Source organism: Poecilia reticulata, chromosome 16 (assembly GCF_904066995.2).
Source record: "Poecilia reticulata chromosome 16, P_reticulata-male-v2, whole genome shotgun sequence".
NCBI lineage: Eukaryota > Metazoa > Chordata > Actinopteri > Cyprinodontiformes > Poeciliidae > Poecilia > Poecilia reticulata.
In genome coordinates this window covers 20,199,804-20,343,358 of record NC_088845.1, presented here as the reverse complement: position 1 = coordinate 20,343,358, position 143,555 = coordinate 20,199,804, and the positions used below count along the sequence as shown (strand labels likewise).

Sequence of the window (143,555 nt, the reverse complement as noted above, 5' to 3'; positions counted from 1 at the left end):
TGAACAGGAGCACTCATTTTACATAATATGACTTCAAAATCATATAGGAGCCATAAGGAATGCCGATTGTTAGGGGTAAATTTAAAGCTACCACTTGCGGGCCCAAACGTCGTTATTAAGGTCTGAATGACACTCAGATCGTTAAATAAATATTAGGAAAAGTGATGTTTCTTTTTGATATAATATTAGGCTTGAGGATTTTCTTTTCTCTTAGTCTTGGTAGCCCACCTAAACTTTGTTTTGTTCTCTGTTTTCAGGGAAGAACTCGTCTGAATCCAGGACAATGCTGGGCCTTTGCAGATTTCCCTGGACGTTTATCGATAGCGCTGTCCCACAAAGCCACCATCACTCATGTGTCTCTGGGTCATATTCCTAAAAGTATATCCCCAACCTCCTCAATCTCTAGTGCTCCTAGAGAATTTTCTGTCTATGTAAGTCAAGTAAAACGAGTGTCAAAACTGTAAAACATATATATCCACCTTTAGTCTTGTTTAGCCTTTAAAATGCGATAGCAATGATTCAGTATGACATCATTTGATCACAATCTAAACTATGCAAACCTTCTGTCTGCACTAATGAAGTTTCTGCTCATCTCAGGATCTGATATGTTTTTAGATACACCAACTTTCACATATCTAGAAAGAACAAGATAATGAACTGCATTTTTTTCTAATTTTGTCTCAGGGGAAGAAGAATTTAAAAGAGGAGAAGAGTCTTTTGGGAACTTTCATTTATGATGAAAATGGAGACCAATTACAGACCTTCAAACTTCCTGTAAATATGTCAAATTAACGTTTTATTAACCAAATAGTTACAAATAGTTATTACAGAAGCCCAAAGTGACTGACCCTGTTATAAATATTGAGCATCTTTCCTAACATACAACCATAAGTTTCTTCACTGGGTATTACTATCATTCAATATAAAAAACCCACTTTAAATAAAATGGCCGATACAGTATTATTGTTCATTCAAAATGCTCCAATGTAAATTTCTATTTATACCATAAAATATTATGTTAATTCGGCATTTCCAGAGGTGTTGAGTGAGAATGTAACTGATAGATAGCAATGAAAAATTAATCAGTCAAGTTTATAGCAATTATGTTGTCTAGAAATAGTGCCTAAATGCAACACCATGCCCCACCTGCATGCACAGCCACAGAAAGTTTGGTTATTGAACCCTAATTATTCCAAAACACAGAGAGCGATTAACTTGAACAGATGCAAGAAAAAAATTTTTTGTTTTTTTTTGGCCATCATTTAATGGGGAAAATATATTTTCCCTTGGCATAAATCTCATTAATAAGACTTTTATTGTGTCTTGACAACAAAAAGTGAAGCTCTTATTGTTACGGAGTGGAAGCTTCTTCAATCAGGACAGAGACTCTGATTTCTTTCACTGAACATTTCTGTTCACTTTTTATTGAGGAGAAACAGCAACAGCTGTGTGTTACCTAGCAACCAAAATCAACAGAAGCAAGACAGTGACAAAATACAGACCCACATCCTGTTAAGCATTCTTCAAAATAAAAGACTTCCTCTATCCAAATAAATCATGCCTCACACTTAAATATGTTTCACTTAACATACAATTGTAAATAAGTCACTTATAATGCAAATTGTACTCAACAACATATATGTGTAAAAAAGTCAACACTTATCACAAAATAATCATTTTTGTTGTCTCTTGATAACAAAGAATAAAATCACAGTGTTACTACATAACATTTTGTTTTCTGGTTAGCAAAATAACAGTATAATTGCCTTGCTATCTTGAGAAAAACTATGCAAAATATATTTACAGCAAGACCAGTTGAACTAGGCTTTGATGCACTTTAAGACGGATCTCCTTTGTTTCCATTGTCTATTTGTAACTATGGATTATCAATCTAACCTCCCTAATTTGTATCTCTCTTGGCTTACAGGCTGAGAACGTTGGCTCATTTCACTATGTGAATCTAGAGGTAAATAGTAACTGGGGAAACCCTAAATACACCTGCCTTTATCATTTCAAAGTGCATGGAGAACTAGCTGTATGAAGATCACAAAAAGGATGTAAGGGGTAAGAGCTGTTGCCTTGAAGAAAAGAAGGTCAGAGATAGTAAAAGTGGCATGTGTGGGTTCTCTCCGGGTACTCTGGCTTCCTCCCTCTGTAAAACCATCACTGTTAGGTTGATTGGCCCATCCAAATTTTCCTTAGATTTTCCTAAGGAGCTGTACTATGGCGCAGTTGTTAGAGCTGTTGCCTTGAAGAAAAGTAGTTCAGAGATAGTAAAAGTGGCATGCGTGGGTTCTCTCCGGGTACTCCGGCTTCCTCCCACAGTAAAACCATCCCTGTTAATTTGCCTGTCCAAATTCTCCTTACTTATAAGTGTGTGCTGCATGGTTGTTTGTCCTGCGTGTCACTGTGTTGCCCTGGGATGGATTGGCAACCTCTACAATTCAATGTTGTGAATTTAAGTTGTAAATATATGTTTTTTCCACCATTTAAAATGAAAACATTGACACTTTTACATAATCTGTTTCATTTAACACAAACTGTTTGAGAGCATTAACATATTCAAACATAAGCTCTGAAAACAGTACGGCAGCACTACTTTCCTACATGTCCCTTTTTTAACATGTGTAATGTAAAATAATATTGTAACTAAATCTGTCTTCTTTCAGAGATTTGCTGACATGATTGTGTTTTTTTTATTTTTGCCCTCTTGAAGCCAGCCAGCCTCGGCAGATGGCTGCTCATCCTGAGCCTGGTTCTGCTGGAGGTTTCTCCCTTTTAAAGGGAGTTTTCCTCTCCACTGTTGCCTTGTGCTTGCTCAGGATGGGGGAATCCCTTGGATTAAACATCCATCGCGATCTGCTGGTGACCCCTCCGCAGAATCGCCACCTTAACGTGGTGGAGGGGTTTGAGTATCCCTATGAACCAGATGGAGATTTTGTCTTGGGGTTCAGCCAGTAGTGAGGCTTCCCAAGGCAGGTTGCCATTGGGGAGGGATCAGACTAAGAGCGATTCAAGGTTTTCAATGAAGGAAGACCAAAAGGATCAGGTGTTTCTAGGAGACAGGCTTTTATCCCAAGTCCGGTTTTGCAAGAAATTTCTCCCTATAAAAATTCAGTTATCTTCCTCACTTATAAAAATGTCAATGAATTCACTGTACTCCAATGTCCTCCTGTGACTGCTGACTGTGCTTCCATTAAGGTACCAGAATGGGAGGCTCCTAAGGTCAGATGGGGACTTTGGTCTATTTGGACGAGGGGCTTCCGTTCCACATGGCCAATGTGTGAGACAAGTGGAGATGTGAGCCAGATGCACGGATGTGGGAGGTTCTGGCTCAATACTTGGAGAGGAGCCGCTCACCCACACTTGAAGAAGGTCCACACCTTGGAGCAGTCATCTAAACCTGAAGGGGCCGATGGGTCCAGGCTTGAAGGAGAACTGTGCATGACAGAGGGCCAGAAGGAGGCGTGCACATGTCAGTTCAGCGGTTCCCAGGCATATGCCAACATGCCTGGGCTTTTGTCCACATACTCTTGACTTGTGTTTTAAAAATAAAGGCCTCAAAATACTTCAAATGGTTACTGGTGTTGTATCCACTCATTCTTCTTTTATGGCCTTTGAAGGGGCCCGTAACACTCCAAGTCAGTAAATCTCAGTCCTTTAGACTTTTGGGATGTTGTGACATGGAAGATTTGCATCATCAATGATGAGTTGACAAATATGCAGCAATTCCTGATCTGACCAGGATGCAACTAATTTGTACAGCCCTTTTAACCTACACACAACTGAATGTGAGAAACTGCAACATTGCATGGCATGTGCAGGGTTTCTTCACCAAGGCTGTCCACCGGGGTTTTGTAGATGTTGACAGGAAACGTAAGGTATTACTGTGTAATTATGTTACTGGAAGACATTGCTGACAGCACTTAAACCCCAAATAGAATCTAGAAACAACAAACAAAAAAAAATACACAATTTAAAAAAAATACCAGTTATTTCCGATTCTGTTAAATCCAAACTAAGTCATCAGTTCGTTGATCTCAGAACACAATGTAATGCTGATCACATTTAGAACTGGCCTAAAACATAAATGAAATAAGAGAATATCAATGCAGTTAAATTTGATTTAATGGCTTCAGCATAGACAAAAGATTTTCAATTGTTTAACATTTAAATTTAAGATTTTAAGGAGCTGGCGAGTTTACTTTGTATGAGTTTAAAGAACATTATTTAGAGTTAGATTGTTTTGTTACCACAACCACAAGCTGATGCTGTCAGCTCTGTTTGTTCACAAATACATCTTAGTAAAATGGAGCCAATAGCGAAAGTTCAAGCTGGAAGACTCCGCCCCCTCCGTGTCATGCTCATCTCCGACCTCAGTGCTGGACCTCACCCAGCGCGTTCAATCATCAATCAAGCTCTGCATAAAAGGATCCACACCCAAGCTGTCAACTGGTTTCCAGCTGCGTTCAATCCGTTCATCTGCACGCCACAGTTTCTCCACAGCTTTGCAATTCCCCGTCCTTCTAACTGGGCCTGCTGTCACAAAAGCCGTTTAGCTGTGGCTCGGCCTCTTCTTTTTACCCTCAGATGCAAGAGATTCCTCGATCATTTCAAGCAGCATCTCCCACCTCGATCATGTTAAGCAAGGATATATATATATATATATATATATATATATATATATTTTATTTATTTTTTTTTTCTAAAGACAAAAAACGCTTATAAGAACTAACAGACATTTGGCTTGCACTTCTCCATTTTGTCATCTTAAGCAACAGCATCTTATCAGTACATCACCACTAACGGACAATTTGGCTTATACTTCTCCTTTTGTCATCTTAAGCAAGAACATCATTTCATCGTGTGAATGTCACAGTCAGTTTCCGTAGGCGACCCTCTCTGTACAATAGTACAATTAATTTTAAAATGTAGGAATCAGGAATTACATTTTTAAAATATTTTGTTTTTAAAAGGTTCTTAAATTATTTTATTTAACCAGTTGTTACTGTATTTACATTTAATGTCCCATTAAGCATGGCAGTCTGAGCTAGGTCTAAGTTAAAGGTTTGTTTATTGTTTTCATAGCAACTTCATCACAGCTCTGATCAATATTACAAAGTCTTAAAACAGTCACCGGCCTTTCAAACGGTGTTCTTCACCGCAAAATATGACATCTCAATGGGAAATGAACACAACAGATCTGCTCATGGCTTTTGCAGAGTCTCTTAATGTAAGTCGTCCTCTGGTACTAAAACCAATAATATTCAGCAACAATCCTATCAGATATAATGATTGGAAGATTTCCTTTTAGATTCTTACCAACAAGAAAAATATTCCAGTTGACGAAAATACGCATCTAAGAAAGTATGTAAGTGGATCTGAACTCTCATTCTAAAAGTAGACAATTCAACACTTTATGAAGAAACTTAATTTGATTGATATTTGGAGGGATATGAATATGAAGGGTTTAAAATACTCCTGTTATTCAAATACTATACATAAATCACATTCATGTATCTATTGCTTTTTCATTTCTGCCATTTTGATACATAAAATAAAAGACTGTCAATATGATGACATCTTAATATGTAACTAAGCACCGAGTTCACTAATTTATGAGGATTTGAGACTAAAGAGAGACCCCTTTAGGTGGAGATTAAACAATGTCTCCTATACCCAGAAATTATACCTTTTATAGATAATCAAATTTGAAACCAATACAGATGAAACACCACCCTCGTCAAGGTGGGTTTGTCAGCGCCTGAAACTAGTTTGTTGAAGCATTTAAGGAAATGTATCAAGCAAAACTGGGAAAACTGGACAGTGAGTTTCTCTTTAACACCCAATCATCAAGTCACATGGATGATGTCTGAGAAAGACAAATCTGACTCATGTCAATCCTAGACCAATCAGGCAAACAACTTCACAGCACTTCTCTAGGGACAGTCTTATATAAGGTCATGACAATTATCAATAGCAGACCATTAACTACTGACCAACTGAGTGATCCATCAAACCCAGAACCCATCCATCCATCCATCCATTTTCTTTCACCCTTGTCCCTCAGTGGGGTCGGGAGGGTTGCTGGTGCCCATCTCCAGCTAACGTTCCGGGCGAGAGGTGGGGTCACCCTGGACAGGTTGCCAGTCTGTCGCAGGGCAACACAGAGACACACAGGACAAACAATCATGCACACATACTCACACCTAGGGACAATTTGGAGAGGCCAATTAACCTGACAGTCATGTTTTTGGAGGGAGGAAACCGGAGAAAACCCACGCATGCACAGGGAGAACATGCAAACTCCATGCAGAAAGACCCCAGGCTGGGAATCGAACCCAGAACCTTCTTGCTGCAAGGCAACAGCTCTACCAACTGCGCCACTGTGCAGCCCTCAAACCCAGAATCTTTAACACCAAACAGCATACTAACCATGAAGTCCAAGATCATTTCCCCACCTCCAAAAAGGTTTGTGAATGAAGAGCTTCATCTCCGTAAGAGATGAAACTCTTGTCCTTTCTGGAAAGGTGGGGAAGAGAGTATTTGTTAAATCTTCCAAGTAGACGAAATTGGACCAAAGAGCATATTCTAAGGTTGATGATGTTCTCCTGAAGGATAATAAAACTCCTCGCAACCAGTTGAAGTTTATCCTGGAAAGGATGGATGAGTGATTAGGGTGAAATTGTTGATGAATGAACCAACCCTGGATAGACAAGGAAAATGTACTTGTTGATCTGGAAAATCACATAGTTCAAACACAATTTTTGTCAACTAGTACTGAGGTTTGTAAAAGATTGAAACCAGGTACTAGGATGGTGAGTTAAAACTACCAAATTATATGTATTTATTAAAGGCAAAATTGATAAAATAAAATCTGGTAGAAGTGCATTTTGAAACCAAATATTTACATACTGAATAAAAAGTACCCCTGGGAACTTGGCAAACCTTTTTATGCTAAAACCTTAGGTAACTCTAGTGGCCTCAATTCTTACATTCTTCAGTGTTATACTCATTTCAGCAGTCATCCACTAAGATGTTTTGGCATTTTATTCAAAAAGGAGCAAATGTTTGTAAAATATTTCACATTTAAATAACATCAAAACCTTTAGGTTATTTCAAAATAATATTTAGTATCAAAAGGGCGATGAACACAAAATGATGTTTTTATTCAGAAGAAGCTGTTTTTTTTACTAAGCAATAACAAAAATAGCAAAGAAATTTTAAGGATGTCGTTAATTACAAAATTTTGCTTGGTCTTTGTTACCCATGTTTTTAGGCTTGTTATGAATTATGAACTGTTTCACTAGTGAAGTTTATCTGAGCTCATCACCTTGGAGGTATTGCCCTTCAATGCCTGACTGTCTTCTACATTTACAGCAAAAGTCATGTGTGGATCTGCCTGTAACATTCTGAAGACGGATGTGGAGCATGCAAAAACATGTTGGCCTCTTGCTGTTTTGATCCTTTTCAGCAAAGGGTGTAATAATATTTTGCACTGGGAAAAAGTGAAGCTGAAGCACTTTTTCCTAGTTGTAAGCATTGTAGGCTAAGCCACAAAGATAGTTATTCTATTTAAAATACATACAGAAATATGACAAATCTCTACTCAAAAATGTTATGTTATCCAAAATGCACATTAAAACTGGCAGTACTATATGGCTTTTATTTTATTTTTTTTTCAGACCTACATCGAGTCTGTGCGTACGTCTTTTGTGTCCATGGACTACTAAGAGTTAAAGTATTGCAAATTTTATAGTGCTGCAATGTTTGTTTGTTTTTAAAACATCGATCTTGGTGTAAATTGCCAGGTGTTTGGATGTTGCAGAGCTCTGTAGTGCAAACCTTTACACAGATATTACAATTTCAAATTTGACCAATCTATTAAGACACTGTTTAGGTATAACGTAATCTTTGCACTTGAAGTCAACAGTCTTCCTACTACCTACAGTCTAATAACATATATTTAAGTGAGGTAGTGAAGGACCAACGAAAATTGCAGTGCTTAAACATTTATAGTTGTGTGAGGAACATTCTGTTGTTTTCTCAGCTCAAGTTCCAGCGTGATTTAGTGCATATTTATAGCATTTCAGCATGTCAGAATGACTGCTTCACTACAACGACATGTTTGGATCTGCACATAGCTTTTTCTGAGCATAGACATGGAACATGCAAAAACATGTTCACCTCTTACTTGTTTTCATGCAGCAGTTTCCATTTCCTTCACAAAAAGGTTCTAGTGAAACGTTGTTTGCAAGTGAAGCACTATTTGCCATGTGTAACTCTTGTAGTCTAAGAGTTATAATTTTAATATATTTTCCTTCAGCCAATTTGTAATAATTTTTTTTTACATTTACTTGTTTCTCTAAAATAATTCTTAATTAAGCTAGCAGCACCTGAAATTAATATTTGTATATGTTTTAGGATGATAAAAATGATTTGGCAGGAGGTTTGTATTCCATTTTCTTTGTGTGTGTTCCAGTGTGTTAAGCTGTTAATAAATAACAGTAAAGTGTCGATAATTTTTGCTTTGGGTCTAGCTAGTCTCATGGTAAAATGTAAGCATTTTAGAAATGCGATTACTTGTTGCATGTGGTGTGAACACTTTATGGTGGAGGATTTGCCCATAACATACCAAAGTTGTGCTAATTGTGTTTAGAGCTTTGAAAATGTGAAAACAGAATGGAAAAACAAATGTTGAATATTGAAGAAAAAAAATTGTAAATATGTCCTATAGCTAAAGTTGAAACCAGACATTTACAAACATCACATAGAAAGACATAAAAACTTTTTTTTTGTTGTCTAAGGTTTAATCAGAAAAAAAATATTGTTTTAGTCTGGATAGAATCACCAAAATTATTTATTTGGTAAATGTCAGATAACTTTGTGAGAAAGTTTTTTTCTTTTTTTGTAAATGTTTTTTAATTAAAAAATCTACATCTACAGAATAATTACTGTCTCTTTTTGATCATTTAATCGGATGGCACACCTGTGAATGTATTTTAGGGCCACACCTGGAACGCAATGCTTTTTAATTCAACATGATTTGAAAGGGTTCAATTTTAGCCGGATCCTGTCTTGGCCGGATCTGACTGTATATCTTGTGACTTGAACAGTTATGAGTAGCTTGCTATCTGAAAGCTGTGGACAACCCTGCTGTATAGCTTAGTGGGGTTCTCTATAGTCACAAACCCACAAGACTAATACAAGAAGAACTGCTCAGAACTGAAGGCATCAGTGAAAACAATAATGTTTTCACTGGTAGTCGGCATCTCATTTTCACATTTTAAGCATAATCTATTCATATATGTATAGGTGTCCATAAAAAAGTAGTCCAAAATGGTCCGTCCCATGCATGACTGTCCTAAACCAACAGATAGGCTAAGAGAGTTGTTCAGAAAAACATAAAGCATATGGTAACCCAGCATGAGCTGCAATAACCTATAATTTGAAAATGGGTGAAGATTATTTATGTGTGCTCCACAAATCTGGAAGAATTCCATTTAAAAAAATAAATAAAAATTCTGTTCGTAGATTGTCACAAGTCTAGGCTACACCACAAAAATGAGGTGTGGCATGCTTTAAACCATTGCATCTAATCAGCTGCATTGCTGTTGGCGAAGTAAGACTAGGTTGGCAGTCTTTCTGGCTGAGTGTCACTCCTTTCTAATCCTATGAACTGGTAGATTGGCCATAATGAGCAGATCTGAGTCAGAGAAAAAGTTTGTCATTTTCAGGTTGATGTTTTTATTCAAAGTAACAACTGGAACAGTGAGAATGTTTTTTGTGATATTTGTTCATGTTTTGTACAGTCTTTATTTGTTCTGTTTCATTTTCACAAAACTTTGTTTATTAAGTTTTAACTTTAAAAGTATTGTTGGTATTCTCTCTTCCTCTCCCTCTCACTCACTCACTCTCTTTCTCACCCACACACACACATACATGCACACACACACACACACACACACACACACACACACACACACACACACACACACACACACACACACACACACACACACACACACACACACAGGCACACAGGGGAAATGAAGGAGTGGTCTGAGCGCCTAGCCCTACTCAGGAGAACCACATATAAAATGAACAGAGGAGATTCAAGCTTACTCAGTCAGGAAGATGTCTCTTAACAAATTGCACTTTGTCACACTGTTTGTCGGGATTTGGCTTCTTCCAAAAGGCAAGTTTTTTAACCTTTGTTATTTGCTTTGAGATGTTTAATTTTACTGGACTTAAATCAATTGTGGTGTAATTTGATTTTAATTGATTAATCGTCTTTTTACATTGCTACATTTATGTCTACTGTGATCTTGAGGGGGGATTTAAACGAAAGATTTAAAAAAATTGTTTAAGATGTATTAACACAGCATACTGGATTCTATTATCAGCCAACACCCTGGAATGTTTCAAGTGTGTACCGGACACATCTGGAACCTGCACTAACAAAATCCAATGCCCCTCACAGGATAATCAATGTGCATCAGTGAAAGTATTAAGATATACAGGTATTTTGTGCAATCTCAATTTGATTTGTGTCACCTAGTCTGCAAGAGTTACAATTTCTACTTTTAACTATAGGTGGTTCTGTAAACAATGAGACCAAATCTAAACAGTGCTTTCAACCTGGGGATTGTGTTGGAGGCTCAGTCAACTTTGGATCTGAGAAAACTGTTATTGTGAGCGACTGCTGCAACAACAGTGCTAACTGCAACAACAAAGATGCCTCTGGTAATTTGAACCTTGTTAAATTTGTATTCTTTAACCATGCAATGCTTTTATTACTAATGTGTTTAGCACCTATATTGTTGTTCTGTTCATCTACACAATAGATTCTTGTCAATGAAAAGTAAGTTAATTCAAAAACTGATAAGTTGACCTTTAAAAACTTAGTTTGGGAGTTCAGGCTGTGAAGATCTCTGCGTGCTTTTGTTGTATTTCAGGGCCTAAGTTCAATACAAATAATAAAAAGTGCTACAGCTGTGAAGGACAACAGTGCGTTAGAACTGAAGTCTGTAAGAATGAAGAGAACTATTGCATCAAAACAACAAGTGAGACTTCTGCTTCCCTTTCCTTATCATCTTATGAATATTCTAATGTTCTAATATGAAACATGTGGCCCACATTAATGCCTCTGTTTTTCACTCTCTCACATAAAAGGGGCAGGTCAGACCTTGAAGGGCTGTGCCTCCAAGATGATGTGCCCAGAATACGCATCAGAGTTTTTTAAACCGTACATCTTACCAGGAAGCAGCTGCTGCCAGGGAGACTTCTGCAACAGCGCCAGCGGTGCAAGTGCTGGCCTGCAGCTGTTGTGTGTGTCGCTGATGTTTTTGGTCTTATTTCCTTAGAAGATACACAAACATACATCAACCCAAAGCTTTCTATTGCATAAAGTTATTTGCAATATTTCAGATGTGGAATAAATCTCAATCTGTGCTTGTGTTTTTTTTTTTTTCTTAATTTCTTAGAAAGCTGAAAAGTGGATTGTCAGAATCTAAAATTATACAACTTCAAGAGTTAAGGCAGAAATGAAATGAATGAACATTCCTCATTCAGTTGCCTAATAGAGGATTTCTTGTCATTTGTAATGTTAAAGGATTTTTTGAGTTATTAAAATGAGAAAAAACATACAATATGATTTTTTTTCCACATTATTTAAAGGGGCACGCACACACACACACACACACATATATATATATATATACCACTTAGGATCAATTTCTCTGATTTTACTTTTTAAAGATATATATTTGAGTAAAATGAACATTGTTCTCTTACTCCAGGGGTGCCCAAAGTCAGTCCTCGAGGGCCGGCATCCTGCATGTTTTAGTTCTCTCCCTGGTGGTAGAAACGACCTTCTCAGCTTGTCAGTGTTCCTGGTAGGCCTCTAACGAGCCATCATTTGTTCCAGGTGCAGGGAAAGAACTAAAACATGCTGGATGGTGGCCCTCAAGGACAGACTTTGGGCACCCCTGTTATGGAGTGAAGATGACAAAAGGGGGAAAGTAGTGGTAAAAGATACTATGAAAAGGAAAAAAAAAATGTTTTTTTTCCCTTTCATATATTTCCTTTGTATGTGCTTAGTTAATTAATTTTAAGTCCTCACAAAAAAAACCAGATACACCAGTCAACCATAAGTAGATAAACAAATGAAGAAGGAAAAATAGCACATATACATAGACGCTCTCAGACAGAATTTTGTTCCAATTTATTGAGAATGAATTGGAACAAAATTCATTCATCAGGTCTGACTAAATGCAGAGAGCGGGCTAATACTTCCGTGTGGTGGCCTGGCATCTCTTCTGACATTAAACTGAAACTGGAATCCTGTCAAACCTGCTGAGAGATGAAGCATTCTCAGCGTAGGGAGCCCCTCATCTCTACCCCACTACCCAGCAGACCCTGGGAAAGACTTGCAATCGATCTGTGTGACTTTAACAAACACACTTACCTGGTAGTGTCAGATTACTTCTCCAGGTTCCTTGAGATATGCCGACGTCAACTTCATCACAAGTGGTGCTTAAACTAAAGACACTCTTTGCTCGCTTCGGCTGCCTGGACCAAGTTGTTTTGGATAATGGGCCACAGTTTCCAGTGCAGAATTTCGGGAGTTTGCTCATGAGTTTGATTTCCAGCACATCACTTCGAGCCCACATAACCCTTAAAGAAATGGACACGCTGCGAGAGGAGTGCAAATCGCAAAAAGAATCTTGAAACAGAAAGACCCTGTGCTCGCACTCATGTGCTACCGTTCTACCCCGGGCGCCACCACAGGTGTCAGCCCTGCCAAATTACTCATGGGGAGAAAGATCAAAACGACACTCCCCACGCTTCAGTCAAATCTCCAACCCCACTGGCTTGATCTACGAGCGGTTAGGAGTTAGGATGCAAACGAAAAACGGAGACAAGCATTCCACTACATTTGGCGTCACGGCACGAAGCCACTGAAACCAGGCGACACCATTCTCTCCAAGTTGGATTACCAGAAAACCTGCTGTAGTTGCTGGTGACAGTACTACTCCTTAGTAAAGGTTTACTCTAAAAAAAAAGAGAGAGAGGAGTAGAAGTGCAAATGCACCAATTTTGATGTTAAAATTTGTAATTTTGATGTTATAATTTGTACTGTTCATCTCCCTGATTATATACATACATATATATAAACTTGTTACGAAGTGTTATGGAAGGAAAGAGAAAACAAAAGTTTAAAAAGAGGAGATGTCATATAAGGACTGATATTTCAGTAGTGTCACTGTCATCTGTAAGGAGGGTTGTCATGGTAACGCCAGCGGAGTGATCTATGTTGTCGGGTCCTGCTCCTCATGTGATGTTGTGTTGGTTCTGATGTTGTGTTGTATTTGTTTGTATACAAACAAATGTTTGTATTGTATACAAACATTTGTATGCTTGTATACAATACAAAAATACAATATTTATTTTGTAAATGTTTAGTTAATTAATTTTAAGTCCTCATAAAAAAACAGATACAGAAATGAAGAAGGAGGGGCGCGCTGTGGAGCCACGAACCAAGATGGCAGCTTAAAGCGGATGCTCCGTGTGACCTGCACCAAAACTCGGAAAAAACCCAGGATTAGAAACGTAATCTGGATCCGAAGATGTCAAAATCGACCACTCTTAATGACTGTGATATTTTCACAAAAAAATGCGGTTCCCAAAAACCAGCTAAAACTGATATTTAGGTAACAGATCAAGACAAAGAGGGGGCCGCTAGCATTGATAGCATGTGTGACCTTAGCACGGTGCTAGCTGAACTTCGGTCGTTGCATTCAGAGTTCGGTGGATTTGGAAACAAACTGGATAGCATAGATAAACCTATGGGTGAAATGACGAAGTCCATCGCCTCTCTAGAGAAAAACATAGCAGAGGTGAAGCAAAATGTTGTTGCTAATGCTACTAGACTGGACGAAGCTGAAAACAGTGTCGGCGGAGGAACTTTTAGAATCTAGTACGGCTAATCTTGCCAAAGCCCTGAAGCGAATATCCTACTTGGAAGCTAAGACTGACGACCTGGAGAACCGAGGCCAAAGGAAGAACCTGCGCCTTTTTGGGCTACGGGAGAGCGCTGAGGGTCAGCGGCCTTTGCTGGAGTTTATACAGGAGATGCTGCCGCGCTGGCCTGAGACCGATAGATCCTTCATCATTGAGAGGGTCCACCGCACCCTGGCACCTCCGAAACCGAACCAGCACAAAAAAATGTTTTTTCCCCTGTCATATATTTCTTTTGTGTCCGTTTAGTTAATTAATTTTAAGTCCTCACAAAAAAACAGATACACCAGTTAACCATAAGTAGATAAAGAAATGAAGAAGGAAAAATAACACATACATAGAGGCTCTCAGACAGGTAGAACAGAATTTTGTTCCAATTTATTGAGAATGAGGGCTTCACAATGGTGCAGTTGATAACGTGGGTTCTCTCTGGGTGCTCCGGTTTCCTCCCATAGTAAAAACATCACTGTTAGGTTGATTGGCTTGTCCAAATTCTCCTTACTTGTGTGTGTGTGCTGCATGGTGGTTTTTCCTGTGTGTCACTGTGTTGCCTTGGGATGGATTGGCAACCTCTACAATTCAATGTTGTGAATTTAAGTTGTATATTTTTTTTGCACCATTTAAAATGAAAATACTGACCCTTTTACATAAACTGTTATTGTTGGGATTCGAGGTGTTTTTTCTTTTTTTTTGTTTTGGGTTTTGTTTTATTGTTGCCTGCTGCTTCCTTGAACATCCACCATAGGTCCTCGGCGGGCTGAGCCCCTGGAAGGTGCAGTGGCAGACCCCGTTGATGAACCTGTAGCTAATCTGAAGAGGGCTGAAGTGGAGTATTTATGCTGCGGCTGGCAAACACTCCGGTTCCTGAGTGTTAACCTTCAATGGTAAGCTATCTCTGAGCTAGGACCTTATTCTCCTGAATAATTCTTCCGTTGCGTTTTTCCTCTCGTCAGGTTTATCTGCTGTTCCCAGTGCGAGTCTGTGGATTCAAGTCACCTGGAAATTTCTGTGAGTTCTTCGTCGTCGTCTCAGGCCAAACCTCTGAACGATCACCAATCCGACCAGCCTCCCGAGGAACCTTTTGCCCTCTGACGCCTCAGGTCTTACCTGTTGGAAGCCAGAACCCTTGCCCCTGGATGAATCTGAGTTCTCCGTTAGCCAGCCGTCCGCTACGGCCTTTCTTACCTGTCCGTCATCCAACGTGCATCGCTCACCGGATTAGCGAGCTCTGGACTTCTGACTTCCGTAGCAAGATCAGGCAACAATCAAACCCACCTCACTAGCTTCAACTCCTTTCCCAAGTAAGATTCTCCGACTAATCTCTGTGAGATCTTTCAGCTATCGACTGTTACTTACATCTGTCCTCTCATTTAACAGTTGACGACCCTGCAGTCCCTACCCCGTATCCAGAAATCCCCCACCATGTCTCTTTATTTAATAAATTTTATTATTGTGATTCGCTCACCTGAATTGTGTTTTTATATGTGGGTACGTTCACTAGCACCCATTATGACAGTTATTACATTTTACATAAACTGTCTGAGAGCATTAGCATATTCAAACATAAACTCTGAAAACGATACAGCAGCACTACTTTCCTACATGTCCTTTTTAACATGTGTAATGTAAACTAATATTATAACTAAATCTGTCTTTCTTCTTTCAGAGGTTTGCTGACATGTTTTTTTAATTTTTGCCCTCTTGAAGCCAGCCAGCCTTGGCAGATGGCTGCTCATCCTGAGCCTGGTTCTGCTGGAGGTTTCTCCTTTTAACCCTTCTAGACTGGAATGTGTCAGCGCCAACACCTCTAAATTTGCAGTATCGTAATTCCACCACACATAGCGCTATCTGAAAAATTCCAACGGTTTCTGAAAGGGGAGACGTTGCACTTTCCAGCAAGTATCGGGTTAATACGGAAACTTTGCAGCTACAGAGAGTGTAATTATTCCGGGGGGCACTCGTTTAATAGACGGTATATTGCGAAAATAACTTGCTGGATATTGAAAGTTCCGGTTGTTATGGATACATGGGTAAGTATATCATCTCACAGGACATTTAAAGAAGTACTTACAATAAGAAAGATTTATTTAGGCAGACACTCGAAACTCCGGCGTAAAAGGGTTAAAGGGAGTTTTCCTCTCCACTGTTGCCTTGTGCTTGCTCAGGATGGGGGAATCCCTTAGATTAAACATCCATCGCGATCTCCTGGTGACCCCTCCGCAGAATCGCCACCTTAATGTGGTGGAGGGGTTTGAGTATCCCTATGAACCAGATGGAGATTTTGTCTTGGGGTTCAGCCAGTAGTGAGGCTTTGTCTTTAGCTGGGGTCCACTTGTGCTGCTGCCCATTTAACAACATCATCTTCACTGTATAGATATTTAAATTACACAGCATTAGTAAAAACTATTCATTCCTTATTAAAGTGGCAAAAACAAACATAAACAGATTGACCACCATGAAATGTGATGCAGATTAGTCTCATCTCCCTCATGGACATTTTCATACTGGTACATCCTATGAAAATTAAAAGAAGCAAGTATTACTTAACCCCGCCTCTCGCCCGAAACGTTAGCTGGAGGTAGGCACCAGCAACCCTCCCGACCCCACTAAGGGACAAGGGTGCAAGAAAATGGATGGATGGATGGAAGTATTACTTACATTCAGACCTTCTTATTTGTTTTATATAGTGACTCAAAAATGCTTTTGAACATAATTTTTTTCCCCTAAGAAGCACATGAAAACAGTCGCAAAAAACATGAAGGAATACAAAGCACATTAGTATATAAACTTATGCTGATGCTTAACACTTACCTTTCTCTACAGCAGCTGGCATGTACTTCAATGTCTAACAAGGGAAACAGTTTGTTGCATAATGGACATTTAATTTCATCTGTCTACAAAGAAAAATTGGATAAAAAATATATATTCAATATTAAGGTACCATTTATTAAAAACTTTAAATAAATTACAGTTTTTTCCGCACTATGGCGCACCTTCAATGAATGGCTTTTTAAAAACGTTTTTCATATATAATGCGCAGCGGATTAAAGATGCACTGTCGGCTTTAGAGGAAATTGAAGGTTTTTAGGTGCGCCTTATAGTGTGGAAAATACGTTACATAAAATGAAATTGTGTAAGAATGCACACAGAATATCAAGACAACAATATTTTAGAAATATGACAGACAGTAGTAGGTTTTAGAAGTTGCATTGTAATGTGTAGCTGGCTTACACAGATTAAAGATATAGGTAAAATACATGGTGCATAATTGTTTGGAAAGTAATGAACATTTCCAACTCCAAGCGATGTAAATCATGTACCTTCTGAGAATGATGCTGATCAGTGGGCCCGGGTGTTTCTGAGCATGCTACTGTGGTAGTAGATGCTGAACTTGATTCAGTGTTCTCTATGTACATCACATCTGTGTTCTGTAAACAGAAATACAACTAATTTCCATCTGAAATTGTGTCATTTGCAACATTGGTACTTGATACAAACTATTCACCTCACTATCAGAGCTTGATAATTCAATGCATTGTTCAATGTGCAAAGTCAGCATTTGCAGAGGCATTGAAGCATTGCATTTCTTACAAGCTGCTTTTGGCATAAGAGCAAATTCAGGTGAATCTGCAGGCAACAGTGTTAAATCCAACTCATCTTGGAGGGGCATTATGCAGAGCATATGTTTGCCCCCAAAAGAAGCTCTTTTGATGAGAGATCCCGCGTATCCCTCTGCCTCCAACAGGACAGAAAACAGTTTTCTCCTTCCATTCCCACCTTTTAAAACAGGAAAATAAGTTTAGAATTTTCACAAATATACAAGAATAAGCAAACTCTGAATTATGTAGAGATGTCTAGAGGCCCACCTGCAGCTTTATATAGTAACCATCTGTCCTCTAGGTCCTGCATCTTAGAGTATGTGGTATTAAGTAAAGAGGACAGCTATTTAAAAAAAGGAATAACAGTGTTTTAGTGATTAGTAGGACTGTATAAATAAATCAATTCGGCGATATATATCGATATTTTCCGCCCTCGGAAAGTATAAATTTTTCATCCGCGAGTATCGATCCGTTAAACCAAAGGGGTCCGTAGCCTTATAGCTCTTTTTAACGTCTAGTTTGTTACGGCGTAGCAGCAAGACTCCGCCTCCCTCAGTCTCACTTTCAACTTGAGCTCAAAGTGCACATTATAAACTACACACCAGTTTTTAAATTGTGTTAATAGGCCAAGTATAACCGGAGTTAGTAAATCATATTTTTCGGATTGTCAGAGAAATGTCAAAAGCGCCGCCATTCCCCGGCTTTTCCGATTATGTGAGAGGGAATGAGCAGTGGTGGAGAAAGTACTCAAAAAATTTACTTAAGTAAAAGTACAAATACACAGTCAAAAATGTACTTAAGTAAAAGTCAAAGTACCACATTAACATTTTACTTAAGTAAAAGTAAAAAAGTCCTGGTTTTTAAAAATACTTAAGTATTAAAAGTAAAAGTACTCGCTGAATGCATTGCCTAATCGCTAATATCATTAAGTGTGCCGATCGTATTTAATTTTAATACATCAGAAATGTGCCATTTTAATGAACAATGCCACAGATTAAACATGTTTTTATTGTGTTTATTCTCTGTAACATAGTTTAGACTTAGATATATGATTCTATGGATCATTATTTCAGGGATGGAAACATTTTGTCTCCTGTCCTAACATAGCATGAACTTCATTAGTCACATTTATTTAGAAAGAAATCCAACTGAAAGGGGATGTAAAGAAGGTGTGGGCGGGGTGGAGGACATGCAACCAAGGAGCCATGTAGCAGAGTTGTAGTCAAGACCACCGAACCCAAGACCAAGACCAGCGCCCTGCGCTAAATGACACAATAACATTAAGTTTACCTATCAAAATTGGTTTTCAGATTGATCTGAAAGATCCACATTCCCATAAAAACACCTAGATATTAAATACTTAGAGCTGAAATATATTTAACCAGTATCAATTAAAACTCACTTCATTCTGTTTTGCTTTCATCGCTGTGCTACAATCCGCAGAGGTCTCCTGCTATTCCTAGAAAAATAACGCCCTGGGCGGTTGCCCATATTGCCCATGTCAGAAACCACAACTGAAACATCGCAATTAACGGTAAATAACGTTCAACTATGAACACTGTCCAACGGCGCAACAAGTAACCAAGCAGAAGGAGCATCGTGACTGTTCTCACCCTCCCACTGCCATGTTTGCCACCATGACAGGAGACGAAATCAATCAATGAGCAATGAGCATGCTCTGTGTTCATACGTTCAACTTTTACTTATTCGGCGATTAAATAAATGTCTATATATATATATATATATATATATATATATATATATATATATATATATAGCTACCGCAGTGTACACAAGAACAAAGAACGGCTCTCAGTGAGGCTTCAGTCCTTAGGACTTAGTAAAGATCCGTCCAGAAGAATCGGATCGTTCCTGAATGTCATATCACTATATTGCAGACTTTGGTCACAGCGTTGTCCCATATATGCAACACCTCAGTCAAAACCTCCACACAATAATTCAGCTCATGAGTGACAACTTTTTTTCATCGCAGATGCAACATGTGTCTCTGTACAGTTAGCTTTGCTAGCATCACGTCCACAGATCTTACCTTTCTTTAAGCTTTCCTTCCAAGTGACGCTAAAAGATGGACGAAGTCTCACCGTCTGTGAAAGCGAAGCGCTGCTGATTTTACATGTCGCCATATCTATGATTTATGCAGATATTATATTATAGACAAACATCTCCTCCCGCTCAGAGGAAACCACTGCGCATGTCTGGAGCTCCGCAGCGAGTAAAGGTGGAGCCGATGGGTGACAACAGACACTACGTCACGTTATTGGTCGGATTTTACGGCGCCACCTTAAGAACCTGAACTTCACATTTTAACGTTAGAAAAGAGCAACGAGACTTGGATGTAACGAGTAACGCGAGAGTTTGTAGAAATGTAGTGAAGTAGAAAGTACAGATACTTACTGTAAAATGTAGTGGAGTAAAAGTAGAAAGTACCCATTATTAAATCTACTTAAGTAAAGTACAGATACACGAAAACTGTACTTAAGTACAGTAACAAAGTACTTGTACTTCGTTACTTCCCACCACTGGGAATGAGCTTCCAAACGTACAAAACGAAACGAAACATTAGATTCCTGTGTTTTTGGACATGTAAAATCTTCAATAAATAACGATGGGCTGTATTTTGTTGCTGAGAAACGAAGTAAAGTTGCGCAAGTAACCGTAAAAGAGAAGCGGAAAGGAGTAGCGGCGCGAACAGAGCAGCTGCAAAAGCAGTGAGATTGCGAAATGCAAATTTCGACTGGTAGCATTCAATTCGTAATTAGTTTTTAGCTTAGCGGTTTTTGTTCTGTATATAAAGGATTACCTGAATAATGAACATGGGTGGATAACATCCGAAGAGGGCGCGCAGCGGCGCTGTGTTTTGAGCAGGAAAAAACCCCAGCCGGAATCCGCGGCGCAGTGAGGATTTCCATGATAACAATGGCTGATCGATCATTCTTATTAGCAACAGACAAAGAGTATCAGAGACTGAGAGAACGATGAGATCCTGGCAGTCTGAGAGGCAGCTACTCAGAGATCCAAGCAGGGGAATAGCGGCGCTGCGTAGCTGCAGGGAGTCGATCACTACGGGGTGAGGCGGAGCCACTACATTAGCAGTTAGAATAAAGCATCTTACAGGGCAGCTATGCGTTAGGTCAGACTTGATGGACATAGTCCTTTTCCCAAGTCCAGCCTGCAAATGCTGAATCTCTTCAGAGGAGCTAGGGATGATGTCAATTTTTGAAGCAAGCAAAAAAAAAAAAAAAAAGACACTTCCAGTGGCTTGAAAGCTTTTGCAATTGTATACCTTGCCATTTCTGAAGTAACAGTTGGTGGTGTCTCCATTGTTGTGTTTTCTAAGTTAGCCGGAGGAATTGCTCTATTTAACATAGCGAACAAGTGCCGTCCAACTTCAGCTGCACTCTGTTGGTCTTACAAGAGTAGGGAATTAGGAGAACACCAGTCTAATTTCATAACATAACAATACAAAGGCTTATTACATACAATTAGGATATAAGACCCTTTAACTCTAATTTCGTATTAAAGGAAGACAGAATATGTGAACACCCTACCTCGGCTCCCGATCTGACCATGTAATTGTCTCTTTTCACCTGGAAGACAAAATATGAGTTACATTCTCTCTCCCTCCACCTGCAGAATTGATTATGTGCTTGGTAAATAAATAATCACTGTACAGCTACTTGACGTGTGTGATATAGGTTACTGTGGACCCAATGACACACTATGGTGCAGCGAACCGGTGAATTTTCCCACTTTAGCTTCACAGCCACTTTATACGATCCTATATGCACGCACATTGACAGGGAGAGATTACATAACATTTATTTAGCACAAATTTAGTCCAGAAAATGTATTTTTTGGTATTTTATTTCTCCACGGCTGCGTAATGTCGGTCTCTAGGCAACCGTGACGGCAGCATACTGGGGGTCATTTAGCTCCCGCCACAACAACTTAGTTGACCTTAACGTTTCCTGTTTTTTTTGGTCAATATTGTTATAATTAGTTTACATCTGTTGGTGATAATCATGTCTATATGGGATTTATGGAAATATGGAACAAATCGCGTCCCGTACTCAACATTTAAACAGCCAAATACGGGTTGGGTGGCAACCCTATAGTGCTTCAGCTGATGCTAACATTAGCTAGCCTGATATACTAAACCGGGAGCGCGGCACACAAGATATAGGAACTGCCTCACAAGCTGCATAAGACGTTATTCTCTGAATAAAGCATGTGTGGCAGTATGCCCTGTAGGCTTTGAACGCACCACACAAGTGCCTGAATCTAATTGGTTGTGGCGCTCGCTGGCTGCCTGTATATAAAGGGCCCTGCCTCACCCGGTTGACATGACGTTGTTTTCCTTCCGGTTCAGACCTCTGCGTTTGTTGGTGCTGCACGCTAGGTAAGGCAGGCTTCATCTCTCTTAAGCAAGCTTATTACTTGTGATTCATTTACATTTTCTGTATAACAGCTGCAAATTAATGCGTGCGCTCAAACAATGCGCTTAACGACACATGACGCCGATCAATCGTACCTTTGGTGAGTATCTTCCCACACATGACATTTGTTAGCTTAGCTTTAGCTCAGCTTTTGTTGTATATCCAGGCTGCCTGTACAAGCTCTACGTCTCCTCCTTCCTGTTAGAGGCCCTACATAGAGAGCTCAGTGGTAAGTGAAGCGCTGGAGTTTGCATGCTTTTAGATTCCATTTCTAACATTTATTTTTGATAGCCGCTGCTGTTTGTCCTTGGCTGGTTGTTTGCCTGCTGTTCTGGTTGTCCGCCTGTCATCTGGCTGTCGTCCTGTTTGCTGGCTTCATGCCCGCCGTCCTGGCCGGCGTAAAGCGGGCTCCTATCACTCGTCAAGTGTGGCTGATTTGGGCTGATTAGCAGAGGTGGGGACTCGAGTCACATGACTTGGACTCGAGTCAGCCTCGAGTTGTTAAAATCACGACTTGACTTGAAAAAATGCTCAAAGACTCGGACTTGACTTTGACTTTCATGCCATTGACTTGGGACTTGACTCGACTTGAAGCTGTTTACTTGAAAAGACGATATTTTTTACTCAGTCTTAAAATTTAAAACACATTATTTATAAAGTGGAGTCATTAATTAATTTCACTCATTCCGTATCAATATGCGCAGACCGTCCCTCTGTTTCTCCTTTCTCCTTATGGATGTATGTGTGCGTAGCTGCAGCTCAACCAATCAAATTAACAGGATTTGGACATTTAAAAAAACGCGGCGACGCTGCAGAGCTCAGGGAACGAAAGACGAAATAACCGCTCGAATATGCTTCCGCGAGTAATTTCTTTTGGCTACGTAGGTTATGAACTTTCGAATAAAAAGCGAACTGCAACTTGTAAAACATGCAAGAAGAGAATATCGGATGGAGATGCCACGACGTCCAACTTTGTCCGGCATTTGAAGCTTCACAAAGATGGGTAGGTGGCGCTTTTCTTTTGCTGTAAGACAGTTGACTTTAGCTAACTTCGTGTTAGCATGTGTACTCCGGGTTAAATTGGTGAGGAATTACCATAAATCCGGTCCTTCAAATGCCTCCACAAATAATGTGCACCGTGTTATTAGCTCAGGAAGCCGGTGGATAGTGAGCGGGGTTCCGGAACAGAAAGCAGATTCTGGACCTGAACTCACATACTTAGAAATAAAAGCAGAAAAATAAATGCACCAGACCTTCCCGAGTTTACTTGTGATGACTTCATATATACTTCATTTTTTGAATATCAAGTTTAACAGAACTGCGCAATAAAGGGGTCCAATTTAAATGTTTTTTATACTTTGTGTTCAGCTGCACATGTTTTATCATTTGAGATAAATACAGATTTTAAAAAGAACAAATGGTCTATTATTTGAATTTTATGTGTAATAGCAAATTATAAAAAAATAAACGACTCAATGACTTGAAATTAAAGGTTCCTGACTTGACTCGATTTTTGCCTGTCTTGACTTGAGCCTTAACTTGACTTGAGACTTGCAACACAGTGACTTGGTCACACCTCTGCTGATTAGTGACCAGCTCGGACTATCCTTTTAGTGCCGCTTTGAGTGGCGTCTGCTACAGCGGATCGGTTCTTTCCAGGACGGACCTTTAATTTGGACTATTGCTGCTTGAGTTGTAGACTGAGTTGTATTTTATTGCCTGTAATTTGAATGCATTTTCCTTTATTTTGACAGGAATGGCCAGTTTGTGGTGTTGGTGGTGGCACTACTTCTGGTTTGGTGCACGATTTTCTTTAGTTTTTGCTGTTTTGTTTGCCGTTTTTCTTTTTAGGACACCACCCTGAATTTCACTCCCTTCTCAGTTGAGCTATAACTGACTTTTAAGGTGTGAGTGATTTTTAGATTAGTATTTTTGATTAAACAATTGTGGAATAAATAAAATTGTTGAATTGTGAGATTGTCTCAAGCCTCATCTGTAGCGGGTCTGTGTGCCTTACAGGTAACATTTTAGTGGAGTCATTACAACCAATTTAATCTTTATTAAAATAGTGCTTATAAATTTAAGTTACCAATTCTTATCACACTGCTCCCACCACACATGGACACTTAGTAGCTGTTAATCAATGTAATATTGTGAAGATTACTTAATATGCTTTCTGCTACAGCGGCAAGCAAATGGCGAAGTTCTGGGAAGAGAAAGCTCAGTCTGTCGCTTTAGTCAGCGTTAACCAATAGGGAGACGTCTTACATCGCTCGTCCTTAACCCCCGCCCAGAATGTTCATGTAAGCTTCGCCAAAGCAAATAAAGTTGCATAAGCAAGAAACGAGTTCAACCAAAAATCATAAGTTTCAACCAACAACCAAATAGACTCAACCAAAAAAAATTAAAGATTAAAGAGTTTAAGATGTTATTTGTTTGACATAATTTTTTTTTTGATTGAATACTATTTTTGTTTACTTTTTTTTTTTTTTTTTTTTGGTTGAATACTACTTTTTTTTGTTGAATAATTGTGAAACAAATCTAACTCCATACATTTAGACTGTGGAATTTACATGCTCGTTAAATCAATACAAAGATTTTAAACTAGTTGGGGTCAAGTTTTAGTCTCGAGTGGTAAGTTTTGAAAAATGCCATGTTAAAATGCATTTCTTTTTTTTTTTTTTTATCGGCTTAAAATTAATTCCAACATCCAAAATCACATAAACTCATTAATTATTGCTTTAGTTCAAAATTAAAAATGTATTATCAATGTTAATATTTAGCATGATGGTGATGCTTCATCACTGTCATGAACAAAATATTTAATAGAAAATATAATTTTAACTTGCTGTGGAAGACGTGGCAGGAGCTTCCTCCGCTCAGTAAGTGCAGGTGACTGTCATAGAACACCACTCACCTCTGCATGTCCAAAAGACCGGGGTTGTTTGGCAAGCTGTTTTAACATAAATTCGGTTTTACCGCCCTTACATTCCAGATATCTCAAATTGTTTTGTGACTAGACGTTTTAGCCATTTAAGATATTTTGTCTAGTCGAAATAGAGAACTATTAATTACATTGACTAGTTGAAATGACGTCAGATTTACTATTGACTTGTATGGAGACTTTAATTCAAGATGTCTAAAATACTATCTGAAATACACATTTCAGATATCTACAATTAAATTATGACTGGTCATAAAGTAAATTCAAGATATCTCTATTTTGGTTTTGACTAGTCGTAATTCTAATTAAAGATATCTAAGGACTCCATAATTCAAGATATCTTAAATGTATTTTTGGACAGGAGATACGTAGTTTTGACTTAAATTGACACTCCGACTAGTCAGAATGACATTACTGATATCTTGAATTAGTATTCTTTCTAGTCAAAACGTCCCTGGCTTGTGTAGCAATTGTAAAGTTTAATAAAAAACAATGAAAAATGGAGAAAACGAAAAAAGATGTTTGACAATAGCAATTTTAGCATTTCAAAGCTGTTTTTAAGTGCGTTCGGTTCATCAGAAATGAATAAACGGGACGTCCTTTGCAGATATCAAAAGCAGTCTTAGTTTATGAAGTTTTGCCATCTCCACATTTCAAACATTATCGAGCTCTTTGTGCTGGAAACATAAAATACTGCAAGCAACTGTTTGGACACCACAAAGGGACTTCCACGTCATTCATAATTCAGATATCTAAAATGGCAATTTTAACTAGTTATAATTGTGTTGAATTGTAATTATGGATATGTGTCTCGTCAAATGACAGAACCAGTTACGACATTTGAGATATCTTGAAAGGAATTTTGACTAGTCAAAATGTAATTGAAGATATCTTGAATTATTATTTTTACTTGTCGTAATGTAAATGCAGATATCTTAAATTACTATTCCGGATAGTCAATATGTAGTTTTGTCTAGTCAAAATGCATTTTTAGATATTTGGAATGTATTTACGGATGGCCAGACAAAACCGAATTTATGTTAAAACGGCTTGCCACAGCTATAGTTTCTCAGAGATTACGATGGAAAGAGTCTTCACATAAACAAGAAAAGTGTGGACAACCGGACTGTCCTCTTCATAACACTGCTAGCCAACAGTAGATTCTCTTCAGTTAGATGTTTTCAAGATATATTTCCTACCAAAAGCCATCACCATCTACAATAACTGAACAATTTGAATTTATGAATTATAATTTCCATTTGGGACCAATGAAATAATTTGCATTTCTAAACCAAAAACTGCAGGGAGTCTTACTGTTTTAATGACGCTTTATTAAAAATTTGAGATTTAAGCAATTTTTTTTTAAGGTAGAAAATTATGATTCTTAAATTCAACCATTAAAACATAGTTAATACAACTAATTTAAGATTATGGGTTTTTACTTTCTTAAATATTTTGATCAAGTATTAATACAATTCACAGCCATTTCTATTTTTACCTTATTGGGAAAACATTTCTATATGTACTTATTTTAAAAGTAATTTTATTACAGCTTTGAAAATTTTTAAAAATAAAATATCTGCATAAGGAATATGAATACATTTATAATTTGTAGTTTAACAGTTGTTTTGTACTTGGTACATAAATTCAAGGTGGCACATTCACCTCTAATATTTCATTTTGTCTTTATATCTCTCAATAATTTCACTTCCCTAAATTTAGCTTTTTTTCAATCAATTGTGTGGGAGCAAACAGGGTGAGAAAATCAAATTCTTAATTAAATGACAGATATTGGACGTGTGAAGAAGTGAGACAATAAAATATTATGGAACAGCAAATCAGCATATTTCAATGGCTCAAGAATGTCATGAAAATGTAGTTGAACATTCAATGAAATATGGGCTAATATAGACACTTGCAGCCTGTGTTGCCTTCATTATAAGCCTTATGTAAGTTTTTATATATATATTATTGTTAATTGTTTTATGTTTAGAGCAGCACCTCACTGGGCATTTAATTCTCACGTTTGTAACATCCATTAGGTTTTCCTTGCCAAAGTGATTATTTTGTGGGGTTTTTTTGGTTGGTTAAGGTGTGTGTGAGGAAGCTGAAGCCCAGGAGCGGCTGGAACAAAAATGTTCTTGTTTTGAACAGGTATGTGTGTTTAAAATGTTATTTGTATGTTAAATTAATGTATTTAGTATATTTCTATGTTATTGTGATTATAGGGTAGATTATTTCTGTTTAGGTTTTATTTTAATTGTTTTGTTTGACTGTAGATTTATTTTAATATTGGTGAATCTCAGAATTTTGGTTTTGTTTAATGTATTTCTGTGTGAGTTTGCGCCAAGCTGCGCTGAGGAGAGATGTGTGTGAGGAAGCTGAAGCCCAGGAGCTGCTGGAACAAAAATGTTCTTGGTTTGAACAGGAATAAAATTATCCTGATTGCTGACCCCGGTGTGATTCTTCCAACCTTTTGTCAACTGCTACACAAACACAACAGGGCTGGAACCGTTCCGTACCGTACCGTTCCTTGCAGTGCGAAAACGTCTTTACTTCCCTACCTGGCCTTCTCTGACTCAACTCTTGCTGGTCTCTCAATCCTCATGCTCTGATCCCCTCTAGCAGCTGGAGGAATCAGTAATACCTACAAGCCTGTCCTGCTTCAGCTGCACTCTGCTGGTCATTCTAGAATGGGGAATTAGGAGAACACCAATTTAGTATCATAACACAGCAAAAGGCATATAGCATCTAATTCAGAATAAAACTAAGTACAAGACACATGCACACGCAAAATAATAAACACGGAAATTATGTGAATATCCTCCTTCGGCCTGTGACCTACCAGCTTTGTTTTACGTTTTACATCTGGAAGAACATTTAAGAGATATTATGAGTTAACATTGGCTCCCCTCATTGACAATACTGATTATGTGCTTGGTAAATAAATAATCTGCACAGTCGCTTGACGTGTGGTGCAGATTAACGTGGACCTAATAACATTGGTGCAACGATCCGCTGTTTTCCCACTTTAGCTTCAATGCTAGTTAATACACACACACACAGACTTGTATTTCCTGAAACGTGAGGACTTAGTTTTGCGAGTGACTAGGTGGTTACACGTGGGGATACAACTTTCTAAATGAGCTAAAGACTCTGTTTTAGGTTTGGATTTTTTTAGGGACATTGGAACATGAAATATCTTTAAAATAAAAATTAATAAAATTTAGAAAATCAAAAATCTGTCAGGTTTTTGGGTGCACATGGGGACATGTCAATCACCAACTACCACTAGGTGGCACTGTGTAATTTTTGAGAACACTCAAATATGAGCAATCCTAGTTCTTTTAAGTCGATAAACTGCATTAAATTGGATTTGTTTTTGTTTAATGTCATTTTAAGTACCTGGTAACTTGCTTAAAGCCAACCATCAATACTGGACTGCATTTTCAGGTTGTACGCGAACCATTTTATTGCACAATTTCCAGAATCTTGTTGCAAAAAAAATATACGTAGTACAATCCAACATGGATATACATATATGAAATGTATTCATTGATTTGCATCAAAACTTGACTGCAGCTGTCTCAGAACTTCAAAACTGGCAGAAACTCCAAACAGATCCAGCGTGGTAATGGCACTAACAAATGATCCGGTTCTTTAACAGTACCTTCTTTTGAAAGTCTCTCATTTTAATGCCTCCATGCGATTTTTCACATAGAATTTTACCCCTTGCCATGTCCTGTCCTTGAGGGCTACTGGTGAGGTTTCAATGCACTTCTTCATACATATGCCACACATGTAACTATTCCCTGAAAAGTGGATGTATGCCGAGGCTCGTTTCTTCCGACGGGTTAGAGCAGGGGTCGGCAACCCAAAATGTTGAAAGAGCCATTTTGGACCAAAAAAAACAAACAAATCTGTGTGGAGCCGCAAAAAAATTAAAAGCCTTATATAAGGCTCATAATGGAGGCAACACAGGCTTTAAGTGTCTATATTAGCAAGTGTGTGATCGTAAAAACATCATGTGCGAAAACAACAAAATGGAACATGCATATTTTGCACATGCAATAAAACTCAACATTCAGTGCGATAAAACAAATGGAGTGGAATAAAACACAACATGCAGTTATAAAAATAAAACGGCAGCCTTTTAAAAAGGTAAAGTAGTTGACATTAAATTAAGTTTCACTTGCAACCAAGTCAGTGCAAGGGTAAAACGCAGCAGCATCCTCTTTTGACACGAAACCAACAGACCTGAGCAACAAAACACAATCACTGTCATTCCAGATACTGACAAAAATTACTAATCACTTTATAAAAACAACCTCTTTGTTACTTAATATGTACCGAAGACAGGATTGTGTTCTTACCTGTTTAATATGACTTCTGTTTACGCACATCACTGGACAGCTTCAACATTTGGCATGTAAGATGTAATTTTAATCTTCCTGCAAGCTCTCATCTGTAAGATGGGTGTGATATTTGCATTTGATGAAGTTCATGTTTGAGAATATCTGCTCGCACAGATATATTGATCTAAAGATGGACAATACCGCAAATGTGTATTCTTGTTCCTATCGCTGTCGGGAAGAGCATTCCATGTTTCATATACAAGTTTCTCAGGTATTAGGAGGCTTTCAATTTCGCTCCATTTGTGGCTTTGGGCAACCTGGACTTTCTGGCGAGTTACGTCTTCAAGCGCAGCTGTCAAACGTTTGAATTTGGACACCCATAAATCCTTGTCATCTATATCAGCCATTTCCATTTCAAGGTCAGCTTCATTCACTCCTGGGAATGTGTTCAACAAGGACAGGTCAACCTCCAGGGGTGTGACAGGGAAAGATAATGGACCTTACCACAGGGCCCGCCTTCATTGGCTAATGCCAATTTTATGTCACAGCGCAGCTATCACGTGGGTTACCGGCTCACAAACTCATGCTAATGTACATTGTGGACTACCAGACCGACAGAAAGCTTTTGCGTCAGTGGGGTATCTGTACAGGCGACGTCAGGTATCCTGATCGTGTTTGTGGAACTAAAATGCACAGATTTCCAAAATCTGAAACTGAAAGCCTTGCTTGGATCAAAGCTTGTGCACGACCACATTTGCAACTCAACCGTCGTAGGATCAATAAGAACAAAGTGTCTGCTGGCGTAAGTATTATTGATTTGCTTTCTTTGTGTTTAGTGAATGAAAAAAAAAAAAGTCAATATTAAACACATCCATTATGAAAACCTTTTAGCCAAGTACAGCATAATGGCCGGGATATAATGAGGGAGAAACTTGATGTGGCGTATAAGGGTGAACTCAGTGAGTTGGTGGTGAAGAAGAAAGAATCTGTGTTGAGGAAACAAGAAAAACGGAAGAGAGTGAATGAGAATTCACTCTATTCCGTGAAGAGAGTGAATTCTCATTCACTCTCTAAAGAAGAAAAAAAATTTTCCTTTTAACAAATCTGAACAAATCCAGACATTAGACTGAAAGCTACCGTCATAAATCCACCAGAATTATAAGGATATACCTTAAAAAAAAAGTGTTAAAAATAAATAAACAATCAAAAGGCCAAAGTAATATATTTTGGCAGGTATGCACAGAGTCAGTTTGTAAACAAAACAATCGCACAGACGGCTCCGGAACGTTCCCCGTGGTCGGGGACCACAGCTCTGTTTGCAGAGGCAGTGGTTCACTCTGCCTCTGCAGATACACATTGCACAATATGCAATGTGTACCGTATCTGACATACATTAAGGATTTTATTTCACCTGAAAAGGCTTTTTACTAAACTGTAATCGTGTTAGCCACGCTAACTTTTACTAAACTTTAACTTTAACACTGTAATCGTGTTAGCCACGCTAGCACCGAGTACCGTGTATAAGTCCTAGGCACATTCGAACCCTCAAAACCATGAATGCCCAACTTACCCAGCCTTGCAAGAACAATAGGCATCTGTGATCTTGTCCACAGCTGTATTTATGCTGAGGGTCTGATGATCTGCTGTTTTCCTCATCGACTGGTAGCATTTAGCTGCAACTCGCACAATGTTAGAGGCATTGCGTGGCTAAAACATCTTGATGTCGTCCAAAAAAGATGACATGAACTTGTTGGTTCCCTTGTCCATTGTCGTGGCTGATATTTTGTGAAAATCCGGCAGAAATGCTGATCGATTCAGAAATACTCTGCAGTCAGTTGAAACAAAAAATCCCATAGAAGCTAAGCTCTGCAAGGAGGTTAATGTGAGACATGAAGTCACGTGGCACTTTCGAGGGGTGTTTCTGGGCGGAGCTTGGTAAGGTCCATGTCATTGCGGATAGTTCAGGTCTTTGCTTTTCAGAAATGTTTTCACATGTTCTAAACAAGCAACAAAGGGATGCAAAACCGCTGGAGCAGGAGATCGGAAGATTCGCTGTCAACTTTATCAAGCAACGCATGGTTCAATGCTTTTGCAATTATCTTGTCCACCATCTCGAAGACAAAGTTCATCCCCTCAATACACTCCATGGGAATGTTTGTTCACACAAGGCCTTTTGATGCAAGATGCAGTGGAATGCAAGCACATTTCGACTGGCAACTTTTGGAAAGAATAACATACATACAAAAAGGAAGAGGTTTGGTCTTCATTTTATTCATTTGTTAAAGATGCAAAACATGTAGATGAAAACTAAGACATGTATGACCCTGGTAAATAAAATTAAAGACAATTGTTGATTATGTATGTGAATGTTTTTTCCTTCTTCAGTTGTGTTTGTCTTCTTATGGTTTATCTGTTTGGTCATTTGTTCTTCACCTAAATGTTTAACTCATACTTTTATTCATGTACAAATATGTTTGGCAAATATGTTGTGAGGACTTAAAATTAATGACCTAAACATACAAAAAAATATATATATGAAAGGAAAAAAAGGTTGTTTTTTTTCCCCTTTTCCTTTCCTGTTTCTTGTACTGGTTATTCAGCAAGTTTTCCATGTACTCTGAAGTTATAGAGGAAGGTGTAATTAGGATGTCCCCAGTTGCTGTTCACCTCTTGAGTCACGTACCGGAAGGAACCAACATTCTCAGCCTGTAAGCCAAGAGAGATGCATATTAGGGAGATTAGATCCATAGATCCAAATAGACAATAGAAACAAATGAGGTCTGTCTTAAAGTGCATGGAAGCCTAGTTCAACTGGTCTTGTTGTAAATATACACTGCTCAAAAAAATAAAGGGAACACTTAAACAACACAATATAACTCCAAGTAAATCAAACTTCTGTGAAATCAAACCGTCCACTTAGGAAGCAACACTGATTGACCCGACGAGGGTCCCCGTTGTCAATCAGTGTTGCTACAAAACAAATTATGTAGTAACACTGGGATTTTATTCTGACTTATTTTTTATCATGACACAACAAAAATGATTGTTTTGTGGTAAGAGGTTGATTTTGTTGTTGTTGTCAAGACATAATAAAAGTTGGTGTATTCTATTAAGATTTATGCCAAAAAAAATATTTTCCTCTTTTAGTGATGGCCAAACAAATCAGCATTTTTTTGCATACAATCAAATTACTTGCTCTGCATCTCGGTGTTTTGGAATAGTTAGATTTCATTTGAGCTTAACACAACTTTACACATGCAGGTGGGGCACGGTGGTGCATTTTGGCACTTTATAGGCGTTTCGCACTGCAAGGAACGGTACGGAACGGTTCCGACCGTGTTTGCATTAGAACTTGCGACCGGTTCCACCCGGCCCAATTGGGCCGGCCAAGCGGTTCTGCTTAGAATCCACAGCTGATTGGCCGCTGGTTGTTATGGAGTCAGACGTTGATTTTCCGTTGACAGCTGGCTCTCACTAAATTGTATTTTAATTTGTAAAGAGTGCTCTTTTCAACAATTATTAGTTTTAATTAGCAATGGATTCGTCTCAATATAGTGCAATCACCTGGTGTAATGATGAGGTAAATTTTTTCCTAAGCTTACTCGCTGATGAACGAGTACAAAATTATTCAGATCGGTCTACGAGGAATGAAAAAGTTTTCCGCCGCATCTCTGAGGAAAAGGCTTTGGCCGCTGCATCGAAACCATTTGTTTCAAAAATAATGACGTCCGGCACAGCTTCGATGGCGCCCTCGGTGCATATGCAAACACAAAAGGGCTGGAACCGTTCCGTTCCATTCCTTGCAGTGCAAAAACGGCTTTTGTAGACAACAATTGCTGCAAACTTGACTGATTAATTTTTCAATGCTATCTATTAATTGCAGTCTCATTCAACAACTCTAAGTGAAAAATTATCTTTTTTTTAGTCAAAGTTGGTCCTCATATTTTAAGGTTAAAATAGACATTTTAATTGGAGCATTTTGAATGGAGCACTGATATGGTATCTGCCATTTTATTTAAAGTGTTTTTTTTTTTGTCATTGATGGCTTGTAATACCCAGTGAAGAACCTTATGGTTGCATGTTAGAAAAAGTTATCAATATTTATAACAGGATCAGTCACTCTGGGCTTCTCTTAAGAACTGTATTTGGTTAATAAGACATTGATTTGACATATTTACAAGAGGTTTGAAGGTCTGTAATTGGTCTCCATTTTTATCATACAGGCAAGTTCCCAAATGACTCTCATCTTCTAAATTCTTCTCTTTCCCTGAGACAAAGTTAGATAGAAATGCAGTTCATTGTCTTGTTCTCTCTATGTAGGTGAAAATTAGTTGGTGTATCTAAAACATATCACATCCTGAGATGAGCAGAAAATTCATTATTGCAGACAGAAGGTTTGCATAGTTTAGAATGTGATCAAGACATGTCATACTGAATAATTGCTATCACATTTTAAAGCCCCTTGTTCCATACTACAGGTGGATATATATGTGGTTTTACTTGATATGTGGTGTTGCTTGACTTACATAGACAGAAAATTCTCTAGGAGCACTGGAGGTTGTGCTAGTTGGGGATACAATCTTGGGAATATGACCCAGGGACACATGAGTGATGGTGGTTTTGTGGGTGACTGCGATTGATAAATCCCGGAAGATCTGCAAAGGCCCAGCATTGTCCTGGAAGCAGATGAGATCTTCCTTGAAAACACAGAACAAAGCAAAGTTTAGGTGGGGTACCAAGATTAAGAGAAAAGAAAATTGTAAAGCCTAATATTATAACAACAAGAAACGCCACTTTTACTAATGTATTTAATGATCCTAGTGTCTTTCAGACCAAAGTTTGTCCTTGAGGGCCGGCATCCTACCTATTTTAGTTCTCTCCCTAGTGGTTGTAACAACCTCCTCAGCAAGTCAATGTTCTTCTTAGGCCTTCTAATGAGCCATCATTTGATGCAGGTGTGTAAAACCAGGGAGAGAACTAAAACAAGAGAAAAGAAAATTGTAAATCTTATATCAAAAGAAACACCACTTTTTCTAAAACTTATTTAATGATCTTAAGGTCATTCAAACCTTAATCACAACGTTTGGGCCCATATGTGGTACCCTGAAAGATGTTCCAAACAATCGACATGCCTTGTGGTTCTGCTATGTTTTTGAGGTCATCTTATGTAAAATCAGTGCTCCTGTACAAAAAAACACAAAATCAGAAATATTGTGAGTCAAAAAAATGTAATACTAAAAAATTTGCAAACTATCAATCTCTTGACTACAAAACCTTTCTCTAAATTAGCGCATGGGGCGTTCACAGGACAGCACGGGGCGCTGGCGGACATTTTTACAAAAGGGGGGCGCTGGGATGCCTTCGGGGGCGTTTGGTCGAAGGTAAACTTTACCCCTTAAATACACAACAATACCAGTTTAGACTTTGAGCAACTTGGTAAAACTGTATTGTGTAACATTAAAACATGCTTGGCTGCTACAGTATAGATGGCAGCTCTTCTTCTACTCAGTGTTTGTTAGCTTCTTGGCGCAGCACCGTTCGCCTGCTACTGGTAGCTAAAATCACGATACCCTCACTGTGTATCCCTCTGAAAAATGAACCCATTTAAATAAAGAAATCCCTCGATGGGTGATACCACAATAGAGAGCGTTCATTTTATAGAGTTAACACCGGTGCTGTAAGTGGTCCGGTATGAAACGGGGGTGATAGTACAACACAGCACTTTTAAATTTCAATAATCAGAATGCAGAAAGTGTTTCCATTGTTTTAAAAGGTTTATGTCAGTCTGCCTTTTCCCCATCGATACGTTTCCCAAACGCCCTGCACCTTAGGGGCTTAAAAAAAAAAAACGCGCACATTGCACTAAACTCTGAACAGGAGAAGCGGGACAAAACGGAGCGACGAACTAGATGTGAATTATGGCATAAAAACAGAGAATCCGACGCTGAATAGTGAAAAAAATCAATACATGACGATTATGCTGCGCAGCAGGTGATGAGTGAAAATTACTGATGGTCTAGCTCTGATTTACATATCTTGCTAAATTGCGGGTTTGAATATTGCAATACTTTCCTATAACAAAATAGACCTGCAGAAAGAAATTACTAATAAAATATCTTACATATGCATAGCTGTATGCTCTATATAGAGATTTTCCTTAGCTTTGATTGTATACGTCACATTTTTGTAATTTATCATTGTTTACTAAACTCTGAAAGCTGTGTGGCTTTGTTAATATTCTGTCCTAGAATGTGGTTAGATGTGCCCTTTTCTTGTTGTTGAGCACCTGCCCCTTTAGTGGTCTCTGCACGGCCCTGGCAAGACAGTTCGAGCAATAATTAATACAGAGGACTGTATGGCAAGAATAAACAGACACTATTTCCAGAAGAACGTAAAATTGTTGAAATGTCATGGGTTTGTTGAAACAACATCTAGTACTGAGAATAAATATATCTTACAGACCATAACAGTAAAGAACTGGTCACTTATTTATGTTTTTAATAAGATTTGATATATTTATTTTTTCAATATTCATGTCAGTGTTAATGTCATGAGGCTGATGACTCCATGACACTTTCAATTTGACTCATTAGGATTTGATTAAGAACCAGATTTGTTTTTGTAATTTCTGTCCAGTAAAACTATTAATCTATAAATCAATAGACAGGTCTATATAAAGATATAATCCATGTTTCTGTCTCATATTTGTATGGCATTAAAAGGACCTGGAACTTTTGTTTTTCCACTGAAAGCTCTGGTTTGCACAATAAATGCCATGTGGGTGAAATTTTATGGATGATACTCTGATGTCCCATTCTCCTGAAGGCAGCACAGAGCTGCACCACCAGAAACTCACAGAAACACATGTTGAATGGAGTGAAACTGCCAAAACACAAACAACTCAGGATGAGCTCAGAGCAGCTTACAGAAGTGTTAACATTCAGTTTCATACATTAGAACTCGACCCGGAATGCGGCGCTCACAACAGACTCGTGCTCATCCGCTCCACCACTAGCAAACAACCGCACTGACCAAACAGCACAAAACCAAAAGCAGTTCCCCAAAAGACCAACAGATGGCAGCAATGCGCCACGCAGAACAAAACACCCACAGCCCACAGAACACTACCAATTTTAAGTTGAATGTTTATTGCATTTTTCATAGACGCCTGTGAAAATAATTTCTATTCCCATGACTTTTTTGTTCTCTGGGAAATTATTTTTGATGATAAATACAGAAACAAGCATAAAAATCAAAACATCTACAATAGTGATAGTAATATTAATGATAAAATAATGGTCAGTGCAAAGTAGCCTACAAATTCTTTGGTGGGGGCAGTGAGGGACCTGGATAAAGGCTAGGGGGGCGCTGGCCCAAAAAAGGTTGAGAAACACTGCTCTAAATGTTACCTCCCCATTTACAGGGCGGCGTGTTCTGCGCCTCCTTCTGGCCCTAAATGGAAAATATACAAGTAAAACATAATAGTTAAAAAAAATTGCCGACTAAGAACTGTATTTGGTTAATAAAACATTAATTTGACATATTTACAGGAAGTTTGAAGGTCTGTAATTGGTCTCCATCTTCATCATATAGGAAAGTTTTCTATATGAAATTACTGGTTGTCCATATAAATCATAATACCTATTCCTCATCAAACGTAGATTTCTTCTTAGCTGTAAAAAACACAAAGACATGGAAAGGTGGTCGGTGACTGGCACAAAGCATGTCCAAAATGTACAACAACCGCCCTGCACCTGAGGGGGTAGGGCGGTTGTTGTATACAGTAAATACTTACTGTATTTTCTATGAAAATACAGTAAGTCATTTTCATAGAAAACACTGTAAATTTAATGAAGTAATGTATCTAAAACTTAATTTAATGTTAATCAAATCATCATTTAGTTACCTATCATATTGAAGTTATGTGTAAAAATCATAAACTAATTACAAACTTGAAAAGGAAGAAATGTTTTTAAAACGTAAAATTTCTGCTGTTTCAATAAAATAAGTTCGCAAATATGCAAAAAAGGTGCTAAAAACACAAATGAGACATTTGATATTTACATCAAAAAGTTACTAAAATGGTTTGATGTTGAGCTAAAAAACGTATTATTATCAACTTGTCTTGTTATGATCTGTGTTGTTCAGTATAGTTTATTTTGAGATTTTCTGTGTTTAGTCCTGTTTCCCTGTGAGTCTCTGTCCTGTCCTCCCCATTGATGGATCCCAGCTGTGTCTCGTTCCTGTAATTACCCTCCTAGTGTATTTAATCTCACCTGTTGTCTGTGTTCCTCGTCGGATCCTCGTCATACGTCAGTCATCATTCGTCGCACGTCGTTTGTCCTGGTCTTCGTGTCAGTTAGCCGTTCAGTAGAACTGTGAAGTCCTGAGTCGGTTTAACTATAGTAGTCGTCTTAGTAGAACTGTTGAGTCCTAAGTCGGCGTCAGCTCCTGTGTCCAGTCCCGCATCAGTTGCTACCGGTGTTAGCCGTGTGCTAGTTCTCCTGCCGTGCTGCCTGTGTTTGGACTGTCCTGATTATATTCATTATTAAAATCATCTTCATCTATAACCTGGGTCTCAGCGTTTCTCCTCACCACTTCCACCCACCAAACCGTGACATGTCTTGCTTAACCTATTTGCAACATTGCTGGAACAATTCTTTTAAAAAACTAGCACAAAATTACATTTATTTTCTTTGCCTCACTAATTTCTAAATAAATACTTACCTGAAAAACTGAAGCTCAACTGAATTTCTTGAAGTAACATCTTCGACGTCTATCTCTTCAAATGGATGAATTCCTATAGTAACTCCTTTTGTATTGAAGTTTAAAAGTTTAACACTGAAAATGTGCAATCTAGTTCATGATCTTATTTGTAATGGTTCACCTTGAGACTCCAGAGCAAAGTTGGGCAACAGATCTGCTTGTGGTAGAAGGTAGTCAAGCTTTGACTCCATCAACTGCAGCATGGAGAGATCTCTCTGATTCTTACTTCCAGAGATTGTAACCTGTACACAATATAATAGTTAACAGCTTGTTCTCATGTTTGCTCAGGAAAATTATATCAGTGTTAAGAACAGAAAAATAAAGCCTACCATGTCTGTTAAAGTTGGTGTGACAGGTAACTCTGAAGGTCGTGGGTGCCAGGAAATAATCTGACAAATACAAGCTGAAGAACATGAGCAGAAGATGTGAAATAACGTTTAAAATACAGGCTTTCTATAACACTTCAAAACTAATTGTTTGTAGGAGAGTATTTACCAATAGCGATAAAGACAACAACGGCAAAGCGAAAGACATAACAACAATGCATCCGAGTGTCCATCATCTGGTTTTCTTGGTCAACCATATCATTCTCCTCCTGACTATGAAACCTCTCTCTAAATGTTACCTCCCCATTTACAGGGCAGTTTACAGGGCGACGTGCTCTGCACCTCCATCTGACCCAAGACAGAAAATATACAAGTCAGTAAAGATGTACATTGATCAGCAGATGACTGTATAAAACATAAAAGTAAAAAAAAGAAAAAATGCTGATTTAATATACCTGAAAGGTGTCTCTTTATATGAAATAACTGGTTGTCCGTTGATATCATAATATCCATTTGTTCTCAAACGTTCACTTCTTCTTAGCACAACTGTAAAAAAACAAAGAAATGGAAAGGTGGTCGGTGACTGGCACATAGCATGTCCAAAATGTACAACATAACAAATGTACAGTAAGTCATTTTCATAGAAAACACTGTAAATTTAATGATGTAATGGATTGAAAACTTATTTTAATATTGATCAGATCATCGTTTAGTTATGTTATTGAATTTATCATGTCGTGTGAAAATCATAAACTATAAAACTTTTTAAAAAAAATCTTAATTCAACATGTGAAACTCCTTAATGTTTTTCTGCTGTTTTAAATATGTACTCAATGATGTTCCCAAATATGCAAAAAAAATGTGCTACAAACACACCTGTCACTTTTGATATTTACATCTGGAGCACCCTCAAGGATTTTGGCACAACGTAGAATTATAAAACTGGGCTTATTCTGGTGTTGACAACCCATGAAAACTGCTCACAATAGAAAACCACAACAAAACACCATATCAGGACATATTCTTATACTTTTTTAACTAAATGTTAACAATTAATCACAGAAAATAAGCACAAACTAAACAGACCTTGTGAGCTGATTGTGTTCTCTCCTCCTTTATCGTTTCTCATGTGTATTTCTCATATTTATCTTCAGTTTTCACCTTTCTTTCTGTGGAGTTAACCATCAGTTGCCTCCTGCAGATGGTATGTATCTTACAGTTCGTATGCAATTTAAGTATAAACAACGCATCTTATAAAGACCCATGTTGATTTAAATATAAACAAATGTATCTGCTAACTCATATGAATTTGAATATAAACAAATTTAGCTGATACAATTTACTACTGTGTACTACAAAAGTTGGCATGTATGATACTGGTATGTTATCAGGCCAAAACATGCCGCTTAGTGAAAATGTACTCTGCTAAGTACATTTTCACTTAGCATTGAAAATGTACTTTCACTGCTAAGTGAAAGTACATTTCACTTGGAACAACGTAGAATTATAAAACTGGGCTTATTCTGGTGTTGACAACCCATGAAAACTGCTTACAACAGAGTACAACAACAATTTCACTTAGCAGTGAAAGTACATTTTTGCTCTGCAAATTTGACATTCGCAGAGCAAATGTGCACTCTAAAAACCACAAAGCACTAATAGTGTATGTAACCATGACAAATGACTGCACACTCAAGAAAACATGAGTAAAGTTTGAACGTCAACAACAATAAAGCTGTATTTAGGTGTGACAGACATCAAATGCAAAAGTGTGCAGGGGTGTAATATGTAAATATCTGCATATCAAACAGAAATATTTGGAATTTTACAACAAAATTGAGAATCCAGAGATGAAAATGTTGCTACTGTGTGTTTTGCAGCTGGGAAACACACAGAAATAATGTGAGCAGGAAAGTTTAACACTGAAAATGTGCAATCTAGTTTCCGATCTTTTTTGTAATGGTTCACCTTGAGACTCCAGAGCAAAGTTGGGCCACCGATCTGATCACCCTCACTTAACAGTTGATGCTTTGTTAGGACAAGAATGGGCAAAGGATGACAATCCTGATTGGCTTAAAGCTCACAGAGAATGTCTCCAAGATGCCCATAGGAAAGCCAGAGAATTTGCTGAAAGAAAAGCTGCTGAAAGAATGGCTTACCAGAAAGCAAAAGTACACTGTCCGTCTGTGGAGGTAGGACAGTATGTCTATCTTCGTTATCGTCCCATTGGCAGGAATAAGAGCCTTGCAGTCGCTGGGCAATTCTAGTCCCTTCATTTGTGATATGGCAGTCTTGCACCAGAAAATTAAGTCAGCAAACTCTTGAAGTTCCATACTTCAAGAGGGCAAAAATAAAAAAAACACAATCATGTCAGCAAATCTCTGAAAGAAGACAGATTTAGTTACAATATTATTTTACATTACACATGTTAAAAAAGGGACATGTAGGAAAGTAGTGCTGCCGTACTGTTTTCAGAGTTTATGTTTGAATATGTTAATGCTCTCAGACACTTTATGTAAAAGTGTCAGTGTTTTCATTTTAAATGGTGGAAAATATAGATATATATAGAGCATATATTTGGCCACGCATTGAGTTTATTTCTGTAAACTTAATGCGTTTACACTGGCACGTGCTCCCTCGGCCTGGTCCTGCGTCTGGGTCAGACCTCTCAGTCGTGGACCGGTTGGCCCCCACAGGTTTCAGCTCTCAGGAGTTGCCAAGCGACGGCTCCCACAATGTGTCAAGTGACCTGACGTGCCCCACACCGTCAGGCTCCACCTCTAGATCTCATCTGCGTCTGGATCTTCTCTATGAGTGGATATTGTCTGGCATGAGATGAACAGCACTCCTAAAATATGATCCAGGTGGCCACATAATCATAAGCGCCTCCCACAGTCCAAGACCTTAATTGAATGACAATTAACTGGCCACATTGCCACACAGCAGGGGGCAATTGTACTCTTGTAAAGAGAGGGTAGCCTGCGGAAACGGACTATGACATTAGCATGATGAAATGACGTTCTTGCTTAAGATGACAAAAGTGTAAGCTGTTATTGTTGGTATACCCAAACGCCGTGGTATGTGGCAGTTTCTCACATTCAGCTATGTGTAGGTTGGAAGGACTGTGCAAATAGCAAGACTGTAAAATAAGAATGAGTGGACACAGCACCAGTAACCATTTGAAGTTAAAGGCTTTTATTTTTAAAACACAAGTCAAGAGGATTTAGGTAGAAACCCAGGCATTTTGGCATATGCAGAAATAACATGTGTACACCTCCTTCTGGCCCTCTGTCATGCACAGTTCTCCTTCAAGCATGGACCCATCGGCCCCTTCAGGTTTAGATGACTGCTCCAAGGTGTGGACCTTCTTCAAGTGTGGGTGAGCGGCTCCTCTCCAAGTATTGAGCCAGAACCTCCCACATCCGTGCATCTGGCTCACATCTCCACTTGTCTCACACATTGGCCATGTGGAACGGAAGCCCCTCGTCCAAATAGACCAAAGTCTCAATCTGACCTTAGGAGCCTCCCATTCTGGTACCTTAATGGAAGCACAGTCAGCAGTCACAGGAGGACATTGGGGTACAGTGAATTCATTGACATTTTTATCAGTGAGGAAGATAACTGAATTTTTATAGGGAGAAGCTTCCTGCAAAACCAGACTTGGGATAACGGCCTGTTTCCTAGAAACACCTGATCCCTTTGGTCTTCCTTCATTGAAAATCTTGAATCGCTCTTAGTCTGATCCCTCCCCAATGGCAACCTGCCTTGGGAAGCCTCACTACTGGCTGAGCCCCAAGACAAAATCTCCATCTGGTTCATAGGGATACTCAAACCCCTCCACCACGTTAAGGTGGCGATTCTGCGGAGGGGTCACCAGCAGATCGCGATGGATGTTTAATCCAAGGGATTCCCCCATCCTGAGCAAGCACAAGGCAACAGTGGAGAGGAAAACTCCCTTTAAAAGGGAGAAACCTCCAGCAGAACCAGGCTCAGGATGAGCAGCCATCTGCCGAGGCTGGCTGGCTTCAAGAGGGCAAAAATAAAAAAAACACAATCATGTCAGCAAATCTCTGAAAGAAGACAGATTTAGTTACAATATTATTTTACATTACACATGTTAAAAAAGGGACATGTAGGAAAGTAGTGCTGCCGTACTGTTTTCAGAGTTTATGTTTGAATATGTTAATGCTCTCAGGCACTTTATGTAAAAGTGTCAGTGTTTTCATTTTAAATGGTGGAAAATATAGATATATATACAACTTAAATTCACAACATTGTAATTGTAAAGGTTGCCAATCCATCCCAGGGCAACACAGTGACACGCAGGACAAACAACCATGCAGCACACACTTACAAGTAAGGAGAATTTGGACAGGCAAATTAACAGGGATGGTTTTACTGTGGGAGGAAGCCGGAGTACCCGGAGAGAACCCACACATGCCACTTTTACTATCTGTGAACTTCTTTTCTTCAAGGCAACAGTTCTAACAACTGTGCCATAGTACAACTCCTTAGGACAATGTGAGAATATGGACAGACCAATCAACCTAACAGTGATGGTTTTACAGAGGGAGGAAGCCAGAGTACCCGGAGAGAACCCACACATGCCACTTTTACTATCTCTGACCTTCTTTTCTTCAAGGCAACAGCTATTACCCCTTACATCCTTTTTGTGATCTTCATACAGCTAGTTCTCCATGCACTTTGAAATGATAAAGGCAGGTGTATTTAGGGTTTCCCCAGTTACTCTTTACCTGTAGATTCACATAGTGAAATGAGCCAACGTTCTCAGCCTGTAAGCCAAGAGAGATACAAATTAGGGAGGTTAGATTGATAATCCATAGTTACAAATAGACAATAGAAACAAAGGAGATCCGTCTTAAAGTGCATCAAAGCCTAGTTCAACTGGTCTTGCTGTAAATATATTTTGCATAGTTTTTCTCAAGATAGCAAGGCAATTATACTGTTATTTTGCTAACCAGAAAACAAAATGTTATGTAGTAACACTGTGATTTTATTCTTTGTTATCAAGAGACAACAAAAATGATTATTTTGTGATAAGTGTTGACTTTTTTACACATATATGTTGTTGAGTACAATTTGCATTATAAGTGACTTATTTACAATTGTATGTTAAGTGAAACATATTTAAGTGTGAGGCATGATTTATTTGGATAGAGGAAGTCTTTTATTTTGAAGAATGCTTAACAGGATGTGGGTCTGTATTTTGTCACTGTCTTGCTTCTGTTGATTTTGGTTGCTAGGTAACACACAGCTGTTGCTGTTTCTCCTCAATAAAAAGTGAACAGAAATGTTCAGTGAAAGAAATCAGAGTCTCTGTCCTGATTGAAGAAGCTTCCACTCCGTACAATAAGAGCTTCACTTTGTGTTGTCAAGACATAATAAAAGTCTTATTAATGAGGTTTATGCCAAGAAAAAAAATATTTTCCTCCTTAAATGATGGCCAAAAAAAAAACAACATTTTTTTCTTGCATCTGTTCAAGTTAATCGCTCTCTGTGTTTTGGAATAATTAGGGTTCAATAACAAAACTTTCTGTGGCTGTGCATGCAGGTGGGGCATGGTGTTGCATTTAGGCACTATTTCTAGACAACATAATTGCTATAAACTTGACTGATTAATTTTTGATTGCTATCGATCAGTTACATTCTCACTCAACACCTCTGGAAGTGCAGAAATAACATATTTTATGGTTTAAATAGAAATTTACATTGGAGCATTTTGAATGAACAATAATACTGTATCGGCCATTTTATTTAAAGTGGGTTTTTTATATTGAATGATAGTAATACCCAGTGAAGAAACTTATGGTTGTAAGTTAGGAAAGATGCTCAATATTTATAACAGGGTCAGTCACTTTGGGCTTCTGTAATAACTATTTGTAACTATTTGGTTAATAAAACGTTAATTTGACATATTTACAGGAAGTTTGAAGGTCTGTAATTGGTCTCCATTTTCATCATAAATGAAAGTTCCCAAAAGACTCTTCTCCTCTTTTAAATTCTTCTTCCCCTGAGGCAAAATAAGAAAAAAATGCAGTTCATTATCTTGTTCTTTCTAGATATGTGAAAGTTGGTGTATCTAAAAACATATCAGATCCTGAGATGAGCAGAAAATTCATTAGTGCAGACAGAAGGTTTGCATAGTTTAGAATGTGATCAAATGATGTCCTACTGAATCATTGCTATCACACTTTAAAGGCTAAACAAGACTAAAGGTGGATATATATGTTTTACAGTTTTGACACTCGTTTTACATTACTTACATAGACAGAAAATTCTCTAGGAGCACTAGAGATTGAGGAGGTTGGGGATATACTTTTAGGAATATGACCCAGAGACACATGAGTGATGGTGGCTTTGTGGGACAGCGCTATCGATAAACGTCCAGGGAAATCTGCAAAGGCCCAGCATTGTCCTGGATTCAGATGAGTTCTTCCCTGAAAACAGAGAACAAAACAAAGTTTAGGTGGGCTACCAAGACTAAGAGAAAAGAATATACTCAAGCCTAATATTATATCAAAAAGAAACATCGCTTTTCTTAATATTCATTTAACGATCTGAGTGTCATTCAGACCTTAATAACGACGTTTGGGCCCGCAAGTGGTAGCTTTAAATTTACCCCTAACAATTTACATTCCTTATGGCTCCGATATGATTTTGAAGTCATATTATGTAAAATGAGTGCTCCTGTTCAGAAAACACAAAAACAGAAATAATGTGAGTCAGAAAAATGTAATACTGAAAAATTGAAAACTAATTTATGATCTTATTTGTAATGGTTCACCTTGAGACTCCAGAGCAAAGTTGGGCAACAGATCTGCTTGTGGTAGAAGGTAGTCAAGCTTTGACTCCATCAACTGCAGCATGGAGAGATCTGTCTGATTCTTACTTCCAGAGATTGTAACCTGTACACAATATAATAGTTAACAGCTTGTTCTCATGTTTGCTCAGGAAAATTATATCAGTGTTAAGAACAGAAAAATAAAGCCTACCATGTCTGTTAAAGTTGGTGTGACAGGTAACTCTGAAGGTCGCGGGTGCCAGGAAATAATCTGACAAATACAAGCTGAAGAACATGAGCAGAAGATGTGAGATAACATTTAAAATACAGCCTTTCTATAACACTTCAAAACTAATAGTTTGTAGGAGAGTATTTACCAATAGCGATAAAGACAACAACGGCAAAGCGAAAGACATAACAACAATGCATCCGAGTGTCCATCATCTGGTTTTCTTGGTCAACCATATCATTCTCCTCCTGACTATGAAACCTCTCTCTAAATGTTACCTCCCCATTTACAGGGCAGTTTACAGGGCGACGTGCTCTGCGCCTCCATCTGACCCAAGACAGAAAATATACAAGTGAGTAAAGATGTACATTGATCAGCAGATGACTGTATAAAACATAAAAGTAAAAAAAAGAAAAAATGCTGATTTAATATACCTGAAAGGTGTCTCTTTATATGAAATAACTGGTTGTCCGTTGATATCATAATATCCATTTGTTCTCAAACGGTCACTTCTTCTTAGCATGACTGTAAAAAACACAAAGACATGGAAAGGTGGTGGGTGACTGGCACAAAGCCAGTCACCCACCACTAGGTGACTGGCTTCATGTCACCCAGTGGGTGACACTGGGTCTACATGAAAACGATCTACATTTTCATGTAGATCATGAAAATGTTGATAATTTTCATAGTCATTTTTACTATGAAAATGACTTACAGTACAGTAAGTCATTTTCATAGTAAACACTGTAAATTTAATAATGTACTGAAACATAATTTAATGTCAATCAGATTATCATTTAGTTACCTATCAAATTGAATATATCATTTCATGTGTGAAAATTATAAGCTATCTATAAAACTTTAAAAAAAAAATTTACATTTGATATTTACATCAACAAGTTACTAAAATGGTTTAATGTTGTGCTAAAAAAACTGATTACTAAAAACTTGTCTTGCTTAAACTATTTGCAACATCGCTGGAACAATTCCTTCAAAAAACTAGCACAAAATTACATTTCTTTTCTTTGCCTCACTAATTTCTAAATAAATACTTACCTGAAAAACTGAAGCTCAACTGAATTTCTTGAAGTAATATCTTCGACTCTCTCTCTTCAAATGGATGAATTCCTATAGGAACTGCTCTCTTATTGACAAACGTTCCAAAAGTGCCTGATGACAAGTCAGTCTGTGACATCACAATGCTCAACAGAACCTGCCCACAATTCATTTCTGGCTCTTTTAAATTCAGTCCAAACATTTAAAAAGATATAATGTACAAAAAAAATTCCATTCTGCTGTTAAATTAGTGAATCAAATCACTGCTCTCAACAAAATCAAGAAATGTTTACTTCCCTACTGGCATTTACATGCAGTTATTGCAGCTTTTAGACATGTTTGATAAAAATTTCCGTTACTACTGCAGAGCACCTTCTCTGCACCGACACACGTTGTACATTTCCTGTTATAATTTTACAGTTTAATATCCACATTATGTACATTTTGACAAAGTCATCCTACTCAGTTGCACATTCTTAAAAGTTTTTGCTATTACTGTTGTTATTGTTAATCCTGTTTTCATATATACTTAAAAATTTAGGAACCATTGTGTGAAATTATATATATCTGAATGCAGCTGTTACACCTTAAATTTCTACTCTATTGAACTGATAGACTCATGTGTGAATAAATCAATGGATGACATAACTAGGACTAGAAACTAGAACGAAAAAAAAAAAACCTCTGTCTATCTGTATGTGTGTGTGTGTTTGTTAAAAACCATCTGGAATTTTTTTTTAAATTTTGCCAAGAAGGACATAAGTGAGTGTGCACAGTAGATGCTCAACAGCGCCACAGCAGGTTGGGGCAGGAAATTAAATGGCCTATTTACACATGACGCTTTTCACACACTGCACTTAACAATACAAAGGAGCCTAAAGAAGCATTTCAGGCTATAGAGTGGCTGTAAAACAAGCTACTTTGAGAACAAACTAGGACCTAGAAACACACTTTGGTATTTTTTGTAGCAAAATATAAAGTTGAATTTAGAGAGGAAAAAGAAATAAGAATAAAATGTAATGCAAAAAGGTCAGGAATAAATTTTCTTCTTCTGTGTTTTCATTAATCAATTTTCTTAAGTTCCCAAACATTCACTAGCTATTTTTAAAATGTATTGTCCTCCATCTTTATTTAAAGGAATACATTTTGTTTGACAATTTGTATTACAGAAAAATATTTTCTCTGAGGCCATCCAGTATAAATTATATATGATTCCATGTGAGACATATCAACAAATGTCTACTTTTTAAATGTGTGGCTTTTTTAATACTTGTTTCTTCAATGAGGTGCCCTTAAGTCGGTCCTGCATGTTTTAGTTCAGGGAAAATATACCTTTTTTCCCCTTTCAATCAGTGTTTATTCAGTGGGATTTTTATGCTAAAAAGCTAATAAATATAGCCTATGCAGCCTTACAGTCACAGTGAGCTGTGAATATTTCTCCACATGGTTCATGTCTGACCACAAACACACACGAACACAGGGTTTCTGTAGATTGGTGTGAATATAGTTGACCTACATTGGACCTGAACCCTGCATCACTATAAACGTACAACTCCAGCATGAATTAGGGTTTACAGAATCGAAATAAATTATTTACCGGGAGATCCAAATTCATAGAAATAACAGGGATTAGTTAGTTGTCAGCGGGTAAATCCTTGAGATTATAAGAGAAGTCTTTTTTACAGATAATACGGATCTGGCATCAGGCAGAAGTGATTATCTTATTTTAGCAATATTATTCACTAAAGCAGAAACAACCCAAAAGTGTTATTTAATACTATCGGCAGTATTGCTTCTCTCTTCCAGCACATCGTTTTATTGACGTCAAATGACGACTGCAATGTTCCTAAGCTTTTTTAGAAACAAGGTGATGAACCTGAAAACCAACATAACTTTGAGCTCATCTACTTTTAATAAAGTAGATGTCATAAAATTATGACATTATTTGTAATATTTTTATACATAAGTTTGAGGACAGGCGGTGCAGACACTAACAATGCTAGCGTTTAGTGACTACTTTCTAACAGGAAACAATGACATTGTTTAAATTGTATTTTCAGATATTTTATTGGACAGTTACTTAGAAAGAAAACTATTCATATGTAAGGTAAGATATATTATTTGTATTCCCTTGAGTGGCTGTCCTCAGAGTGCTAATGTTGCTAGCAACTAGCTCAGTGCTGAGTCACGGACAGAAAATGTTTATTCAGTGAGACTTTCATGCTAAAAAAATTAAAAAGCTAAATAAATTAAATATAACCTATCCAGCCATACAGTCACTGTGAGCTGTTACTATTCCCCCACATGCTTTGTGTCTGGCCACAAACAGACAGTCTGTAGCTGAAATTAATTTAAACTACAAGCACGTTAAATGTTAATGTTGAGTCTGGATTCAGGTCCAACGTAGGTCAACGACGAACGATGAATTTACTTCCCAACCTCCATCTGTATTGGGTGAGTGGGTGCTACATCATCTTAAACTCAGCAATTGCTGGCTTTCAGTCACGTGATCTTGCACGTGATCTTGACCCACGAAGTTCAGATGAAGGGCCAGAAGGGGATTTACAGTGTGCTAACGGTTTTCTACTGTCCTAAAACAGTAGATTTCTGTGACGAACTGTGGAGCTTGTTCGGGCTCCATGGAGGAGTGGGGGTGCGGATGGAGGAATGGTTTCAAGTCATTTAAATGTCTGATTAAGGAAGGAGAAAGTGCGCCCTCGCCTGTTGAGAAAGGTGTATTTAATGTTAAAGTTACTTTCCCCAATTGAATATATACTAGTCAGCCCCAAAGGCTGTTTCACTCACGGTTTAGCCGAAATGCTTCCTGGGTAAAAATCAAAAGACAAATGCGGCACAACACCCCCCACCCCCTCAACAGTTTCAGTTTCGCCCCTCAACCCTCCCCCCGACCCCCTCTCAACAGTTTCCAGCAACTGATGCACGTAAGGGGCCCGGTGATTCGTTAGGGGCCCGATAATTGGCCCCGCCCCCCGGCCCGATGCTGACTGCTAGTCTCACAAACAAAAACTCGCGGAGCTTAGTTTCTATGTAAATGGCGTCTTTCATTTCGACTGACTCTCTGCAGAGTATTTCTGAGTCGATTAGTTTAGCATTTCTGCCGGATTTTCACAATATATCAGCCACAACAATGGACAGGGGAACCAACAAGTTCATGTCATCTTTTTTGGATGAGATCAAGGTGTTTTAGCCACGCGATGCCTGCAACATTGTGCGCGTCACAGCAAAATGCTACCGGTCAATGAGAAAAACATCAGATCCTCACACCCTCAGCATAAATATAGCTGTGGACAAGATCACTGATGCCTACTGTTCTTGCAAGGCTGGGAAAGTCGGGCATTCATGGTTTTGAGGGTTACTTTTGAAATCACTGATTTCTGTTGGCAAATGTTTGAGTGTGTCTAGGCCTTATACACTGTACTAAGTGCTAGCGTTGCTAACATGATTACAGTTTAGTAAAAAGTAGAGGTGTGCCAATCGATCGGTCACCGATCATAATCGGGCTGATTTCCGTGAAAAAGTGTATGATCGGTTATCGGCGATCATTGTCTCTTGTTGCCGATACCAATCACCTGCATCTCATTTCGCAGCCTGCCTGTACAGCTGGTCTCCTCTTTCCTTCACACTGCGCAAGCGTGCAGCAACAAATCCCAAGCGATGTGGAACTATAACGCACTGAGTGAATGGGGAACTTTGCGTGTTGCGACCTGCTTCACGTGGGGTGAAGCAGGTCAAAATGCATCAACACGACGAATCTAATATGGCATAAAAACAATGCCATACTTGACAGAGTTTGGCTACATCGAGGCTCACTGCAGTAAAAATGACATACGGAAGATCAGATAGCAGGTAAAGCAGCGTACAGCTACAAACACTCACCCGGATTAGCATGACGGTCAGAAAGCTAAACAAATAACCCGCAAAAATATTTAAGTCTTGGAGCTGCGATGTAAGACGCTGGTTCTGCTCTCGCTGTTGAACCGCTGCTACGCGCTACATATTTCACAGATGGAGCACCGCTTCTGCTCCACCTGGTAGTGACTCTCACACCAAACCTCTGCTTAAAGCTGCAGCATCTAACTTAAAAAAATACATTTTACATACGTATTAAAACTTTCGCTGTCCTAACATGAGACAGATAATCTCCAAAAAAATAATCGATCTCCTCCCTGCTCTGCATAATTACTCCGCTCAGTCAGAAACAGCCACTCAGAACTAGCAGTAATCAGCTAGCCACCGTGCTATCAGGAAGTTTTCATGCAGTAACTCAGGATTGTTTATTGTAATGGATCCTGTTTTTGCCTTTGAATGCTAAGTTTTATACTTGAATTTTTTGGCAATGTTGAGAGGTTTTATTTTGGCTCTTTGCATTATTTAGCCTCTTCAGAGCCTTCATATGTTATCAGTCTGTTAAAGATAGTATTATTGATAGCAGTACAATTTGCACAATGCCTGTTTAGTTTAGTTTTCTTCTTGGAAAAAGTTATTAAAAACAAGTTTTTGTCTAAATTAAGGTGAATTCATGGTTCCTTTTTCCACATAATGTAACCGGTAGTGTTTATGATAAAAAATAAATAATAATTATGTGATCGGTATCGGTAATCGGTAATCGGTATCGGTATCGGTATCGGTGATCGGCCCTCATGGGTGATCGGTATCGGCAGGAAAAAACCTGATCGGCTTATCTCTAGTAAAAAGCCTTTTCAGGTAAAATTAAATCTTTAATGTATGTCAGATACGGTACACATTGCACATTGATCTGTTCAGGAATGCACACATTTTTGGTTTGTAATACATTATGAATAAGCATGATTAAGACACCAGTAGAGTTTATTCCCGAAACGATTTTTGTCCTACAGGGTACAGATGAACTGAGAAAACGTACATGTTTTCCATATATAAAAGCTGCAGCATATAACTTTTATGAAAAAAATAATTTTACTTATTTGCTAAAACTGTCACTGTGTGGTGATATGAGACAAATAATCTATTAAAAGATTGAGCTCCTCCACTTCCTCCCAGTGATACTACGTACAGAAATGCATCGCTCTTGGTCAAAAATAACCAAACAGAGCCTGGAGCAAGCCCTCTGCGCTGTCAATCAAGCTAGTGTACGTGTTACTCAATGTATTAATGGCAGCAAAACATTTTGTTGCAGGAAAACTGTTCATCATTGGTGGCCATGCTGACTAGCCTGAGTATTCCTGGCAGATGATATCAGGAATAAGCTGTAGTGTAGCATAGAGCAAGGGGGATGAGAGTAGTAGGGTTGTGAGCAGTGCGTATATAAGAACGATACACAGTCCTCACAGGTCTGAACTGGAAGTGATCCATGCCATCTCAGTGTAGAGCATGTGCAATGTTTCGACACCAACAAAACGAAATAATGTGGGCACTCGACTAATGTGCGAGAGAAAGATGCATGAACTTTCTGTACTTTCTGCTTCAATATAAATTTTTTGTAAGATTTTTCCATGGATATTGTCGGAGAATGATCTTTTTAGCTTCTTAATGTAAAAGGTTAAAGAAAAGTCAGTGAGTTGAAATTATGAATTTAATTTATTAAGTGGTGGTCCATTTGTCATGCTATCCATAGGGGCTAACATAGCAAAATGGCACCTAACAACAGTTTCTAATTCCTTTTGTTGGCCTCTGAGCAATGCCCTAAGGAGGGCGTTCCCTTAACCTTGGCTTTGTGCGCATGTGCTCTATGTGTGTGTGTGCTTGTGTATATACGAGCAGGGAAATAACTAAACTTTTTGTGTTGTTCTAAAAAACCTACGACTTTTGTAGTACCAGTGTTATAAGCTAAAGATTTTACAGTACAGCCCTGGTTCAGGCTGTGAGGAGCTTTGCAGGAGCAGAATCCCTGAGGCAGAGACCAGCTTGTTTCGTCACTCATCAGCGGTTATCACTCACAACCATCAGTTCAAACGCTTACCGCTTCCTGCCAGTCTGAGCCACTGTGGGTATAATCGCCTCCTCCTGGACCATCTACAGCCGGGGTGCTCAATATGACAATGACAATAGTGTAGATAGCTCAAGTAACATTAAAAAATATGAAATTATCATCAGTCCCGTCAATAAAACCATTTTTACTCCCATTACTGAAATTACAGAAGTTAAGACACCATAATATCCAGAATATGCACAAGGCAACGTTTTAGATAAAACACTGTTTGAAACCTGACATTAAAACAGAAAACATATCACCCTCTTGTGTCAAGAATAACTAATTCCAATAAATAGTGAAGAGCTTAATATTTTATATATATAAATGTCTTAACTGTGCTCAAAACAATTAAAAATGTCTATTTTTTTAGGATCTGAACTCCCCAAATTCCAGCTAACATGTAATTATGACTGTTGTACGTTTCAAAAAGAAATAGCAAGCAGAAGCAGGTCTGGTCAGAGTTCAACGAGAAATAATTTTTTTGCAGAGTCGGCGTTTGTAAAGCGAACACACTTGTTCCGGAAGAATTATATCAGAACATCACTAATCTGTGGTGACTGCTTTAAAATGCTGAGTGAGAAAACAAGAAATTAATTATTTTTTAATCTCAAACCCATGAACAACATTATTTTCTGAATGAAAACCAGTTTGTTTTTAATGTCTTGTGTTATTTTCACATTATTTCAGTTACCAAAATGGACTTTGTTTTTCATTATAGAGTGACAAGGTATCAACATTTATCCATCCCTATATTTTTGAACATCTTTGAAAAATTGCTCGTTATTAAAGCACTGATTTATGTTGATGCTCTTATTTTGTTTGTCCAACCATAAATTTTATTTTATTATAATCCATCTTGTGTGACACTTTGTTATCCGCAAAATTTCATGGCAGAGAATACAGAAATGAGGCATTAGTGATTCATTATTGTTTATTTCTTCCTTAAATGAAAAGTAAATATTTGCCATTGAAGTGAAAAGCAGAGCAAGCGAGAATAACATGATTATAAATGAAGTAGTGAAGTATAAATTGAAACTTGACAGCAGAAGAAGAGAAAGCGTATCCAAATCGATGCTCAGGCTGTTTATTCAAAGGTTGTCGTAGACTTTACAATCCTGTAAAGAAAAAGTAAAGAAAAATATTTAATTGGTTCATTATTAATAAACTTTATGTGCTTGTATTGTAATCTATGACCTGTGCAAAAAATGTAAAACCAAAGGCTCTTGAGAAATATTATCAAAAATGTTGAAGTTTGGTGTAAAAAGAGATAATCGTTTTATAAACAATAAAAGCCCAGAGGTTTAGATTTTAGACCATTACTGGAAAGTTGATCATCAGGGAAAATTGTTATTTTTAATGTGTAACAAGAAAAATTAACTGAAACATCCTCACAACAGCTGTAAACAGTAGAAATCTATGAACAGTATAACTGACCTTTGGTGTGGGCGGGGCTGGTCGTCTTTGGTTACTGAATAAACAAAACAAGATAATTAATAAAGAACCAAATTAATCACAAAAGTCTTTTCAAGCCTGAAATAAACTGTTGCTCTACTCACTTCTTTGGTGACGGATAACGCTGTTTGTTGACTTGTTTGTCGCAGACGACCACTTCTGCATCATTTCTGGGAGCAACAACATATTTCACAATATCACATTTTCAGCATTTTTGCTCATTATAAAAATATGTTTGAATCCACGACTGAAAACTTACAAATAACTGACTCTGAGGTAAGTCGAGTTGTGTGGGCGTCTGCAACAATTATACATGTTGTTTTTAATTTTTTTAATCACTTAATGTTCTTGTTTGAAATAAACAAGAAATTATTACCTTGAAAATCTATTCCAGAAAGACTTTCTGTAAAAGAAACATTTAACTAGCAGCAACTTTAACAGTGAGAATGAGTAGATTTAACAACAAAAACTGTTCCTACCTCGTGTTTTGCCAGCCGATTTGACCTTCCTCTGATTGTCTGAAAATAATATTGTTGTGAACATCACGCTTTAAAACTGAGGATTAAAATGGTAGAATTTGCTTTTTGTTGTTCTTACCGAGAAAACCTGCTCCAAACTGATCTCCTGCATAGAAACATTTGTTAGTTTTTAGTATGTGTTCAACTGTGCAGTTTCAAAAAGAGCTTTTTGGCTTCGTACCTTTTTTCTGGCCTTGTAGGGTTCTCTCTATCTCCCTCGAGGTATCTCCTACAGGTATTAAAATGGTTTTGGATTTACTATTTGCTTATTCAAAACCAAAAAAAGCTGAGTGAAAAATGTAATTCAACTCACCTGGATAATCTACCCCAAAGAGACCTCCTGTGAAAGAAAAGGGATGTAAATATCCAATTATCAGTGATATGATGTTACATTTGAGTGAGTGTAACGTAGAATAATATTTAACAAATACTCATTAATATCTGAATGATTTGAATCAGTTTAGTTTGAGAGTCAGGACATCTCTCTTAAAGTTATCCATGAACAACTAACTGGATTTAATGAAAACATGCTTAGAGCAAAATTAACAACTTGTATCAAAACAGACAGCAAAAATGGGAAAGTAGCACAGCACTTAAGCATCTGGCAATAGGTGAATTAGAACAAATAAAATGGATTATAGAATAAATAGAAATTGTATTAGGCTTTATTTTGATTTGAAGTTTCATTTAAACTTTTTGTCTTCTTGTACTAGGTTTGTATTATAACTGCTGCTGGATACTTGAGGGTTTTGATTCAGTTGGTTTCATTTTAATAGTAACTTGCTTTTCTTACTTCTTTTACTTTTTATGTTATATTTACATAAGTAATTAAGTTGATCAAGTTGGGTTTTTTTCTTTTAATAGAGGGCTATTCCTTTTGCATTTAAGAAAATTAGAGCATATATTGGACACAAACCATTTTCGGGCCATTTGTTATGTTTGTAATTTATATGAAAATGTATGGAGTGGGATCTGTTCTTCACTCATTTGTGCTGACCTTTTGCAGAAATGAAATGTGAGAATCTGTTTATTCTCTAAAAAGTCTTGGAGGTAAAATTCTTGCCTTTTCTCTGGTCTTGGCGGAGGCCTCATAGGGTCATCGGCTTGTTTTCTGGTGATGAGAAGATTATAATTTCTTTAGGTCAACTTCATTTATTCTAACCAGTCTCAGTCTTGAAGGTCAACAAACATCAGCACAATACACACAAAGCGTATATTAATCGATTTTGAGAGGTTTGCTCACCTTTTCCTGTAGAAGAATATGCCGAGCACCACAGCAAAGAGAATCAGCACCAAGATGACGATAGGAATAACCACAGGGACAGATTTCTGCATCTCGTACTTTATAGTTCCTGGTGATGAAGATAATCATAATGAGAAAAACCTCTCAGTTCCCTGTGTCCAATGCTTTGAATTCTAACAAAGCAAATTCGTTGAATCTAACCCTCTACAATCAATGTGAACGTCCTGGTTTGATTCTTTCCACCCCAGAAGGTAGCGGTACAGTTTAGGTTTCTCGGTCCATCTCCTCCAGCTACCAGAAACGTGATGGTGGATGTCGACTTCCAGACGCCTCGTGATACCACAGTGTCTGAAACCTTGTTGTTGATGGAAGGGACACTCCATGAAAACGTTGGAGGATGTGATGAACATGAGTGACTGACAGAGCAGGAGACGTTTACAGTCGAACCAGCATCCACTTGAGCTGGAACTGAGCTCATCACTGGTTTCTCAGGAGAAGCTGAGGATTAAGACCGATGACATTTGTTATTGCTCAAATTGTAAGAAAATTAATCAAACAGCATGTGAATGATGTAAAACATTAGGAAGGATTCTTGACCTTTCATGACAATAAAAGCACAGCTGTGGCTAAATCTGTATTTGTTTGCTGTATTTTTTTGGTCTTTCTCTCCATAGAAACAGAAAGGGCCATTGTCAAAGGATTTTATATCATCAATCTCCAAAGAGCAGTCTCCTTCATTCAGGTTTCCCAGAATTTTGGTCCGATCCTTGAAGTGGTCCAAAACTTTACTGCGGGCATTGTGGTACACCATGCCCCCAGTTTTTTTGTACCAGATGCCACGAGTCAGGGGCTGATCCTCATCGTCCTGGAAACTGCAGGGGATGACCACACAGGACCGAGTCAAGGCATTGAATCTGACAGGGACGTCAGCAGCCAGGACACGGAAAGCTGTTGGAGGGGGGAAAACAGGACCACTTAAACTTAATAAGGTGCCGTCAGAAATTACAGAATGTTCAATACAAAAGACATGAAACTTATACAGATATACAACACTGACAGCCTTAAATATGAAATAATGCACACAAACAGGAAGAAAAAATAAGCAGGAAATCCGTTTGTCTTATTTCCTTGTAAGGAAAAACAAAGGTGAGCTCACCATCTTCCTCGTTCAGTTCTTCTTCAACCGGTACGTATTCTGTAAAAAGGAATAAATAAATTTGTTTAAATGTTACCAAGATAAACAGACTTTTTTTAGATGTTTTGTTGCCTCTAGTGGCCTTTATTTGAAAGTAGTTTGACAGGAAAGAGGGTTATGAGAGAGGGGGAAGACATGTGGCAAATGTCACCAGGCCAGGAATCGAACCTGCAACCACCGGCATGAGGACTAAGGCCTCAAGACATGGGTTGTGCTTTGCCCCTGCACCACCACAGCACCCATAAACAGACATTTTTGATTAGAAGCTAAGCAATAGACACAAGAGAAAGCTATAACTAACTGGACTAAAGAAAGCAGTCATTGTTTTCTTGCCAACATTTTGTGCTGCAATTGAAGCTGTAAATCTTTCTCGTTCTCTGAACTTCTAAAAGTTCTCTGAATTTTAATTTGAATGACAGTAGTCAACAATGTGAGTTAGATGTAAAAACTCACTTTTTATCTGAAGAAGTGAGGAGTTTGAGGTTTCTCCAGAGACAAAATGTGCAGTGCAGGTCAGAGGTTTTCCATTGTCTTCCAGGGAGCCAATAAATGTAAGATTGGACTCAGTTGCATACGTATTACTGGATATTTTTTTGTGCTTCGGTAAATACAGCATGTCCGAAACGTTCCACTCAATTGTTGGTGTATTTGTCTTGCACTTGTAGGACACAGAACAAATTACACTCTTTGCCACTCCCTCTGTCAGCTCTCCTGGAGGTTCAACCATTTTGATTGTTTCAAATGGACCTAAGCAAAAAATGATTGAGAAAGTTTACTTGTAAAGAAAACTTAAAAGTTGAATCAATTTAAACCACGTGTTTATTCAAACTCACATTCAACCTGCAGGAGGAGCTCACTTTTGGCACTTTGTCCACCAGGATATCTCACAGTGCACTCCACCTTCTTGTGGTCTTCTTCTACATTCCAAGTTCGTTCTATCGTTCTTTCCCAAATGCCGTCTGACAACAAGGAGTCAACGGTGCGGTCTGTTCCAGGAATGCCACTCAGAGTCAGGACAGGAGGAGCAAAAGAACATGTATGTTGCACTTTACAGGTAACCCTGCTCTGATTTCCCACCCTAGGAGCATCAATGATGCTCATCTGGGGTTCTTGTGCACGGTCTATAGAGATAAAAATAGAAATATGTTAATCTATGTAGATATTTAAAGTACTGGTGAAAGAGTGAAAGGAAAAGTTAAACATACATTATTTTAACCCAACCAACAATTTAACCAGGAAATGAGACAGACAAAATCAAGTTTCTTGCTGCAAAGGAAATAACTGCAAGGGATGTGAATACTTGTGAGATTTATTTTGCTTAATCAAGAAATTATCACTACTGTGGCCAGCTATCGAAAAGCCATTTTCTTGTGCTTCTTGTGGATCCCACTAATGCATCATAAAATACACTATCAACTACTGGCCATCAGCTGTAAATGGAAAAAATTATTTTTGTTAAATCCCATACAAAAAAGCATGCCAACCGACCCGGTCACTCCTTCTACTGTAGACGACTCTTGCAGGTAAAAAAATATTGTGACATCAGATAACTCCTAAAGAACAACTGATCTATTTTTCAAATAACAACTTTGTATTTGGAGAAAATTACAATTAATCACCTAACAAAAAAAAAAAAAAAAAAAAAAAAAAAAAATGTATTTACAAAAAAAATGATTCCTACCTTTTTTATGCCTTAAGAAAATCAAAAGAAATTTGGAAAAAAATCCTAACACAAAGGATCATACTTAATGCATGAAAAGGATATACATAAACATATATATGTTCTTACCTGAAACCATAATTTTGGTGCTTTTATCCAAAAATGAGTGTCCCTGTGCATGGTAGGAGGTAATTGGGTTGATATCAACCCATGGATAGAGTTTATCCTCATTGTGAGACATATCCAGCCGATCTATTTTAAGACTACAATTGCTGTCTGACACAGAGCCAGCCAAATGTGTTATCCCTTTATATCTGCTTAAAATATTTGACTGTTTTTGGTTGAATACGTCTGCACGTCCATTACTTTGGTACAAGTACCAGACAACTTGGAGGCCATTTGGTTGGGCTTTGCGATAGGAAAACTTGCAAGGAATGATGACACATGACCCTTTCATTCCTGTTACGCTTCCTGGAGTAGTGAAAGACCAATCCAGATTGAGCATGTTTCCTGTAAAACACATAAAAACAAAACGGTACAAATCTTTGATGGACTACATTAGTTTAAGCCTAATTTGAACTGATTTGCCCTGGACAGACCATAGATGTCTACATTTTAATATTGTATTTCTAATAGTATTATTTGTTGTCTTTCTTCAGATATTTGTTCTCTGGTGGTATTTTCCAACTAACTAGAGTGGCGGAAAAATAAAGTCACCTTAACTCCTAAATCGTGACTTACAGGGCTCAAATGCCTTCACTGCAAAAACACAAAATCCTACCAAGTATTTGTGGTCTAGTTTCTACTGCTAGTATCTTAATACACTTGAAATAAGACAAAATTAACTTACAAGTAACCTTTCAACAAGATATAAGAGCTGGCTTTAAGTAAATAATTCCTTAAAATTGTGAAAGAAGTACTTTCACAAGAAGTATTAATTTTAACTATGATTGTCACTCACGTTTTACCCGTATGGTCGTGCTCTTCTGCTCGGTCTGTCCTCCAGGAAATCTTGCAGAACATGTCAGATAGTTTCCATTGTCTTTAGCTGATGCTGTAAATGTCAATGTGGAAACAGTTTCCCTCAAACTCCCAGAGGATTTAATATCTCCGGTAACTGGCATGTTAGCGTAGTTCCATGTGAGAACTGGTGTATTGTTGGAGCAAGTGTATGAAGCTTCACATGTTACCTGGCTTGCAACTCCTTCTAGATATTCAGATGACATAGAGCTAATGCTCAGTGGGAAAATGGAGCCTAAAAGCACAAAGAACAAAAGGATGGTTAAAGCTTATCCAGACAGACAACCTAAGGAAAAAGGCGATGCTGATTTTGATCTTGAGAGTTATCACTCACATTGTGCAGTTAAGGTTTCAGATGTTGTTGCCGTTTTACCACCTGGGTGCTTGACAGTGCACTCAACAACTTGAAAGTCTCTCTCTAAGACTAAAGTAGCTGTTAAAGTAGTTTTAGAAGTGCCCTCAGATAGCTCAGTGTGGGTAACTTTGTTGTCTTTCATTGCGATGTTGAAGCTAAGAGTTGGTGGACGGGTGGAGCATGTGTGTCGAGCAGAACATTGCACTGTTACAGAATTTCCAACTTTTCTTTCACCGAAGATCATAATCTGTGGTGGTTGTGGCTGTCCTACAAAGGAAATGTAAAAACTTAAAAAACTTTTTCAACGACATACTAATGAACTGATGTTCAAGGCAAAAAACCCAAAACAAACATACCAATTACTTCAATTGTTACAGTTGTGTCATAGAATGCGTGTGTGCTTTTCCAAACATTTTCTGGATCCACCCAAGGATAAAGCTTTTGTCTGTGGTCGTTCCAGTTCACATGTTCAATCACTAGAGTGCATGATTTTTTATATGTGGAAGTGTATACATGGGTTCTTCCTCTATACATTTCAATTACATCTCTAGGGTACCAATTATCATAAACCAAAGGATATCCCCTGCTCACATACTGGTACCAAACAACTCTGTCTGCTCTTGTAGGTGGATACCTATGGTAGTCAAAGCTACAAGGGATAACGAGGCAGGAATTCAACAATCCTTTGATATTTCTTGGCATGTCAACGCGCCAAGCTTGTGTTGCCAAGTAAAGACATCCTGCAAGAGAAAAGTAGTTGTAAGTCAAAATTATGGAAGTAAAAATTAATCAGTTGCATCAAATTAAGATGGTATGTATTACACCATTCAAAAGAAGAAAACCAAAGTACCCAAAAACCAGAGGTGCAGGAGCAAATGTCTAAACCAAAACATCTTGATGTAAAGGTATCTGAAAGAAACAAATGAGATGCATTAGTATGATTTATTAAAACAACTTATCATTAATGTCATGATGTGATATTGTTTGTGGTGAGGAATATGCTCGTAGGCCCAGGCAGACATTAGAAAGTGTTTAGTGATGAGTCCATAAAGTAACAATATACGTACAATAGAGTAGGAACCAACAGGAGGCAAAGACAACAGACCAAACCAAACCAACTTTATTTATAAAGCACTTTAAAACAGCTGTGGCTGTTACAAAGTGATACAAAGTGCTGTACATTAAAAAAGTGCTGTACATTAAAACGCAACATAATAAAAAAATAAAATCTTACAGTTTACAAACAAAAACATACAATTTAAAACTAGATCCTGCTGGTGTTAAAAGCCAAGTAAAATAAATGGGTTTTAAGACGAACTTTAAAAGTGGACAGTGAAGGGGCCTCTCTGACCTGCAAAGGCAAGTCGTTCCATAACTTTTGGGCCAATGACAGAGAAAGCCCTGTCCCCTCTGAGCTTCCTTCTGGATCTTGGTACCTCCAAGAGCAGCTGATCTGCTGACCTGAGAGACCGATAGGGTACGTAGGGGTCAAGAAGCTCAGAGAGGTAAGCCGGGGCAAGATTATGTAGTGATTTAAAAACAAACATAATAATTTTAAAATGAATCCTAAAATATACAGGCAGCCAGTGAAGTGAGGCCAGGACAGGGTCACATGCTCCCTCTTTCGAGTTCCTGTCAAAAGTCGTGCAGCAGCGTTCTGAACCAGCTGCAGACGTGAGAGCAGCGACTGATTGACTCCCAGATATAGTGCGTTACAGTAATCCAATCGAGTGTAAATAAAAGCGTGGATCACTGTTTCAAAATGCTGCCTGGAAAGAAAAGATTTCACAGGAGGGTTTAAATACAAAGGGATAGTAATCAGGGAACTATAACAGCTGGGATCAATCAACAGGGAGGACAGGACACAGAAAAACCAAGAAATAAATACACAGAAACACAGATCACTACAATTAAAGATACAAACAAAATATTTTGTACCATTTTAAGTCAACCAAATTTTGTTTAATTTCCATTTCTTTGCAGTTAAAATGTTCAAAGGCTGTAAAAAGACTGGTACCCATCTGTAACAAAACTCTCTACAGTTTCTTTCTGTTCCCCTTTTTTGTTTCCTCCTGATTAAGTTCTCATCTTAAAAGCAAAGATGACTTTATAGTGTGGGTTGTGTTTTGCATGCATGAGCTCAAGTTATCAGAGTAGAAAGAAAATGGCTACTTTACAGTTAATTTGACATCTCATTTTTTACCCTTTAAGAGGAGCATCTTCATGTTTTAGTCTGTTGATTTCAAAATTCATATGAACACAGAATAAGTTCACATAGCACAACCATCGAGTCTATTCTTAGATATGGCATCACTGGATGGTTTTGAAATCTTACTATTAAATTAAAAACTCAAATTCAAAGTCTGGTGAAGATGGCAACCAAGATTATCAACACTCCGGACCTATCCTCTCCACAGCTCCTCTGAGCAGGCTACCATGAGGCATGCTGAGAACATCTTGTCTGATGGGTCTCATGTGCTCGCATCAGAATATGTTCTTAAGAACTCTGGAAGAAGGTTCAGGGTCCCCCTTTGCAAATACTGAAACATTCATTTGTACCTCTCTCTATTAACTTGAGAAATGGCAGACTAGCGGGGACTGGACAGAGCAACAGGAGGACCAGACGATGACCAAGAGTAGCATGTAGAGGATGTATTGAGGATGTACTGCTGATCTGACATTTGTGGTTTTATGTACTTTTGCTGTTGTTGTTGCTGTTTTTATTGTTATGTCCTTTTTATTGTTGTACTGCAGTTTTTGGCCCCTGCTTTCAAGACAAATTTCTATTTCTCCAATGGGAGACTAATAAACTATCTATCTATCTATCTATCTATCTATCTATCTATCTATCTATCTATCTATCTATCTATCTATCTATCTATCTATCTATCTATCTATCTATCTATCTATCTATCTATCTATCTATCTATCTATCTATCTATCTATCTATCTATCTATCTATCTATCTATCTATCTATCTATCTATCTATCTATCTATCTATCTATCTATCTATCTATCTATCTATCTATCTATCTACAAAAGGGATTCATTCTCAGAATTCATAATCTGGAATTATGAATTAATTACAATATCTCAAAAAGGACCAGCTCACTTTCTTGTTTACATTTGTTTGCAATTATAAACAATTAAAGAGAGTGGCATCAAGTAATCGGCATCTGTTCTGTCTTCACTACTTATTTATCATGCGTCTAATTAATACTGTCTTGATCAAAATCTTAAGATCAGGTAAGGAATTTCAAGTATTTGCAATGTGTGCTGGTGGATCCCTATTAGCTCATAAATAAGTCCTAAAAGTAAACAAACAAACAAACAAGCAAAGAAATAAAAACAAAAAAAACAAAGACAGGAGCAAACAATTTAGCAAAGACAGTCAGTAATCTAATAAAAACTCAATTTAAACTGCTCAATAACTCAAAATTATCACATAAATATATATTTTCCTATTATTTTCTGTCAGATATTCATACTGTTTGGTTGCCTGGGTGAACCACCCTTTCGGCGTCCACCCCTCCACAAACGGCGGGTGTCGGGGTAGAGTCATGCCCTTTCTGAAGGCATCTTTTTTATTTATTTACAGTAACATCCTCATCAGCTTACTGGAAACACTTGCGACATGTTTAAAAACTTTATTTTTATGTGAGCAGCAACAGAAGTTGGCCTACTCAATGCTGATCTCATTTATGAACCCTTTTACTTCTGCTTTTTTAGGTACAATTTCTCAAACTTTATATAAATGAGATTTAAACATCCTGTTTAAATCTCATTTATAATAAATTACCTACTCTGTTTTGCTTGTTGCAGTTTTTTCTTCTTGCTTTTTAAAACTTACTTTTTTTTATGACTTGAACTTTATTGATTTTCCAACAGAAATATAGCCTAATTACACACTTGGCATATTACAATTTAGCATCAGCTAAACAAAGTTAGTCCTTGTGAATTCTTCAGGCCAACACAGTTAACAGAAATTACTTGAACAAAAAATAAATTAATTAAATAAAACAAATAAATAAATACAATAACAAATGAATAACAAAAAATTACTGTAAAAGTAGAGAAAAAAGGCAAGACACAGACATCAACTGAACTTAGACATACATAACATAAAATAACACTGCCCTATTACCCCGATACATTCAAATAACTACAGCATTACCGTAAATTTCTCTAGTCTAATTATGTCCAAGCTGGAAATGCCATTTAACCCATGTATGAGAAGTAGCGGGACCATTTCCTATTGTACTCCTCAACCCTATTTAACAATCTATAAGATAATCTCTCTAAGGCAGCAAGCTGCCCCAGTGACCTATACCAATGAGTGAGAGAAGGGATAGACGGACCCCTCCATTCCCTCACCAGCAGCTTCCTCCCCAGCATTAGAGCTGTCAGGGCCCACTGCGAGAGAGAGGAAGTCAGGTGAGCCAATAATGATGGATCCCCGAGAATATAAAGCCTGCTGCAGAAGGGTATTTTCTGGCCAACTTTTTTTTCTACGACTTTGTGAACTGATGACCAATAATCTTGGATTTCTGGACAGTCCCATAGCATATGTACCAGTGTGCCATTATCCTTTTGACACTTCCAACAAACCGAGGTTTCTGACAGGCCAACCCTGTATAGTCTGTATGGAGTCCAGTAAACTCTATGTAGAATCTTAAATTGCACTAGTCTTGTTTTTAGTTCCCTTGAACTTTTCTTCCCATTCCTAAGAATTGAAAGCCATTCCTCTTCTGTGAGACTAAGATTTAGATCTATTTCCCAAGATCTCTTAAGAGACATAATATTAGGATCCAAGGCTGTCGACAACATTCTATAGTAAACTGAAGCTTCATGCCCATGACCAAACACCTTCTTTATATCTGCCAGTGTGTTGCAGGTTACAGGAATAATAGTGGGGGAACCAAAAGTTTTAACCAGCAAGTGTCTCAATTGTAAATATCTCCAGAAATCTTGTCTGAGTAACTTAAATTCCCCAACCAATGTTTCAAAGGACTTCAATGAGTCATTCTCATATAAATCGCCTATCTCACATATTCCTTTTTGAAACCAGGACTTCCAAAAAAACGGGGTTTTGCCTATACAGAGTTTGGGGTTATACCAAATACTAGCGGATTTATTGAGATGGAGGTCAAATTTAAAAATCTGAGATATTTTTTTCCATAGTGCCTTCATATGGGAGAGAACAGGATGCGACTGATTTTGAGGGGAGAGATTAATTGATAGGCAGCTAGTCAATGCAAATGGTAGACACACCACACTCTCAAGAGAGAACCAGGGTGGGGCTCTCTCAGGGGGCAGAAACCAATGTGCCAAGTGCCTGAGAGAAAAGGCATAATGGTAATTAAGTAAATTAGGCATACCTAAACCCCCTCTATCTACAGGTCTTTGTAGTTTTTGCAAATTCAGCCTGGGCTTTTTCTTATTCCATATGAACAAGTTACAGATCTTATCAAATTGTTTAAAATATGTTATAGGGACATGTACTGGGAGAGCCTGTAGCAGGTAGTTAAATTTGGAAGCACAGATCATTTTAATAGTATTTACCCTCCCCCACATGGAAAGATATAGTTGACTCCAACGCTCTACATCCACCCTCATTTTTTCTAGTAATGGTTCAAAATTGATCTTAATCAAATCAGTCAGTTGGGGTGGAAAAGTTATTCCAAGGTACTTAATACCCCTCTTAGGCCAAGAAAACATGCTAGATGGAAATGTGTTTTTAGGGCAAAACGCAGAAAGTGGGAGAGCTTCCGACTTTGTCCAATTGACCTTATAACCAGAAATATTTGAGAATGCGTTAATTAAGGAGAGCAAAGAGGGAAGGGAATTCACCGGGTCTGACATAAAAAGAAGAATATCATCAGCATACAACATCAGTTTATGACAACTATGTCTTACGGTAATACCAGGAAAATTATCCTCTTTCCGAATAGCAGCCGCTAATGGTTCTAAGGCTAATGCAAAGAGTAGAGGAGACAGGGGGTCCCCCTGTCTGGTCCCTCTTTTAAGGTCAAATGGTTGGCCAATTACCCCATTTGTTAGGACAGATGCCATTGGCCGAGCATATATAAGCCGAATCCAGTCTATAAAGGTTTTACTAAAGCCAAAGCTTTCCAAAGTAAGAAACAGATAATGCCACTCAACTCTGTCGAATGCCTTTTCTGCATCCAACGACAAAGCAACTACAGGTGTTGGACTGTCCCGAACTGCCCACATAATGTCTATTAGTCTTCTAATATTGTCAGCTGAGGTGCGAGAACGTATGAATCCAACTTGATCCGGATGAATTAATGAGGTCAGTACTCGGTCCAAACGATTAGCGAGGATTTTTGATAATATTTTACTATCATACGATGTTAAGCTAATAGGTCGATAATTTTTGCATTCTGAAGATTCCTTGTCTTTTTTCAGGATAAGAGTGATAACCGCTTCTGAAAGTGTAGGAGGTAACCTTTGTCTCTTAAATGATTCATTATAAGTATCCAAAAGCAGAGGGGATAAAACTTACTTTTAAAAAGTGGTTATTATTCAGCAGTGTGAGAGGAAACTAGTTGTAATATTTTTCTCTGAATTAATTTCGTCCTGGAGTCTAGCTCTATAGATCTATTTATTCAATAGTTTTTGTTTTTTGCGCTCTCGTCTAAATTTTTGATAAAGTTTCTCAAATTTACACATTTTACTTCTTTCTTAAAAGTAAAGGTTTTAAACATGACATGTTCATCCAGCAGCACTGCTCACAGTGAATGCATGGATATCGACTGCTGCACTTTCCAATCTGCCTGTTTCATCTGATCTTTTCTGCAAGCTGTATTCAGGAGAACTCAGTACATGGCATTAATTTAAGTCAAGTTTCTTATTCCTATCATTCAGAAAAATGGCTCAAGCTGCAACTTCAGAAAACAAATCCTGATTTGGACAACCCAGATTCTTACATACAAACATTTTAACGAGCAGGTTGAGCCAAGCAATCCAAATCTGTACAAAAAACAAAAACTTTCAAATATATTGGAGTGATCTACATAATTTTATAATGTAGGCGGTTCAAGGATCAGATTCAAGGATTCATGTTGTTCAGATTCCTTGAACTTGATTTCAAGCTTAAAAGACGTAATAAGAGGAAATTTGAAAAGTTGTTGCATGTGAAAAATCTTTGTGGATTCTAAATATAAATTCTAAATTCCTTCATGGAAACTTATTCAAGCAGAACAAATTTCCATGAAAGAACGAAAAAAACCCACAACTGGTTAAATCCAACATTTAGATTTAACCTATTGAGGGTAAAAAGTGATAACATATATGGAAACTTGGGAAAAGCAATTAAAAATAAATTGCAAATGGTTTATGCATAAGGGGTGAATGTTAATTAAAAAATTTTATTACTGTAATAATATTAAACAAAAGAATCATAAAACGTAAAACAAAATATAATTTACTTACGCTCTTTAATTGTCCAACTTAATTATAAGATTACATAATTATTAATTTTTTTTTAGAAAAACTTAAGAAAGTTCTACATTCTGCATTCAAATTGAAATATTTCTTCTATTCTTTTAAGGAAAGAGGAAGGTGTAATTTCTGTGAAACATTTAGTGCAGCAAAATTAATTAGTTCCTTTTATTGTTATTTGCTTTAATAAATGAATAAAAAACTAAAAATGCAATATTTTCTTTGATGAGAATATTCAATTTAAGTTTTAAAAAGATATAAAAAGAACCTATTTGCCATATTCTTTAAAGTTAAGACCGACTTACCTTGTGATGTGAATGTTTGGGGGAAATCTTTCAAAACTGCACAATTTAATGAAGTTCTCCCTAAAAGTGTGGGAGGATGATGTGACTTGGCATCTTACTGCTCTGTCAAAAGGATGATTTCAAAGACACCTTTTATATGAAAAACCACAGAAAATAGGGAAGTGAAAAAAGAGAAGTGACAGGCATGTGCAAAGGGGTGGAGTCGAGGGAACTTGAACCCCTACTCATTTTGTCCTTGACACCTAAAAGTCCCCTTTTTCATTTATTTTTACTTATTTTTTTAGGTGTTTGTCAGGTGACCTGCTTGTGCCCCTCATCAAAAGTATTTAGCTAAATATAACAATTTATCAAAATAAACTAGTCTGGCTGTCCTTGGTCTAATAATGACTCTCAGAGCCTCCATGTTGTTCAGATGGGTGGATCTGCGCCCTCTAGCTATCAAATTATGGGCAAGAATACATCTTTTTATGAGCATGCACTTGTTTGTGAATAAAAACGTAGGTCTGATGTTGAAGTTAGAAAAACTTATTATTATTATTATTATTATTATTATTATTATTATTATTATTATTATTATTATTATTATTATTATTATTATTGTAATTGTCCTCGCAATAGCAGCAAAAAAAAAAAAAAAAAAACCTCCTCACCCTCAAACACAGAAATGGTTTGGCTGGAGAGAAAACTTCAGACTTTAATTTCATAATTCTGCCACAGTGCTGGACTAAAAGCCCGATTCGCTACGGGCAGCCTGAGTCGGTCCCACTGCTGTGGGTCAGAATCAGACATCTTGATATAGAAAAGCGATATCATACCGCCGGCTCACTGTTCGCTCTCTTGTTTCACCTTAACGTTACTACCAGGCGGTTCAAACCGGATCTGGGCTGGAGGTGAGAATAAGTTACTTCAGCACCTCAACTGCTAAAAAAGATTCAGCCATTAGCATTTGGAGCTCACAAAATATCACACAAACATCAGTGGAAATATGGTACCTATAATCTGGACTGCAGCATAAAGCCTAAAACGCCACAATCCAGGAGAAATATGTCTGCACAAGGCAGCTTTTTAGATGAAACACACAACTAATTCCAATAAATAGTGAAGAGCTTAATATTTTATAAATGTCTTAACTGTGCTCAAAACAATTAAATGTTTCTAATTTTTTAGGATCTTAACTCCTCAAATTCCAGCTAACTAACATGAAATTATGACTGTTGTATGTTTAAAAAAGAAATAACAAGCAGAAGCAGGTCTGGTCAGAGTTCAACGAGAAAGGGTTTTTTGCAGAGTCGGCATTTGTAAAGCGAACACACTAACCGGTTTGTTCAGGCAGAAGAATTATATAAGAAAATCACTAATTTGTGGTGACTGCTTTAAAAGACTGAATGAGAAAATAAGTAATTAAGAAATTAACTACTTATTTTTTAATCTCAATTCCATGAATAACATTATTTTCTGAATGAAAACCAGTTTGTTTTTAATGTCTTGTGTTATTTTCACATTATTTCAGTTACCAAAATGGACTTTGTTTTTCATTGTAGAGTGACAAGGTATCAACATTTATGCCTCCCTATATTTTTGAACATCTTTGAAAAATTGTTCCTGTTATTAAAACACTGATTTATGTTGCTGCTTGTATTTTGTTCATCCAAACAGTCGTGGTCCTTGAAAAATGCATTATTTGTTTCCTTGTATAATCATGTGTGACTTTTGAGAAACATTGTGATATTTTTTGCGAACCATTGATTTTATTTTGATTATAATCCATCTTGCGTGATACTCCTTAATCCCACTAACTAACTTCATGGCAGAGAATACAGAAATGAAGCATTAGTGATTAATTATTGTTTATTTCTTCCTTAATTGAAAAGTAAACATTTGCCATTGAAGTGAAAAGCAGAGCAAGCGAGAATAACATGATTATAAATGAAGTAGTGAAGTATAAATTGAAACTTGACAGCAGAAGAAGAGAAAGCGTATCCAAATCGATGCTCAGGCTGTTTATTCAAATGTTGCCGTAGACATTAGAATCCTGTAAAGAAAAAGTAAAGAAAAATATTTAATTAGTTCATTATTAATAAACTTTATGTGCTTGTATTGTACTCTATGACCCGTGCAAAAAATGTAAAACCAAAGGCTCTTGAGAAATATTATCAAAAATGTTGAAGTTTGGTGTAAAAAGAGATAATCGTTTTATAAACAATAAAAGCCCAGAGGTTTAGATTTTAGACCATTACTGGAAAGTTGATCATCAGGGAAAATTGTTATTTTTAATGTGTAACAAGAAAAATTAACTGAAACATCCTCACAACAGCTGTAAACGGTAAAAATCTATGAAACTGACCTCGGGAGTGGGAGGGGCTGGTCGTCTTGTTATTATATATATATATATATATATATATATATATATATATATATATATATATATATATATATATATATATATATATATATATATATATTTGGTTCTAGTTGCCTTTTTTTGATAGTTAATTGACAGGAAAGTGGGTAATAAAAGAAGGGGAAGATATGCAGCAAAGGTCGCCAAGGCCGGGAATCAAACTTGCGACAGCTACGTTAAGGACTAAGGCCTCCATATGTGGGTTGCGTTTAATACCTGCGCCACCACAGCACACGGAAAATTGTTATTTTCAGTGTGCTGAAAATAACAATTGACTGACACATTGACTGACACATCCTCACAACAGCTGTAAACAGTAAAAATCAATGAAACTGACCTCTGGTGTGGGCGGGGCTGGTCATCTTTGGTTACTGAATAAACAAAACAAGACAATTAATAAAGATCCAAATTAATCACAAAAGTCTTTTCAAGCCTGAAATAAACTGTTGCTCTACTCACTTCTTTGGTGACGGATAACGCTGTTTGTGGACTTGTTTGTCGCAGACGACCACTTCTGCATCATTTCTGGGAGCAACAACATATTTCACAATATCACATTTTCAGCATTTTTGCTCATTATAAAAATATTTTTGAATCCACGACTGAAAACTTACAAATAACTGACTCTGAGGTCAGTCAAGTTGTTTGGGCGTCTGCAACAATTATACATGTTGTTCTTGGTTTACTTTTAATTTTTTAAATCACTTAGTGTTTTGGTTTGAAATAAACATGAAGTTAATACATTGAAAATCTATTCCAGAAAGACTTTCTGTAAAAGAAACATTTAACTAGCAGCAACTTTAACAGGGAGAATGAGTAGATTTAACAACAAAAACTGTTCCTACCTCGTGTTTTGCCAGCCGATTTGACCTTCCTCTGATTGTCTGAAAATAATATTGTTGTGAACATCACGCTTTAAAACTGAGGATTAAAACAGTAGAATTTGCTTTTTGTTGTTCTTACCGAGAAAACCTGCTCCAAACTGATCTCAGAGGCCTCATAGGGTCATCGGCTTGTTTTCTGGTGATGAGAAGATTATAATTTCTTTAGGTCAACTTCATTTGTTCTAACTAGTCTCAATCTTGAAGGTCAACAAACATCAGCACAATACACACAAAGTGTATATTAATCGATTTTGAGAGGTTTGCTCACCTTTTCCTGTAGAAGAATATGCCGAGCACCACAGCAAAGAGAATCAGCACCAAGATGACGATAGGAATAACCACAGGGACAGATTTCTGCATCTCGTACTTTATAGTTCCTGGTGATGAAGATAATCATAATGAGAAAAACCTCTCAGTTCCCTGTGTCCAATGCTTTGAATTCTAACAAAGCAAATTCGTTGAATCTAACCCTCTACAATCAATGTGAACGTCCTGGTTTGATTCTTTCCACCCCAGAAGGTAGCGGTACAGTTTAGGTTTCTCGGTCCATCTCCTCCAGCTACCAGAAACGTGATGGTGGATGTCGTCTTCCAGACGCCTCGTGATACCACAGTGTCTGAAACCTCGTTGTTGATGGAAGGGACACTCCATGAAAACGTTGGAGGATGTGATGAACATGAGTGACTGACAGAGCAGGAGACGTTTACAGTCGAACCAGCATCCACTTGAGCTGGAACTGAGCTCATCACTGGTTTCTCAGGAGAAGCTGAGGATTAAGACCGATGACATTTGTTATTGCTCAAATTGTAAGAAAATTAATCAAACAGCATGTGAATGATGTAAAACATTAGGAAGGATTCTTGACCTTTCATGACAATAAAAGCACAGCTGTGGCTAAATCTGTATTTGTTTGCTGTATTTTTTTGGTCTTTCTCTCCATAGAAACAGAAAGGGCCATTGTCAAAGGATTTTATATCATCAATCTCCAAAGAGCAATCTCCTTCATTCAGGTTTCCCAGAATTTTGGTCCGATCCTTGAAGTGGTCCAAAACTTTACTGCGGGCATTGTGGTACACCATGCCCCCAGTTTTTTTGTACCAGATGCCACGAGTCAGGGGCTGATCCTCATCGTCCTGGAAACTGCAGGGGATGACCACACAGGACCGAGTCAAGGCATTGAATCTGACAGGGACGTCAGCAGCCAGGACACGGAAAGCTGTTGGAGGGGGGAAACAGGACCACTTAAACTTAATAAGGTGCCGTCAGAAATTACAGAATGTTCAATACAAAAGACATAAAACTTATACAGATATACAAAATTGACAGCCTTAAATATGAAATAATGCACACAAACAGGAAGAAAAAATAAGCAGGAAATCAGTTTGTCTTATTTCCTTGTAAGGAAAAACAAAGGTGAGCTCACCATCTTCCTCGTTCAGTTCTTCTTCAACCGGTACGTATTCTGTAAAAAGGAATAAATAAATTTGTTTAAATGTTATCATCAATATAAACATTTTTGATTAGAATCTAAGCAATAAACCCAAGAGAACACTATAACTTTAACTGGATTAAAGCAGTCATTGTTTATTGGTCAACATTTTTGTGCTGCAATTGAAGCTGTAAATCTTCCTCGTTCTCTGAACTTTGTTAAGAAAATAAATTTTGATTATGCTAGTTTTAAAACTTAACATGTTTTGATTTAAATAGCCTAAAAATAGTTTTAAAATTAATAACTTATTCTGGCCTAATAACCTTTATTTTACCTGTAGTTACAACAGATTTTTTGATAAGATCTTTAATCTGCCCTTTCTCTGTCTGGGAAAACAATCAGTAGAAGTTCCAGCTTTTCACACTGATCTGTGAAAGCCATAAAACAGCAGGAGTTCAGGAAAGTCTCTGCTTCCACTTTGTTCAGATAATGGTGACAACTGGTGTTTGATCTTGGAAACAAATTGCAGGGAGTTTCTAACTTTAAAGAGTGTCAGAGACAGGTCCTGGTTGGATGAGCAAAGATACGCCTTATTTGAACAAATTAAATACAAAAATACGCCTTTACTATAAAACTTTCTACATAGGAGTAACAAATTAGATTTTGCTCTTTGCAATTTCTCCAAAAGACGTCTTTGCTTTTTGTTTGTCGTTTCCATCTTTTGTCTTTTTTCCTCTCTCAAGTAAATTTATGTGTTGTTTGTGCTCTGAGGTTTCTGATGTTTTGTGATGTGCTTTTCAGGTGATAGTATCCATATAAATGCTGATTATTGTGACGCTGCTATCTTTGCGTGATCTCAGTCCTTGCACACAGCATTTTTCTGAATCCGGGCATAAGAGAAGATATAACGAGTCAAAAGGTTTTTATAGTTCTCAAATTTTTCCTCTCTTAACTTCTAAAAGTTCTCTGAATTTTAATTTGAATGACAGTAGTCAACAATGTGAGTTAGATGTAAAAACTCACTTTTTATCTGAAGAAGTGAGGAGTTTGAGGTTTCTCCAGAGACAAAATGTGCAGTGCAGGTCAGAGGTTTTCCATTGTCTTCCAGGGAGCCAATAAATGTAAGATTGGACTCAGTTGCATACGTATTACTGGATATTTTTTTGTGCTTCGGTAAATACAGCATGTCCGAAACGTTCCACTCAATTGTTGGTGTATTTGTCTTGCACTTGTAGGACACAGAACAAATTACACTCTTTGCTACTCCCTCTGTCAGCTCTCCTGGAGGTTCAACCATTTTGATTGTTTCAAATGGACCTAAGCAAAAAACGATTGAGAAAGTTTACTTGTAAAGAAAACTTAAAAGTTGAATCAATTTAAACCACAACATGTTTATTCATACTCACATTCAACCTGCAGGAGGAGCTCACTTTTGGCACTTTGTCCACCAGGATATCTCACAGTGCACTCCACCTTCTTGTGGTCTTCTTCTACATTCCAAGTTCGTTCTATCGTTCTTTCCCAAATGCCGTCTGACAACAAAGAGTCAACGGTGCGGTCTGTTCCAGGAATGCCACTCAGAGTCAGGACAGGAGGAGCAGAAGAACATGCATGTTGCACTTTACAGGTAACCCTGCTCTGATTTCCCACCCTAGGAGCATCAATGATGCTCATTTGGGGTTCTTGTGCACGGCCTATAACGATAAGTAGAAAATTTGTTAATCTATGTAGATATGGTGACATCAGATAACCCCTAAAGAACAATACTACTGATGTATTTTTCAAAGAACTTTGTATTTGGAGAAAATTACAATTTATCAAAAATGGAGCCTAAAAGCACAAAGAACAAAAGGATGGTTAAAGCTTATCCAGACAGACAACCTAAGGAAAAAGGCGATGCTGATTTTGATCTTGAGAGTTATCACTCACATTGTGCAGTTAAGGTTTCAGATGTTGTTGCCGTTTTACCACCTGGGTGCTTGACAGTGCACTCAACAACTTGAAAGTCTCTCTCTAAGACTAAAGTAGCTGTTAAAGTAGTTTTAGAAGTGCCATCAGATAGCTCAGTGTGGGTAACTTTGTTGTCTTTCATTGCGATGTTGAAGCTAAGAGTTGGTGGACGGGTGGAGCATGTGTGTCGAGCAGAACATTGCACTGTTACAGAATTTCCAACTTTTCTTTCACCGAAGATCATAATCTGTGGTCGCTGTGGCTGTCCTACAAAGGAAATGTAAAAACTTAAAAAACTTTTTCAACGACATACTAATGAACTGATGTTCAAGGCAAAAAACCCAAAACAAACATACCAATTACTGCAATTGTTACAGTTGTGTCATAGAATGCGTATGTGCTTTTCCCAACATTTTCTGGATCCACCCAAGGATAAAGCTTTTGTCTGTGGTCGTTCCAGTTCACATGTTCAATCTCTAGAGTGCATGATTTTTTATATGTGGAAGTGTATACATGGGTTCTTCCTCTATACATTTCAATTACATCTCTAGGGTACCAATTATTATAAACCAAAGGATATCCCCTGCTCACATACTGGTACCAAACAATTCTGTTCTTATCTTTAGGTGGATTCTGATTGTAGTTAAAGCTACAAGGGATAACGAGGCAGGAATTCAACAATCCTTTGATATTTCTTGGCATGTCAACGCGCCAAGCTTGTGTTGCCGAGTAAAGACATCCTGCAAGAGAAAAGTAGTTGTAAGTCAAAATTATGGAAGTAAAAATTAATCAGTTGCATCAAATTAAGATGGTATGTATTACACCGTTCAAAAGAAGAAAACCAAAGTACCCAAAAACCAGAGGTGCAGGAGCAAATATCTAAACCAAAACATCTTGATGTAAAGGTATCTGAAAGAAACAAATGAGATGCAGTAGTATGATTTATTAAAATAACTTATTAAAGATACAAACAAAATATTTATACAACCAAATTTTGTATAATTTTCATTTCTTTGCAGTTAAAATGTTCAAAGGCTGTACAAACACTGGTACCCATCTTTAACAAAGCTTTCTACAGTTTCTTTCTGTTCCCCTTTTTTGTTTCCTTCCTGACTAAATTCTCATCTTAAAAGCAAATGAGAAAGAGGACTTTGTAGAGCTCAAGTTCTGTCTTCACTACTTATTTACCATGCCTCTCGTTTCCACTGTCTTGATCAAAATCTTACGATCAGGCAGGAATTTCAATAATTTGCAATGTGAACCACCCTTTCGGCGTCCAGCCCTCCATAAACCGCGGGTGTCGGGGTAGAGTCATGCCCTTTCTGAAGGCATCTTTTTTATTTATTTACATTAACGTCCTCATCAGCTTACTGGAAACACTTGCAACATGTTTAAAAACTTTATTTTTATTTGAGCAGCAATACAAGTTGGACTACTCATTGCTGATCTCATTTTTGAACCCTTTTAGTTCTGGTTTTTATAGTTAAACTTTTTCAAACTTTGTATACATGAGATTTAAGCATGATGTTTAAATCTCATTTATAATAAATTACCAACTCTGTTTTGCTTGTTGCAGTTTTTTATTCTTTCATTTTAAAACTTACTTTAAAAAAGTGGTTACTAATCAGCAGTGTGAGATGAAACTAGTTGTAATGTTTTTCTCTGAATTAAGATATTGATTAGGAGTCTAGATGTATAGATCTATTTATTCAATTTTCTCTGTTTTTTGCGCTCTCATCTAAATTTCTGAGTGCTAACAGACAAAATGGCGACATGCAACAGTTGGTAACGTCTTTTGTTGGCCTCTGTCTAAGTTACGCCCCAAAGATGGCGTTCCCTAGTGTGTCATTTCCTCAAAGCAGAACTCTCATTTGCATTTCCTAACATGTAATTTCCTGTAGGTTTAGCTTAGCTTTGACTTAGCAACTAGCTAACAAAGATACAAGGTAAACACAGAATTATTTATTCTCAAAATGTATTTGTGAACAACCCCAGCTCAAACACAAATATTACACCATATTGTAGCCATGGTAACACAACAAACAAACTATCCAGATTATTCTTTGCACTTTTACAAAGCAAACTTCCTAATTAAATCCTAAATGTACAGTTTATTTTTCTTTTATTTAATCTCTGCTGAACGTATCAAATAAAATTTAATAGCATTATCAATCAATCAATCAATCAATCAATCAATCAATCAATCAATCAATCAATCAATCAATCAATCAATCAATCAATCAATCAATCAATCAATCAATCAAATTTTATTTGTATAGCACATTACAGCAGCAAGGCATTTCAAAGTGCTTTACATCATTAAAAACAAAAACAGAATAATAAACAAGTAAAAAAATCAAAAAATGTAATAAAATTAAATAAAATAAAAAATATAAATCATTAAAACCTGCACCCCTTTAGAACTTTAGTTGAAACTCCGTCAACTGGGACTCTAACCCTATTTAGCCATAAGCAACTCTGAACAGGTGGGTTTTAAGTCGAGTTTTAAAGGCATTTAGTGTTTCAGCTCTTTTACAGTTTTCTGGAAGTTTGTTCCGGATTTGTGGTGCATAGAAACTGAATGTTGCTTCTCCTCATTTGGTTCTGGTTCTGGGGATGCAGAGCAGACCAGAACCAGAAGATCTGAGGGGTCTAGACGGTTGGTACAACAATAACAGATCTTTAATGTATTGTGGTCCTAAACCGTTCAGTGATTCATTAACTTACATCAGTATTTTAAAGTCTATTCTTTGAGCTACAGGGAGCCAGTGTAGGGACTTTAAAACTGGTGTTATGTGCTCTATCTTCCTGGTTTTAGTGAGAACGCGAGCGGCAGCGTTTTGGATCAGCTGAAGCTGTTTGATTGATTTGTTAGTCAGACCTGTGAAGACGCTGTTGCAATAATCAATGCGGCTAAAGGTAAACACATGGATGAGTTTCTCTAGATCTCGCTTAGACATAAGTCCTCTAATCCTGGAGATGTTCTTCAGGTGAAAGAAGGCCGTCTTTGTGACTGTCTTAATGTGGCTCTGAAGGTTCAGGTCAGAGTCCATCACTACTTCCAGGTTTCGGCCTGATCGCTGCTTTTCAGTTGTAATTACTGAAGCTGTGCATTGATTCTAGTTCGCTCATCTTTAGGTCCAAAGATAATAACTTCAGTTTTGTTTCGGTTCAGCTGGAGAAAGTTTTGGCACATCCACACATTTATCTGTTCTAAGCATCTATTCAGTGATTGGATGGGGTCAAAGGTCACCTGGTGACATCGTAATGTAGAGCTGTGTATAATCCGCGTAGTTATGGTAGCTAATCCTATTTCCTGTTATAACCTGAACCAGTGGGAGCATATAAATATTGAATAGGAGGGGTCCTAGGATTGAACCTTGGGGTACCCAACATGTGACCTTTGACCTCTCTGATGAGAAGATTCCGATTGAAACAAAGTAATCTTTATTCTTTATGTAAGATTCAAACCAGTTGAGCACTGGACCGGAGAATCCCACCCAACTCTCCAGTCGATTCAGTAAAATGTTGTGGTCAACAGTGTCAAAAGCTGCACTGAGGTCCAACAGAACCAGCACTGTGGTTCTCCCAGTCCGTATTTATGTGGATATCACTGAACACTAGTTGAACACTACTAATCGCTTTGACTAGGCCAGTCTCCGTGCTGTGGTGAGCATAAAAACCAGACTGGAAGGAGTCAAATCGATTCATTATTGTTAGGAAGTTATTTAATTGTTTAAAAACTGCTTTTTCAATAACTTTGCTGATGAATGGGAGGTCATTATCATTCTCAATGAATGAATGCTCAAGTTTCAGATTTTGTTTAACAACTTCAGTGTCAGATCAACACAGCGCACACTGTCAGCTGCAGAAACAGCAACTTTATACAAATATGTTCTACATATTTGTAGAACATATGTTTTCCTCACATGATGTTTTTCTCACATGATGACCATGATATAGTATGATTCAATAAAATATTACAGTCTTCATTAATGTGGGTTGTTGCTATTTTGTGTTTTACAATCTTGTTGAATTTTCCCGTTTTTAACTTTAAGCCCCTGCCCCGCCAAAGATCTCTGCACGGCCCTGAGAAGTGAGCTCTAATGGAAGTGAACTAATGCTAAAAAAGACTAATTTTGTTTCATTCATTAAATTTTTATCTGAATTTAACCCTTCATGACCAACACTGAGATTGTTTGTTTTTGTTTTTTATCTTAAAGTTGGTGTTTCCAGCAAATTCACTGGATTGCAAAAATGCTTTCGGACCAGAAGAGGTTGCCAATGCTGTCACTGATCTTTAAGTAAGTGTGAAAGTTTAAAGCAGTTAATAGAAAATGCAGATATTCCACCTTTATTATTACCTCATTTTATTTTAAGTTCTGAAAGACAGGATTGAGAACACACCACACCTCCTCACAACTTTTGAGCTCCTACAATAAAGAAGTTTGACCTCACACATGCAGCTGTGCTCTCAGGGACATGCTTGACAGGCTTCCGGTGTGAATTTCTGGCTGAGCCGTTTTGAGCCTTTCACACTGTTTCTGTGGCACATGGCAGCTACAAACTGTAAAGGTCTACAGATGAATTTCAAGAAAACTGCTGCAGTGAAAAAGCATGCAGCTGTTCTGAAACGCCTCGAGAAGTGTTTTTTTTTAAAGAAAAATATTATGCATATTTATGCATGAATCAAAATAGTAGATACAACTACTTGCTGTTCATTTTTAACAAAGATTTTCTTAAATATTGTATTCTACAAAGAATCACCTAATTGTGGACTTTCTACAATTAAGAGGGCAGTATTATGTATTTTCCAGGCACACAGTGCCATTTTATAGCACAGTTAAGTAAGCAGTTACCTTCAGTTGTTATAGAAATGCTTTATATATCAAAGATGACTTGAAAGAACCACAACAACAAGAATAGTGGAATAATGTATTTACAATGACAGAAATATGATCAGAGTGCAGACAAGGCAGAGCACATCGTCAAAGCCGCCTTATTTCTCATGTTGACACTGGTTATGTTTTCTGACACACCGTTATACTTGGAGCTTTTGGAGTTGAACTACTGTAGTTCAGTTGTGTTTATTTTATGTTCAAAGTGGTTACTTGCACACAAAGTGTTCAGGTAAAACAGAATACGAGCTGCGTTATTTATCGCAGTTATATTTTATTCACTAAAATATAACAAAATACTGAATGGTCTGGCCAGGTTTGCCGGAATAAAAATAATAACCTATTGAGAATGCATACTCATGATTTCAACACACAACTTTATGAAAATGGAATAAGCTCATTTTGTACAATTTTGATAGAAAAAGCACAACAAATAATTTTTGCTGATTTAAAGTAGTAGTAATAATAAAAATCAAGGCATGACTCCTAAAGAAAAAATCATTCTCATGGATATAAACGTAAATTAAAATGTGAACATTACGTGCTGGTCATCATTTGCTCAAGTTTCTTGCACTGTATTATGACCACAAAGTCACTGGCCACTAGAATGGAACCTGAAAAAGTCCCCAAAAAAAGTCAAATATTTATTTAGGCAAAACAAATGAAAAGTCTCATTCGAATAAATCAAATCTCACCTGCGAGACATCCTGGACAGCCTGTTGAACATGCTAAATGTCCCAGACAATTTGATTAATATTTATTTTTAATGTGATGACATTATATGTTTTATTTTGTGGTAAAATATTTTAAATCATTTTACCTTCCTTCACGACTTTGAAGCTCTGCAATGCGATTCCTTAAGAAAACAAAAGGAGCTTAAACAAGAACAGCACTGAGAAACGAATAATTTGCTGTTTTTACTCAGCGGATCCATTTAAATAGTCAATATCTGTAAACCTACTTGTACTTTTTCATCACAGCAATGCAGATGACTCCAAAGATCACAGCCATGCCAATGGCCACCGTGACTGGAATGATGATGTGATAAATGTTTCCAATACCTGCAAAAAGAAATTAAATCAGACGCATTTCATGTGATGTTGAAAAATGCTAATTAACCACATCCGGTATTTATTTTTGAACTATTCAAAGATAGGGACAGACAAAATTAGATCTCACGTTTTACATTGAGTTGAATAGATCTGGATGTTACTTTTCCTCCATTAAATGTTGCTGTGCAGGTGATTTCAGTGTGGTCATCGTTTTCCTCAGGAATAAACACCATGATGGACTGTGTCTCCCAGATCCCAGAGAGAATGGGTTTTTGAATATGGATAATATCATCTTTACTTCCTCGACTCCATGTGAACACAGGAACATGTGAGGGGCAGGTATGGCGGACTGAACAGGTGACGGAGTAAGGTTTTCCTTGAACAGCTGTGTTTGACTGAAAAAGTTCAGGTTCTGGAGGATCTTCTATAAAAAGAAAAATGAGTTATTGGCTAAGGCCTAAATTGGTCTATTGCATTATAGTATAGATTTATAAAGAAGATTACATACTCCGCATCTTTAACTGAGCACATTCACCAACAAAGGAGTACTTTTCAGTGGTTTCTTTGTTGTCATGTGTTTTAACAAGTTCGATACGGAAGCAGAATGGACCGTTGTCATGATCTTTAACGTCTGTTATTTCCAAGGTGCAGTTCTTATCACCCAGTTTTCCTATCATGTTTGTTCGACCCTTAAAACTATCTAAGACCCTTGTGTTATCCTCGCTGTACACAATCTCTTCGTCTTTCTTATGCCAGATGCCTCGGAGTCTGGAGGTCGGGAGTAATGTGCCAGGATAGTTGAATGAACAGGGCAGCACAACACAGGAGCCGACTACGGCTTCAAGAGATTTTACAACAGAGGCCGTCCACTTTTCTCCAAGCGCAGGGCTGCAAATACCTTAAATGGATATAATAGAGGAGGTTAAGAATGAAATGAATGATGAGTATCAAGAGAGGGGAAATGAACGTGTGTTAACTTACCAACCAAAAGCAAAATGAAAATGAGCCTAACTTTTTCCATCTTGTTCACTTGTTGGTGTTATAAAATGATCCTCAGCGTTGAAATCTATGCAAGCAAAACAATTAGAAAAAATAATTTGTGCATTTTTTTTAAAACACTGAACAGGCCTCAATTACACAACAGATGTTATGGTTAATAATTTAAATTGAGTCTAGAAGAACACAAAATTGTCTGGTTACCATAAACCAGATTTGGTGCCGTTATCCACAAAGATGTAGGGCTGAATCAAGCTATTCCCCTACAAAATATAAAAATTATTTGCTTTTGCAAACAGAAAAACAGGCAGAGTTACTAAATTGTTGTTCTGTGTAGCATGATGTCTTCAAATTCTTAAGTAAGTAAAATCAATCCTCAACAGGTTTATCTGCCCTTGACAAATCTTTTGAGCCAATGTCCTTTTTGATAACCCTCCTACATATTACTAAATGAATATCAGGAGACCCGTATAGCCCTTGGCGTGAATAATGTAGTGAAACCGAAATAGCATCTTGCATTTATCTCAGCCTTTGATCTGCAGTATTTTCAATTGCAAAAGAAAGATAACAGGCCACAGTTTTACAGCCAAACCACAACAAAATCTTCACTATTTTCTATTTATTTCTCATTCTTACCAGGAATAGAAGTGACACCGCTATACTAACATTACTATGCACGTAGTTTGCAGTGGATAATCACTGAATGCAAGTTGAACTTTTACAATGCAAGAAAATATTTGAAAAAAAAAAATTCTTTAGAAAATCTGTGAATTATTCTCAAGTGTTATACAGGTGAATAGGCGAGCTAAACACCCTTTAAACTTTTCATTGTGTTAAATTTGAAAAATTGTCTTGTTGTATTCCCCCAAAACAAAATGTTTAAAAAGACTAAGTAATGATGCACTGTAAAATTTTATTCTAAAAGTATTTCTTGTTTTTCAAAAGGCGAACAAAGAATTTTTTGGCTGTCAAACAAAGGTAAAAAAAAAAAAAAAAGAATTTCTGAAGTTGTAAAAATCAATAAAATTTCCATATTACTGCATCTCAACTTGGTTACCCTTCACAATTCAACCATCCCATGGTAAGAAATTATTTCTTAAATAACTTCAGGCACAAAACTTATTACTACGACTAGAAGGATAAGTAGAATTCAGTAGCATTCTACTTATGCTTAGAAATCACAAGATTATGCTTAGAAATCACAAGATTTCTAAGCATTTCTAATCACAAGATTTCTAAGCATAGCTTAGAAATCTTGTGATTTCTAAGCCATGCTTAGAAAAAAAAATCCATATCCATTAGAATTTACTTGTGTGACCAATATGGTCCCACGCTTAGTTCGCGATACAAGGGGAGCAAACAACTCAAAGAACCCAACCAACGGACCAATCGAATTTAAAATATTTTATTACGAGACGAAGTCAGTCGTAATAGTGACTATAAATAAAATAAAAAATAGTCCTCTTTGTTCATAAAATCAAAAAGTTCCGTAAAAGACAGTCACCAATTCCAGATCCTTAGTTGAGTTCCACGGCGCCGCTCCAAGTGAATGCGGCCCGCTCACACTCCGTCCACTTGTTGGCCCCCGGCTGACTTCCCAAAAACTCCAGCACTGCTCGCTCTTCGGCGTATCACGATCCTTTCCAGCCAGACCCGGAGGCGCGGGCAGAGGTCCTCCTCCTCTCCGATTCTCTGCGCTGAGCCGTCAATCCGCCTCTCGGTACCCTGTGCCCGGGGTGCAAATCCTGTCCGTCACTCGGTCTGCATCAGTCTCCCTTCATCTCCTCTCTCCAGGCTTCTTTTATTATGGCTTCAATCAGCCTGTTGGTGCACTGATCACGGGCCACAATCAGTGGGCTCCGCCTCCTTAAAGGGCTACCTACAGCTTGGTGCATTCGGGTGTTAAAGGGGGAAAACAGAAAAAACAATCCAAAACATGCAAAGCACCACAAGCGAGAAAAACAAGCAAAACAAAAAAAGAAAACAAACAATCACATTTTCCCCTGTGCAACATCCCCCCACACTTTTACAGTGGCAGTCCCTGTCACTAATCTTCTGGTCTGTAGCGAGCAGGAAGCTGGCCTAAGTTTGCCCTTGCAGAGCGCCGAGGTCCTAAAACCTCTTCCTGGAAAGGATTCGGAGGGATCAGCATGACACCATAAAACGGGGGGCCAATATTAGTCTCCACCACACTTTTCTTATCAGCCACCAGCTGAGGTTCCTCCTTTAAAGGAGGAAGGATACAAAGTTTTAGTGCGTTGCGATGCAACATCTTTTCACGGCCTCCCTTCTCTGGCTGTACTTTGTACACCACTCCCGTTTTACCTACTTGCTCCAGGATAACATGAGGTTCATCGTTCCATCCCGGATGCAATTTACCCTGCCCTTTCCTATTTCGGTCTCTTACCCACACCCTCTCACCCGGTGCCAAAGGCAAAGCCTGTGTTTTCCTGTCATATTGCTTCTTACTACAAGCAGCAACTTTAGCCATGTGCTGCCTAGCAAGTCCATAAACAAAGGACAGCTTTGCATGATGGTCTTTAACCCATCCTTCCTTGTCACACTGTGGCTGGGGCTGTTCCACTCCTAAACCCACATCCACTGGCTGTCTCAAGTGTCTACCAAACATCAAAAATGAAGGGGCATAACCTGTAGAGCCATGGATAGTATTGTTGTAAGCCTGCAACAGTTCAGGTAAATACTCCGGCCACCTGTGCTGTCTCTCTGCTCCAAGAGACCGCAACATATTCAAGAGAGTTTGGTTCATTCTCTCCACACTTCCGTTCCCTGCGGGGTGATACGGAGTGGTCCTGCTTTTAGTGATACCATAGCACTTACAAAGCTCCTGCATAAGAGCAGACTCAAAATTTGGCCCTCTATCTGTATGAAATCTAGCGGGACAACCAAATGTCTGCATTACATGTGACCATAATACCTGAACTGTTGTCTGAGCAGTTTGATCTTTTGTTGGAACAGCCCAAGAATAACGTGTGAACCAATCAGTCATGACCAAAATATTTTGGTACCTATCTGTAGGTCTACCCAGAGAAAGAAAATCTAGGCCTATAACCTCAAGGGGGTAAGACACAGATATAGGGTGCAGTGGGGCCTTAGGCTCCACCCTGTTTTGCAGGCCGCAGGCAACACAACCCAACTGAAACTGATGCACCTCCTTCTCCATACTGGGCCAATAGAAGAACCGACGAATTCTGGACACGGTCCTCTCCACCCCTGCATGGGCAGTTGCTTCGTGGTACTTCTCCCACACCTCTCTGCGCTTGTTTGTGGGGCATACAACTTGAAAAAGAGTCTCATTAGTTTTGCCATCTGTTATCTTTCGACAAACAACACCATCCCGGAGCACGAGTTTCCCCCACTGTTTCAAAATTTTGCATGTGATGGCTGATAAGCCTTTTCGGATCTGTGCTTCAGGTAAGGTCCCCTGTCTCACATACCTTTGCACAATTTTTAAGTCCAAATCTGACTCTTGAGCAGTCTTCCAATCCTGTATCTGTAGTCCAGGCTCCTGAGGGTTTGGAGAAGCCGTTACATTGGTTACATGGGCGGCTTGGATCTCTGGTAGTGAGCCTGCAGGAAATCTGGACAAGGCATCAGCATTAACGTTTTCCTTTCCTGCCCGATATTTCACAATAAAATCAAAAGAGGCTAACTGCGCTACCCAGCGCTGTTCTGTTGCCCCCAGATGAGCAGACTGAAGGTGTGCCACTGGATTGTTATCTGTAAAGACTGTAAACTTGGCTCCTGTCAGGTAGTCTTTAAACTTTTCAGTGATGGCCCACTTTAAGGCCAAAAGTTCCAGCTTGAAAGAACTATAATTTGCATCGTCCCTTTCAGCAGGGTGCAAACTTCGACTAGCATAGGCGATCACATGTTCTCTCCCACCGTGCACCTGGGCTAGAATGGCACCCAACCCATATTTACTCGCATCCGTATAAAGGACAAATGGTAAGGAAAAGTCAGCATAAGCAAGAACAGGGGCTTGTGTAAGTGCGGTCTTTAACTGTTCAAATGCTCCCTGACAATCAGCTGTCCATTTAATCTTTATTTCCGACTTCTTAACAGGTATCCCCGTCAGCAGAGAGTTTAAAGGGCGGGCCATTCCAGCAAAACCAGGGACAAATCTCCTATAGTACCCAGCCAGGCCCAGGAAAGCTCTGACCTGGCGAATGGTAGTTGGGACAGGATAATTCTTAACAGCACTAACCTTTTCAGGATCAGGTCTCACCCCATTACTATCAACGAGGTGACCAAGAAACTTTACCTGGGACTGAAACAACTTACATTTGTCCAATCTAAGTTTCAGACCATGCTGCCAAAGTCTCTGGAAAACAGTTTCGAGGTGTTGCAAATGGGAGGAAAAGTCCGGTGAGTATATAATAATATCATCCAAATAGACCAGGGCGGAATCTGTAAGTTGGCCATTTAAGCATCGCTGCATTAGACGCTGAAATGTGGCAGGAGCGTTACAGAGCCCAAACGGCATGCGTTCAAACTCGAAGAGTCCGAGTGGTGTGGTGAAGGCGGTCTTCTCTCTGTCCTTAGAGTCCATCTCCACCTGCCAATAGCCACTGGCCAGATCCAACGTGGAGAACCACTCAGCCTTTGTTAAAGATGTCAAAGTCTCCTCGATCCTAGGAAGGGGAAAAGCATCCTTATGAGTGACAGCATTAAGCTTCCTGTAGTCTACACAAAACCGCAGGCTCCCATCTTTCTTTCTCACCAGAACAATAGGTGCAGCCCATGGGCTTTTACTCTCACAGATAATTCCTTTATTCAGCATATCTGCCAGAAGTATCTTCATCTCTTTGTACATCAAAGGGGGCAGGGGGCGATATCTCTCTTTGATAGGTGCGGCATTACCTGTGTGTATGCTATGCTGGACCAGGTCTGTTCTGCCAACATCTTCTTCATCCACAGAGAACACCTTTTTCCACCTCTGCAGAAAGGTCTGGAGCTCCACCTTCTGCTGTGGAGGTAGATCCACAGAAGTTAGGAGTTTGTTCACCTCTGTATAGCTGTTGGGTTCTCCCATCTCTACAGCTTCTGTTACACCCACTTCAACCACTCCATCGGATCCCATAGTTAGACTAAGATCACCAACACCCTGGATTTCAGTCTCTTCCACTTGATACAATCGGCCCAACTTTTCATAGGGACCTATTTTTAGTGGATATGGGTGGGGATTACAGACTCTGACAGGGAGCCGACCCCTATCGACAACTGATAAAGTTCTTGCCACCCCCCATTGTTCTGATCCAGATATTGCCTCCACCAACACCAACCCATCCTTGGACCTCATCTTCTGAGAGGTGCGGCCCCAAATCATTGTTTCACAATTAGGGGGTACCTGTATTCCTCGGCGACAGGCAGGTCGGACATATTCTAGGGAATCCCCTCCAGTCTTAGTGGCAGAAATCCTTTGGCAGATGGCAAACGCCTCTTCCCAGACCTGGTGAGACTTCCACTTCTGAGGGAAGGAGGATGACGTTCCACCTTTAAAAACGGTGTCCCAACAAGCACCAATAACATTCATGCCCACAATAAGTGGGTGGGTAGAACAATCATCTTTTACAATCACAACACCCTTTTCAGGTATCTTGAGTCCTTCAACCTCAAAGTCCATAATAGCATACCCAGAGTATGGGATGGTGAGGCCATTTGCAGCTTTTAAAGTGAACACCAAGGACCGATCGTTTATCATCTGAGGAAAATAGGAATCCATTACTTGTTGTTGAACCAATGTGACTTGAGAACCAGTATCTAGCAAAGCTGTCATTCTCACACCACCCATAGATAACTCTATGGTGGGACATTTGCCAATGAATGGTGTGGTGGCCCCTCGGTCATTTGTTATGCAACTCATCCCTACTGCTTGGGCCTCAGCAGTAGGGTTATCTAGTTTAAAGCTGGCTGTTCCTCATCAGATGCTTGGCAAAACCTGGCCATATGGCCTACCTGCTTACACTGCCTACAAATAGGTCGTCCATCTCTAGTCCAGCCACGGGGATACCCAGGCCGTCTTTGTGGTAGTCTTGATACCCCTGAAGTAATAACATCCCCCTGACTTTGTTGTAAAAGAGGTCTAATCTCATTAATTACTTCTTTTGTCAAATCTTTCATTTGTTCTTTAACATTATGCATTATCTCCCTTTTAAAATCTTCTTTCCAGTTGGAATCAAACAGTCGCTTCTGTGATGACTCACCTACTGCGAGACACATACTCTGTAGTCTTTGTGAGCCATTATGTTCCTCTTCAAGCTGCAATGCCTCTCGATGAACAGCAGCAAAATCCTCTCCCGGGTTGTGTCGGACATAGGCTCGGAGCGTATTGGACAGGGGACCCTCACGCAGGCCAAGTAGCATCTGATCCAATAAGTTTGCGTCAGTAGGTGCATCAGTGGGGTTGCGCCGCCGCAACCTGCAGCCCAGTTCTCTCAACCTTAGAGTAAAAGACTTTACAGATTCATCAGGTTTCTGCATGCAACCAAAGAATTGTGACCTTAACACAGCAACTGGGGTAGTGTCACCATACAATGTGTCCAAATAATTAAAAATCTTACGGACCTCGTTTCGCTCAGTCTCATCTAAAACATTCACCTGTTGTTTTGCTTCCCCAGCTAGAGCCCCTATTAAAATGTCCACTTTCTTTGTCTCCGTTAGTTCTTGAGCACTTAAAAGTCCATGCACTTGTTCTTTCCAGTCCACATATTTTAGTTCACCTTCAATCCCTTTATACTTGGGCACCCAAGGTGCACCAGGAAAGACTGGCATCATCATATTGAGTTCTTAGTTTTTTTGGGTATGAGTGTTGCTCCTACTTGTATCCTGCCAAACAACGCCAAAATAAAGCTGTGACCAATATGGTCCCACGCTTAGTTCGCGATACAAGGGGAGCAAACAACTCAAAGAACCCAACCAACGGACCAATCGAATTTAAAATATTTTATTACGAGACGAAGTCAGTCGTAATAGTGACTATAAAATAAAATAAAAAATAGTCCTCTTTGTTCATAAAATCAAAAAGTTCCGTAAAAGACAGTCACCAATTCCAGATCCTTAGTTGAGTTCCACGGCGCCGCTCCAAGTGAATGCGGCCCGCTCACACTCCGTCCACTTGTTGGCCCCCGGCTGACTTCCCAAAAACTCCAGCACTGCTCGCTCTTCGGCGTATCACGATCCTTTCCAGCCAGACCCGGAGGCGCGGGCAGAGGTCCTCCTCCTCTCCGATTCTCTGCGCTGAGCCGTCAATCCGCCTCTCGGTACCCTGTGCCCGGGGTGCAAATCCTGTCCGTCACTCGGTCTGCATCAGTCTCCCTTCATCTCCTCTCTCCAGGCTTCTTTTATTATGGCTTCAATCAGCCTGTTGGTGCACTGATCACGGGCCACAATCAGTGGGCTCCGCCTCCTTAAAGGGCTACCTACAGCTTGGTGCATTCGGGTGTTAAAGGGGGAAAACAGAAAAAACAATCCAAAACATGCAAAGCACCACAAGCGAGAAAAACAAGCAAAACAAAAAAAGAAAACAAACAATCACATTTTCCCCTGTGCAACACTTGCTTTAATATTTTCTGCACTTTGAACCCATATTTAAGTAGCATGTAGGATTTTCAGTCTTACTTGATAAGAGAGTCGCTTTCCTGATCTCATCCCCCGTTGAATAAAAACAGGGTCACATCATTCGAGCTGTTTATAAATTGGTGAGACAATGCTTTCAGTTCCCACTTAGAAGGAACCAATCGTCTGCCATGAGAGAAAATGCTGCAGGTTTTTTTTCCATTTACATGTACGAGACATAGCTGTGTGTTCAGGCTCCAACTGGAAGATAACACAAGAAAATGTAAAAAGGCAAACAATAGACAGCAACTAGATAAAACCTCATCACTGCTGTTGGCTCACTATAAAGACGTTTTTCATTTGAATATTTTCATTTGAATGTGTAAAGTGTGTGACATGGTAAAGTTGTGATCCCAGATAGCTGTGAACAGTTTCTGTGGGACTGAATACCAGCTAAAAATAAATACTGAAATAATTATTTGCAAGGCTGTCTTTATTATAAGTTACTTTGCAGAAAGGAGTGTGTTTAAAAATAACTGGTTCTGGATGACGACTGGCTTAGACCGAGACATTATCATATAAAACATCATGACACCTACACAAGCTGTGATGTTATAATTGAACAATGATAAGTTCAGGTCATGGCTATGCTTCTTTTTTATATAAAGCATTCAAATACTAACCAAGCTGGGTTTTCCTGTCTGACTATTGATTTTTAGCCATGACAACAATGAGAAGCACACATCCCCTAAATGTCACTAATGCATTTCATGCTTGGCTAATTCACCAAAGTACTTTTGACTCCTAAATTAGAGTTGCATGACTGCGTAGCAATAAAACTGAGCAAGTGTTGTATAATTTAATTCAAATAGGATTACAGGACGATGGTGGTGATGTTAGGAGTTGGTCGCCGGTTCAGTTCCCACTCTGTCTGCCTCTCTGACAGATCTGCTAATAGAAACAGTCTGAAGCTGCTTATTCAATCAAGACCCATGACAAACAGCTTTTAGCTGCAGTGGTGCAATCTGACTGAGCTTGAGGGATTTTGTAAATAATATTGGGCAAAATGTAAGACTCTAGATGTGCAAAGCTGACATACCAAAGGACTTCCAGCTATAACTGACCAAGTTAAATGGGGTCACTAAGACCTGAGTCATGATGAAACAGTCAAAGCCCATATTTTGGTTCAGTAGCTACCTCTTTTTATGTAAGAGGGAAACGGTTTCCAAGGCAAAGTCAGTGATCTAGACAAATATTGTGAAAAGCTCTGGCAGCTCTTCATCACCACCAGCAGCATTGATGCGCTAGCACCTTTTGCTCCTGCTGCTGTAGCCGAGCTGCTTCAAGATTCAGTGTATTGTGTGTTCACCGATGGCAGTCCACCAACCTCGGTTAGAACAAGTAGTGGATGGAGGTAATCTTTCCATACAATCATACTCAACTAGTCTGTCTATTATTTTCTGATGTCAGCTTTTTTTTTCCATTTGGAGAGATAACTGTTTGTAAAACTTTGAGTAGATCAGTAGTTTCCGACCTAATAAGACCAGCCTATGTGGAAAGAAAATCCTCTTTGTTCCCCATTCTGATTCTGACTTTAAACTTAAGCAAATTATCCTAACCGTATCTAGATACCCAAATGTGAAAAGTACCTTCAGTGTGATTGCCTGATTTGTTGTTTATATTAACAAGCAACTGAACAAGAGTACATTTTAAAGTTTCTCCTTTATACTAGTGATCTGCTCCAGCCACCTTCATTTTCTTATCTACGCTCTACTGGTTTTCCCCTTATTGCTTCGTGTTCTTCCGTCAGATTTAACCCACCCACATGTCTAATAAATGTTTTGACAAGATTAAGGGACTGATTTTCAGTTCTGCTTTTTCTGAAGTTAAAAGGCAACTGAAGTAAATAACACATTTGCTAAAATAACTTATCGGAGATGACACATTGAAGTCGTACAAAAAAATAGGAGAAATACATGTGCAACATTTCTATTTTCACACATGCAAAATGATATCAGACTGGCTTTACTGTAGACATGGTGATCTGTGGTATTTAAGACATTTCTTGCCAATAAGCAGTAAGATTTGGTCTTTGAATACACTGGTTGTGTTATTTGCACCAAACCTTACTTTTTGCACACAATAGTTCACTCTTATTTTTTTATACATAACATCTTTATGCTCATTCTGCAAGTCTATTCAAGGGTTTGGTGCTCATTACTCATTTTAAACTAATCTTCATTAACAGCGGAGGCCAGATTATTGCTAATAAGGATGTACATGTCTTGATTTTAATCTTTTTAAGACTTCAAATTAAGCAGACAGACAGCCTTATTGACAGACATTTCTCTTTAGCTGGAGTTGTCAGTTTCACACATTTCCCCACTTGAAAAATATGACATTGCTAACTTATTCAAAGAGACAGCTTCTCTGCTGTAGACTTTTTGAAAAATGTATTTATGGAGCCCATTTAATGTCCACTCACTGGTGAATTAGTATTCCTGGCTACCATTACAGCATGGTAGCCCTAAAGAAATAAAATAAAAAACAAGAAAAACAACCATTTCTTCTGCCAACCCTTTTCAAATCTGAGTCAGTCGATCCCAAGATCGTCTGAGAGTCACAGTCTACTTTGAAGAAAAAAATATTAAATTAAGCATATAATCTCCTTGCACTTGTATTCTTACAATTAGAACCGTTACCGTTATTTTGTGACATAACAACCATCCACTTCATGGTGTTGAGGGATTCAGATTTACACAAATTAGCTCATAAATGTGAAGTTGAGGGGTAATAATAAAATGGTTTTCAGACAGAAAGGATACAACATGAGCATACCAAAAAGCACGTCGGTATTTTGCAAATAAGAACGCTGTTTTTATTCGTGAGGCATCTTTCACAGATTAAAAATCACAACGTGCTCCATAAAGATACAAAATAGAAATTAAAACATTCAGCTAAAACGTAATTAAAAAAGACCAAAACAGTTAATTGAAATAAATCAATGATACTTAAGAACATGTTAAGGTAAAACTTGTTTGAACAAGAATGTCTTCAGCAGGTTTTACTAAAATGGCTTCAGACAAACCAACAACACAAGAAGCTTTACAGCTGTGTGTAGATTTTGGTTTGGGAACTTGATGTCTCCAGCTGTACTGTGTCACCGCTTTTAACTAAGTTTCTTTTAACTGATGCAGAAAAACCATCAGTGGTTTTCTGATTAATATTCAGTCTTTCTGATTTTAATTTGGGAGGAATAGATGAAAGATAAAGTGAAGACTGCTGGACGGTCGGATGAACGGACGGATGGATGAAAATGTATGATTTACATAAATAATCACTGTGCAGCACACAGAGCTTTTCATGTTTATTGGTACAGGAAAGGCCCAACAGTTAAAGAGATAAATGTAGCCCATATTAGCATAGCTGTAAAAACTTTAATCTTTATATATGTGCATAAAGTTCCTTAAATCACCAAAGAGTTAAAACAAAAGGTGTTGAAAATTTACAGTGATCACCAAGTCTTACACTGGGAAACATCTTAACCATTTAGATGTTTCTATGCATGTTCAGGTCTGCAGTGTCGTCATCATTGTCATCCAGATCCTGTGAGAAATAAGGATCATCAGGATATTTGTTGGTTAAAAAAGCAGAATAAATGTAACTGCATTGAATAATTAACTGAAAAAAAGTACAGTACCTGTATTTAACTGCAGGAATTTGGTTGGCTTTATGGTCCCACCACAACAGCAGAAGTAACAATTAGAAACATTTCACAGAAAATTATTTTATAAACCTAATTCAGTCTGAAGTAGGTACCTCTTTGGTGATAGGAAGCAAGGTTTGTTATCTTTCTGTCCACCACAGGAGTTTACATCACAGAGCCTGATGATTCATATAATAGATTTTACAATTAAAACAAAAAACACACACAAACAAACTTTTACCTTTAAAAGTTTCTTAAATGTCAAATATTCACCCCAGACTCATTCCTGTAGCATCTCCTGCAAAGATAAATGAAATGAGTTTATGTGGAAGGAAAAAAAGTGTTTTGGCTTATAAATGATGCTATTGCAAAGCCACAAACAGTTCCAAAACTTGGTACCAAATAGACCTTCTGGGAAAGTTAAAGAAGAACAGAAACTATGCAAATTGTTTTGGAGAAATGTTGTGTAAGGTCAAAAAAATAATTTCTCTTTACTGCCAAAATAACAATTAACAAGTCTATTTGAAATCCACAGCGGAAAAATAACGAATTATTCCCTGAAATTCAGCTCTGCGTTTAGAGAAGTAAAGAAATAAAAAAAAAAGTTACTTAGTGAATTGCAACTCCAATGTCACTGAGATAAGAATAATTATTTCCAATTGTGTCGCAGAGGGAAAAAAGTTGATTACACAGTGACTATTTTTCTGACATGTGAGACAGTCTAGACTAGACATCCTGTTCCACATGCTAATGAATGAAAAGTAAAGTGTGTTATAATAATGTATAACACACATTATTGTAATAATGTGTTATAATAATATAACACATTATTATATGTGTTATATGTGTTAGTTATATAATAACTAACACATATAATAGTTAAATGTAGCTATTTAACTATTATATGTGTTATATATAATAGTTATATATAAATATTATATATAGTTAAATATATTTAACTATATATAGTAGTTAAATGTAGCTGTGTGACTGTGAGCAAACTGTCTTTTTTATACCTGCCATCTTGACTTTGAAGCTCTTGAATACGTTTCCTTTAAAAGACCAAACATTTATTAAAATATTAGACATTTGCAACCAAATACCAGTTTTTTTTTCATGTTCACTGTTAATGAAAATGAGTTTGGCATTTTGTTACTCACTTGTATTTCTTCACCATCAAAACACAGAAGAGTCCAAAGATGACAGCAGTGGCAGTGACAGCAACAGCAGGAATGATGATGTGGTTGTAGTTTTCTATGCCTGCAAAACAAATGTAAACCATTTCTTTTTTATTGCAACAAGTGGGCAGGATTTAAAATGGCTGTTCTTCTGAGAGGACTTTCAAAATGAACAAAAAAGCGAACCAAAGTTTATCTCACGTTTTACATTAAGTGTGAACTTTTCCTCTGATTTCATTCCTCCATTAAATGATGCTGTGCAGATGAGCTCTGATTCGTCATCCTTTTCCTCAGGAACGAAGGACAGGATAGACTCTGCCTCCCAGATCCCCGAATGAATGAGTTTATGAACTTCAGTGATTTCATCATCCTTATTTTCCCGACTCCATTTAATCTGAGGGCGATGCGAGGGGCAGGTATGGTGAACAGAGCAGGTGAGGATGTAGGGTTTGCCTGGAGTGGCCGTCTTTATTGGACCCAGTTTGAGTTTAGGTTTGTCATCTGTGAACAACAAATACAGGAAGCAGTTAAAGTAAAAAAGGGTTAAACAAACAAGCAGCATTAATATACAGCATGTGGAGTATATACATACGGATCATTTTGATATCAGCACATTTCTCAACAAAGGAGAACTTTTCTGTAGTGGGTTGGTTGTTGTCTTTTCGTACAAGTTCAATGCGGAAGCAGAAAGGGCCGTTGTCATGATCTTTAACTTCAACTATTTCTAAGGTGCAGTTGTTCTGACCCAGGTTTCCCAGCAACTTGGTTCGGCCCTTAAAGCTGTCCAGGATCTTTGTGTTGTCCTCATGGTAGTAGATCTCGTTCCATTTGTCCTTTCGATGCCAGATGCCCCTGATTCTGGAGGTAGACAGGTAAGTCCCAGGATGACTGACTGTACAGGGCAGCACAACACAGGAGCCCACCAGAGCGTCAATGGACTTTACAACATCGGCCGTCCACTCATCTCCGAGCACAGGGCTGCAAATACCTTAAATGGATATAATAGTGGAGGTTAAGAATTAAATGAATGATGAATATCAAGAAACTTGAAATCACAATATGGTAAACAATTTACCAGCCAAGAATAAGAAGAAAATGATCATCTTTCTATCTTTTTCCATTCCTTTGGCGTGTTGGCTGGTCTAATTGCTCTTCAACGTTGAAACCTATGTAAAGACAACAATTAGAAATATTATTTTTGATTCACTGAACAGTCCTTGAAACAGCAGTTGTTATCCATGGGTAAAATCACATCCAGGAGATCACAAAATGACTGAATGAATAAATACATAAAATTTGATGCTATTGTCCATAAAGCAAATTATGAAGCAATTTCCCCTACATATATATAAACATTATATAATTTGTTTTTACAAACAGAGACAACAGGCATTATTTATTGCCATTACTATTAGTGTCTCTTGGGCCCACTTTGGTGGAATTATGTAAAGTTTGTCATGGGTGGGGTTGAGCTTATGCAGGGGTGTTAGAACATATGTCCCAATAACTTAAACAGCACAGTCAAGCGTGGGTATGAGTGGGTGAAGTTAAGAGAGGGTGTTGCAAAATTATCAACTTTGTTGCTATACTTAGTGACTTAAACAGCGATTAGTGAGAAATCTAGTGCATTTTTAGTGTATTTTTGTGGACTTTATGGCGACATGTGAAGGCACCAGTCGCTCTGCTGTAACTGAGTGAGAAGACAGTGCTGCCGTTTGCCACTGCAGCTTCCTACGTGCTGCAGTCAGTCTCGCACAATCATCTGCCAGCAAACCACCAGAGCAGAGAGGACAACAGCTGATTTCATGTCCACTTTGCAAATGAATCACACATGTGCACAGCTAAGACACACTACTGATCAATGCTTGCTATTCCAAAATTGCTGTGTTTGCCTGAATTCATGACGAATGATTTATATCTCTATGTCATGAACTTAAACCAAACTTAAATCAAACAAAACACTAGATGCTAACCAGTTTTTTTCCACACATGTTAGACAATATAACGGTGGGGCATTTTCTCCATGGCTACTAGACGCGTACCTTTTTCATAAGGCAATATTTGATATCTTTCCAATCATGCTTCCTTATTAAGTACATGAATGTTCATCTTCTTACCTTGTAAAAAGTGTTTGCTGTAAATCCACGATTATGTCGAGGGCTGCCAGTCATTATGATTGACAGCTGCTGTCCATCGCTGCTGTATCCTCATTAAAAGTTATACTTCAATGACAAGTTTGGTTTTCATCCTTGTCTGTTTGGGTCTACACAAACAGACCCTTGACTTAGTTGATTTTACTTGGTAAAATTTTACTTGGTAAAATCAACTAATCAACTAACTAAGTAAAAGCAATATTAGGACACCAACTGTCTATTTTTTGACAAGCTTTATGGGTGTGCATAGGTTGTATGGACATACACACAGTGCTGTGATGTGGGGATTGATCAAGCAGTACAGTTGTAACCAACAAGAAAAGAATATTACAGTATTGCAGACTGTAAATTTGCTTCTGTGCAAAATTTTCCCAGAAGCATAAGAGCACCCCTAAGGACTGATTTACATAGTTTATCTGCATAAAATTTGTTTTCAGGTTTAGTTTTAAGTAAGCACAATGAATTCTGTAAGTTTCTCAGAATTTTCTCAAATGAAGCTTGGTGAATAAGGAGTTAATTATGTTTATTTGGAATTGATTTATGAGGTTTTGTATAAACACACTCATAAAAATAAGTGAAGAAAGCCCGAGACAATTCTTTTGATCGCTGTCTTACATATCAGTCAAATAACACTGTCGAGAAAAGTCGAGCTCATCCCACTTCCCCATGCTGGAGATTTTAGTTGAATAATAACAATGAATAAAGTTACCTTTAAAAATTAGTACACAGGTGACATCAAGACCCAACAGTAGAGTCAGACTGTCATAAAATTAATCTGGTTGTGTGTGTTGTTATTGTGTCCTGCAAACTTTGCTTTAATTCTACATTTTTCTATTTAATCATAAAAAATCATAGTCAGGCAGAAAGAGAGTCATGAAAGAAGAAGAGCAGGTTTCCTGAAGAAAGAAGAAGTAAGCTTATTTATAAAAACTCCACTAATGCTTGGCAAAAATAATGTCAAAATGAAATGGTGGCCTGGATTTATCTCAGCCTTCAGTCTACAGTATTTTCAATTGCAGAAGAACGATAACGGACCCTGTTTTTAAAGCTAAGCCATGACAATAAAAAGCTCAGGGTGGAATTGGCTGTTTTTCAAGTATTTCCCCGACTCAACCCATGGAAGTGAGACTGCAGTAACATTTCTATGCATTAACTTTTCAATGGACACCAACGGAAAGCATACATAAACTTTATAATGCAAGAAAATGTTTCAGAAGTGTTGTAAATTCTTATTACTCTTACCCCAAGCGAAAAAAGTCATGATTAGTATGTCATAGTGTCCTTTGATTACAGTAATTCACACTGCTCTTAGTAGCTGCAGTTTGAAGCCAAATTTACGCTGCTTATAAACTAAAAATGTTAATTTTTTTATTTTTACCTTACAAGAGTCCTGCTTTGCTTTGAAGAGCTGAAACCAAACAAGTAGGAGGATGAGGTCAGTTGCGCTGTTGATGGAAAAAGAATGCTTTCAGTAAAAAAAAAAGACTGCTACTGGTTTTACTTAAGAAGACGACAGTTGTGGTTCCATCTGCATAGGAATATTTGTTATCCGTTATATTCCATTTTTGAAAGTTTTAGTTTACAATAGAGTACAGGAAAAAGCAGGAAAAATCACATACCTCACACAGGATGGGCGTACCACATGGAATGAGCAAGCCCATGCACAAGAGTATGGAGCTAAATTGAGGTCAAAAAGTTTTAAAATTGACACAAAAAAAATCCAACAAACTTGGAAACTGAAAAATAATGATTTCATCCATCCATCCATCCATTTTCTTCCGCTTATCCGGGGTCGGGTCGCGGGGGCAGCAGCTTCAGAAGGGAGGCCCAGACTTCCCTCTCCCCAGCCACTTCTTCCAGCTCCTCCGGGGGAATCCCAAGGCGTTCCCAGGCCAGCCGAGAGACGTAATCCCTCCAGCGTGTCCTGGGTCTTCCCCGAGGCCTCCTCCCGGTGGGACGTGCCCGGAACACCTCACCAGGGAGGCGTCCAGGAGGCATCCTTACCAGATGCCCGAGCCACCTCAACTGGCTCCTCTCGACGTGGAGGAGCAGCGGCTCTACTCTGAGTCCCTCCCAGATGACCGCGCTTCTCACCCTATCTCTAAGGGAGAGCCCAGCCACCCTGCGGAGGAAACTCATTTCGGCCGCTTGTACCCGTGATCTCGTTCTTTCGGTCATGACCCAAAGCTCATGACCATAGATGAGGGTGGGAACGTAGATCGACCGGTAAATCGAGAGCTTCGCTTTTTGGCTCAGCTCTCTCTTCACCACGACGGACCGGTACAGCGCCCGCTTCACAGTAGACGCTGCCCCAATCCGCCTGTCGATCTCCCGTTCCCTTCTTCCCTCATTCGTGAACAAGATCCCCAGATACTTAAACTCCTCCACTTGAGGCAGGACAACCCCCTGACCCAGAGAAGGCACTCTACCCTTTTCCGGCTCAAGACCATGGCCTCGGATTTGGAGGCACTGAGCCTCATCCCGGCCGCTTCACACTCGGCTGCGAACCGCTCCAGTGAGAGCTGCAGATCACGTTCCGATGAAGCCAACAGGACCACATCATCCGCAAAAAGCAGAGATGCGATCCTAAGGCCACCAAAACGGATCCCCTCAACACCTCGGCTGCGCCTAGAAATTCTGTCCATAAAAGTAATGAACAGAATCGGTGACAAAGGGCAGCCTTGGCGGAGTCCAACTCTCACCGGAAACGAGCCCGACTTACTGCCGGCAATGCGGACCAGACTCTGACACCGGTCATACAGGGACCTGACAGCCCGTATCAAAGGGCCCGGTACCCCATACTCCCGGAGAACCCCCACAAGGCCCACCGAGGGACACGGTTGAACGCCTTCTCCAAGTCCACAAAACACATGTAGACTGGTTGGGCGAACTCCCATGCACCCTCCAGGACCCCGCTGAGGGTGTAGAGCTGGTCCAGTGTTCCACGACCAGGACGAAAACCACACTGCTCTTCCTGAATCCGAGGTTCGACTATCCGACGGACCCTCCTCTCCAGGACCCCTGAATAGACCTTACCAGGGAGGCTTAAGAGTTTGATCCCCCTGTAATTGGAGCACACCCTCCGGTCCCCCTTTTTAAACAGGGGGACCACCACCCCAGTCTGCCAGTCCAGGGGAACTGCACCCGATGTCCATGCGATATTGCAGAGTCGCGTTAGCCAACACAACCCCGCAACATCCAGAGCCTTAAGGAACTCCGGGCGGATCTCATCCACCCCCGGGGCCCTGCCACCGAGGAGCTTTTTGACCACCTCGGCGACCTCGTCCCCAGAGATTGGAGAGCCCAGCCCAGAGTCCCCATGCTCAACTTCCTCAACAGAAGGCATGTTGGTGGGATGGAGGAGGTCTTCGAAGTATTCCGCGGTTTCTCCCCCTGTGGAGAAAAATTAATAAAAAGCTGAATATTATAAAAAGTATGAAGGTTATGAATACCCAGAGATATAAACAAACAGGTGTTATGTCCATCTGTCATACCTCGTCAATCCAGCATACCTCATGGAAATGCGCATTCCCACAGCGATGTTACGTTTCTTATAAATCCGTCATACATGTAAAAGTTTCATTTTGTGTGTTTTATTTCTCAGAAGTTTACGGTAAATAAAAAAATTAAAATGAGAAAAATCTAGTTAGTTCCACGCAGTGTCCAGAAAGTGGTGTTGTTCTGCTTGTTGCCTAACAGCTTCGGTCAGCATCCAGCGTTATTCATGTGCTATTTTTAGGACATATTCAGCATCCAGCGTTATTCATGTGCTATCTTTAGGACATATTCAGCATCCAGCGTTAATCATGCTTTTTTTTAGGAAATATTCCGTGCAGTTTTTTTTTTATAAATATTGAAATATTTAAAAGGTAGATTAGCTATAGGGACAAAATATCCTGTGGGAGACCAAATTTGTAGTCAAACAGTGTTTGTAGTAATAGTGAGACTAAACGGTATTAATGTCTCGTTTACAGTTTGGTAACGATATTGGAAACAGCAAAAGTCATTTGTTAATATGTTTGATTAACATAGGAGCTTAATTAAATGAAATGTACCTTAAATGTCTGAGAAACATAACACACAGGTATGACGGATTTATAAGAAATCTGCTGAGTAAGCAGTATGTGACGTAACATGGATGTACGCATTACCATAAGGTATGCTGGATTGACGGGTATGACAGATAGCCAGAACACCTGTTCTAGGAGAGCAAGCTAAATGGCATAAAAGTTGAATGGTGAAAACGGCATAAAGTATGCAGAAGAAGAGGAGGAACTATGGTTCCCTGGCCCCCTGTTCTGGCGAAGCTGTGCAGGTCACTTCCAGTTCAAACTTGTGGAAATAATGTATTTAGTGCCCACAGATTCTCTTTTCTCATAGCTATGCTCACTGTGCGCTATTATTAAACCTAGCAACAGTTGCCATGCTGCTGATAATGATGTCATCAGCATGATGTCATCAGCATGACTTCAAATGATGTCTGTGTCATAAGCCCTTCAAATGATGACTCTATGATGTCATAGAGTCCATGACTCTATGACATCATAGAGTCGTGGAGTCAGTTACTTCTCCGGTCAGAAAGATCAGAAAGACTTTTTTCCCTACCAAAGACTTGTAGTCAATTGAAAACTGAGTGAAGATTATTTTTTAGCAATGAAGATGTGTGAGAAAAATTCACAGAATCGAGTTGATGTGAGACCTAAGGTCCCTTTTTGGGAAGAAGAAGAAAAAAGGTGGTTAAACACAGTCCAGCAAAGACGAACTATCCTGGATTACAGCAAAAGGAACTTCCTCGATGGACTTCTCTGGCAGGTGATTGAAAAGGCTGCAGACGGACCAACTCTGCATATCGTCAGAGAAACTTTTTGGGAGGAACATCTGGAAGTTTTGGGCTTACTTCTAAGAAAAACAGGATACATAAATGTGGACATACTCTCAGAGGTCTCAGAAGAACTGAGTGAACGGATTTTCCAAAGCCTTGCTAAAGATGAATTCCACTTTGCTTCTGGGCTGCATTTAATTGGACTACTTGATTATCCAGCAGGCCGTGAAGTAATAGTGGAAAAATTCAAACATCACCTGGATAATCCTTTTCCTCAAAGGAAAATGTTTTTGGATACAAAACGAAAGATCAGAAAGACCTTTTTTCCTTCTGAGGAGGACCTGTATTCAAATGAAAACTGCCTGAGTGAAGATTATACTCAGGCAGGCATGGACCCTGAACAATTTTTGAGGGATGGAAGACGGATCGGTTTCAAACGTGGAACCGAAGAGCAAAGAAGACATTTGGTAGACAAGATTCTTGGGCGGTTCATTTATAAGTCCTGTCTTAAATCTAGATTTGCTGCAGACAAAAAGAAGCAGATCAACCTTGTTCACAAGAAGCTATTTCCGAAACTGTGGGAAGAGGTAAAGGACATAGATTTTGTCGTTTTTGACGAGATAGAAGAAAAACATTGCCAGGACATCTTTCAATTACTGTGCGGCAATAGCAAGACAGCTAAAAAAATTCTGTTCAAGATGATGAAAAATGGCAACAGAATAGTGATCCACAAGCTGATAGAAAGCTTCAAGAAAACACTTTCAAGTCCAAGAAAGGTTCATCTAAAGAGAGCCCTTCTCAAAAAGACCTGGAGGTGGATGCAACACGCTTTCTGCTGTGGAAACAGTTCAGACGACTGTGAAATTCTAGGAGGCTCTCAATATGACTCGGTACTGGACTCAGTGTCGGATCTGGATGCTGACTTGGAACAGGACTCAGAGTCGGAACTGGACTCAGACAATGACTCAGAACCGGACTCTGAGTCGGGAGTGGACTCCAACTCGGAACCGGACTCCGAGGCTGGACCGGCCTCAGAGTTGGGACAGACCTCAGAGTCAAGACCTGCTTCCGAGCCTGGACCTGCTTCCGAGCCTGGACCTGCCTCCGAGCCTGGACCTGCCTCAGAGTCAGGACCTGTCTCCGAGCCTGGACCTGTCTCCGAGCCTGGACCTGCCTCCGAGCCACGACCTGCCTCCGAGCCAGGACCTGCCTCCGAGCCAGGACCTGCCTCCGAGCCAGGACCTGCCTCCGAGCCGGGACCCTCAGAGTCGGAATCCGCCTCAGAGTCGGAATCTGCCTCAGAGTCGGGACCCACCTCCGAGCCTGGACCCGCCTCGGAGTCGGAACCCGCCTCGGAGTCGGAGCCCGCCTCGGAGTCGGAGCCCGCCTCGGAGCCGGTGCCCGCCTCGGAGCCGGTGCCCGCCTCGGAGTCGGGGCCCGCCACAGAGTCGGAACCCGCCTCAGAGTCGGAACCCGCCTCAGAGTCGGAACCCGCCTCAGAGTCGGTACCCGCCTCAGAGCCTGTACCCGCCTCGGAGTCGGTGCCCTCCTCGGAGTCGGTGCCCGCCTCGGAGTCGGGGCCCGCCACAGAGTCGGGGCCCGCCACAGAGTCGGAACCCGCCTCAGAGTCGGTACCCGCTTCGGAGCCTGTACCCGCTTCGGAGCCTGTACCCGCCTCGGAGTCGGGGCCCGCCACCGAGTCGGGGCCCGCCACAGAGTCGGGGCCCGCCACAGAGTCGGGGCCCGTCACAGAGTCGGGGCCCGTCACAGAGTCGAAACCCGCCTCAGAGACGGGGCCAGCCTCAGAGTCGGAACCCGCCTCAGAGTCGGGATCCGCCTCCGAGCCTGGACCCGTCACAGAGTCGGGGCCCGCCTCAGAGGTCGGGCCCGTCACAGAGTCGGGACCCACCTCCTAGCCTGGACCCGTCACAGAGTCGGGGCCCGTCACAGAGTCTGGGCCCGTCACAGAGTCGGGGGCCGTCACAGAGTCAGGGCCCGCCTCGGAGTCGGGACCCGCCTCAGAGTCGAGACCCGCCTGAGAGTCGGGACCGGCCTTTCAGTCCCTAAGTGTCAGAATCGTCCTCCAATTGGGACCGGTCTCTGAGTCTGGATACAGCAACACAGGTAACACACCAACGAACAAGACATGACACACCTGGGAAGCAATGAACAGGGAAGACAGGACAGGAACAGGACTAATCACAGAAAACCTGAAAATAACGACAGAAAAACACGGATAACAACAATACCCCCCTCAAGGGCGGCTAACAGATGCCCAAAAAGGTCCAACAAAAAACAACCCAACAAGGTGGGCGGAGAACCAGGAGGCGGACACCTCAAAGGAGATCTGGCGGGCGGCACAGGAAGCGGAGTTGTGGAGGCAGGCGGCGCAGGAAGCGGAGTCGTGGAGGCGGGTGGCGCCGGCACAGGAAGAGGACCCTAAGAGGCTCTGGAAGACCTGGAGGCGTGGGCTCTGGAGCACAGGGAAGCGGAAGCTCTGGAGTGTGCGGGCGCGCGTGTGTGTGTATTTATGTATGTGTGCGTGCGTGTGTGTGTGTGTTTATGTATGTATGCGTGTGGGTGTGTTTATGTATGTGTATCTATCTATCTATCTATCTATCTATCTATCTATCTATCTATCTATCTATCTATCTATCTATCTATCTATCTAATTAGATATAGATAAATAAATCTATCTATCTATCTATCTATCTATCTATATATCTATCTATCTATCTATATATATATATATAAATATATATATATATATAGATATAATAGATATATATGTATAGATAAATCTATAATCTATTAATCCTATCTATATATTTTTATAGATTTATTTATAGATGTATAAATAAATATATATCTAAATATAAATAAATATATCCATCCATCCATCCAATTATATATATTTATAGATGAATAAATATATCTATAATCTATTAATCCTTCGATCTATATATATAGATTTATAAAAAAAAAAAAAAATTCCCTTCTCACCCTCCGCGGGTGGTCTGTTTCATCCTCTGAGCTCGGGTCCTCTACCAGAGGCCTGGGAGCTTGAGGGTTCTGCGCAGTATCTTGGCTGTGCCTAGAACTGCACATTTCTGGACTGAGATGTCTGATGTTGTTCCTGGGATCTGTTTGAGCCACTGCTCCAGTTTGGGGGTGACTGCCCCGAGGGCCCCGATGACCACAGGCACCACTGTGGTCTTCACCTTCCAGGTCTTTTCCAGTTCCTCCCTGAGGCCCTGGTATTTCTCCAATTTCTCATGCTCCTTTTTCCTGATGTTGTAGTCACTCGGTATTGCTACATCCACCACAACGGCTTTCCTCTGTTCTTTATCCACCACCACAATGTCCGGTTGGTTCGCCATTACCATCTTGTCTGTCTGGATCTGGAAGTCCCACAGGATCTTAGCTCGGTCATTCTCCACCACTTTTGGGGGTGTTCCCCACTGTGATCTCGGGGCTTCCAGTCCATATTCTGCACAGATGTTCCTGTACACTATGCCCGCCACTTGGTTATGTCGTTCCATGTACGCTTTCCCTGCCAGCATCTTGCACCCTGCTATTATGTGCTGGACTGTCTCAGGGGCCTCCTTGCACAACCTACACCTTGGGTCTTGTCTGGTGTGGTAGATCTGAGCCTCTATTGCTCTGGTGTTTAGGGCCTGTTCCTGGGCGGCCAGGATGAGAGCCTCTGTGCTGTCCTTGAGTCCAGCTTTCTCCAGCCATTGGTAGGTTTTCCTGACATCAGCCACTTCAGTTATTTGTCGGTGGTACATCCCATGTAGGGGCTTGTCCTCCCATGATGGTACTTCCAGCATCTTGTCTTCTGTTCCCCATTGCCTGAGACATTCGCTGAGCACATTGTCCGTTGAGGCTTTGTCCTTGATGTATTTATGGATCTTGGATGTTTCATCCTGGACAGTGGCTCTCACACTCACTAGTCCTCTGCCTCCTTCCTTACGGCTCGAGTACAGTCTCAGGGTGCTGGATTTGGGGTGGAACCCTCCATGCATGGTTAGTAGCTTCCTAGTCTTAACATCTGTGGCCTTCATCTCTTCCATTGGCCAGCTAATTATTCCGGCAGGGTATCTGATTACTGGTAAGGCATAGCTGTTTATTGCACGGATCTTGTTCTTGCCATTGAGCTGGCTTCTCAGGACTTGCCTTATTCGTTGGAGGTATTTGGCTGTGGCTCCTTTCCTTGTGACCTCATTGAGGTTGCCATTTGCTTGTGGTATTCCCAGGTACTTGTAGCTGTGCTCTATGTCTGCTATTGTTCCTTCTGGGAGTGAGACCCCTTCTGTGTGGGCGACCTTCCCTCTCTTTGTAACCATCCGACCACACTTCTCTAGTCCGAATGACATCCCAATGTCAGTGCTGTAGATCCTGGTGGTGTGGATCAGTGAGTCGATGTCTCGCTCGCTCTTGGCGTACAGCTTGATGTCATCCATGTAGAGGAGGTGACTGATCGTGGCCCCATTCTTGAGTCGGTATCCGTAGCCAGTCTTGTTGATGATTTGGCTGAGAGGGTTCAGGCCTATGCAGAACAGCAGTGGGGACAGAGCATCTCCTTGGTATATGCCACATTTGATGGACACTTGTGCAAGTGGTTTGCAGTTGGCTTCAAGGGTGGTTTTCCACAGCCCCATTGAGTTTGCAATGAAGGCTCTTAGAGTCCTATTGATGTTGTACATCTCTAAGCATTCAATGATCCAAGTGTGTGGCATTGAGTCATAGGCTTTCTTGTAATCAATCCAAGCGGTACACAGGTTGGTGTGTCGGGTTTTGCAGTCTCGGGCGACTGTGTGGTCTACAAGGAGTTGGTGTTTGGCTCCTCTGCTATTTATGCCTATGCCCTTCTGTGCCTTGCTCATGTATTTATCCATGTGCCCGCTTATCTTAGCCGCTATGATGCCTGACATGAGCTTCCATGTTGTAGAGAGACAGGTTATTGGCCGATAGTTGGATGGGACTGAACCCTTCGAGGGTTCCTTCTGTATCAGGATTGTGCGCCCTTCAGTTAACCATTCAGGGTGAGTCCCATTTTGTAGCAGCTGGTTCAGTTGAGCTGCCAGTCGCTCATGGAGGGCAGTGAGTTTCTTAAGCCAGTAGGCATGGATCATGTCAGGTCCTGGTGCTGTCCAGTTTTTCATACTCGAGACTCTGTCTTGGACATCTGCCACAGTGATGGTTACCGGGGCTTGTTCCGGGAGGTTGCTGTGGTCCTCTCGTAGAGAGGTTAGCCACTGTGCATTGCTGTTGTGGGACGCCTCCCTTTCCCATATGCCTTTCCAGTATTGTTCAGTCTCCAGCCTGGGTGGGTCTGCTCTGTTGTTATTACCCTGCCATTGAGAGTACACTTTAGCTGGTTGGGTGGCGAAGAGCCGGTTAATCCTCCTGGCTTCATTCTCTCTCGTGTATCTCTTTAGGCGGCTGGCCAAGGCTTGGAGCCTTTGTTTGGCAGTTTCGAGTGCTTCAGGTATGGGCATCTGGCTGTACTTCTTGGGTACTGATCTTTTCATTGCACCCCTTTGGAGCTCGGACAGTTGACTCACTTCCCTCCTTGTTATCTTGATCTTAGCCTCTAACCGTCTTTTCCATGGTGGGTATTGGGTCTCATGGTTGCTCTTATAACCAAGCATCTCAAGGATCACTGATGCTGAGTTGTATATCAGCTCATTGGTTTCTGTTATGGTGGTGGTAGGGATCGTTCTCAATGCTGCATTCACATCTTCAATGAGACCTTCTGGTGGTACTTCACTCAGCCGTTGTAATTGGCGTCGGGGTCGTCTGGTGTTCATTCGGGCCATGATTCTCTCTCTCAGGTCAGTTGCTGCCTCATTCAGCTCAGATGGTTCGTTCATTACTGGGGCTACATACCCAGTCTCTGGGTAGGGAGTTGTAGTTGACTCCCTTCTGACCTGGCATCCTGGCTCCTTCCCGTAGCACTTGTGTCGTACCTCGTCAATCTCAAGTTGTGACAGCAGTTGCCGTTTGCGGATGTTGGAACACTGAGCTACTAGTTGTTTGGCAGTTAGTGTTGACTGGGGATGTCGAGCTAACCATTCCTCCCACAGTCTTTGCATGTAGCCCCTCTGACTAGGATTACTTGAGTAGTAGCATTCCAACAGATCCATGTTTTCATCTCTCGCCCATTTCCGTCTTGTTCCAGTAGCCCATTTTTCATCAGGGTGCTCTGGTTCCCCAGCACCTGACGCAGACCTTGTTTGACCGGGCGACGTCTGAGCCGGCATGTCGTGCTTATTTGTGTCTCTCATGGTATGAGGTAGGCTATATAGCTCCAAGGGTATATATACCCTTGGAGCTATATATATATATATATATATATATATATATATATATATATATATATATATATATTAGATATATATGTATAGATAAATCTATAATCTATTAATCCTTCTATATATTTTTATAGATTTATTTATAGATGGATAAATAAATATATACCTAAATATATAGATCCATCCATCCATCCAATTATATATATATATATATATATATATATATATATATATATATATATATATATATATATATATATTCATCCTATCTATATATAATTATAGATTTATTTATATATGAATGAATCTATATCTAAATGTATATGTGTAAAAAAAATTCCCTTCTCAGCCTCCGCGGGTAGTCTCTCTCTCTCTCTCTCTCTCTCTCTCTCTCTTTCATCCTCTGAGCTCGGGTCCTCTTCCAGAGGCCTGGTAGCTTGAGGGTTCTCCTCCAGTATCTTGGCTGTGCCTAATACTGCACATTTCTGGACTGAGATGTCTGATGCTGTTCCTGGGATCTTTTTTAGCCACTGCTCCAGTTTGGGGGTGACTGCCCCCAACGTTTTATTTATCTTAACCCTAACCCTAACCCTACCCTACCCTACCCTAACCCTAACCCTAAAATACATTTGAAGCAAAAAAATAATGAAACAAACAACAACAACGACAAAAACGCTTAGAATTTCTTTTCAGATTAGTTTTTTTTTTTCTAAACATTTTTCCCTGCTCAATGTGGGGGTGAGATCTCAGAAGGCTCCATGTGAGTATTAAATTATTACCGTCAGCTCAACACTGCAACCATCCATTCTACAACATGCTTATCCCTAGAGGGGTCACCAGGGATGGTCAACGGGCGAGAGGCGGCGCACCCTGGTCAGGTCACCAGTCCAGCTCAACACAGCGACTGCAAAATATTCCCAGCTGTTGCATTTAGGAAGTGTGGCAACTGAAAACATCTTTGAAACTTCATTTGGTAACACTTTATTTGACGGGGTTTGAATAAGACTGACATGACACTGTCATAAACATGACAAAACATCTGTCATGAACATGGAGTCTTTATTAATGTAGTCATGACGTGTCATTTGGTAAATAATGACACTTTTAATGCAAAGTTGCTCTAAAAGTTGCCTTGAAAGTCCACTAAAAGTCCCAACTTTGCATTATTTTGTAAACGACACAAAGTTGGCACTTTTAATGGACTTTCAAAGCAAATTTTAAAGTAACTTTGCATTAAAAGTGTCATTATTTACTTTTGAAAAATAACATGCTTCACTGATATAAGCTGCATATGTAAACACACAACATAAACACATATAATACTGTCAAATTTGAGCAGTGGTGGACATTTCTCCACCACTGCTTACCAATCAAAGCAGCATACCAATCAAACTGACTGCTTCAGCCTCCCAGAGCAGAAAGAAACAACTTAAATCTAATAAGGAGTTTTTAATTTTCAGTTTTCCTTTTTTAGTTTAACAATTATGTTAACATTTTTATTTATTTATTTTTTTAATAAACAAACTTTATGGCCTCAATTTAGCTCCATACACACTCATAGACCACGAGCTGAATTAGAATCGCTCCGCTCTCGTTTTCATTTTAAGTAATTGCTATTGCGAAGCTGTTACTGCAAATGCTACCCTATACACTCAATCTTGCCGTGGATTTATAAGAATAAGCCCAACTGTGCAAAAAAAAAAAAAAATACCGTGTAAGGGACAGCAGACTAACAGAGAAACGCAAAAAATAGGGAAAAGGAAAAAGGGGCAAGAAAAAGCTCAAAAATAAGCAACAGCGTTCCTGCAGCCAGTCGCAGCTTTGCAACACTCCCTCTGGTATTATATATTTTTTTAAGATAGCCAGGTCTAAAGTTTACATCATGCGGCACTTCTAACACGCCCAGGTCAGAGTAGGACGCGTCTCGTTCACCAGCTGTGATCAACAGGATGAGCTGCAGGCTGAACTGGGCGGGCACTCAGCTGCAGCGGACAGCGCAGCGCTGTTCCAGTGCTGGCTGCCAGTGGCTGTTACGTAAGGCGGACGAAAATGTAAATTTGGCTATTGGACACACAAGCAGCAGATGGTTTAAATCAAACAGCGAGCAGAATTATCTCTTCCACCCAAGGGCGTAGGAAAGAGTTTGTCATTAGGGGAGGGGGGACGCATATCGGAAACCTGACAGATCAGTAAATACCTTGAGCAGAAATGTCAAACTATTATGCCATCAACACGTCAGTAATGCGTTACTCTAATCTGACCCTTGTTTCAGTAACAAGTATTCTAAAATGTTACTATTTACAATCCAATAATCAGATTAAAATTATGCATAGTATAATGACGTAATTCCAGGATGAACACTCACTTTAGAATTTGCCTCACAACTAGCAAGCTACATACTCTGGTAGCACAGACAGGCTAACAGATTCTGATATATCTTATTGGTCAAAAGACATTTGATTATTGGTCAAAATGCATTGATATAAATTGACTGGTAATTGAACAGGTTCTACTTCGTCTAAAACCAAAGTAGAAAACAGCTCATAAAATAGGACTCGGCAGTTTTAAACTCAATACAGCAGTATGACCAACAAAAATAAAATCTAAAAAACAAGTTTTGTTCAGTGCAACAGTTTGATCTACAAAATAAATAAAAATGATACTTTTCACGTCTAACAGACACTTTAGCTCCTCACTGTTAACTCAGTCTCACTTTCCAGCCCTGCATTCAGTAACTTACCAAACATGAGCCATAAAAACACTGAAGCAAAAAGCCTAAATGTTTGTTTTCCCTGTCATTTTCAGCCACAAACATTTAACTGAAATATCTACAGTTATGTGTTTCTGTCTCTGCCTCCCTCTGACTCTGCAGCCTGATGTTCCTGTATGGATTCATGGATTTACAACAGACACTACAGAAATGTACAGTGTCATAATGTGAACTAAATATAAAAAGTATGTTTTTATCATACAGAATGAGAATTTTAACAACTTAATTTTCAGATGTATATATTATTATACATCAATTCTATTTACTGTGTAGCAAAAATTTTCACTAATTTATTTTTAAACCTCTCCTCAAGCACTTTTCTTATTGCCTCCTAACCATTACCCTTATAGTGTGGAAATAATGAAAAAAATATTGAAACGTTGAAAGAAATCAACCTGACATCAGTCTCCACCTGTTCTCCTTTGTGGTTCTATTATAATTAATATAATTTTATATCTTCACACTCTGAAACTCCACCTGGCTCTCCTATGTCTTCCCTGATCTGCTCCTCTCATAATAAAATAGTTTAGTTTATTTAAAAAGTAAAAACAGTTAATACATATTTCAATAAACTAAATGAAGATCTCAACAGAGCTTCACCAGTCAACATCATTCTAGCACTGCTGTTCTAAATATCTAAATGATATAATATAATATCAATACATGTTAAGTGGTCAGTATGATCAGGTGTTGCTCACTTTAAATAAAAAGGCTCATTTCGCTGCTGTTTCAGTTTCATTCTAAATCATTGTGACTAGACTAGCTAGCTTTTAAACAGTTAGCAGTAAAATTTTGAACATGTGACTATCCCAGAATTAAAACCGCTTAACCAAAAAGATTTAGTTCTATATATAAAAGTAAACTGACAAGATGTTATAAACGAGCGATATTCGTGGCAACATTCCTGACAGATTGTTTACTTCATTCAAACAGTTTCTCTGACTCCGTCTGCTGCTGCCTTTACTCTGAGCCGTTCAGAGGGGGGAGGGGGAGGAAGCGCTCTGCTGAATGCGCTGTTGTGCTCCTTCAAAATAAAAGCATGCGATTGGAAGATTTTAAAATTCTTCGCAACTGCTGTGAAATTATTGGGGGGGACGAATGTGACTGTCTCCCCCCGCTTCCTGCGCCTATGCTTCCACCTCATATTTTGTTGAATGTCGAGTCAGCAAAACAAATAATACAGGTCAAGTTGGTAAAAATGAAAAACAGTAAAAAAGGTACACTGTTTTCAGTCACATGGAAAAATACATTCTACAGGTTTTCACAGTATTGCTTCACTGTTCTTCCCTCAGATTTAACCCACACACCTTTCTGTGGAAAGATATATTTTAGTAATGCTGGGCTCGGCAAGATTGGTGCAGAAATAATTTTCAGTTCTGCTTCTCAGAAGTAAACAACACATTTACTAAAATATATTATCTGAGACGACACATTGGAATCTGAGTTTGCAGATGATGAAAATGTGGCGACACTAGGTGGAAACTGATATGGTGAACTTTTAGCTTTAATAGGTTGCCTAACAACGCCACCTTGGGAATTTCACCCAGGGAATATGTCCTTTGGTTTAAGGCACACATTTATGCATGGATTAAAACATCTGAGACAGTTTCAAAATGATATATAAAAAAAACATTTATTAAATTCTTTTTAAAATGTTCTTTTTAAAACCAGCTTCTTCTAAGAATGAAAGAAAAGAAAAGAAAAATCAAAGAAAATAGAAGACAGTGCAGTAGCTGAGGTTACCGGCCGAAGGGGCGCTATAGGGTTGGCGCCAAACACAGCAAACCAAAAAAAAAAACCTTTAACACACCAGACGCAGTGAGACAACCTAAACTCAAGAGTCACAGCACGCAGAAGAGGAAGACACCATCACCACACCAACACCGCCACCGGACCTCAGCAACTGCAAAACAACAAAAGAGAAGCAGTTAACCAATATAGCAATCTTAAACCTAATAAGAAAAACAATATCAGCCTGACTAAATAAAGAACAAAAAGGGCCGTAAACAAAATGAGTAAAGAAATAGAAACCAACCAACAATAGACAATGCAAATTAAAACATCAGGACCAGGCGTGGCCCGCTTGTCATGCCACAACAGGAGGTGAAATGGGTGCGCCGATGCCACACCCCAAACACCGCTTCGATGAAGGCGAATAATGCCGCCGCAGTCCAACTTTAAAAACGATTGTGTAGAAGTCCGGGAGACGAACTCAGTGCAAAGCAGAGTAGATCGGAGCAGACCTCCCTCTCCCCAGCCACTTCTTCCAGCTCCTCCAGGGGAACCCCAAGGCGTTCCCAGGCCAGCTGAGAGACATAGTCCCTCCAGCGTGTCCTGGGTCTTCCCTGAGGCCTCCTCCTGGTGGGACGTACCCGGAACATCTCACCAGGGAGGCGTCCAGGAGGCATCCTTACCAGATGCCCGAGCCACCTGGTGAACTCCAGCAACAGGTTAGATGAAAACCATTTGAGTTGTGATTATGACGCCTCATGTTAGCAACATGTGTTATCCCTGGTTCTTAAGATGAACACCATCTCACCCAAAAAGGAGAAATGCTCTCAGAATATAATTACCATCAGAGATGAATCTGAGGGACCAGCAGGGAGATTAAAACCAGGAGTTTCTTGATTCACCTTCCAATCTCCACTTTGTGACAGATTAAAGTCTCTTCAGTGAAGTGGGTTGGAAAAGTTAAATTGTGAATGAAGATAGCATTTGTTCACTTTTTGATTTAAAATATTTGATTTAGAAAGACAAATACTTAAAACTCTGGAGCTGGTTACCTTTTTAACATAAAAAGGAACTAAGATTGCATGAAAGGGTAAATATTTTCTTAGATGCCGCTCAACCTCTGTCTCCGTTTTACATTTTATTGTGTGATGTAAATGAACCATGGAGAAAAAAAACGATTGCCTTGAACACCAGAAGCTGTCATCAGGAAATACCCAGCTATATGCACCTAACTTATAGCTAGGAAATATGAAAATAATTTATATATAAACTGCTTTCTGTCACATATATTTTAATACTTTATAACAGGAAACTTGTTAAACGTGATAAACTATAATCCCTTCAATTATTCAGTTATAAAACTTCCAACCTTTCTGTTTGGATTAAAGGGATGTTTTGAGCTCACAGGACTGTTGCTGACTGACTTTCTAAAAACCTGCAGAGTGATGGTGTACGGTGCTGTGAAACTGTATTTGACTTCTGCTTTTGCTTACTTGGTCAGTCACCAAATGAATTTTAAAACCAAACAAAGACAACCTCAAACAAACAAACATCGTTCAGTAAATGTGACATCAAGTATTCAAATGATGTACTAGTAATACGCAATATAAACCAACCTACCCATAGGTGAAATAGAAAATGTCCTCCAAGCCTTAGAAATTTTTCTGCCATCTTTAGTGGGATTGACTGTCATCAAGTATTTATGATAATTGACAATGAGTTAAAATATCTGAATTGGATGTAAATCCAGACTTTAACTAGGAAATGCCCAAGCCTCTGATTTTTTTCACGCTTTTTAGAGTTGGATTAGCTGGTGTGCTTTGAGTAATTTTCTAAATCAAGTCTTGGAGAGCTTTAGGCCATGTCAGTCTTATGCATACCCTTTCAAATAAAGTGTTACCACCAAATGTCTTAGGGATCATTAAAATTGTTTCTTTCTTTTAAAATGTGAGATGAACCATTTAAACACTTTTGCAGATTTCTCCGTAAACTTGCACGTTATGTTAGTGGGTGTGGGGGTAGGGTTGTAAAATGGACTTTTTTGAGCTTTACATAATGTTATTCCCTCATCAAAAACATGGAGTGTGTCTTTGACTCTTTCATAATTATTTGAGTAATCCTTTAATCTCCAGTGGCAGCCATTTCTCACCAAGTGCCGCCTTTTCCTCTCGGCTCCTCCTCCTCTGAGCCCCATGCCAAGGCTCTGTCTCACAGAGAACGACTCCCCAACTCAGCTCCTTCAAACTAGCGGTAGCAACAATTACAAAACTTTGTTAAAGGCTTCATGGAGAAACGTTGTGATAATGGGCATCTTGGACGTTGATCACTGGCACTAACTCCCCCGTGACCCTAGCCAGGAATATTTGAGAATGGACAGCAGATAGACTTCTGGCCATCCTTTAAGCAACTCCAACATTTTAATAATTTGATAAAATTTTTAAAGCTTTTGTACACATGAACCAATCTATTGCTTTAGTGCTTAATTTGAGCCCTGTACATTGGTTGCAACATCCCCAATGGTAATATTTGAGCAGTTTTCAGTTTATTGTCACTATTTGTCAAAGAGTGCCAATAAAACATCTCTGTTTTCTTTTAAAAAGGTTTATTTGCATGTAGAAAATATTTGCCATAGTTATAAATCAAACATTGGCTGAAACACAGTATGCATGGATGAATGGATACATTTGTGATTTATACAAATAATCACTGTGAGCACACAGGCCCTTTCATTTTTATTGGCAGGGATGCCACAGTTGATGAGGGTGCAGTAAACGTAGCATATGTTAGCTTAGCCGGTATTATAAAGACTTAAATCTGTGCATATGTAAAGCATGTACCTTAATTCATCATTAAATCAGAAAAATCAAAAGAATACAACCGGTTTGCTGAAACAAAGGATGCTGATAATTACACTGGCTATTTACTTTGATCATCACGTTTTACATTTTCACACGTTTCCATAAATATTCAAGTCTGCAGTGTTCATGTAGTCGTCGTTGTCATCCAGGTCCTATGAAGAATAAGGGTGTTTATAAAAAATGGACTGAATTTTAATTAACCGGAAAAAACACTGAATCATACCTGTTTGTAATTGTTGGATTTTTGTTGGCTTTATGGTCCCACCCCAACAGCAGAAATAACAATTAGACACTTTTCATAGAAAATATTTCATAAATCTAATTGAAGTGGTTACCTCTTCGGAGACGGGAAGCGAGGTTTGTTAGTTTTCTGTCCACCACAGGAGTTTTCATTATTGGGACTAATGATTCAAATAACGGTTTTTACAATTAAAACACACACACCAAGAAAACTTTAGAACTTGTAGTTTCTTTAAGTTAAATATTCACCTTTGATCATGCTGGTTCCTTTGGGGTCTCCTGTTAAAGACAAATTAAATACTATATGTGTAATATTTCAAATACAAAGACAAGAGCTTGTCTTATGCGTAAGGTTTTTACAAAGCAACTAAAAGTTCCAGTTACCTTGAAAATCTGCTCCAAATAGATCTTCTGGGAAAAACAAAGAAGGAACAGAAAGTATGCAAATGTTTTAGGAAGCATTTTGTCTAAAGTCAAAAAAGGAATTCATCTTTTACACTTAAAAAAAAAACACTAACTCAGCAGTTTGCAGGTCTATTTGAAGCTACAACAGAAAATATGAACTTTTTCTCTTAAATTCAGTGCTGCATTGAGAAAAGTAAAATCTCTTGCCTTTGATCAGAAGGAGTTGGTCCTGAGGCTCCAGGTCGAAGCCTGAAAATGTCATATACTGAATTAAATGTTATATTAGATAAGTACAATGTTATTAAGATGAGAATAATCATTTTTAACTGTCTAACAGAGGCATGGACATTCATTGGAAAGTGACTATTTCTCACCGGCGAGACAGTCTAGACATCCTGTTCCACATGCTAATGATTGAAAAGTAAAGTGTGTTATAATAATGTAGTTAAATGTAGCTGTGTGACTGTGAGCAAACTGTCTTTTTTATACCTGCCATCTTGACTTTGAAGCTCTTGAATACGTTTCCTTTAAAAGACCAAACATTTGTTAAAATATTAGACATCTGAAACCAATTGCCAGGATTTTTTTCATGTTCACTGTTTGTGAAAATGAGTTTGGTATTTTGTTACTCACTTGTATTTCTTCACCATCAAAACACAGAAGAGTCCAAAGATGACAGCAGTGGCAGTGACAGCAACAGCAGGAATGATGATGTGGTTGTAGTTTTCTATGCCTGCAAAACAAATGTAAACAATTTCTTTTTTATTGCAACAAGTGGGCAGGATTTAAAATGGCTGTTCTTCTGAGAGGATTTTCAAAATGAACAAAAAAGCGAACCAAAGTTTATCTCACGTTTTACATTAAGTGTGAACTTTTCCTCTGATTTCATTCCTCCATTAAATGATGCTGTGCAGATGAGCTCTGATTCGTCATCCTTTTCCTCAGGAACGAAGGACAGGATGGACTCTGCTTCCCAGATCCCTGAATGAATGAGTTTATGAACTTCAGTGATTTCATCATCCTTATTTTCCCGACTCCATTTAATCTGAGGGCGATGCGAGGGGCAGGTGTGGTGAACAGAGCAGGTGAGGATGTAGGGTTTGCCTGGAGTGGCCGTCTTTATTGGACCCAGTTTGAGTTTAGGTTTGTCATCTGTGAACAACAAATACAGGAAGCAGTTAAAGTAAAAAAGGGTTAAACAAACAAGCAGCATTAATATACAGCATGTGGAGTATATACATACGGATCATTTTGATATCAGCACATTTCTCAACAAAGGAGAACTTTTCTGTAGTGGGTTGGTTGTTGTCTTTTCGTACAAGTTCAATGCGGAAGCAGAAAGGGCCGTTGTCATGATCTTTAACTTCAACTATTTCTAAGGTGCAGTTGTTCTGACCCAGGTTTCCCAGCAACTTGGTTCGGCCCTTAAAGCTGTCCAGGATCTTTGTGTTGTCCTCATGGTAGTAGATCTCGTTCCATTTGTCCTTTCGATGCCAGATGCCCCTGATTCTGGAGGTAGACAGGTAAGTCCCAGGATGACTGACTGTACAGGGCAGCACAACACAGGAGCCCACCAGAGCGTCAATGGACTTTACAACATCGGCCGTCCACTCATCTCCGAGCACAGGGCTGCAAATCACTGATCAGAACCAAAGCACAAAGTTACAAATAATTATTGAGGAGCAAAAGAAGATGGATGGAGTAATTTACTAAACACTCACCAGCCAAAACCAAACACATCTTGAGCTTTCTCTCGTGGTCCATTGTGCCGAAAAACCCTGTGGGTTTGATTGTTCAAATCTGAAGGAATTTATAATGGAGAAAAAAAAAACACAAAATATTATATCAATCCCAAGGATTAAAAACTTAATAAGGAGATTTAATTTAATTGTTTTGCTAAAATACTTAAATCAAGGATGTTAAATGGTTAAAGTCTCAGAGTCCATCAGCGATGAAAGTTAATCAGAAATGAGCATTGCATCTGCACCAGCAGATTGATTACAGTATTAAATAACTACACAGGAGAGTTGACTTTGATCTAAAAGAATAACACAAATAAAAAATGGAATCTGAGACTAAAATAAATAAGGAAGACCAAACTCTGAAATTAATTTAGTGTGATGATTTCACAATCATAAATATGGAAACATATGAGTGAGAAACTGTATGAGGGAAGTGAGGTTAGGTGGGGGTTTGGGTACAACGCCATTATGACGGAAAAAAATAAAACAAATTCAGAACAAAAGACGCATCTAAGCAGAATGCTAAACCTGAACATTTGTGTGGAATTCAGAAAAGCAAAATGAAAACATTCAATTTGCAAAACTATTACGCATATAGTCACCCAAAATGAAAATATGAACTCCACCCACAAATAATCTTGAAAAGTATTTATTTTGATAATCTTCAATATGAAAATGACATGTTATGAAAGTGAATGTGCAGGACCTCCTGTTTTGAGTCAGAAATCTGCCTGCAATAAAAGCTCTTAATAATGACATAACTGGTTTCTCCGTGGATTAAATTGCTGCTTGAAATATTCAATTTATAATTACTCATTTAGCAAAGAAAACATTGTGAACAGATTGTATCAAAATGAATAATACTGGGGAAAGTTCAAAACAGCAGATGAAGATACACGATGTTAAAGTAAGAGGAAGTTAGTTTGTTCTTCTGTGTATTCATTTGTGTTTTTATATAAAGTATATATATATATATACTTTTGGGATGCAACTTTTGTTGCTTTTGTTAAAACATTTTTCCTTACCTATGCTTTCTATTTACAATAATATCAAATAGTTCCATCATTTTATAATCATTTAACCTTTTAATGGGGATATATATATTTTTAAACTGAATCAAGTATTCAGAAAAAAAAAATAATAAAAAAATATCCTAATTTAAATCAAAATGTTACATTAAGAACAATCAACAGAGACAGTATTAAATCTAATCATTACTTTCATTGTATTTATCACTGCTAATCTGCATTTTCCCCCCATTTTTTTAACCAAGCCCTTACTTTATTAGAAAAATATGAAAAAGCTAAGTTTGGTGCAATTATTACAATTGTCAAAATCTTACCTAATGGCGTCTCTGTCTTGTCACAGTGGTTTTCTGAAAACACTTCTGACGAATGATTCTTTGTTTGGTTTCTGAAATTTGGCAGGCGCCACAATTACTTTCAACGTGTGCGAAAATGTAAGAGCGTGTGTGCAGAGGCAGTGAAGCCAGAGTTAATGATGCAGAGAACAGGGAGTGGTCTCACTCGAGGTCTATTACTCATCTGTATGCAAATCGCTGTTATATTTTAAAACACAGAATCTCTGACACTTAACCAGGAAAGAAAATGCTAGATTCTTGTTTTTATCTTTCCCATGCTTGAAGCTACAATTGGCTTTACCCAAAGGAAATTCAATTTGTCATCAGGTTCAGATTTCCTCTGGCTGTATAAAGATCACTGGTTTAAACAGAGCGACAGAAAAGAGAAAAATGTTTTTCCTCTATCGTTAAATCAACACATTAAACCAAAAAGAGAAGTGATCTGGTAAAAAAAAAAAATGCCCTGCCTTAACAGAAATGCATACATCTCCACATAATAAATACGTTTCTGAAAGACAAGGAGATCTAAAGAATATTAACTAAAATGTCTGTGATCGTAAGACTGTGTGATAATTAAGAAAGTTGGTATGAATAAAAATCCACTGAGTCATTTTTACATTTGTTCTTGGTGGCTTTCAGCAGTACGTTGCAGGGCATGTCCTTGGTTGTCTTCACTTTATTTTGTGTAATGACTGTATTTTTTACAGTGTATTCTTTAAGAAGTAAGGCTAGGTCACAGGAAAATCAGCATCGGTGTAAAACGCATTGTTCAGTATTGAAAAACACCTACAGAAATTGCTTTGTGAGACTTGAATTGAACTCTAGAGACCTCTGCTGCTCAAATAGCGTTATATTTTGAAAGATCGACACTTGAAACAGGAAATGGAAACTGGCAGAGGTTCTTGCAATATTTCAGGCAACACTTACTGGTAATAATCAGACTTTAGCAGAACATTCCTTGAAAGCTGGTATCTACATCTATTGCACAAATAATCAGACCAATTTTGGTGTTAAAAGATCAAAATCATGCATTTCTTCAGGCTAAAACGGCGGTTTAGAAATACTAAAGAACGGACAACATTTCTTCCCCCTGTCATCGATATTATCCTTATGTAGACCATCAAAGACAACGATTCATCACTGGTCTGTCTGGTTTTATAAGAAAAATGCATGATTAAAAGAATAGACTTGTTTACAAGTAGCACATAGAATCATGAGCTTAATGTAATTTATCAGGTTTAGTTAGTAAGCATACATTTTTCCATCTTGCACAATAAATTTCAGAGTTTCAACATGTGATTCCACATGCTACTTTTTATTCCTGACATTTGGAAAATATATGCTGAACCATGTCACCTTGACTAAAGTTGTTAACACTCTTTTATACTCAAGAGGGTTTATAATTACTTTGCAATATTGTCTTTGTATGATTATAAGTGAACTGTCCTGTACTATTATATCCATTGGGGATGATAAGTCAACTGACATGTAATTGTTTTTATCAAAATGTTTGATCGCTTGAGGTTCCAGGCCGATTACGAATGAAGCTTATTTACAATGTGATAAACAGAAAGAGCTGAGGAAGAGAGCCATTAATCAAACACTGATTGACTTTTGTATTTACAGTCTCTTAGTGATGTAATTAATTGATCAGTTAATGTCCGATGAGGTCGCAACCTCAGGACTTTAAAATGAAGGAGTCTGACTATCTCTTGCAGTGCATCAGGACTTCAGCAGCCAGATCAGCAGAAGGAATATGACCTCTTGTAATCTGCTCCATAAAGGTAAGAAAATGTACAGTCATATTTCTCTGACATGTGTAAATTTATTTTTACAATAATTCTTACACTTTGTGTTTTACTGGATAGATTTGATCCATGGACAGTGAAGCTCTCAGCTTTTCTAATGGGTAACTCGTCGTCCACTGGCTTCGCTTCCCCCAAGAGACTGTCCTGGGGACGCCTGAAGGAGGACACTGTCGAGCTGCAAGACGTCCTAACCAGAAAAGAAGAGGATCGCAGGAGCGCTAAAAGGAAGCTATGCTTAGCTGTCAAAAAGATTCACCTCCCTCGCAATATCAATTATGTTGATCTGGATTTTCAAGGGAATTCCCACCCAAAAAGTGGAGAAAGCTTTAACTCTGCCTTTGTGGAAGAAAGCGGCGGATGAGTTTATAACACAGCTTGGTGAGAAATATTTTTCAGCCGTGGTGTTTGAGGCAACCACCTTTATTTCACTGTAGCTACAAACTAGAAAAAAGGAAGTGATACAATAAAGCAAAAATAAACGTACTGACAGTTCAGTTGGTGTGCGATGCATGCTCCAAGCTGCTGTTAGATGATTATCTTGATTATAGACTTAATGACAAAAATAGAACAAGAAAAACAGCATGAATTATAAGAGTAACTCTCAGGTGGACCTTTTGTTAGACAAAAGTACCTCAACTTATCTTGTAAGATGCATTTGTAAATATTTCAGTCATTCTGGTTGTAATATTTTTGCATTTAGATGTGTAACATTATGCAGTAGCGTGTTGGACAGATACACTAAACACTGTTTTGTGTCTTTGTGTTGGTTCTTATCGGGAACATCCTTGAGATAAATACAAATAACTGATGAGCTGAGGATTTACTGAAACAGAAGCTGTAACTGTGAGATAAGACCAGTGTAACATCTGAAATAGAGGCTGTCACTTAATGAACTTTACAGCAGGAGGACGACAACTTCCAAAACTGAATTAACTTTTGAAATGACACAAACATGGAAGATCTCTGTACCAGTTTTCTACTACAGTTTCATTGTTGGTAAAATAGTTTCATTTGAAAAAATACATTGAAAATTTGATGAGTGCCACAAATTGCTTGTGGCTTTTTTTTTGCACTTTTTTGAAAGGTGTTATAATTACTATGTCACAGATAGCAACATGTAACTTGTTGTACAAGAAGCAGGACTGACTGGTTTTCTGTTCAATAGTATTATAAATGGAAATTGAAAACACAAACACCTCATAATGAGACACAAAAGTTGAAATGTAATAACTGAGACAAGAAATATCTGAAGACAGATTTACTACTGTTTTATTCACTGATGACAGTGAATCTTGAATTACCAGATCTGGGCTGTGTCTGTCCAGTAACAGGCACAGAACTACACTTGAACTATGGGGAAACAGTTTGGGCTGGAATGAGTAAAGATGAGCGAGTGAGGTCTAACGGAATATATATATATAAACAATTTCCAAACCTACAGCCAGTTTTTAGAAGATACTTTCCTACAGCAGAGGTGTAGGAGGCCCGTGGTTTTTATGCACCATCACACACATCAAAGCTATTCACCATGTGGCCTCAGAGATAAGATGAATGAATATGGAAAAAAATATGTTGGTTTTGTTTATGCTTGACAATAATTTTGAGAACTAATAGTTGTTTTTCAATATATATTTAACACACAATAACACAGTTTGTAATGTTGTCTGCATATAGTGTAGCCTCATAGTTAGTTCAAGTTTCCTATCTTCACATTTCATAAGTTTCTGTTCCTGTTCTCTGAAAAAGCTTCACAGGTTTTTCTTTATTTGGTTAAATGAATTCAACAGAAGCTGCCTCGTAGTTCCTCTTGCAGTCTGCCAGAAGGGTTATTTTAGGAAAACCTCTCAAGAAGAACAGAAGATTATTCAGTTTCTGTTAACCTACATTTGTGGTAAGTGGGTGTTCACTTGGTTTTTCACGAACTTGTCTGATTGCAACAGATTTTAAGAGTTGCTGTTTGGAAAAAGTGTTTTTTGTTTTAACCTCAACTCGAGCTGAACCTGAATGAAGCACTTCATCAACGACACATGATGGGATTTGTCTTTTCCTCATCCAAAAAAAACCCCACATTAGCACATTCAAAAGTTGTGACATTTTTATTTTGTATATCTTCCAGATAAACGTGGAGATTAGTTAATCCAGAGAGAGTATGACAAGCAGTTCTAGATTGGAAGTGTGGCTTATGGTCCAGCATTTGAGTAATGACTCATCCAGGAGAGGATATGTAGAAAAAAAGTTACTAATCGAGTGCAATTTAAGCCTTTTTGTGAGAAAGATCAGAATCCCCTCATTGTATCTCATGAGTCTGTTTGCAGAAGTTCAAGAAATGAGTAGTTTCTGATGTGACAAACCTTTTATGTCCAGCTGTTTTTCTCTGTTTTATGAACTGGACAGAAACATGACATGCATGTAGCTGCATATAATGAAAAAGTCCTCTAATCTGAGATCTGCCTGTGCAAAGAAAAATGAAAATCTTCATGGACAAAAAAGGGCCTTTTCTCCTCAAGATGGTAATTTAACATCAGTGTCAGAGGTCAGAGGCTTCTTCAATGCCGCTGCACCATAGATCACAAAAAGTCTTTCCTATTTACGGCTAAAGTTATATTTATTAACCCTTTGTGGAGTTCTGTATTATGACACAAACTATTAGATTTCCCTCAGGAATGTAGAGTTGTATTGACTTGACTTGCATTTGAAATTTGAGAAATTTTATTTTGAATGCAAGTTTTGCCTTTCAGAAAAACCCAGAAATGAGGGAAAACCAAATGTAAAAAGTGCAAATTATCTATTTACCAGTTATTGTCACAACAGTCTTAACGATGGAGTAATAACAAAATGCTTTATACAGCACATACCAGTCCTTACTGTGGGGAGCTTGGGTTTTTCGGTCTTTGTGTGGATTTTCTGTTGTCTGCTGCTTCCCTCGTCATCCACTAGATGGCGATAAGAGGCTGCTCCTTCCTGGAGGGCGTTCCTGCTGTCTGGATTCAGCGCACCTGATCAATCAATCATCTCCTCTTCTAGGAGTACATGAGAAGCGGTCTGCTAGCACTTTGAGGCCCGAGTGTTTTGCTAGTTGTGTTACTTTGCTTTCTGAGTTTTCCTGGTTTCATGGCTGGTTATTGGACCGCTCCTCGCCTCTCCTCACAAGAACTTATCTGTCCGCCCTCCACCGCAAAGCCTCTTCCATCTACCTCCAAAGAACTCTCCATCAAGACCACACACTGGAACCGGGATCATCACAAGGACCCCCTGCTAAGAGACCTCAACCTCAGAGACCACAGTACTTCTCCCCTTAAACTAACCTCCTCACCAAGTAAGATCAATCCATTTCCTCAGAATTCAATCTGTCCAATTTACCCTCAACTCAACATCTCTCTCAATTTACCCTCAGAGTTTTGACGACTTCGGCTTCCCACCCACAGGACAAGAATCTCACCATCTCACATTTCATCTTTGTTAAAGTAAACTTTATCTGATTCCCTGTTCTCATGTTTGTGGGTCAAAAGACGTGAACCCAACACGACGCTTACCAAGTGCCAAAAGTTAAGATAGTTGAGTTTTTTTTTTCTTCTAATCATACAGCCAAACAGTTCAAGACTGAAGGTGTGGTTTATTGTCCAACATTGGAGGAATAACTCACCCAGGTTTAAATATGTTATAAAAAAAATATAATTTCACTAACCAAGAGTAAGCCTTTGTGTTAGAAGTGTCAAAATTCACTCATTGAAAGTGAAAGTCTGTTGGCAGACAGGAAGAAGCTCAGGAAACCTGCAGTTTCCGATATGAAAAACCTTTCAGGTTCAGGTTTTCCTTCTGTTTCATAAAGTTTATTTAAAACAAATGAGGGTAAGGACAACAGTACATTTGGTAAAGTCAAGTACAAATAAATAACTTTTGGTTTTTTTATCTGACTGCACATATTCTAAAATTGTTATATAAAAAAAATCTTATGCAGCCAAAAATAAAACATTGTTTCTGTATTTTGACTTATTTATATGCTGTCTATTAAAAGTCCCACTGTAAACCTGGCAGAGTTTCAGAAAACTACTCCACCCATAAAGCCATTTTTCAGTTCACACCTTTTTGTCACAGTCACATATTTCAGCTCATTAAAGAATCTCCAACAAGTACAACGTAAGAACAAATAAAACATTTTCAAAATATTATCAATAGAAAATCTATCCTAACCAATTGGCTGTTAAAAAAAATCTACTTGTATCGTTGATAACTTAAAAGAACATTTACATAATTCAGTTTCATGACTTGGTTTTTTTACAGTAGGGTCAAGTAATGTTTTAAATTGATTTGGACATTTCTGTTTGTATATTTCTAACTGCACTAATATTTAAAAGTTTGATTTTGTTTTAGAAAATGAAGTATATATTATTGCTTATCTTGTCTAACTCTTGTGTATTTATGAATAAAGCAGAAAGTAAAGACTTAATGAACCATTGATTTTAGAGTTTTCCCCCTGTACAAACCTGTTATAACACAATGCATTTACATCACAGACTGACCTGTGATCAGATGTGTACTTGGATATTGTGCAACCACCTCCCTTATTTTCTGCAGCAGGAAGAGTTAATTCATCTATATTATTAGAGTATTAGAATTATTTCTTGCAAAGTAATCGTTCCTGTTTTGCTGCACTCAGGTGGTTTTAGACAAAGAATTGCAGAATTTGAAAAATTACATGAAAATGTCACAATTTGCACAGAAACAAAAAATATTTATACAGTTTATCCACAAAAAAATGTTGATTTAGGATTTTGTTACACTTTTACATTTCACAGACTGTTCAAGAATGATGTCGTGCAGAAGTTCACAGCACTTCACACTTTACTCAGTAGCAGCTCTTTCTATAAATAAAAGTCATGGCTTCTGCGGTGAGGGAGTGACGGGCTGACATCTCTACTGCAACAATATTTTGACCATTCTTTGGCTCATTTTAACATCTACTGTGTGTACAAATCGTCCACCTGGCAACATAAGCTGGATCCCAGATTCCATATTTGCTGATTTAATGTTGGTAGTCCAATCTAAAATTGTATTTTCATCCTATGCTTTATTCCTCCTTTTAATTTTGAGGTTTCTGTTCCTCAATCATGTCATACCCTTTATAGAGGAATCAGTCCTTTCATCAGTTTCTCAACAGTGCTAAGAGAATTATACAAAATTCAAAATATGTATTTTTTTTACATATACATTTCCCTTGAGCTGATCACACAGAGATCTGTGCTATAAATTGCATTAAGATTATCTTAAAGCTGTTTTAAATACTGTATGGTCAGCAGTCCATGGATTTTACTTGATTTCTTATTTGTTTTCCGTCGTTGTCGCTTTAACTTTCTGCCCAAATGTACACTTTAAAAGTCTGTACTCTCATCTTTAGCATGCACCTTTGTTAAAATCCATCTTGTTACAGGTCCAGCAGTTGTACCTTTGCATGAATCCAGCATGACGACTCCTCCTGGAAGCTCAACGATGACGATGGGACGTGCATCGTGGAATCGGTGAGATTGTGGAGGGGCGTTCCAAACAGCAGCGAAATGAAGGACAATCCAGTGAAATGTCTTTTTAACTGTCAAATTTAATTAAACCTGTTTGAAATCTTCCTCATAGTTTTAAATATGTTGTTGAGCCGTACTTAAGATTAGGTTTGGTAGTGTTCTTTCGTTGGTCACACTTGCAGATGATAAATATGCACATGTATGTGACGCAGTGCATTTGAGGTTTGATAAAAGTGGAACGGAAACTAGACAAGTCATCTGTCACGGGAATGTAAAAGCAGCTGCAGCCCGCATATTTCTTTCATTTGCAATTCACCCAAGAAGATGAGATGGGTCCCTCCAAATGGCTTATCTTTTTTGCATGCATTTATTTGAAAGGTAGGGTATATTTTGTGTAACTTATAAATTAGGAAATGCTAATTTTATCATTGTTGTTTCCAAAATTTTATTTTCAGGTGACTTTACTGTAGTGGAATGTCATTTATAAATTACAATACTTTAATTTTTCTACATACAGGGTCTGAAAGCGAAGCCTCGTCCTGGACATCCACATCTCCAGCCTCAGTTAAAGGGCTCATTGGCTCCTGTGTGGTGATCCCCTGCTCTTTTAACTATCCAGATGAAGGAAGTAAATATGAATTCATCGGGATTTGGAAAAATCCAAATGGCGTAATTTTTCACTCAAGCTCTGGACAGACGTTACAGGAGTATCGGAATCGCGTTGAGCTTGTTGGGGAGCTGAAAGGAAAGAACTGCTCTCTGAAGATCGACCCCCTTCAAAACAGCGACGTGGGGCCTTTTGATTTTAGAATTGAAATTAAGAGCTACAACAGCTATTCCTACAAAAATTACATCGCCATTTCAGTCATAAGTAAGTAGCTCATTATGAGGTCATACGAATCTATGGTATTGATATATCATAATGCTATGATATTTGACATTTATGAGCATTTATAGTATTTAGTTAGTACAAATGTAACATTTTACATTTGACCTTTGCACTTGTTTTAAGGGTTTAACCAGTTTTAGACAGATTTTACAGTATCTAAAAGTTTACCAATTTGTATTTTTTGTGCACTATTTTACATTTGTTTATGCTTGGAGAAAAATATTCAAGAAACAAAACATTAAGAAATTACAGGTGAACCAAAGCAAATAAATCTGAAAAAAAAAAATATGAATGAAATTAAACAGAAATGAAAAAATGTGCAAGATATTTGTTTAAATATATGAAGCATATCAGTTTACATTAGTTACTGATGTTTCACAGTACACAATTTAATTTGACAGAAAAATATATTCAGGTTTTACACCGCTCAGCTGATTAGTTTCACCTTTTGAAAACTCAACAAGCCAAAGCATTTTAATGACAAGAAGCATATAATAATTAACCAAATGAGTCAAATGCCCCAAATTAAAACTGGAATCAATGCAATATATGCAACAATTCTGAACTGACGCTTTACTCTTAAGGTGACCGCTTGATCTAAATTTGAAATCATTCTCTATTTCCATTTTAAATGAGGCTTAATGTTGTTTGCTGCATTTGGGAAAGTTTATCAGAGACAAAATGTATTTAGTTTCACATTAAATCAAGTGTTATCTCATCAGGAGCACTAGCCTGGCCATTGACTTCCTACGATATTTCACTCTATTTAAATCTTGAAGTCTCAGTTTTCTCCCATTGGCCTGGATTCCTCTGGTAGATTTTCTACCAGATCGATCAGCGAACAGAAGAAGTTGTGAGCGAGGATGTCGATTTTCTGCTCTCTTTTAGAATTGTAATCTGTCTGTAATTTTAGCAATGGCAGCAGAGGAAGTGAATAAAGACACTCGGTCTGTGTTACTCATTCTTACAAATACTAACATTAACAGCTGACTCATTCACCAGAGGACGGTTGTTCACAGCGCAGGCAATTTCCTGTAAGCTTCATAGCATCGAACTGACACATTTAGGGTAAAATACAGAACCGTCCCGTATTTGGCTGTTAAATGTAGCGCCCCGTATTCCATAAATGTGTATGTGTAATGTTAAAGAACTGTACCCCCGAGTACTTTAGATAGTAGGCTGCCCCAGCCATTGTTTGACTCACGGTGTTGCAATATTGTGCCCAACTTTTCTGGGTAACAAAAACTAAACGACACGCTGCCGCCGCAGGCTCTGGTTTTTACTAGGCTGTATTAACACAGGATGAAACATTTTAATTTTCTCTTTTTGATTACTATACATAGATCATTTTAATAGTCTATTGTGATGTCTCTGGTTAACACAGGTGAGCCAAATCCTCTCCAATTCTCGGTGGAAGTGGACCTTAAGGAGGGACAAAATGTGTCTGCATTCTGCTCTGTGTCTCACTCCTGCCCCGCCTCTCCTCCCAATTTCAAGTGGAATCACCTTGGAGAGGAGATTCATCAGTCCCAACAGCTTGGCAATGCAGAGTGGAACACAACATCTATTCTGAGCTTTCGGCCAACTCATATTGACCACAACAAGCCTTTACAGTGCACTGTAACCTACAAAGGGGGGAAAAGTCAGGAGATATCCAAGATACTTCATGTAAAATGTAAGTGTTGATTAGAATGACATTTTCCTGATTACATTTTGAATTTAAAACCAAATTACTATAATCTTTAAGTCACATGAAAAATGGTTTTGAATGAAAAAATCCTTTTAAAAGGGATGTGAAAATATAGAGGCACATTGATGTCAAAAAAGCTCAAGAGGCAAAATGAAGAATTCACTGTTTTGGACATAATTTTACCAATAAATGTATGTCATGTCAATGCTAGCGTTTTACCAACTGGTAAAAGGCCACTTGGATAGTTTATCAATAAACTAGCCAACTCACTAGTTGGATGCCAGTTCATACAACAAATTCATTCTGCCAGGTTAAAACGAATAAATTTGTGTTCTAGTTCACCACCGAAACATTGTGAGCAAAGAAAGCTAGCATGAACCAGTGAGTCCTCGTAATTTTGTTTAAATACAGACAAATAAAACAGAGTTTTGCATAGATCATGATGCTATAATTAATTATCATATTATCATGGCATGTTTCTAAAATGCTGTTTGCCTCTATATTGTCTATATGCTGAACTAGTTTGCAAACAAATGAGGACTTCAATTTCTGTGGATTTACTTTTTCAGGATGTTGTTGTACCAGACACAGTCACAAACAATATATATGGCAAGAATATATAGCTGTTTTTATATTTTCATGCAGATGCACCGTTGAATGTGAACGTTGAATACAAGGTCGACGTAAAGGAGGGAGAAACTGTGGCTCTCACTTGCTCCAGTGAGGCTCAGCCTCCTGTCAGTCGCTACGAGTGGCACAATGAAACTGGAGCAAAGATCTCTCAGGGAAACCTCTACATAGTGTCAAATGTTTCTAGAACAATAGGAGCAATGTATTGTGCTGCTATCAACGACGAGGGAAAAAATGTTTCACGGCCTGTCCAACTCAATGTTTTATGTGAGTAAAACATTCCAGGTATTGTGACAATGTTTAAAATTGTCACTAGAATGAATATGAACTCATAGCTGATTCCAAAGGCACCCTGGGATCTTTTTCTTTGCCTTTACAGATGCTCCTGAGATGAAGACTGAGTCGTCATGCTCAATAGAGGGGGACTGGGTGAAGTGTGAGTGTATTGTGGACTCCAATCCTGCCAGCACCGTCACATTTAAGCAGTCTGACAAAATTCTGCCTGGTACTACAAGAGATAAAAATGGTTTCTATACCATAAAGATTCTTTTGAAAGACATCGAGTCTTCCAAGTTTGTGCAGTGTTTGGCATCTAACATCCAAGGGAAGGCCAACCATACACTCTCTGTACCTCATGACGGTATGAAGTGATATCAGATTTCAACACTCACCACCAAACATGGCGAATAACATAAACATACATTGTTTGATTTCTGTCTTAACAGAGACGATACTTTACATTTTCATTGCCACTGGAGCAGCAGGGTTCTTGCTGTTGGTTATACTTTTAGTTGGAGTTTATAAGAAATGGTGAGTAAAAAATAAATATTGTTTGCTAATGTAAAGAAATCAGCAAACAACCAATGTTACATGAGAAACTGTTTTCTTTTTGTATTATACAGTATAGATTATTCTATCTACCTTCCAGGTAGAATAATGTGCATTTTAATGTAAATGTGTCAAATATTTAGAGAATTTGGAAAAAAGTCCTTCAAGGCACAGTTTTTGGCCTTATTAATATTTTTTCAATTTCCAAATAGCACTTGAAAGAATGTGTCTACAGCTAAAGTCCATTTTTATGTAGATAACATGATACACCAATGTATGACCTGAAGCTGAACCTTAGCATGAAGATGACAAATCATGCTGTTTTTCAGAACTAAGCCTAAATCTTGATGATATTGGTATTTCTGATCTGTGGAAGACCTTATCGATAAAATATCATCCTCCAAATATCTGGGTATTGATTGATTTAGTAGAAATGTTGAAAGGCTACTATTTTTAAAATAGGACCTGTCCTAGATTATCCTTCAGGAAAAGCCGGTAGAGCCTAAGAGGATTTAGACAACATCTTGGAATGTTCTTTTTCATGGTGAGATTATTTATTTGCACATTGCTTCCTTCTCACGTTATTCTAGATTTTATTTATTATTCTTTACATTTTATGATAAATTTATTTAAAACAATGGATCACTGTGTAGTTTATTAATCTTTTTTCTGACACAAGTTAACCTTAAAGCAGTCTTTCTCAAACAGCTCTCCCCACTCCGCTGGTGGTCCACAAGGTTCCCCCTAGTGGTCTGGTAATGCATGTAAACATTATTTGTCATGACATCAGTTCAAAGTGCGGCGCTACAAATTGCGTTAAAAATAATGATGGAAAACTGGCTTAAAATCGAGTTACTCTAAAGAAAAGCTGCAGATACTGGTGGAAAGAAAACAACTCCAGGAATATTAAATGATCAGAGGACGCTAAGTCAAATCTGCTGAGTGTTGATGTGTCGTTCACCACTCTTCTCATTAGGATGAACAAAGAAAACAACAATACATGAGTTAAGAAACTAATATTTTGAATTCAGGTTGCATCATATATTAAGATGTGTTATCCCAGGGGTAATTTCAGGTTCGGTGGTCCGTGATTGGTCCCCTGATCTGAACTTGAGTGATGATCTGTTGTTGGACTTCCGGCCCCAAGTGGAGGAGTTTAAGTATCTCGGGATCTTGTTCACGAATGAGCGAAGAAGGGAGCGGGAGGTCGACAGGCGGATTGGTGCAGCGTCTGCAGTGAAGCACCACGACTGCTCTCTTGTCGTGGTGAAGAGAGAGCAGAGTCAAAAACCAAAGCTCTCAATTTACCGGTCGATCTACATTCCTACCCTCATCTATGGTTACGAGCTTTGGGTCATGACTGAAAGAATGAGTTCGCGGATACAAGAGTCCAGGAGGGACACAGAGTAGAACCGCTGCTCCTTTGTGCCAAGAGGAGTCAGTTGAGGTGGCTTGGGCATCTCGGCCAGGAGGGGTAAGGATGCCTCCTGGACGCCTCCCTGGTGAGTTGTTCACGTCCCACTGAGAGGAGGCTCCGGGGAAGACCCAGGACACGTTGGGGGGACCATGTTTCTCGGATGGCCTGGGAACGCCTTAGCTTTCCATGTACAAAGTTATGCACAGTAGAATCCCCTCTGAGAAAATTACATTTACCTTACCAGCACGGGGAAACCTAGAGACACTTCGGGATTAAACATGAGTGCCATGATGACAGAAAGACCTCAGGAACCCCCAGAGGAGGCCTCAAAAAGGTCCTTATCACTCACCAAAGACTGAATTAAGCTAACGTTTCATCTTATTTATAATTGTTTTCAAAACATCTGATTCGTATTCCCAGGAAAAAGACTTGTGATGATCCACATTCTTCTAATATTTATATGAATGAAGATATGTATGGAAATGTTGGGGTATGTATTTTTCTCTACTTAATTTTATGAATTCTTGAGTAAATGCAATAATTTTATGTTGTATTTGTTTTTCAGACTGACTGGGATGATCAAATATATGCCAATGTCCAATAAATAAAGGAAAAGCTGCAGTCTGTCTACCTGGTCTGTAATTGATTAATTTAATTATATTGGAACTAAGTTTGTTCTGTGTAAGCATTTTGATGTGTGCTGCAGATGTTCTGTGCAGATTTCACTTGCCAATGCAATCAGTCTACATCAACACTGTTAACCAGGTTAAATAAAGGAAATTAATTCTAAATATATTTAATTCATTTCCTTTTAACCCTTGTGTTTAGAAATGGGGTCCAACTGACCCAACACACGTAAAACTTGCATCATTTGCCTCAGTCCTCTTCGTTTGCCTCAGTCCTCGCACCCACAAGGGTTAAATACATTTAGAATTAATTTCCTTTACATAAAGGGAACAAATTCTAAAAATAAAGCACTTTTGCTTACAGCTATAACTTTTCCAAATAAGTCTTGTAAATGCATGTATCTTAGTAGCTATTAAGCCAATTTCCCTAAGTGTATTTTTAATTCTTGTTTATGTGGTAGGTCTTGTCTGGTTACAACATATTGTGGAAATGTTGTCTTTAGAATTTCCTCTTTTGCTTGAAAATTGTGATATTTGTTTAACGTATTAAAAAGTAAAACTATTCTGACAAAAGAGACAAACTTTAAAAAGATCAAATGATGATCATGTTGCTGTTGACCTGCAAGCTTTGTAAGTGCAGGTGTGAAAATAAGTGAGGCTTGAATAGCCTGTCACCGATTATGACTATTCATTAATAAACGAAGAAAGTGTGGTTGTTGATGGGCGTGTCTTATTGGTCAAGTGTGAAAAAACCCACATGTAAGTGCATGTAATTGTGTTCAGCATTAACAGAAAGGGAAGTTGCTATGAACCTCGATGAAATTTTCAAAACATAAACATCTATTACTCAAAAAGAAAACTAAAAAGTTTCAACCTCGTTTTTGCTTTTGGCATTGCTGTCCATATCAGCTGACACAAACAGCGTATTTTATTTTAAATTCTTCATTTACAATGGAAAATCTTCGACTCATAAAAGAGGAAGTAATGTGAAGCAGATAACAGCCACGTGGGAGAAACATTTTCCAGGGGAGATTGTTGTCAAATCAAGATGAGAGACCTCTTCATGTTCATCATGTTGAGGAGGCTCAGGCGTCTTTCTTCAGTTATTCTCTTACAAGCAGCATATTGCTGGAGGAACTTTTAATATAGAGGCCACTCTATGCCAGTGTTAACCAAACAACTCCAGTGCTGTAACTTGATTTCCCCCCAATGTTATCCTACAACAATAAACAATTGAGATTGAAGTAAAGGATCAATAAAGTTTCTTGCCTGGTAGTTTTCTTAATTAGTGTAACTATGTCTATACTGCAGCATGATGATAGTAGATAGTGCTTAAAATGAAACATTAAGTGTGACTTGGTTTAAGCTGAATTATTATTTCTGTAAATCTCTTTTCATGTGGTGCTGCTGCCGGAGCACCAGAGCATGCTTTGTTACTCCAGAGCAACAGTAACAAAGATGAAGATTACCATTTAAAAGTTAGCAATGCATAACTTTGTCATATGCTATGTGAATCAAAAGCATGGAAAACACCAAAAATAATGGATAAGTAATTTTTATTTTACTTCCCCTCTTTTCTTTTCGTCAGTGCAGTTGACAAACTACTTAAAAATAGTGCATCAGGTCATTATCTCAATCTTTGAAAGAGGAAAGACTATCATATTCTGTTTAATAGAGAAAAGTTCAAGTTTCCGTATATATTTTATCCACATTTTCTTTCTAAGGGACTCTCCCACTGGTAAAAATATTTAGCTGTCTGCAAAATTTAACTCAGTAAAACATTGAATATAGATTTAAATTGCATAACACTATTACTTCTGTCGTTATTTGTGCAATTCTTCTGTTGATGAAGGTTCTTTGTGGCTTATTTGAAGTGCTAAATAAAAAGTTGAATTTTCACCACAAATGGGAGGCTGCAGCCACGACAGTCCCCCGTTTCACACACTCCAGATAATTGAAACAAAAGAGATAAAAAACATACAAATGTTATAATCTTAATACTTTGATGAAAGATTTAATACAAAAGAATAGGAAAACCTGTAGACTTTGGAGTATTACGTAAATTTAATAGTCAGTGTATAATTTTACAGTTGATGAAGAGTGAAAAAAAGAAACCAGAAAAACAAGATTGTTCCATAAATCTTATTAGAAAATCATTAAAGGTTAGAAAAAGACTCCTAACTTTTGTGCCTCTAACACATGTTCAAAAGATTTAGGTAAAGTTAAACTCAGTAGGTGATATGAATCAAAGCATGCATCAATAAGAATTTCCTGTCTCTAAATGTTCTTTTTTCCTTTGTAGTTTTACTAATTCAGGACTTTTTCTGCAAAATCACTTTGTCATTATGGCAGATGGCTCTAAAAATATTGCTGTAATCCTGCATATGTAGTTTCACTTGGTCCTCTACATGAGGACAAGCACAGAGCCTTTTGCAGTCTTCCTGCCCTGGAATCTCACCGTACATTCTAAACGCTTGTTAAAATCGGCTTCTCGAGGGGTGAAGGTCATGGTGGACGTTGTTGACCACAACCATGCATTCTCCTGTTTTGATATCGTTGACCACGTTCCTGCGCGGCTCCAGGAGATGTAGGGAGGAGATGATGGACAGACGTGAGTAACTTTGCAGGTGGCAGTCACTTTATTACTGACTTCTAAAGTCATCTCGGGACGATTAGGAACTCCTGTACAATCAACAATTGTCACAAAATCAGTTGTTAAGTAGTTATTTAAACATGTTTTACTATCTTAAAGTAAAGAATTTAGTTTAGAATTACTGAAAATTCAGTTTAGAATTACTGAAAAGCTGAATACTCACGGTAGATGTCCAGGGTCACCTTATTGTTTGAGAAAGTGAAGCTTTTATGTTGTGGAATTTCAATTTTGAAGTAAAACGGACCAGTGTCGGTTTTTCTGATGCCATACAGCTCCCAGGTGCAGTTGCCACTTTGAATGCTTCCTCCCATTCTGGTTCGATGGAGGTACTCAGGCGTTAGTGTCAAGTCCTCAAAATTTGATGCGACCAATGTGTGCTGTTTGTACCAGAATGCCCGAAATCTGTTCAATATTTTTTTTGTCTTGGGATACGAGTATACACAGGGAATGACCACACATGAGTTTTGAAGAACGGGGATTCTTGATGGCACATTTATGTGCCAGTCCTTGCCCAAGATTAGAGATTCAGCCATTCCTGTAATAACAGCACAAACACAAGAATACTTTGTTAGCAAGTGGACAGTGATAGAATGATGATATTCCATGAATTGTCATTTTATCATTAAACTTACCACAAACCATCAGAATTGAGAACCACAATTTCAGATCCATCATTAGTTGACTAGAAGTCTAAGAAACCAACATAAAGATTAAGATAAATATATAAAAGTCTTTAGTGAATTCTTCTTAATCTTCAAAGATCCACTCACCTTGAAGTTTCTTTAACATATAACTGGAGTTAAATCTTGTAAGATTTGAACGTCTTGCAGCCAAAGATTATGTCTCTGTCCTATTGTGTGATGAGAGTGAGTCTTGTGCTTATAAAGCAAAAGTTCAGACCTTGAAGCCAGAAATTGTTGCAGTTTGCAATCAAACTTTCCCAGCATCATAAGCGGATTCTTATGTTGCTTTTTGGGTACTTTTCCATGAACAACTTTTAGATGGAGGAAAAAAATAAACATAGCTCATAAATAGTAATGATTGACATCAGATCAAATCTTTGGAATTTTAATATTTTTCATCAGTGGAAAAATGTGGCAAGAAAATTTTGCTGACATAATGGCAGTACTCAGACAAATGTTAAAATGCAATAAGGAATATATAATTTTACTGCTTTTCTTTTAAACATGTTTGCTAATGTAGCTAATGCTTCTCCTTCTATTGTTTGTTAATGTAAAGACATCTGCAATCTAGCAATGTTACATGAGAACCAGTTTCTTTTTTGTATTATCCATCCATCCATCCATCCATCCATCCATCCATCCATCCATCCATCCATCCATCCATCCATCCATCCATCCATCCATCCATCCATCCATCCATCCATCCATCCATCCATCCATCCATCCATCCATCCATCCATCCATCCATCCATCCATCCATTTTCTTATACCCTTGTCCCTAATGAGGTTGGGAGGGGTGCTGGTGCCTATCTCCAGTGAATGTTTCAGGCGAGAGGCGGGGTTCACCCTGGACAGGTCGCCAGTCTGTCGCAGGGCAACACAGAGAGGACAAACAACCATGAACACACATAGCAAATTCAAAAGTGTTATATTTCCAGTATTTATATTGCATGTTAAAAATACAGGGTTAATTCAACAACATGAGTGTTAGTGTTAGTTTTGCTAAAGAGTTCCAAAGAGTTAAACAAAAAGCAATCCAGTCCAGTGTTGATTTCTAAATTAACACCAACAGTAACTCAGTCTGGTGTTGATTTAGAAATTAACGTCAAACAGTTCCTCCCACAATTGTGGCATATTTGTGACATCAGTTCAGGGAAGGAGCTACAGATAGGGCGGGGGTTGCAGCAGGCCCTTGGCCTGGACCTACAGAGGGCCCACATGGGAGGCACAACATGTCTTCAGAGATCCAATTTCTTTTTTAGACTTAAAAGACACAAAGAAGTCAGGACCCCACAGAGAAGGCCTCAAAACATTCTTATCACTCAACTAAGCAAACGTTTCATCTTATTTATAATTGTTTTCAAAACATCTGATTCGTATTCCCAGGAAAAAGACTTGTGATGATCCACATTCTTCTAATATTTATATGAATGAAGATATGTATGGAAATGGGGTATGTATTCATCTGTACTTTTACAAATTCTTGAGTAAATGCAATAATTTTTTTTATGTTGTATTTGTTTTTCAGACTGACTGGGATGATCAAATATATGCCAATGTCTAATAAATAAAGGAAAAGCTGCAGTCTGTCTACCTGGTCTGTAATTAACGGTTTAATTATATTTGAACTAAGTTTGTTCTGTGTAAGCATTTTGATGTGTGCTGCAGATGTTCTGTGCAGATTTCACTTGCAAATGCAATCAATCTACATCAACATTGTTAACCAGGTTAATTAAAGGAAATTAATTCTAAATATATTTAATTCATTTCCTTTAACCCTTGTGTTTAGAAATGGGGTACAACCAGGGGTGAAAGTAAGGGGGTACGGCAGGCTACTGCGTACACCTAAAAGATTTAGCAGGGGTACGCAGTACCCTCAAGAGAGGAGCGGCTCTCTGCTGTAAAAAAAAAAATCAATGGATTCACCGTGCAGCCATGAGTGCACCCACTAATTAACCGTGACTGATTAGTTTTTCAAGAACAATCTAACAATTTATTAACTGACTTAATCAGTTAAAATAAGGCCCCGTTTACACGACAACGATTTCGGGGGAAAACGGGAGAGTTTTGTTGCGTTTGTAGTGTGCATTTACACGAAACCACCGAATGTTTTCTCTGACAACGGCACAGATTGAAAACGGGTTCCAGAGTGCGATGTTTCTGAAACGTACCGTTTTCCGTTGTCGTGTAAACCGAGAAAACGGATCTGTTCTTCAGTATGATGCAAAACATAGCTGCTTCCTACAATCCACAGAAGAAGAAGAAACTACTCACAATGCTGGTGTTACTGTTTCCCCATCAGATACGGTTCCCTCAGCGTCTCTTCACCGCTCTGCTCCGCCCAGGTGGCAAAATACACGGCTGCTTGTTCAGCGCTCTTATCTAGAGAACTACGGACCAGGACCAGCCCGGCTCCAGAAGAGTTTAACAGGGGGCACCGACTTATTTTGGGGGGGGGCTATGAGTTTACGTAGCTGAACATAGATAACATCAGTAGCCTACAGGCTACTTGTTAACAAGCTTAACGTGCTGTGTTGATATTAGCTAGCTAGTCATCTTTTAGCTATCATTACCTGTATCCAACAGCTTTACTCAACTCAGTCGATTAGTTTGGGGGAAAAAACTGTGCAAAGATATTTACGTTTTTCAGTTTTGCTGCCATGATTCTAACACAGATGTGCAGCATCAGGTCTCCTTCGCTGCCTAACAGGTGTAAACCCAGCGCGAGCGTCTCAGCGTTCATGTTGCGTTTGAAGGCGGCTCGGAAAAACAAGTTACGACTTGTTAACAACGGATTAAACTGTTTTAACTGCTGAAAAAAGTGACAGGGGACACGGATATGGGAAGTGCGGGAGCTCCTATTATCAAATTGATATAGGAAAAACAGACTGTTGGCCATTCCAAGGTAAAAACAATAAACAGCTTCCAGTCCGGGGCTCGCTACAGACACCGTGAAAGCTCAAACAACGTGTTTCAGCAAAGTTATCCCACTTTTTCCAACTGCATGCGCCCTAAATCAGACGCTCACAATGCGTGTTTTCTCCCAATCTATGGGAGAACGGTACCTGATAGTGAAACACGAATCCACATGCCTTCAAGTTGAACTTTTTTTTAAACACATGCGCACTCAAGTTTCAAAGAACCTAGCACCAACTAGGCGCAGCAAGAGCAATTACACGTTTTCGATGTGTACCGTTACTGTGTAAACACAGATCGTAATTAAAACGTTTTCGTGTAAACGATCAAACAAAAACGGAACAGAAGTTTCGTTTTTGTTGGATCGTTGTCGTGTAAACACCCAAATAGCTTTTTTTCTCATTCCATATTGTTTCTGAACTGTTCGTGCTTTGCTAGAGCAGGGCTGCAATATGTCGATCGCGGAAGGTTTTGAATCGATCTCGACATTAGATGACAAACTGAACGCCGCCAGAATGCTGAGACCAGCACTTCCTCCTCTCTGGCTCCTTATCAAAACGTTCTTAAAGAACAACAACAACAAAATCAACATAACGTGCTCAAATTAATGACCCAACAACAATAATAATCTCAGTGATTATTGTTTCAACAAGGCGTTGCGCAGTTCTGTGCGTTTCGGTTCCATTATCAAAATAACTAGCAGAGCAGGAGTTTAAAATTAACTAATCAACCACCGCTGTGTTCAGGGAGGCTCGCAAAATAAATATCAAGCCTGCAAACCTAATATTGTAACGGACTGTAACGGCTTGTGGAGCGCAGGAGGTTGCCATAGCAACGGGTGTGCTTAAATGACAGAGACGGAGAGTAAAAAGGTGCGAGTGGTTTTGAGTTGATCAGCTGTTCAGGTTATTTTACCTTTGTCTTGGTGCATCACAGCCGCTGTAGTTTCAGAACGTTCAATCAACGACAAACTTGGACTAATTACCTCGTTCTTTGAGTATACGTCATTTACAACAAACAGCAAACACGGTAAATATGTCTCATTAAGTATTTAACAAATGGCTTCTACCGCGATAATTATGTGAAATTAAATTAATTGTCTGATATAGTTTGGTGCTTTGAGCTCAGAGTCTGATGCTTTTCCTTTATCAAACAAATTTGTTTTGCCTCTTATTTAGTGGAAATATTGATGTTGATCAGATTTTCTCCAAAATGATAACCTTTTTAAACCTTTTATAGCTCCACTTTTGAAAATGGGAAGCTAACATTCACAAATGAAATTGAAATAAAATCCAGTCTAACATCTGGTTTGAGGTGATTCCTTTGGATCCTGTTGGAGGAAAAATATCCCAACTTCAGAAGATGAGCTTTTAACCTAACAGAGCTCTGTGGTTCCTCCTATCAGTATGAGAGTCAGGGTGAGGAGGCACCATGTTAGGAAGAGAAGTGGAAGCTGCAGGATCTTCAGAACAGGTCATGATGCTGGGCTACTGATTATCTCTCTGTCTGGACAGAGGATCAATAGAACCAGTTTAAAGGCTAAAACGAATGGTTATATGCCAGACATGGAAAACTGGGATGCACTCCATGCCATGATGTTCAGGATTTAGGTCTCATGGCATCTCAAGGTGTCAACATTGCAGCCAGTGGGCTGAGGGAGGAAATACAGATTTATTTTGTAGCAATTCAAGAGCTACCCAGCTTTTATCACTTTGCAAAAATTTAATCAGCACAGAAACTCCAAAGCACACAAAGCAGCATATATACACACACAGAATCTCTGCTGGGTTTGTGGGGTGCAGGCGGTTGCCACGGTAAAATGTTGATTAGATGACAGAGACAAAAGGTAGGAGAGGTTTAGAGTCGATCGCCGTTATTTTACCTTTGTAAACAGACAACCTGAATACAGTGACCTTTAGTGAGGGTACAGAATAGAGAATGGATAAAAGCTGAACTCGTGCTACAATCTTTACCTCTTTTGGTTACATCCCTGTGTGCCAAGTGTGGCCTACATGCATACATGTCGTATGCATATAAAGTAAATATGACTATTAATTTAAGTAGTTCTTTGTGGATGTATAACTTGTCCACCTTAGTTTGCTTGTTTTTGGTCAACGTGTGCCTCAACATTTGGTTACTGTTCCTTAGAGGTGGGCAGAGGACCCACAATTTATACTCCAGGAATAACAGTAGCACTTCAACATGTTTTGACTCAAGTAAAAGTAAAAAGTAGCTCTTGTGTAAGAAATTACACAAGAGTAAAGAAGCATTTGGTAAAGTGTATACAAGTACTGAGTAACTGATCAAGTTATTTCATATCTAAAAAAATTACACAATTAGAGGACCCAAAATATAAAGTTCAGTGGAAATTTTGGTATTTTAAAAACAAAATGAAAATTTTGTTTAAATAAGAATAGTGATGCTTCATAATAAAATGACTTGAGTAAAAGTAAAAATTTCAGCATAGTAAGAGTATTCCTAAAAGTTCATTTGAGTTTCAAAAAGTTACTCAACTATATTTGAGTAAATGTAATTAGCCACCCAGTGCTGTATCTTGATTTCCCCCCAATGTTATCCTACAACAATAAACAATTGAGATTGAAGTAAAGGATCGATAAAGTTTCTTGCCTGGTAGTTTTCTTAATTAGTGTAACTATGTCTATACTGCAGCATGATGATAGTAGATAGTGCTTAAAATGAAACATTAAGTGTGACTTGGTTTAAGCTGAATTATTATTTCTGTAAATCTCTTTTCATGTGGTGCTGCTGCCGGAGCACCAGAGCATGCTTTGTTACTCCAGAGCAACAGTAACAAAGATGAAGATTACCATTTAAAAGTTAGCAATGCATAACTTTGTGATATGCTATGTGATTCAAAAGCATGGAAAACACCAAAAATAATGGATAAGTAATTTTTATTTTACTTCCCCTCTTTTCTTTTCGTCAGTGCAGTTGACAAACTACTTAAATATAGTGCATCAGGTCATTATCTCAATCTTTGAAAGAGGAAAGTATCATATTCTGTTTAATAGAGAAAAGTTCAAGTTTCCGTATATATTTTATCCACATTTTCTTTCTAAGGGACTCTCCCACTGGTAAAAATATTTAGCTGGCGGCAAAATTTAACTCAGTAAAACATTGAATGTAGATTTAAATTGCATAACACTATTTTACTTCTGTCGTTATTTGTGCAATTCTTCTGTTTATGAAGGTTCTTTGTGGCTTATTTGAAGTGCTAAATAAAAAGTTGAATTTTCACCACAAATGGGAGGCTGCAGCCACGACAGTCCCCCGTTTCACACACTCCAGATAATTGAGACAAAAGAGATCAAAAACATACAAATGTTATAATCTTAATACTTTGATGAAAAATTTAATACAAAAGAATAGGAAAACCTGTACACTTTGGAGTATTACGTAAATTTAATAGTCAGTGTATAATTTTACAGTTGATGAAGAGTGAAAAAAAGAAACCAGCAAAACAAGATTGTTCCATAAATCTTATTAGAAAATCATTAAAGGTTAGAAAAAGACTCCTACCTTTTGTGCCTCTAACACATGTTCAAAAGATTTAGATAAAGTTAAACTCAGTAGGTGATATGACTCAAAGCATGCATCAATAAGAATTTCCTGTCTCTAAATGTTCTTTTTCTTTTGTAGTTTTACTAATTCTGGCCTTTTTTTGCAAAATCACTTTGTCATTATGGCAGATGGCTCTAAATATATTACTGTAATCTAATCCTGCATATATAGTTTCACTTGGTCCTCTACTTGTTGATAAGCACAGAGCCTTTTGCAGTCTTCCTGCCGTGGAATCTCACCGTACATTCTAAGCGCTTGTTAAAATCGGCTTTTCGAGGGGTGAAGGTCATGGTCGACGTTGTTGACCACAACAATGCATTCTCCTGTTTTGACATCGTTGACCACGTTCCTGCGCGGCTCCAGGAGATGTGGGGAGGAGATGATGGACAGACGTGAGTAACTTTGCAGGTGGCAGTCACTTTATTACTGACTTCTAAAGTCATCTCGGGACGATTAGGAACTCCTGTACAATCAACAATTGTCACAAAATCAGTTGTTAAATAGTTATTTAAACATGTTTTACTATCTTAAAGTAAAGAATTCAGTTTGAATTACTGAAAAGGTCTCTAATATACTCACGGTAGATGTCCAGGGTCACCTTATTGTTTGAGAAAGTGAAGCTTTTATGTTGTGGAATTTCAATTTTGAAGTAAAACGGACCAGTGTCGGTTTTTCTGACGCCATACAGCTCCCAGGTGCAGTTGCCACTTTGAATGCTTCCTCCCATTCTGGTTCGATGGAGGTACTCAGGCCTTAGTGTCAAGTCCTCAAAATTTGATGCGACCAATGTGTGCCGTTTGTACCAGAATGCCCGAAATCTGTTCAATATTTTTTTTGTCTTGGGATACGAGTATACACAGGGAATGACCACACATGAGTTTTGAAGAACGGGGATTCTTGATGGCACATTTATGTGCCAGTCCTTGGCCAAGATTAGAGATTCAGCCATTCCTGTAATAACTGCACAAACACAAGAATACTTTGTTAGCAAGTGGACAGTGATAGAATGATGATATTCCATGAATTGTCATTTTAAGATTAAACTTACCACAAACCATCAGAATTGAGAACCACAATTTCAGATCCATCATCAGTTGACTAGAAGCCTAAGAACCAACATAAAGATTAAGATAAATATATAAGAGTCTTTAGTGAATTCTTCTTATTCTTCAAAGTAAAGATCCACTCACCTTGAAGTTTCTTTAACATATAACTGGAGTTAAATCTTGTAAGATTTGAACGTCTTGCAGCCAAAGATTATGTCTCTGTCCTATTGTGTGGTGAGAGAGAGTCTTGTGCTTATAAAGCAAACCTTGATGCCAGAAACTGTTACAGTTTGCAATCAAACTTTCCCAACGTCATAAGCAGATTCTTATGTAGCTATTTTGTATTTTTTCCAAGAACAACTTTTAGATGGAGGAAAAAAATAAAAATAGCTCATAAATAGTAATAATTGACATCAGATCAAATCTTTGGAATTTTAATATTTTTCATCAGTGGAAAAATGTGGCAAGAAAATTTTGCTGACATAATGGCAGTACTCAGACAAATGTTAAAACGCAATAAGGAATATATAATTTTACTGCTTTTCTTTTAAACATGTTTGCTAATGTAGCTAATGCTTCTCCTTCTATTGTTTGTTAATGTAAAGACATCTGCAATCTAGCAATGTTACATGAGAACCAGTTTCTTTTTTGTACCATCCATCCATCCATCCATCCATCCATCCATCCATCCATCCATCCATCCATCCATCCATCCATCCATCCATCCATTTTCTTATACCCTTGTCCCTAATGAGGTTGGGAGGGGTGCTGGTGCCTATCTCCAGTGAATGTTTCAGGCGAGAGGCGGGGTTCACCCTGGACAGGTCGCCAGTCTGTCGCAGGGCAACACAGAGAGGACAAACAACCATGAACACACACTCACACCTAAAGAGAATTTAGAGAACCCAATTAACCCGACAGTCCTCTTTTTGGACTGTGGGATAAAACTGGAGTACCTAGAGCAGTGGTTCTTAACCTTTTTTGAGGTACCGAACCCACCAGTTTCATATGCGCATTCACTGAACCCTTCTGTAGTGATGAATAAAATGTAATTTTTTTTCCCA

General features: G+C 38.5%; 6 protein-coding genes and 4 long non-coding RNA genes across 24 annotated transcripts in view; 4 read left to right on the top strand and 6 right to left on the bottom strand.

The window, feature by feature from the left end:
• LOC108166108 (SUN domain-containing protein 3-like) overlaps window positions 1-3,579 on the top strand; it is a 5,154-nt gene extending 1,575 nt beyond the window's left edge. Inside the window, exons 6-9 of the mRNA XM_081616967.1 lie at window positions 8-120; window positions 258-431; window positions 685-774; window positions 1,928-3,579. Of these exons, the coding sequence (XP_081473093.1) occupies window positions 8-120; window positions 258-431; window positions 685-774; window positions 1,928-2,041 (491 nt within the window). The 3' untranslated portion in view covers window positions 2,042-3,579. The remainder of the gene's footprint in view (window positions 1-7; window positions 121-257; window positions 432-684; window positions 775-1,927) is intronic.
• A 6,485-nt stretch (window positions 3,580-10,064) lies between these two features.
• Window positions 10,065-11,454, top strand: LOC103478486 (urokinase plasminogen activator surface receptor-like). The gene is made up of 5 exons (XM_008432378.2): window positions 10,065-10,198; window positions 10,407-10,523; window positions 10,597-10,746; window positions 10,959-11,066; window positions 11,176-11,454. Exons 1-5 carry the CDS (start codon window positions 10,138-10,140, stop codon window positions 11,364-11,366), a joined length of 627 nt encoding a protein of 208 aa, XP_008430600.1. The 5' UTR covers window positions 10,065-10,137; the 3' UTR covers window positions 11,367-11,454.
• Window positions 11,455-31,628: 20,174 nt separating this feature from the next.
• LOC103478489 (uncharacterized) lies at window positions 31,629-46,730 on the bottom strand. Of its 6 annotated transcripts, XR_014091450.1 has the most exons (21): window positions 46,557-46,710; window positions 45,935-46,025; window positions 45,649-45,827; window positions 45,483-45,556; window positions 44,754-45,395; window positions 44,411-44,500; window positions 39,556-43,262; window positions 39,346-39,445; window positions 38,925-39,015; window positions 38,639-38,817; window positions 38,473-38,546; window positions 38,265-38,385; window positions 38,105-38,189; window positions 36,926-37,050; window positions 36,787-36,829; window positions 34,652-34,771; window positions 34,447-34,559; window positions 34,242-34,354; window positions 33,904-34,074; window positions 33,556-33,644; window positions 31,629-32,083 (listed from the first exon to the last, which is right to left on the bottom strand). It is a non-coding gene; the product is annotated as an uncharacterized LOC103478489 (long non-coding RNA). The 6 variants fall into 6 exon arrangements; XR_014091451.1 differs by lacking the exon at window positions 34,652-34,771 and having other exon boundaries at window positions 33,904-34,070; XR_014091449.1 differs by lacking the exon at window positions 34,652-34,771 and having other exon boundaries at window positions 46,557-46,703.
• Window positions 46,731-53,444: 6,714 nt separating this feature from the next.
• LOC103478494 (uncharacterized) lies at window positions 53,445-97,878 on the bottom strand. Of its 7 annotated transcripts, none has more exons than XM_081616958.1 (23): window positions 97,582-97,874; window positions 97,341-97,407; window positions 60,821-60,879; window positions 60,327-60,710; window positions 59,950-60,237; window positions 59,557-59,850; window positions 58,725-59,105; window positions 57,769-58,056; window positions 57,389-57,682; window positions 56,897-56,935; window positions 56,338-56,688; window positions 55,942-56,238; window positions 55,741-55,849; window positions 55,561-55,608; window positions 54,811-54,837; window positions 54,679-54,726; window positions 54,577-54,603; window positions 54,459-54,497; window positions 54,356-54,382; window positions 54,239-54,277; window positions 54,084-54,149; window positions 53,962-53,995; window positions 53,445-53,642 (listed from the first exon to the last, which is right to left on the bottom strand). In XM_081616958.1, exons 3-23 carry the CDS (start codon window positions 60,861-60,863, stop codon window positions 53,616-53,618), a joined length of 3,150 nt encoding a protein of 1,049 aa, XP_081473084.1. In that variant the 5' UTR covers window positions 60,864-60,879; window positions 97,341-97,407; window positions 97,582-97,874; the 3' UTR covers window positions 53,445-53,615. The 7 variants fall into 7 exon arrangements, 4 of the variants coding, with proteins under 4 accessions (XP_081473084.1, XP_081473087.1, XP_081473085.1 ...); XM_081616961.1 differs by lacking the exon at window positions 97,582-97,874 and having other exon boundaries at window positions 55,942-56,095; window positions 56,180-56,238; window positions 97,341-97,574; XM_081616959.1 differs by lacking the exons at window positions 97,341-97,407; window positions 97,582-97,874 and adding an exon at window positions 67,741-68,190.
• LOC103478706 (myeloid cell surface antigen CD33-like) lies at window positions 75,323-90,872 on the bottom strand. 2 transcript variants are annotated; one of them, XM_017309368.2, is made up of 9 exons: window positions 88,989-90,872; window positions 81,555-81,613; window positions 81,336-81,420; window positions 80,863-81,252; window positions 80,482-80,778; window positions 80,264-80,363; window positions 80,123-80,158; window positions 79,998-80,030; window positions 75,323-79,916 (listed from the first exon to the last, which is right to left on the bottom strand). In XM_017309368.2, the coding sequence occupies exons 3-9, from the start codon at window positions 81,373-81,375 to the stop codon at window positions 79,895-79,897; spliced, it is 918 nt and encodes a 305-aa protein (XP_017164857.2). In that variant the 5' UTR covers window positions 81,376-81,420; window positions 81,555-81,613; window positions 88,989-90,872; the 3' UTR covers window positions 75,323-79,894. The 2 variants fall into 2 exon arrangements, with proteins under 2 accessions (XP_017164857.2, XP_017164858.2); XM_017309369.2 differs by lacking the exon at window positions 81,555-81,613.
• A 16,292-nt stretch (window positions 97,879-114,170) lies between the features above and the next one.
• LOC103478708 (myelin-associated glycoprotein-like) lies at window positions 114,171-118,339 on the bottom strand. The gene is made up of 13 exons (XM_008432709.2): window positions 118,193-118,339; window positions 116,830-116,908; window positions 116,352-116,747; window positions 115,961-116,260; window positions 115,742-115,841; window positions 115,598-115,633; window positions 115,483-115,515; window positions 115,316-115,357; window positions 115,088-115,114; window positions 114,953-114,982; window positions 114,799-114,864; window positions 114,687-114,714; window positions 114,171-114,615 (listed from the first exon to the last, which is right to left on the bottom strand). Exons 2-13 carry the CDS (start codon window positions 116,870-116,872, stop codon window positions 114,553-114,555), a joined length of 1,164 nt encoding a protein of 387 aa, XP_008430931.2. The 5' UTR covers window positions 116,873-116,908; window positions 118,193-118,339; the 3' UTR covers window positions 114,171-114,552.
• A 1,221-nt stretch (window positions 118,340-119,560) lies between these two features.
• On the top strand, window positions 119,561-120,501 carry LOC145555318 (uncharacterized). The gene is made up of 2 exons (XR_014091464.1): window positions 119,561-119,994; window positions 120,079-120,501. It is a non-coding gene; the product is annotated as an uncharacterized LOC145555318 (long non-coding RNA).
• A 5,055-nt stretch (window positions 120,502-125,556) lies between these two features.
• Window positions 125,557-132,329, top strand: LOC103478495 (B-cell receptor CD22). 3 transcript variants are annotated; one of them, XR_014091446.1, is made up of 9 exons: window positions 125,557-125,909; window positions 126,049-126,402; window positions 127,805-128,095; window positions 128,756-129,007; window positions 129,120-129,380; window positions 129,466-129,550; window positions 130,031-131,319; window positions 131,406-131,475; window positions 131,551-132,329. XR_014091446.1 is itself a non-coding variant. In XM_008432380.3 (9 exons), exons 1-9 carry the CDS (start codon window positions 125,861-125,863, stop codon window positions 131,587-131,589), a joined length of 1,491 nt encoding a protein of 496 aa, XP_008430602.2. In that variant the 5' UTR covers window positions 125,558-125,860; the 3' UTR covers window positions 131,590-132,329. The 3 variants fall into 3 exon arrangements, 2 of the variants coding, with proteins under 2 accessions (XP_008430603.2, XP_008430602.2); XM_008432380.3 differs by having other exon boundaries at window positions 125,558-125,909; window positions 131,230-131,319; XM_008432381.3 differs by lacking the exon at window positions 130,031-131,319.
• Window positions 132,330-133,653: 1,324 nt separating this feature from the next.
• Window positions 133,654-135,145, bottom strand: LOC103478504 (uncharacterized). The gene is made up of 4 exons (XR_014091455.1): window positions 135,035-135,145; window positions 134,897-134,954; window positions 134,428-134,799; window positions 133,654-134,293 (listed from the first exon to the last, which is right to left on the bottom strand). It is a non-coding gene; the product is annotated as an uncharacterized LOC103478504 (long non-coding RNA).
• Window positions 135,146-141,262: 6,117 nt separating this feature from the next.
• On the bottom strand, window positions 141,263-142,745 carry LOC145555316 (uncharacterized). Its single transcript, XR_014091456.1, has 4 exons — window positions 142,636-142,745; window positions 142,494-142,551; window positions 142,025-142,405; window positions 141,263-141,908 (listed from the first exon to the last, which is right to left on the bottom strand). It is a non-coding gene; the product is annotated as an uncharacterized LOC145555316 (long non-coding RNA).
• Between the last annotated feature and the right edge of the window lie 810 nt (window positions 142,746-143,555).

Coding starts and splice junctions, on each gene's coding strand:
- LOC103478486 (XM_008432378.2), top strand. CDS start 10,138: ATGTCTCTTAACAAATTGCACTTTGTCACACTGTTTGTCGGGATTTGG. Junction 10,199..10,406: donor GATTTGGCTTCTTCCAAAAG/GCAAGTTTTTTA, acceptor TTCTATTATCAG/CCAACACCCTGGAATGTTTC. Junction 10,524..10,596: donor GAAAGTATTAAGATATACAG/GTATTTTGTGCA, acceptor TTTTAACTATAG/GTGGTTCTGTAAACAATGAG.
- LOC103478494 (XM_081616958.1), bottom strand. CDS start 60,863: ATGTTTTGGTTTAGACATTTGCTCCTGCACCTCTGGTTTTTGG. Junction 55,850..55,941: donor GTTCACATTGATTGTAGAGG/GTTAGATTCAAC, acceptor CTTCATCACCAG/GAACTATAAAGTACGAGATG. Junction 54,727..54,810: donor CTTTGGGGTAGATTATCCAG/GTGAGTTGAATT, acceptor TAATACCTGTAG/GAGATACCTCGAGGGAGATA.
- LOC103478706 (XM_017309368.2), bottom strand. CDS start 81,375: ATGGAAAAAGTTAGGCTCATTTTCATTTTGCTTTTGGTTG. Junction 81,253..81,335: donor TTTCATTTTGCTTTTGGTTG/GTAAGTTAACAC, acceptor TATCCATTTAAG/GTATTTGCAGCCCTGCGCTT. Junction 80,031..80,122: donor CTTCAAAGTCGTGAAGGAAG/GTAAAATGATTT, acceptor TGGGACATTTAG/CATGTTCAACAGGCTGTCCA.
- LOC103478708 (XM_008432709.2), bottom strand. CDS start 116,872: ATGGACCACGAGAGAAAGCTCAAGATGTGTTTGGTTTTGGCTG. Junction 114,715..114,798: donor CGCTTCCCGTCTCCGAAGAG/GTAACCACTTCA, acceptor GGGACCATAAAG/CCAACAAAAATCCAACAATT. Junction 114,616..114,686: donor AATCCAACAATTACAAACAG/GTATGATTCAGT, acceptor TATTCTTCATAG/GACCTGGATGACAACGACGA.
- LOC103478495 (XM_008432380.3), top strand. CDS start 125,861: ATGGGTCCCTCCAAATGGCTTATCTTTTTTGCATGCATTTATTTGAAA. Junction 129,551..131,229: donor GTTGGAGTTTATAAGAAATG/GTGAGTAAAAAA, acceptor TTACCTTACCAG/CACGGGGAAACCTAGAGACA. Junction 131,320..131,405: donor CCAGAGGAGGCCTCAAAAAG/GTCCTTATCACT, acceptor TCGTATTCCCAG/GAAAAAGACTTGTGATGATC.